General features: G+C 45.6%; 1 protein-coding gene across 1 annotated transcript; it reads right to left on the reverse strand.

The window, feature by feature from the left end:
* Positions 1 to 923: 923 nt before the first annotated feature.
* On the reverse strand, positions 924 to 58,960 carry VTCN1 (V-set domain containing T cell activation inhibitor 1). Its single transcript, XM_062193508.1, has 6 exons — positions 58,900 to 58,960; positions 23,250 to 23,314; positions 10,362 to 10,709; positions 9,066 to 9,344; positions 3,193 to 3,362; positions 924 to 983 (listed from the first exon to the last, which is right to left on the reverse strand). The coding sequence occupies exons 1-5, from the start codon at positions 58,929 to 58,931 to the stop codon at positions 3,238 to 3,240; spliced, it is 849 nt and encodes a 282-aa protein (XP_062049492.1). The 5' UTR covers positions 58,932 to 58,960; the 3' UTR covers positions 924 to 983; positions 3,193 to 3,237.
* Between the last annotated feature and the right edge of the window lie 85,219 nt (positions 58,961 to 144,179).

The following is a 144,179-nucleotide window of genomic DNA, read 5'->3' on the forward strand; positions in this document are numbered from 1 at the left end:
CTGTATATTGTAGGATGCTGAGCAGCATCTATGGGCTACACTGGCCAGGTGCTGGTAGTACCGTGTCCTCACCTCCCAAGTTGTGATTCTCAAACTCGTCTCCAGACATTGCCAAGTGTCTTCTGAGGAATGGGGATGGAGGGGACGCAAAATTGGGCCTGGTGAGTCTCACTGTTCTAGGTGCTGTCAAGAACAGGAGCACCAGCTATCCATAAAGGATAGGGAGTCGAAGCCCCACACCTTGTGATGACGTAATGCCACGTAGGCAAGGTGAGAGGTCCTTCCCTGGACCACTAATGGATGAAAGTCCTCTGACAGATACACTGGCATTGGTTTGTTTTTAAAAAGATGCTCCCATGATTTAGAAAAGCAGTGTCAGCCAAATCCTTTTCTTCCACTAAAATCATTTTTCATTCTTTGGCGTTTATAAGGTGGGAGGGTGAGCCAAGACACTTTTGAAGGCATTGGAATGAAATGCAAATCCTTGGCCCACCTCTGAGGGTGCGGTGGCAGCTGACCAGCAGTGTCTTCACGGCATACACAGCAGTTGAGTTTGTGGAATACAAGACGAGGTTGTATCATGAGTGAAACTTGCCGGAGCTTCCTTGGAGCAGCACCACAGCACGCGAGACTAAGCTTCAGAGCCAAGGCAGGTGCACTTTCCCATCTCTCACTCCTCGGAAGTTGATGGGAGGTCCCTGAGATACGGGAGCACCTGTGTCCACGTGTGCACCAGTCAGCACTCTGCACACTCCTCCAGATCGCATGAATTAGTTCCCCAATTTTTCGTAGATGTCTTTGAAGACAGATTTATCTTGCTCTTACTGGAATCTTCTCTGAGTTGCTTTTGACATCTTTTTTTTTGTTTTGTTTTCTGTTTTTGTTTGTGCACTCCAGACTCCTAGATATGAATTCATTTCCCCATAGAAATATAAAACTAGGTCATATCTTCTGGTAAAATTGTTCTGTAGATTCCTGGGATTCTGAAAATAACAGCAATAAGGCACCATTATAGCCAGTCAGCAAACTTCTGTTTGAAAACCAAGCCCCTCCCTGACACTGCGCCTGTGGGTATCTTGTTTAGAAATGGGCTTAATTTCTGTATTTTGATGTTGTCCTAATGAGGCCACACAGTCCCATGGGTTGCTGGGGCAAGGGGCATGGCTTGAATCCATCCTTAAGGGAGGTCATTCCAGTGACTTCTCAGGAAGAGACAGGTCCTCAGATGAGGGATGGGCAGGCTCCCTGGTAGGGGTGGAAAGGTGCTTCTTGCTTCAGTTCCCAACAAGAGGGTATGTGTGACCTAAAATGTCATGGTCGGTCATAATATGTGTATGTAATAATGACTGAGTCTTTAGTTTAAAAATATCTGAGGAGCCGGTGTTGTGGCATAATGGGGTAAGCCACCACCTGTGATGCTGGCATCCCACATAGGCAATGGTTCGAGTCCCGGATGCTCCATTTCTTGTTCAGCTCCCTGCTAATGCACTTGGGAAAGCAGCAGAAGATGGCCCAAGTACTTGGGCCCCTGTACTCACATGGGAGACCCAGGTGAAGCTCCTGGCTCTTGACTTCGGCCTGGTCCAGCCCTGGCTGTTGATGCCATTTGGGGAGTGAACCAGTAAATGGAAGATCTCCTCCTCCTCCCACCCCATAACTCTGCCTTTCAAATAAATACAAATAAATCTTTAAAAAATATCTGATTGAAGGCTGTTCCTCTGGTTCTAGAGAGAAAGAGGTGAGGCTGCAGCTGACTGGCCCACAATATGTCACCCAGGGACGCCGACTGTGAACATCTCCCAGTGTATCTATGTCATGGCTTTTTTTTTTTTTTAATATAAAAAGGCTGCAAATGATTGCTTTTAGGGGAAAAATGTAGACAATAAGCTAAGCTGTACTTTGTAGGTCCTGTTGTCAAGTTGTAGGTTATTAAAAACTCTTTTGCAGTGCTGTGAGAAATCAAGGGGGAAAAAAAGGGTTCCTTCTGCTGGTAAAATCGCCAAAGGACACGGCCCTCAGGGAAACCTCCCTGCACTGGCGGTGGTGGAGGGTGGGAAATGAGGACAACTGGTGAGTTTCCTTCTGAAGAATTGACTCCAGGCCCTGCATTGTAATAAGCACATGGGGAACAAGAGGAAGAATGAAAAGAAGCCGATCAGATCTTTGCCTGCCCTGGGGACTGAACACTCTAGGTAAAGAATGGAGTATGACTTAGCGAGCATAAGCTCAATGATACATGCATGGCACAGGGATGGCAAATCCAAGGACCGCCGGCAAAGGGGCACAGGAGCTGGGGTGTGCTTTCCTGCAGTGGACAGAGGAAGTAGTACGGGTGGGTTGCTCTAGAGGTAGAGATTTCTGGGAAGGGGCAGGGGCAGAGGGAGGAAGGCCGGGAGCACTAGCAGGTGTTTGAAGGGAGGAGGATGCTCAGAGAGCGCAGTTGTTGGAGGGCTGTGACCGCAGAGCTGACATCCAGCGGTGCCCCAGAGTCAGGGTACGTTCCACCGCCAAGGGTTCCTGTGATGAAAACAGTGCGGGAAGACTTTCCTCCCAACACCTTGCTTCGCATCTGCTGCAGCAGGAAAGGGGAGCAGCGAGTACAAGGCTTGAGAACTAGTTTGGGTGTGAGATAATGGAGACAGGATTAGGATCAGTCTGAGAGATGACAGGGGGAAATGTGCTAGGGGCTGGTAATAAATTGACAGGAAGGAGAGGAGGCACACAATTAGCTCGAAAGCCGTGAGCCTAGGGGCTGGTGGGTAACCAGTGAGTCATGTGGCAGTGCTGGCTCATACACAAATTCCACACACTGGGGAACATTCTGAAGGAAATGTCCTAGCAGTAATTGGAACCCAAGGACTGCAGTGAGAAGGAGAAATCTCCGTAGGAGGCCTCGTTGGCGAGTCATCTGCCCACTCTCCCGTCCCCGGGGGAGCGGTGGAGGCGAGGTCACTTGTGTGAGTAATTACATCGTTATGCTTTATAGGTAATAGTGGAATTTGGGGTAATTAGGGATCAACTCCTCTTTCTCTTCAATAAGATACTTTTGCCTTCACTGATGACTCTGTCAACGAAGAGGTGTTTCAGTGGACACAAACATTGCATTGTGCGGTGTTGTTTTCTCTCTGACTCTTGTTGGGAACACAAGCACAGCCAGACCCAATCTCCCCTGCCGTTCGTGATTCATCTCACCTGTGGCCCCAGTGGCTTTGCATGCCTATGTACGGCCAGGGCACATTATTTCAGCATCACGTAAGAGGAGAGGGGCAGGAGCAGCCAGCCGACGGCAGAGAGAGGGGAGACACTCGGGGCAGCCCTCGAGTTGAGCAGCTGCAGGCTACTCCGCCTTTTGATCTCAGAGTCTGTAAAGGGAGAGAAGAACGTTGAAGGTCCCGTAAGAGAAGCTGGACGTCGTCTTCAGGCGCCTGCCTAGCAAAGAACAGGCCAGAGCAAGGGTTCCCCACACAGGCGCTGTTGTACCCCTCCCTCCACGTTCCTCTGACTGGCTTACACAGAGCTCTCCCTCTCTTCAAAGGAGTTCCATGCCATGGTCCCCCTTCAGTAAGCACTCAGCCAAATGGAAACCTATACCAGCAACGAGGCTGTTAGAGGTTAGCCAAGGAAGAATGAGCTAGGCACGCAGCCATGGCCAGGTCTTAGTTTCAGGCACGTCTTTCCTCCAGGCTGTGGCCTTTACTGGTTCTTTGTCACTGGCTTTCATCGCACCACTATAACGTAATGAGGAAGAATGGTGTTCATTTTGAAGTAGAGGAAGGTAGAAGTGAAGTCATAAAATTACTCTTCTTTTACTCTGTTTTCTCCTTAGACAATCTGATCTCATTTAGTTCATTTTGGTTCTGTCATTGATTAGTTATGTAACTCTAGGCAAGTTAATATGTAATTGGCTCCAGTTTCTTTATATATAAAATAGGGCTAAAATAATAATAACCTACATCATAGGATGTTTAAAATAAGGCTTAATAAGTGCATGAAAAGCACTTGGGTTAGTGGCTGGCACAGAGTGAGCACTGATGTATTAGCTATAAAAACAATAGTAATCTCAGTTCAGCCTAATGACTATCACTTCCATCCTGATCATTTCCAAATCTACTTCCCTGGTTTGAACTCCATCTTGAGTCGCACTTCTGGATTTACAGTTGCCACTAAATATGTTGGTTAAAAACATAATGATTCACCAACTGTTTTGAGTGTCTACTGTTGAGGTTCAAAGGTGTCCAGTAAATAGCACCCTCTTTTCCCAGCTTAGCACTGAACCAATTAAAGACAAGGACAGAAAGAGTAAGGCAGCCAGAGACCAAAATATAACTTTGCTGAAAAAAATCTGATAACAAAAGATGAAACTTTATAAGTGGGCTGCAGCCCAGACTTCCCCAGTGGGAGCCGAAAAGGAACTAGGGAAGCTTTCCTCCTGGCAGATTCTACCCCTGAAAAACTGACAACTTGGAGGAGCAGAGAAAAATGCGTACTTCCTTCGTGGTAGCATTTCCAACCTCCTAAGCATCCTGGGTAGAAACATCAAAGTCATTTTGACTTATTTCTATTGACCTTCACACATATTTATATATAAACACATCATCAATACTTACACAGTTTTTTTGCTCAAGTAATTTGATTCCCTCTGCTTTCCCACTGCTGGTGCCCCAATTAATACACTCATAATTTCTTCCCTGGAACATTGCCATAGGCTCTTGACTTCTTGGCTTCCTAGTCTATCAAAATAGTTTTTCTTCTCCTTTATCACCCAACTTGATCTCTGTCTTACCTACACAACCCACTGATCCTCTACAATCATGATTATGAGCTTTTTCCAGTGGGTACCATGTCTACACTGTGGTGAACTTTTCTTATGATACTTGTGCGAGTCTTATCAGTCTCTCCTGAGGGATAACTGTGAACATACCTGGCATGCAATAGAAACTTTAAAAAAATGACCTGAATTAGTAGTGTACTCAGAGAACATAGGAAGTGATTCCCATGGTCCTATTCAACTTTTTAAAAATATGTGCAGAGGTGTTGGCATTGTGGCATAGTGGATAAAGCTACCACCTGCAACACTATTACACCATATAGGTGCCGGTTTGTGTCCTGGCTGCTCCACTTCCGATTCAGTTCCCCGCTGATGGCCTGGGAAAAGCAGTGGATGGCCCAAGTGCTTGGGTCCCTGCACCAATGTGGGAGACCTGGAAGAAGCTCCTGGCTCCTGGCTCCTGGCTTCAGCCTGGCCCAGCCCTGTCATGGCCATTTTGGGAGTGAATCAGTAGATGGAAGACTTCTCTCTTTCTCTGTGTATGTGTCTCCATCTCTTTCTCTCTGTAACTGCCTTACAAATAAATAAATCTTCAAAAAAAAAAAAAAAAAAAAAAAAGAAGAAGAAGAAGAAGGGGCCGGCACTGCAGTGCTATAGGGTAAGCCTCTGTCTGTGGCACCGGGATCCCATATGGGCACCAGTTCCTGTCCCAGCTGCTCCTCTTCCAATCCAGCTCTCTGCTATGGCCTGGGAAAGCAGTACAAGGTGGCCCAAGCATGTGCAAGACCCAGAAGAAGCTCCTAGCTCTTGGCTCCTGGCTTCAGATTGGCTTAGCACTGGCCATTGTGGTCATTTGGGGAGTGAACCAGTGGATGGAAGACCTTTCTGTACCTCTCTCTGTAACTCAGTCTCTCAAATAAATAAATAAATAATTTTTACAAAAAACAAAAAAAGAAAAAATAAACCACATATGGAGCACCAACTTTTTACATGTCAAGAAGGAATTTTAAGGCCGGCGCCACGGCTCACTAGGCTAATCCTCCACCTGCGGCACATGCACACCGGATTCTAATCCCAGTTGGGGCGCCGGATTCTGTCCCGGTTGCTCCTCTTCCAGTCCAGCTCTCTGCTATGGCCCAGGAGTGCAGTGGAGGATGGCCCAAGTCCTTGAGACCTGCACCAGCATGGGAGACCAGGAGGAAGCACCTGGTTCCTGGCTTCGGATTGGCGCAGCGCGCTGGCCGTAGTGGCCATTTGGGGGATGAACCAACGGAAAGAAGACCTTTCTCTCTGTCTCTCTCACTGTCTAACTCTGCCCATCAAAAAAAAAAAAAAAAAAAAAAAAGGAATTTTATTGTTTTCTTAATTTTGAGCTTCCAAAAGTTGTATTTAATCCTAATACAGACACTTGGAATTAGAATGTAAGGGGAAAAATCTATTTACTGAATAAAAGGTGTTCTCAATTTCTATGTGTGTGTGTGTATGTATGTAAGTATATATACATATATAGATATTTAATTATTGCCTTTCTACTAGGCATTAGGTATACAGTTTGGAGCTTTTCCACAATATCTGGACTGAGATACTGTTGCCAGCAATCATTGTTGTAACAATCAATGGTTCACTCCCCCACCCCACTTTTCTACTGAGCAGAACTTCCACCAAACACTGCCTCATTGGTCTAGGTATGGTCACATGACCCACACTGAGCCAGTCAAAGTCCTTCTTGGGAATGCAGAATGGGACTGATGGATTGAGGTCAGTTTGGTGAATCTCCAGCGAGAAAGTCATTTCTTTAAATTTAGGAGCTTTGGCATCCGCATCTTGCCATATACACTAGCATAAGCAAGTACAGAGAGTGTAGTGTGGAAATCAGAGACAAACTCACAGGGACGGAAATTCCTGATTCCACCTGTTTCTGAAGTCAGTATTTTTGATTTCATGAAATATAGTATCTTTTCCATAAATACCCCTTTCAGTTTATTTGAATTGATTTTCTGTTATAGGCAACTAAGAGCTCCCTAACCAAGACAGTCACCAATTTGTCCCTCAATAGATTTATCTCTTGTGTGTGTGTGTGCTTTAAACCATATATAATGGTTTAAAAAATTGAAGTAAAAACTCATAGCATTAAATTTATAACTTGAGCCATCTTTAAGTGTACAGTTCAGTAGTGTTAAGTATATTCACATTGTTGTATAACCAATATCCAGAATGTTTTCATCTTGCAAATTAAACAGCCATTCTGTCCGCCTCCATCCTCATCATCCCACCTGGTATCCACCATTCTATTTTCTGTTTCTGTGACTCTGACTACTTTAGATGCCTCATTTTCATAGACTTATACAGTGTCTGGCTTTTTGTGATTGGCTTATGTCACTTAGCATAATGTCCTAAATGTTCACCCATGTTGTAGCATGTGACAGGATTTCCTTCCTTTTTAAAGCCTGAATAATTTTGCATATACTATGCATATGTATTTATGTATATATCACATTTTGTTTATTCAGTAATCTGTCAGTGTATATTTTGGGGTTGCTTCTAGCTCTTGACTATTGTGAATAGTGCTGTTACCAACATGGATGTGAAAATATCTGTGAGACTCTCCTTTTAATTCTTTTGGATATGTATGCAGAAGTAGGATTGCTAGATTATAGAGTAGTTCTATTTTTAATTTTTGAGAACCTCCGATTCTATTTTGATAACAGTTGCACTGCTTTAGAATCCCACCAACAGTGCATGTGGGTCCCACTTTCTCTATACTCTTATTATTTTATTCTTGTTATTTTCTTGGTTTTGTTTTAGCTTTGTTTTTGATAGTAACCATCCTAATGAATGTGAAATGATATCCCATTGTGGTGGTCTTGATTTGCATTTTTCTGATGATTTGTGATGTTGAGCGTGTTTTCGTGTGCTTTTTACATTACCTTTGGATAATGCTGGTGCATTATCTTCAGGAAAATGTCTATTCAAGTCCCTTGCTCATTTTAAAATTGGACTGTTTTGCTAAGTGTAGGAGCTCATTATATATTCTGGATATTGAACCCTTATTAGGTATATTGTTTATAAATATATTCTCTCATTCTATAGGTTTTCACATAATTTTAAATTGCAAATATAAGCTGGTAAGGATATGATTTATTCAAATTCAGCAAACATGTATGGGGCACTTAGAGTGTGCAGGATAATTTCTGCCTAGCTCTGACCTTGATATAGAAAGCACCTCTCCTTGTATATTCCTTCCTCTACAATTTGAATTCTGTTTAGCCCCAAGACAGATGATCCGAAAAGTCACAATTCAGGGCCTGGTGCTGTGGCACAGTGGGTTAAAACCCTGGCCTGAAGCGCCAGCATCCCATATGGGCACCGGTTCCAGTCCCGGCTGCTCCACTTCCGATCCAGCTCTCTGCTATGGCCTGGGAAAGCAGTAGAAGATGGGAAAGTAGTAGGAAAGCCCCTGCACCTGCGTGGGAGACCCGAAGGAAGCTCCTGGTTCCTGGCTTCGGATCGGCACAGCTCCGGCCATTGCAGCCATCTGGGGAGTGAACCAGCGGATGGAAGACCTCTTTGTCTCTACCTCTCTCTCTGTAACTCTGTCTTTCAAATAAATAAAATATTTTTTTTTAAAAAAGGTCAGAATTTGGTCTATGCATTTTCTTGACTCTAGCTCAACCTTAGGTTTTGTATGTAGTAGCACACTGTGGGCAAACTAGGGTGGTGGGCCCTCTCAGCCAGTTCTCAGCAGAGTGCTGGGAAAGCAGCTCCATGTAGAGCATTCACATTCGTCTGGGGCCAGTGTTAGTGGGATCACAAGTCAGTTCCAGGACGGTTGAATAAAGTCAGAGTCCAGACCTTTAATCTTCAGATTCAAAACCTTCTCAAAGGCAGGTTAGAGCCAAGCCATAGGATGGTAGCGTAAGGCTTAGGATATGGCGACTGAATATATCAAATATGTCAAGTAATCATCATTTCTCCACTGTTACACAAAAGTGGTACCAGGGAGTTAGAAAGAGACTCGGGATCCTAAACACTGCTTTCCAGGAAACCCGTCGGTGAGAAGGTGCCAGAGATGAAACCTAATCGCCGTGGCTGACCTTTGTGCCATGGATGTTGTTTTGTGATTGGCTTGCTCTTAGGTAATGCAGCCTGAGCTGGAATTGTGACTCAGGTCTCAGGGAAGAGGAGTCCTGAGGTTTTTGTGCCCTGGTGTTGGGACGTAACATGTTTCTCAAAGGCACTGGACCTTGATATTCTCTCCCCTTAATAAAGCCATACAGAAAAACCTGGAGGGACCCACCTGTGACTTTGATATCCCCAGTGGCTTTGGCGATGTCATTTTCAATCATACAGGAGTACGTGTTGTTGACTGTGACATTGTAGAGCACAGACACAACCTTCATTGTCACATTCTCCGAGTTCAGCTCAAAGCTAGTGTTGGAAACTTCTGAGAAGTTGGCACCCTGGTCAACTTGGGACGCCCAGACCACTGTGGGCTGGGGGAACCAGCGAGGAGCCTCACATCGCAAGCTCTCTGAACTGGCATTGTAGTCCACATTTACCTCTGGCATGCTGAAGGCTGCAAGGTCAGAAGTCAAAAGGGCAGATGTCAAGGTCAGACAGCTAAGACAAGATAGCATTTGAAGTGCTAGGTCTTAAAAAACACAATCATTTTCACCATTCGAAGTGACTCAGTACCTCCCTGGGGAGGAATCTGTGTAAAGTCCATTGTGTTGTAGACACGAACAATGATTTGCTTATTGCTATGCATCACAACCCTTTGACCAGAATCACAAACTCCAAGTATTTAAGTTCTAGGTATATTATTGCTACAACAGATCACTTTCTCTAAGTAAGAGAAGGTCCCATGATCATAAAAAAAAGCTTATCCCTCAGGGAAATTGAGCATTTTCTTAGGAACCTGCGAAGTCTTTCAGATTTTATGTACTTTTCTGCCTGGTGGATAAATTTAGGGTGAAGAGGGAGAGGAAGAAGAAAGAAACAAATGGCATTCTCCTGTCACCCACAGAAATTCCATACATAGAATTTACACACAGAGATGTAAATTCAGAAAACATGTGTTAAGCTACGTTGGCAAGGAAGGGTAGATTTCATGGTGGAGAGGTATTCATGAGTTCACAGGACAAGGCTGCTTTGGCTAGTTCCCTGGGAACTTCTGGAATGGATTACACTGGATTGGCTCAGGGTCTGGGGATTCTGGTCACAGACTTGGGCCCGGGCCTCCTTGGCATAGCAACGTTCCAGCCCAGATAGGCTTTCCTTACTAGTAGCACCAGGTGCTACCATAAAAGAGACTACATTTATTTCGGTAAAATATCTGTGAAGAACACACGCATAAGTTTTGAAGTGGCGATAAACTAGAACAACAGATTTTACGTCTTAACATGATGGCAGACTACTTTTGGAGTTGAAGTGGATCTTGGGCATCAACAGCAAGATGGCTGCTTACAGAATTGCAAAGGTCTTTGCCTGATACTGGTCTTTCATGAACTCAACATATTTCATTAGCAACTCCTGCTCTTTTGCCTCAAATATCTTTCGGTACGTTCTTTCCCTTCCCTTGAAAGGAACTCACCTCCAGTTTTATACTCAAGGTTGGCATTCCCTTTGCCTTTAGAAGTGATGATGTAACACTTGTAGGTGCCAGCATCTGTGAGTTGCACATTTTTCAGCCTCAAAGAGGCATTGCCAACTATCACTTGATCTGTAAACACTGCTGTCCGGCCTCGGAACATTTCATCCTGGTCTGACAGGTCATCTTTGCCTTCTTTGAACTCATGGACCAAGCCTACAACACCTTCCTTCAGCCACTGGATCACAATATCAGAAAGCCTGATGTCGGGTTCAAAAGTACAGCTCAGGATTCCATCCTCACCAATGTTCCCGGCCGAGGTGAGAGTCGTGACTGTGATGGAGTGTCTCCCTGAAATTCAAGAAGCAAGAGTCAATGCCAAGGGCAGACTTGGGACTTCTACAACCAAACCATTCATTGGTAAAAGCCAAATGGAGACTTTTAGGATAACTTAGAAACAGAAGCACAGGTGAGGCATTTCAAAAAAGACAACAAGAATTGAAGAGAAGGAAGACAACAATCGTGTTATCTACATTGATCTGCCCTTCACCTTCGCTTTGGTTAGACCAAGAAACCTAAACCTTGAGGTTGAAAGATGAGAATTCAAATCTTGGCTTTGTCACTTTATAGCTATGTCATCCTGCATAAGTCATGTTACCTTTCTGGGCTTCAGAAAAATAGAGGCAAAAATATCTGTCTTACCTACCTGAAGGGGCTCTTGTGAGGAGTAAGTCAAGTGGAAGTGAACTTGACTTGCAAACTGTAATTACACATGTAAGGTATTGTTAGTCTTACTTAACCAGAAGTGGCACAGAAGTGAAACCACATGTTAACTGAATGAAGCTAGTAACTATGCACAATGTTAAACTATAAATGTTGCTACTTTTTTCTCCACTTGAATGATGAAGAAAATAAGGCATGGAGAATACCAGGAATTTGCTCAAGGTTACAATTCTAGCTATGGCATAGTGGAGAATAGCATGAATTTTGTTGATTTTTGCTCACGGTAGAGGCTACACCCTCCTTTCTGAACATATTACCAGGAGAAATATTAATTATGGGACCAGCTGTACACAACTGCATTTTCTTCACTTTCCTGGGTTATAGCCCAGTCAGGGAAAGATCCACCAGCTGTTCTTTGTGCACTGGAGGTGGATCAGGACGCCTTTAATTTACTGAGTATTCCTGAGAGACTTCTTCTGTGATCTGGATGTGAAGCTAAGGAGAGGATGGCCATGGAGCAGTGGAGCAGACAGAGAAGTGTGGGAGAGAGAGATCATGAAAGAGGAAGATGGGGGGAGTTCTCCACGCCAAGAGCTGGCTCGGATCCTGAGTGTGCTCAGGTCTAGTTCTTGTCTCACTCTGCATGTCCTTTAAGCAAACACCTGACATTAAAATGGCCTGCACAAGCCTCTCTGCCTTATAGACGTGAAAGCCCAGCATGATGTGTCCTGAGCACTTCTCAGTTTCCTTATTGGTATTCCTGTCTTTCACCTTTGCCTCCATCTGATCCCTTTTACACGCGTTAATCTGACAGGTAGACCTTATTACAGTGCATTCGTAACATGTCTGTTCTCTAATGGCCAATCTTCCATGGTTCTTCAGGGCTGTGAGATGACTTTCCCATTTGCTAGCATGGTCATCAGAACCAAACACTGCCTACCATATAGTAAATGCTCCACGGAGACTTGTTGCTACCTTGGCAGCCTCATTTCCCACTTGATCCTTTCATAATCCATTCTGTCTGTTTCTATCAAATGATTTGTTGATTTTCTGCCCTTGATAATCTGTCATCTCTCTAAACAAAGCAAACATTGTCTTTCCAGATGTCAGAAATAAATATTATGAATGTAGGGATGTCCTTGGCTCTTCTCTTCTTCCAGTCCATTAGATTTGGAATTGTCTAGTTGCCTGCAAAATCTTCATAAAGTAGATGAGGGTAATGATTGGGTGACTGAATTGTAAAAGCTAAGCTAGATTTATTTTCACTAGAAAGAACAGAGGGTTTTTGACGGGAGAAAAATTAAAGCAGCAGAAGAGGCAGAGGAAGCAAAACTATGTGCGTGGATCAGGGTGGGAGGATGTTTTGGAGGCTTGAGAAAGTGGGACGAGAGACTTCGGGAGCTGCTGCCATGCGTGGCCATTCACGTGGGAAACTGAGAGAGAAATTATGAGAGAGGACAGTTTGAAGTTTGTGCTGCCTAATATGAATGCACTACACCCCCACCTCCTGTCCAGGCATCTTCTTGAACAATGCTTTAAGGATTCAGTTTGCATTTCAATGATTTTCATTTGACAGACCCATATCCAGGGCCTCCCCGGCTGGCATGAGTCATTCAAGTACGCTCCCCGCTCATCTTGCATCAACATTTCATAGTGCCCTCCTCTCCTTTCTCCAAATTCTACTTAGATTTGAGTCTGCTCAGATGGCAGCCCTCCCAAGAAATCTTCTTTTAATCTACCAAAAAAAATTTGTAGATTCTCTCTTTATTCTTCTTCAACACTTTCTTTGGCCTTAATTATAGCAGCTGTCTCCCTCTACCTTGTCTCTAGTCCAGATCTGGCAGTAATTTGCAAGTTTTTCAAGGGCAGAGATCGTCTTAATCATACCTTAAGTCTTACAATGGCAAGTGCTATGTTCCTAAAGGAAAAACACGATTTACTGAGTGCATGAATAAATGAATGGATAAATGGAAATCAGGAAAGTCAAAGCACTGTTTGAGATAACCTATTCACAATGGTTGTAGGAGTAAGGAACATTTGGCAGAATTACCACATCTAAATTTTGGAGAAATGAGAGCCAGTGAAGAAGGCGGCAATAAAAATACACAGAGATTCTCAATAAAATCATGGAGAAAATGTAACTGCATTAGAGCAAGAGTAGACTTGATTATAGTTTATAAAGTGCCATTGAAGTTGAATTGAGAAATTACTTTTCAGAAAAAAATACATGATTAGCATACTATATGGAGAGAATGAAATGGTAATGACAGATTTTAGTTCAGTAATTGTGTCACTGAGTTAATTTGAAAGTGTTGGCCTTGAGCCCATAGGTAGGGAATCCATTGAAATATCTCCTAGAGACTTTAATGGTTAAAAGAAGGCAGCTGTGGAGTGCCCCAGGGACCTGCAGCCGGTTCTAGTCATTTAAGGTTGCATTGATGATGTGGCAGATGGAATGAGTGTAATGTCAATTAAATCCTCCTCCCTCCACATATCAAGTTCGGAGGAGGAATAAAAGCCAGGGAGATCTGAGACCATGAGTACCTTGCTGTTGCTCTGCAACCAGAACGTAGTCAGTCAATACTCATTTGTTAAGTGAATCAGTGAGAATTAAAAGTGACAAAACGTAATTTAATTTACAAGCAACAACATGTAACTATTATTTCTCACAACAGTAACTTTGGAGCTGGTGTTGTGGTGCACGGTGTTGAACCACTGCCTGTGACACCAGCATCCCATATTGCAGCACCGGTTTGAGTCCTGGCTGCTCTGCTTCCGATCCAGCTCCCTGCTAATGTGGGAAAGCAGCAGAAAATGGCCCAAGTGCTTGGGCTGCTGCCACCCACATGGGAGACCTGGATGGACTTCCTGGCTCCTGGCATAGGCCAATGCCATCCTCAACCAGACATTTTGGCCATTTGGTGAGTGAACCAGTGCGTGAAAGATCTCTCTCTCTCTCTGTAACTCTGCCTTTTAAATAAATAAAATAAATAACAACAAAAGAATAAATCTATATTCCAACCTGCAAACAAATGTTGGCTCAAAGAGCATTATAGGCCAGCGCCACAGCACACTAGGCTAATCCTCTACCTGCGGCACTGGCACCCCGGGTTCTAGTCCCGGTCAGGGTGCCAGATTCTGTCCCGGTTGCTCCTCTTCCAGTCCAGCTCTCTGCTGTGGCCCTGGAGTGCAGTGGAGGATGGCCCAAGTGCTTGGGCCCTGCACCCGCATGGGAGACCAGGAGGAAGTACCTGGCTCCTGGCTTCGGATCGGCACAGCGCACCTGCCATAGTGGCCATTTGGGAGGCGAGCCAATGGAAGGAAGACCTTTCTCTCTAACTCTGCCTGTCAGAGGACTCCAGACCAGCTAACCCCCAGAGCCTCTTGTGTGGTCTGATGGGCCTGAGCATGAAAGGAACCCGTGCAGATGGGTTACAGGCAGCTATCAATTGATCCGGGATTCTATGAGACAGCCACAGATTTTAAGTGCTTCATTGGCCTCTAGGGATGATCACAGTTCTGGTGTCTGTGCGTGAAGAAAGCGGGGTGGGGTGTCAAAGGGGAGCAAGCTGAACTCAGAGCAGCTCTGCTTTCACACGCAGTGCGTGCTATTTGATTGGCTCTCACTTTATGAGTATGAAGAATGAGGATAAAGAGGTTGGTTTGCCTAACGCCCTGTACCTAGCAAGTAGTGGAGCCAGGATCACACCAGCCTTGTCGGCACTAAGCCTATGCTCTTTTTATCACATTTTGCTGACACTTGGGGCTAGATTGAGATATACAGTCAGCCCACTTCATTTAAAAATAAAATCAGTTACACTCTAGCACACAAGTGTAAGGTCAATAGCAGTTACTTTTCTCAAATGACTACGTTTGTTTGTTTGTAATATCAATACTTTTCACAGTTTGAGCAATGCTCCTGTTTTGGTGTCTAAGCACAGGCAGGCTTGTCCGGTGTCCAGATGGAGAGGATTAGGGGACAGTGCCCTGTGGCTTCCTGCCCTGAACTCCCTGCCTTCAGTATGAATCCATGAATGATACCAAAGGACACCCAGGAAGCATCAGACCTGAGACTGGAGTGTCTCTGATCCTTCAGCTCTTCCACACTACAGAGCTGTTCAGAGTCTCCCAGGGAGTGGCCCAAGTCAGTTGGGGGCCTTTCTGCTACATCTTCCTTCTCAAGGGATCATCCACAATGGCTGTCCTCTAACCAGGGGCCAGGGGAGCTCCTCAACCTCTCTTCTGAACAATTAATTTCAAATGCATCTCATGTTCTATGGGGTCCATATTTGGAATTGAATGGCTATGAGAGGTAGCAAATATAATATTAAGAGAATCATGAAGAAAATACCTTTTTTTCTGTATTTGGGAATATTTTAAACACGTTATAAGCTGTGGTCTCAGGAATAATGCCTGCAGGGCAAACCAGGGAACACTGTTCTCAGCCGTGACTCCGAGTGAATATTATCTTGGTATAGGGAGTGTAGGTTTTAGGAACAAATTCCTAGGACTCAAGGCACAATCATACTTGCTTGCTGTGTTTGACTTTACACAAGTGTATCATCCAGGCACAATAACACTATCTACCTCCTATTTGTTGTATGGCATATGTGCATATAATAGATGCAGTCACAGAACAGTGAGGTACACGAAGAGGGAATTCAGAAGGTATCATCATTATCACCATCTACTTAAATGATACTTGCTTAATTTCAATGTTTTGTATATTAAACCAGCTAACATTTTATTGAATTTAAGTGTGATAATTGCTCTCTTGTAAAGGTTTTGATCCTTTAATAGAGGCAATTAAAATATCCAACTAAGTGGTATTAAATTAATAAACAGCCCATTTTATCCAAAATAAATAGCTTTCACCCTGTGAAACTGGAAGGAGGCAGAAGAGCTCTTTGTTGGTGATAGAGTTTTAAATCATTGATAGTTCTGTGTTGAGTAGATTGTAACTGCAATCTGTTTATTCACAACTCCATGCATCCCTCCTTTCATTCATTTGAAAAACACTTAACGAGTGCCCTCTGCATTTGAGGAAGTGAGCTCAGGACTTGAGGTCGCTAGCCATGCTTGAGGTTGCTATAGCAACTGGAAAAGATGTAAGTAACATAGGGAAGCTGCTACAATGTGAAAATTCCTGCCAGGGTAGTCAAGGCTACTAACAATCAAAAGAGAAGCAACTTTTTCTAAGGATTCTGATCTCAAGTCTGTTAGCCCTAGGCCCAAAAAGGTTAGCCATCGAGATGAGATTTGGATTAAAGGTCAAATACGAGGACGTAATAATTCAGGGTGATGTATGATAAGGAAGAAATTAAATTATAGTTGAGAAAGAGTTAAACCTTAGAGAGGAAAGTATCAAAATGTGCCTTAGCATTAATATCTTTTTTTAAAGATTTATTTATTTATTTGAGATGCAGAGTTAGAGAGAAAGAGGTCTTTCATCTGTTGGTTCACTCCTCAAATGGCTACAAGGGCCAGAGCTGGGCCAATCCAAAGCCAGGAGACTCTTCTGGATCCCCTATGTGGGTGCAGGGGCCCAAGAACCTGGACCATCTTCCACTGCTTTCCCAGGTGCATTAGCTGGGAGTTGGATCGGAAGTGGAGCAGCCAGGACTCAAACTGGCGCCTATATGGGATGCCAGCTCTGCAGATGGCAGCTTAACTCACTGCACCACAGTGCTGGCCCCAGAATTAATATCTTCAAAAGTTATTCCAAAACACTTGTTTTCTTGGTCAATATTTTATTTTCTTATAAAAATACGTATTTGTACATGCACAAATATGTTTCTGAATATATCTTTATATATGCCCGTACTGAAGTACAACATACATGCATAAAAATCCACTCATGCTAACTGTACAACCTGAAGAGTTCTCATAACTTCACCCCATGAAGCCACAACCTACACCAAGAAATGGAATAGTCCCTCCCTCCGAGTTCCCTCATCCCTTCCTCATTCCTACCCCTCACCCTTCCCCAGGGGTCATAACCATTATTCTACCTTTTAACAACACAGGTTTATTGGCATATTTTTAAAAATTCCTATTTATTTATTTATTTGAAAGGCAGAGAGAGAGAGAGAGAGAGAGAGAGAGATCTTTTATCTGCTGGTTCACTTCCCAAATAACTGCAATAGCCCGGGCTGGGCCAGGCTGAAGCTAGGAGCCAGGAATTCAATCTGGGTTTCCCAAGTGGGTGGCAAGGACCCAAGTACTTGGTCCATCATTGCTGCCTCCCACAATGCGTATTAGCAGGAAGCTGGAATTGGGAGTGGAGCCAGGACTTGAACCCAGGTACTCCAATATGGGATGCAGACATCCCAAGCAGTGTCTTAACCAATAGGTCAAGCACCTGTCCCCATTCACTTTTTTTTTTATTAAACTTTTATTTAATGAATATAAATTTCCAAAGTATAGCTTATGGGTTACAATGGCTTCCCCCCTCCCATAACTTCCCTCCCGCCCGCAACCCTCCCCTTTCCTGCTCCCTTTCCCCTTCCATTCATGTAAAGATTCATTTTCAATTCTCTTTGTATACAGAAGATCAGTTTAGTATATATTAGGTAAAGATTTCAACATTTTGCCCATATAGCAACATAAAGTGAAAAAACTACCATTGGATTACTAATTATAGCATTAAATAGCAATGTACAGCACATTAAAGACATAGATCCTACATAATTTTTTTTCAAATTAATTAATTTTCTATGCCATTTCCATTTTAACACCAGGTTGTTTTTTTTTTTCATTTCCAATTCTCTTTATATACAGAAGATCACTTCAGTATATAATTAGTAAAGACCTCATCAGTTTGTGCCCACACAGAAACGCAAAGTATAAAAATACTGTTTCAGTACTAGTTATAGCATCACTTGGCTTTAGACGACACATTAGGGACAGATCCCACATGGGGTGTAAGTACACAGTGACTCCTGTTGCTGATTTAACAATTTGACACTCCTGTTCATGGCGTCAGTAATCTCCCTAGTCATGAGTTGCCAGGGCTATGGAAGCCTTTAGAGTTCGCTGACTTTGATCTTATTCCGATAGGGTCATAGTCAAAGTGGAAGTTCTCTCCTCCCTTCGGAGAAGGGTACCTCCTTCTTTGATGGCCCTGTTCTTTCCACTGGGATCTCACTCACAGAGATCATTCATTTAGGTCTTTTTTTTTTTTTCCATGATATCTTGGCTTTCCATGCCTGCTATACTCTCATGGGCTCTTCAGCCAGATCCGAATGCCTTGAGGGCTGATTCTGAGGCCAGAGTGTTGTTTAGGACATCTGCCATCCTATGAGTCTGCTGTGTATCCCACTTCCCATGTTGGATCTTTCTCTCCCTTTTTGATTCTATCAGTTAGTATTAGCAGATACTTGTCTTGTTTGTGTGATCTCTTTGACTCTTAGACCTATCAGAGCTATCAATTGTGAGCTGAAATTGATCACTTGGACTAGTGCGATGGCATTGGTACATGCCATCTTGATGGGATTGTGTTGGAATCCCCTGGCACATTTCTAACTCCCATTCACTTGTTTTTAAGTTGTACATACATGGTCTCATGCAGAATTTACTCTTTTGTGCTGGCTTTGTCACTCAACCTTGTGTTTCTAATAGGAAAATGTACTTAGTTGAGGTCAGCGTTGCAGCACAGTAGGTTAAGCCACCACCTGGGACGCTGGCATCTCATATGAGCACCAGTTCAAATCCCAGCTGCTCCACTTCTGATCTAGCTCCCTGCTAATGAGCTTGGGAGGGCAGTGAATAATAGCCCTAGTGCTTGGCCCCTGTCACCCGTATAAGAGACCCAGATAAAGTTCTAGATTCCTGGCTCTGGCCTGGCCCAGCCCTGACAGTTGCAGCCATCTGGGAGTGAACCAGAAGATGGGAGCTCTCTCTCTCTCCCACTCTCTCCCTCTCTCTCTCTCTCTCTCACTATACTCCTGCTCTCTTTCTGTAACTCTGCCTTTCAAATAAATAAATAAATCTTTAAAAAGAATGTACTCAGTTTCCCCAGTCATCAGGAACTAGAAACCACCGGATTCCACACCTTCCCGTGCTTGGGAGGACACGGAGTCTCTCGTGCACTTCTGCTGAGGCGCACACGCTAAGTTACTCTGGGAAACTGAATGGCAGTGTCTCCTGAAAGCTAGCTATTGGCAGCCTGGCCAGACACTCCTTTGTGAAGTACGTGTTTAAGGTAAGATATTAGAAAAGAATTAAAAGACAGCCAAACAAAGCAGAAAGAGGGAACATCAATGAAGATAAAAGAATTAGTAAAAGGAAAGCAAACGAAAGGAAGTAGAAATAAACCGAAAGTACCGTAGGAGGGTACTCCAAAAACTGAGAGGAGGGGGTGAGCATTTGGTGTGGTCGTGAGGATTCCTGCGCCCCGTATTGGAGTGCCTGGTTCAAGTTCTGGCTCTCTTCCTGATCCCAGCTTCCTGCTAATACAGACCTGAGAGGGAGTGGTGTTGGCTTAAGTTCCTGCCACCCACAGGAGAGACCTGGACTGAGTTGCCACCTTGTGGCTTAGGCCTGGCCCAGGCCCAGCCACTGGGGTCATTTGGTCAGTAAGCCAAAGGATGGCAGACTTCTCTGTCTGTCTCTCTTTCTCTGCCTCTCAAATGGAAAAAAACTGGAAAAAAGGAATTGAAAGATAAGTTTGGTGCAGAACTTTGAAATTCATGCAGTTTCTTCATAATACACATTTTCAGTAACTTTTTGAAGACCCCATGTATGCATGGCTTTAAAATGTTTTGCACCAAAATAAAATTATCTTTTAAGCAATGTTTCATTTATGTATTTGAGAAACAAACAGAGAAAGAGAGCCCACTGGTTTACTTCCCAAATGCTCACAAAGGCTGGGGGACAGAAGCCAGTAAACAGGAACTCAATCCAGGTCTCCCTCATGGGTGGCAGAAACCCACCTACTTGGGGCCATCACCACTGTTAGGGTTTGCATTAGCTGGAAGCTAGAATTACAGGACAGAGCCTGGTATTGAACCCAGGTACTCTGATGTAGGACTTGGGCATCCTAACTGGCATTTTAGCCACTAGGCCAAATGTCCTCCCATCTTTCTTTCTTTTTTTTTTTTTAAACGATTTATTTATTTATTTGAAAGTCAGAGTTACACAGAGAGAGAAGGAGAGGCAGAGAGAAAGAGACAGAGAGACAGAGACAGAGACAGAGAGGTCTTCCATCCGCTGGTTCACTTCCCAATTGGCCGTAACGGCCAGAGCTGCACCGATCTGAAGCCAGGAGCTAGGAACTTCTTCTGGGTCTCCCATGCAGGTGCAGGGGCCCAAGGAGTTGGGCTATCTTCTATTGCTTTTCCAGGCCATAGCAGAGAGCTGGATTGAAAGTGGAGCAGCAGGGCCATGAACTGGCGCCCATATGGGATGCTGGCACTGCAGGTGGCGGCTTTACCTGCTACACCACAGTGCCAGCCCTGTCTGCCCCTATCTTTTAATTCCACTTTTTCACAAACAGTTTGAAGTACTCTCATAAAGCTAATACTATCTGCAGCCTTGTTAAAATGACTTTAAGGAGGGGCAAGATTAGAAATTAGAGGAGCTAAAATGGCAAATGAAAATAAAATTAATTATAAAAGGCTATTATAATGAATTTGGAATTCATCATAATTCATTTGGAATTTATAATTCACTGAGAATTATAAGAGGCTATTAGAATTCACTCTAGTGAAGCTGGAAACAAACTCACGTACGAATACTTGATTCATTTACCATTCCCCAAACCCTACGGCCCTACTCTACCTGCGCTTTATAGAGGGGGGACACAAGCTGGGTGACAGCACATCTGTTTACAGCATGGTTCACAGGGTATTTTAAACCCACTGTGGAGACCCAACACTCAAGACAACAAAGACTCCTTTCCAGATGTTACTGCCCATGGACAAGGTACCTGGTCACCTAAGAGCACCGAGGCTGTACAAGGAAGCTAACACAACATCCATTGTGCTGCAGCCCATGGACCAAGAATTTCCACTTTCAAGTCACATTAGTTAAGAAAGGCATTTCAAGGCCATAGTTGCTCTAGACAGTTATTCCTTTGATGGGTCTGAGCAAAGCAAATTTAAAGCCTTCTGAAAAGCATTCACCATTCTAGATGTCTTTAAGAGCATCTGTGATTCCTGGGAGGAGGTCAAATACCAGTGCTAACAGGAGTTTGGGAGCAATTGAACCCAGAGGTCATGAATGACTTTGATGGGCTCCAGGTTTCAGTGGAGGAAGCAGCAACAGACGTCATTGTAACAGATCTGGAATTAGAAGTGGCACCTGGAGATGTGGCTGCATTGCCACAATCTCACAATACATCTCATGATAAATCATTGTAAGATGAGGCATTATTTCCTATGAATGAGCAAGGAAAGTGGTTTCTTGAGATGGAACCTGCTCCTGGTGAGGATGCTGGGAACATTGTTGAAATGACAACAAAGGATTTAGAATATTACATAAACTCAGTTAACAAGGCAGTGGTAGGGTTTGAGAGAATTGACTCCAATTAAACTGCTATCAAACAGCATCAGAAATACACAGAAATCTCCATAAAAGGAGGAGTCAATGGGTACAGCAAGCTTCATTCTTGCCTTGCTTTAAGAAACTGCCACAGGGGAGCGGTGTTGTGGCACAGCCTGTGGTGCCCGCATCCCATCTGAGTGTCAGTTGGGATTCAGACTGCTCCACTTCAGATCTGGCTCCCTGCTAATGCATCTGGGAAGGCAGTGGGAGACGGCCCAAGCACTTGTGCAGCTGCCACTGACACGGGATGGGGTTACTGGCTTCTGGCTTGGGCTTGGCCTAGCCCTGGCCATTGCAACGATTTGGGGAATGAACCAGCTGATGGAAGCTCGCGCTCTCTCTCTCTCTGTCTGTCTGTCTGTCTCTTCTTCTCTCTCTTTAACTCACTTTCAAATAAATAAATAAGTCTTTAAAAAAGAAAGAAGAATGGACAAAAGATAAAATATTTACTTGATACAGAAAGTGAGAAAGGGTGTTAATGCCTTGTCTAGGCCAACACACGTGTAGCAAGTCTCCTTGGCTTAGGCCTTGTGATCACTATGTGGTGGCAGCACATCCGTACTGGGCGAGAGGGACAGAATACAGGAGGCCAGGACTATCAAACTGATGTTAGGGAGGGAAAGCTTTGGGCACAGACTGAGTTAAAGTAGATGCTGCAGATGGTTGATGGGAAATGGAGCAAACAATCCGCCTCAGAGAAGATAGCCGCTGGCCTAATGCGGTGTCACAGCTAAGGTGGCATCCATAATAGATGTGACACTTCAGAGAAATGGCCTGCACAGAAGAGGAAGGGGAAGGCTCTTCCTGCCATGGATGTCGCTTCGCTGCATTCGGAAGCCAGCCATCCACGCCATGATGGCATCTGCTTCCCGCACGGTACAGTGGGCTCTTTGCCTAGGACACCTGTGTGCAAAGACTTGGCGATTCTTCAGCACGCCGCTCAGAGCTTCAAGCAAAGAAGTCACCCACCCAGGTCAACCACTGAGAGAATGGCTCAGATGAGCACTTTCTTGGGAGCCCAATGCCACCTTCACCCCTGCCAGGCAGATTGACTACTGATCAACACCTGAAGTGGGGGAAGCTGGGCTGACACCGTGGCACAGTGGGTTAAGCTGCTGCCTGCAATCCCAGCATTCCATATGGGTGTCAGTTCAAGTGTCTGCTGCTCCACTTCCGATCCAGCTCTCTGCTAATGCACTTCAGAAAGCAGCGGAGGATGGCCCGTGTTTTTAGGCTCCTGCACCCAAGTGGGTGACCTGGCTTACAGTTTCAGGCTCCCAGCCCCAGTCATTGCAGCCATTTGGAGAATGAACCAGCAGACAGAGATCTCTCTCTCTCTCTCTCTCTCTCTCTCTTTGTGTGTCTCCATCTCTCTCTATATATAACTCTGCCTTTCAATTAAGTTGATAAATCTTTTAAAAAATTAAATTATGGAACGAAGGCCCAAGGAGTTAGATGACTAAGGTGAAGAGAGTGCAATAAATAGAAGCACAAGTGCTCAACTCTGCAGTTCTGTGGGTTCGAGTCCTGTGCTCTTTCTATATTCCACATCAATCGATTGACGGGTTCAATGGAGAGGGGAGAATGGATCATGTAATGTAAAAAAAAAAAAAAATCACATACCTGAAATTCCAAAGCCAATGATGAGTGCGATTGCTCCAGCCAGAATAATGATGATGCTAATAATGCTACGGAAGGAGAGAGAAAAACAGCAAATTACTTCTCCGTCCCATTTGGCCCACTGCGACCTGGGTGCACGTCCCCTGTGCAGGAAAATGTGCCACAGAGGGCAGCTCAGCTTTCCCTGCCACGGAAGCTCCTTCTGGAGATGTGTTCCTCAGAAAGGAACCTCCGCAGCGCATCCCCATCTCGCTGGGGCGTTGGGGTAGGTTAAAGGGGTGGCCCTTTTCTTCGATACTTACTTATTTTCTTTCTTATTTTTGATGCTTATTCTTACTTTCTTCTATCAGGGAAGACCATGCACAACCACTGATGAGAACATCTCTGCAGAGCCAGGTGCTACGGGGTGGGGGTGGGAGGTGGGTAATGGTCCATACCTAGGCTATCCTGGCATGAGTGTCCAAATCAAACTCATTCAAGAGGCTAGCAGCATGGGGGAGGGGCACTGGCCATCTTTGTCTCAGGAAAAAATTCTCTTCCCCTTGCCAGTTAGCAAGAACGTGTTGTAAGTTGGAAAGGGGAGTTGGAGTGGGCGAAGGTTAGGAAGACAATGGGCACAGTGTCAGGCAGATTCCCAAGGTTCACTTGGACCTGCGTGGGCAGCGGTCCTTTTGATCTAAGACTTGACTGTTTACAGTAGGCGGTCACAGTTCGTGGGTAGGCGTGGAATGAGTGGTTCAGCGGTTCCTTTGGCGTTAAAGTCAACGACTGCAAATTCCTTCCTTGCAGTCAGTCCCTGGAATCCCTCAGCACGCACTATTTGTTGGCTTAAACATGAGTCGGATTAATCACAAGACCAGCGATTAGCTCATTCTCCAACGCTGGTGTGGAGTCTCTCAGCTGCTGGGGTCCTGAGTTGTGGACCACTGTGTCCCCCTAATTTGCATCGATTTTCCTCTGCCATTTTCTCCCTAACTCTTCCCTGACACTGCACTCTCTACTGTTTGTTTAAACTATCTTCTCCTAGACCAGAGCGGTCAGCTCCCTCCCTCCTCTGCTGTCTTTGAACTTCTCAGCCCATCCACCTCCTTGTATGGTTTGTTTACCTGCCTTGTCTCTTCCATAAATGTTTAACTTTGCACCGGCTCACACCTAATCCACCCTACCCCAGAAGTCCTCAGCGGATTTTTGCTTTCTTTTAATAAAATAGTAAATGTGTCTACTACAGAAAGTTTAGAAAATATAAATAAGCACAACAAAATCCCCTGTAATTCCACCGTCTGGATACAACCACTGTTACTGTTTTGCTATGTATCCTACTCGTCTTAAATCAACAGATTAGCAAGTGAAACTGGGAAATCACACAAATAAACAGATGAGGAAGTATTTCATGTAGTGAGTATGAGAACTGTGTGGCAGATGTTGTTTCCAGCACCATTTATGGATTATGGCATGTATCCACTCAGTACCCTTAGGAGGCAAGCAAACGTCTCATCTCCATCTCATTGATGAGGAAGCAACACGGGAGATTAAGCTTCTCTTCCTGAAATCACGTAGTTAGCAAGTGGCAGAGCTAAGATTAGAATCTGCTCATTTTGTACTCAGTTGCTTCCTCTTCTGCTTCTCGGGCGTGGTGGCTCCCACGTGGGAACGCATCCCTCCGCTCTACCCAGGGGAGCCCACGCTCTACAAGGGCACAGCAGCTTCAGCAGGCAGTGCAGAGGGCACAGCCATCCCGGGAAGCTGGCCCCATGGCTGCTTGCCCCAGGGCACGCATCCCAGGCAGGTGTCCTGGGCCACACTCTCACACTGCTCTGCTGGCTGTTCACACACTCCCCACACCCACACTGAGGTTACTCAATAGGCAGGACAAAAGGAAGGCACAGGGAGGCAAAGAGTGGTGGTACTGAGGGCAAAAGGAAGCGCGGGGCATTTTCCTCTCTGCCCTGAATAGGTCCATTGTGCGTAGCGCCCCGCGGCTCCGGGACGGCCCACTCCGAGAAGCAACAGGAGTGAACAGTGCTCCTGGAGGTCAAGGCCTCCTGAGGCGCAGCCACAGAGGAGGCAGGTGAAGCTTTAATAACAGGGCACCTGCTAACTTGGTGCTTCCTGGTCCGAGTGTGGGCAAGCCGCTGCTTACACGCAGAGCAAGAGGTACCGCTGGCTTTCCTTGACCACAGAACCAGGCAGCAGATCTGCATTTGTGGTCCACGGCTTGCACTTACTTTGGATACATGACCTCATTTCCCTGAGACTCAGTCTTTATCTATAAAATGGGAACAAGAGTAATTTTCCATTTTACCTACGATAAAAATGTAATGGGTTGCAAGTTCCCAATTCTTACGTTGAAGCTCCAGTGCCCCCGACTGTGACTTTATTAGGAAATAGGGTTCTTGCAGATGTGATTAGTTAAGGTGAGGTCATCCTGGAGTGGAGTAGGCTCCTAATCCGATAGGACAGGTGTCCTTTTCCAGAAAGAGGAATTTGGCCACAGTGCACAAAGGGACAACACCGTGTGAAGACGAAAGCAGGGCTCTATCCCCGGAAGCTGGGGCAAGGGGCGGAGCAGCCTCTCAGGTACCGCTCTCAGAAAGAACGAACCCTGCAGAGCGCTGGGCTCAGACTTCCAGCCTCCAGAACCATGAACCACACACCTGTTACTGAGCCACCCTGTCACAGTATTCTGAGCAAAGCAATACAAGAGGGTGTGGAATCCACAAAGGGCTATTTGTGTGTTACTGTTAACTATAATTTTTACCTGTAGCCATGCGCTCTAAGTTCATCCTTAAAACTTTACTGTATTCTATATCAAACTGTTAGGGAAGTGGGGCTGGACAGCAGAGACACTGAATAGTTGTCTGGACACTCACCAAGAGCAGGGGGATCTTTAGAGTGTTTTGGTCAAAGCAGGTGAGCCCCAGGCCCACGTTTCCCTGGCTGTCAACACAGAATCCTGCCATCTGCCAGCAACTTCTCCGTCTAAGCAGGAGTCACCTTGAGGATTGCTCAGAACTGGCATTCCCTTGGGAAATAGCTCAGCTCCACAGCCTTGGAAAAGGAAGCAGGAACCATCAGAGAAGCCAAATTAAATAATTCCAGTCTGTTGCTTATTAATTTTTAAAAAGAGGAATAAAATATTTCACATAAGATGTTCTTGCACTGCTTTCTGGTCTTCACTTTCACAAAATTAATTCCAATAACTATGCTACAGGAAAATTGTCATGCAAAACTATGCATCCTAACCAACACATTAGAATTCACGGTATACTTTTGTCTGTTCCTCACAACAGAATCCTCCTCCCCCCCGCAAAAAAATTCAACATTTCTGGAGGACTCGTTCACTTAGTAAACCCTTAACTATATGCAAGACCTGGTGCTGGGCAATATGGGAGCAGTATGGGGATGAAGTTAACAAAGTCTGTGCCCTTAAGGAGCTTATAGTTAGAATTGTGGCGTGTGCACACACGCACATACATCTTTGTAATTATGTGGGACAGAATATGATTACGGCATCAATAAGGAGAGGACCAGATTCTCCAGGGATTCTAGGGAAGTAGGAAATATTTGAGCCTGGAGAAAACAGGGAGACTCAAAGTGCATTTCCATGAGTACTTTTTAAAAATATTTATTTATTTATTTGAAAGGCAGAGTTACAGAGACACAAAGAGAGGTCTTTCACCCGCTGGTTCACTCCCCAGATGGCCACAACAGCTGGGGCTAGGCCAGGTCGAGGCCAGGAGCCAGGAGCCTCATCCAGGGTCTCCCACATGGGTATGTGGGCCCAGGGACCTGAGCCAGCTCCCACTGCTTTCCTAGATTCATGAGCAGGGAGCTGGATTGGAAATGGAGCAATGGGAACTTGAACTGGAACCCATATGAGATGCCAGCGGTGTTGTGTGCAGCGACTTTCACCTGCTATACCACAACGCTGGCCCTTCCGTGAAAAAAAAATTTTTTTAAAGAGAAAGGGAAGGGAACGATTTTATCCTGAAATACATGTATTTAGCTAGTCCTTGCCCCTACCGCCTCAAGACAGAAAAACAAAGCAAGGGTGGTACTTCTGCTGCCGTGGGTGGCGACAGACCCTAAGCCCCACCCTTGAGTGCTCTGGGACCCAGAGCTGGCTTTGCAGGGTGAGGGCCTGGCTTAGCAGCCCCGAGTTCCGCTGAGTGTGCCCACCCTGCCTGGCCTCATCCAGTTCCTTGCCGTGTCTTTGCTGCAGCTGCTGTCGCCTTCTGCGGCACTTGAAAGACAACGAGAACCTGTTAACATGAGCGTTCCAGAAGAGCCTCCCATTGTGTGAAATGCCACAACAAAGGTAATAGGGCTCGTGGGGGGTACAAGGGAACTAAGGGCAGGCCACTCCAGACCTGTGTGGCTTTGTAACTGGTCTACTAACAGAAGCGATAATTGGTCCGCCAAAGGTAAGGCTGAGCACGGGATCACCCGAAGCTGGTGCAGAGGATATTAAACACACACGAAAATAATGCAGTGCACACTCTGGCTTGTGGCCCTGTGAGCCCCTGGGGCTGCTGGGAGCTGGACACAAGGGGAGTATCACCCCGGGCATGCGAGGCTGGAACGTGCTTCCTGAGGGCGGGAGCCCCACGTGCACGGGTTCACTTAAAATGACAGAAAAACAAAAAGGAAAAAAAAATACAGAACCGAATGCCATGCTCAGCTCTTCCCATGGAAGTGGCCATTGCACTCTGTGATTTCGGCTCCTCTCACCGTGGAAAACACACATGGGAACCAACACAGCTTCCATGTTACCCAGTCAGCATTCCCCTGCTTTCTGACCACGCATGTGCTGTCTGGTGCTGTGAAAATGCATATCACACGCTGGGGTAGAGACAGCAATCCCTACGGACTACCTTTCACTGGGTCAGAGGTTTGTGGGGTTGGTAAGACAGCAGCTGTCTCCTGTGGGCCAGTTCTCTACATACGGGACCTTGTTCTATCTTCAGGGACTCAGTAAGGGAAGTGCTGCTGGCGTTACCTTTCTGAGGCTTAGCTTAGATGCCGTGCGGTGAAGTTACAGATGAGGCTCTCACAGGCTCAGGAGCTTGCTCCCCTGCTTCCATGCCTGATGGCCAAGGCCCTGGGTTTGGAAGGCTCCTCTCACCCCACCCCTGCATGTCGACACCAGCGCCTTTTCTGAAAGCAAGGTGCATTGTGGATCTGCTGTATCGTGTGTGGAGCCCACAGTCAGGGAATCAAAGTGCTCTTTGTGTTACTCAAGTGTTAGTAGTTTCTGTGTTCTCACGTTTCTGCCCCCTCAAATTCTGACAGAACTGAGATACCACATTCCTTAAAGATCATTAGTGAGCTCCGCTTGTGTGGGTGACAAATGTTTAAAACTCTGAAAACTAGATTAGGTTAGCAAACATGGCATTAATCTGAACAGACTCTGCTTTCAACGTCAATGGACCAAGCAGAACATTGAGTGACTCAAGCTGTGCCACCATATTATTTTATTCATAAGCCAACAAAGTGACTAGGTGTATGAAGAATGCTGGAATGGAAGACACTTAGTGCAGCCTCTCTACAAAGTTCTTCTCCTTTCTAAATGCCTCCCCCGCCCCCCATGAAAAGGGAACAGCAATTACAGCCAACCCTCCTTATCCCATGGTTATGCATCTGGGGATTCAACCAACCACGGATCAAGAAATATTCAGAAAAAATTTGCATCTTTACTGAACATACACAGATGTTTCTTGCCCTTATTCCCTAAACAGCATAGTTTAGAAAGTGTTTGCATATAGCATTTACACTGCATTAGGCAACGTCAGTTATCTAGAGATGAGTTAGAGTATCTGGGAGACTGTGTGCAGGTTACATGCAAATACTCTGCTATTTTAGGGACTAAGTCTGTGGGTTTTGGTATCCACAGGGGGTCCTGGATTCGGTGCCTGTGAGGATGCCAAGGGAGGACTGTGTTTTACACACTCTGTGGAACACGGTATTGTGCTTCAAGGTAACATTATCCAGCCACGTCCTAGAAGCTGATGAGTATGGGCGTCAGGGTTCTGAGCAGCTTAGATTGCTGTCTTCTCCGGTTCTACAGTTTTCATTTGTTTCCCTGAAGAATCCATGCTACAGAGTATGTTTCCTGACCCCTACCTCCCTCTCCTGTACCTCTCGTGGAGCCCAGACCAGCTTGGATGGAAAGAGCTGAGAACAAGACTATCAGGAAGGTCTGAGAGCAGGAGCATCAGGATGGTGAGTGGAGGGTGGAGAAGAACTTGGCAGAGAGCAGGCACTGCTTCACAGGTATCATTTCTGGGCAGCCCTGGCTCTGACCGCATTGCTTTCACGGTGATGGGTGGCCAGGCTCTGTGTTTGGGAAAGGATTTAGGGCGTGGTATGAAGGAGTCTTGACTGCCATGGGGTATCTGATGCATCCTCTGTTCCTTCTAGCTGCCTCCAAGAATCAACAGAGTCCCCCAAAGCACAGGAACTGGGGTTACATCATGACCTGGGTCCCAGCACCACAAAACCAGGGAAACTTGGCCAGCAAACAGGTTTCATCTTACCTACCAACAATCATTTGAATGATTGGTGAGTGGCCTAGAACACTCACACTGTGTTGGAGAAGCTTGCAAGGCAGCCTTAAGGCTCACATGGAGGAGTGCCACACTGATTTTCCCTGTCTAAGCAAGCATGTGGGTCTCAGGTATGCCATTCCTGAGCCAGCAGCAACTCATGAAAGGGTTCTTAGCTGACTACTAACCACAAAACTAGCAGAATCTTGGGCTAATGTAACAGAAATGCCATGACAACACAATGACAGTAGTAGCCAGTAGTCTGTGTGATTTGGCCCATGATTTAAGAACATGGATTAACATTCGTCTTTAAGACAGAGTCTCTCAACCTCATACTATGGACTATTGGACTGGACACTTCTTTGTTGTCAGAGGCTGCCTTGTGCATTTAGCAGAAACCTTGGCCTTTACTTTCTGATTGAAAACACCACCCTTTCCACTCTAGGGACAACCAAAAGTGTTTCCAGATGTGTCACCTGGATTTTCAGCCATTGAGCTAGAAGAAGGGAGACCAGAGTAGTGATGTAACTAGAAGGTGTGCTTTTTGAAGACTCATTGAAGGGAATGGGAGTGGCTTAATTTAAAGAAGACTAAAAGGAGCAATGCCATTTCAGTATTGGAAAGGTGCCACCTGGGCCCATGTTCCATCACTCTGGAAGACACAAAGCCAGCAGGTAAATGCACAAGGAGATTGGAAGGAGGTTAAATACACAGATAGGCTTTGCAACAGATCCAGCCATCCACCAGCCTGAGATATCTGAGATCCCAACCATAAGATGTGCGTGCAGAAGGGGGGCCACTTAGGAAGAGAAGCGGGTAGGGAAGAGTTTCTAGCACCAGATAAGGAGTGGAGCGACTTTGAAAGCCCCCTTTCGAACAGCTCTCTATAGAGCTGTGGCATCTGATGACTGGGGGCTTGCCTTCTGCCTTTGCCATCACTGCATATGCTATATGTGCCCCCGAAAGCCTTTGTTAATCATGTAACACTGATTTCCTAGGTGCATGGCCGCATGTGTGTCATGAGACCCCCACAACTACTCTACGAGATAGAGACTATTATTTTTGTTTTACAGATGCGAGAGATGAGGCTCCATGTTATATATCTCCCCAAGGTCTCTTCCCTTGGGAAATTATGGCAAAAGTGGACTTAGTTCTGAGACACCATCACCATTGGTCTTAGTTATTAGGCTGTATTTTATATTAATCCCACATTTCATAAAACTTGGGGCTCAAGTTAGTTGGCAGGCTTGTATTTTATGTAGGTATAACCTGTGGAAGGACACCACACAGGGGTGTGCATAGATTGAAAAAAATGAATCTCCCCTAGGAGGTATCTTCTGTCTGAGACGCTGGAAGGGAGTATCAGGTGGAAAAATCGAGATTGTTAACAGGTACCTTTCCCTAAACGATATTTGAGTCGGTAGCAGCTGAGATGTGATCTTATTCTTAAGCCTGTCCTATTTATAACTGTTGCCCTGATTGCCATGAAGCTCCCCTTAGCATCGCATCAACCGTGTGCACACTCTTTTCTACTGGCACTAGCACAGGGAGACAAGAGTCAACACAAGGTTGATTGCGAGTGGGTTTCCTAATCAGACCTGTGTTTCCCGTTGCTCCTGATTCTCAGTACAGAGAAATAGCAGTTCCAGGAGGTTCCTCGGGCATTATAACTGGTCCCATTGTGTTGGCTAACAAGCACACTTCACACCTTTTACGACCCTCCCACATGAAGTGCCTGCCCTGTTGGAAAAGCCACCGGGAGTCCCACAAGCACTGGGTGTGGTCCACGCCTGATTATACGGCTTCCAAACCCAAGTGTAGGAGAGATTTGCAGGTCACTCACCAACACCCGCAGCGGGCTCTGGCCCCCAATAAACACTGTGATTCGCTACTCTCCCCTTCACTCACAGCCTCCCCCCACGTTGTCCAGGCCTCTACCGGCCTCTCTCACCTTTCCTCCTCCAGCCCAGCCCCAGAGGAGGGCAGGAGCACAGCTCCTGGATAGCCTGATCATTGCTGCAATGGGTGGGGGCTGCGGTGAGGGCCCAAAGAAACCAATCGTATACACATTTGCTGCTGGATTTACATCATGAAGTTCCTCTGAGTTTTACCCCTTCATAGCACCCCCTATGTCAGTGACTCCTGAAGGGTTTGAGACCGTCCTAACTCGGCTCCAGTGATTTTCCAGCCCGTCTGCCCATCGGGAGCCCTGTATTCTATTCACTGTCTCCTTTCCTCTCTGCCTAGAACAGGCTCGCTCTCTTCTCAAGTTAGCAAAAGCGAGTCCAGTCAGGCCCAGCCCCGCTCTTCCCTGCCTCATTCGTCTTCCCCAAAGGCCAGTGCGGAACGGCTCTTTCCTTGATGGATTTAAGGGAGTGGAGTGGAAGCTGGGCCCCAGATGGCTGGGAGGAGGGTAGGGTTTGCACTGGGGGTCAGGAAGGCAGGCGTCAGACCTGGGGAAGGCTGAAGGGGAAGGGTAGGGCAGGCTCCCCTCCGCGAGAACGCATTAATCATCCTTCCCATCAGGTACCTCAGGGACCGGGGCCTCAGGCAGATGGCTGGCCCCAGAGAGCCAGGGACCTAGAACCCCAATGCCTCACAGCTCCCTAAAGCCACACCGACTGACTTCTCATTCCTTTCTTGCCTTTGGGAAACCGGGGGCTGTGGCTGAGGAGATCCAGAGAAGCGCTGGGGCTGGTGATCGTGGTGCAGCCAGCCATGGCCAGCCAGCCTCGCTCTGGCATCAGTCGGTTCATTGTTTATCTGTTAATCAAGCTGAAAACAAGGGTGTCCCCCTCAGCGCTTCTCTCTGCCCAAGCACATGCACCTGCAGTAGGCAGCCCGGCCTCTCCATGTTCTGAGAGGTGGCACAAGGTCATATTCGGATACTCCAAACCCTCTCTGTTAGTAAGACTGGATCTATTCCCAGGGAGAAGCAGATCAGAGAATCCTGGCGATCAATAACGGATCAATGGCTCCATCCTCCCTGGTCCAGCAGGAGTTCTGCTGCAGGTCTCACCCATGTCCGCCTGGTTTAGACCTGGGCACGGTTCTGCAGGTGTGGCTGAGCAAGGCTCGAGAGGACTGAGGTGTGACAGTCAGGATGCCTGGCACATTCCTTGAGGGCTCGGCCTGCCTGGGCCGAATTCTCCAGCTGCAGACCCTGGGGCTGCTCTGTGCCTACGCCAACCTTTGCCTGCCCACGCTAAGGACGGCAGTGAGGAGACGCTGTCTGTCCTCGAATCTGCTGTCATGCTTCAGTTGAACCTTTCTGTGGCCCTGTCCATGGGCGGCAGACATGAGGGAAGTTTCTTGGACTTCTAGCCTGAGGTCTGTGCTCTCCCTCTTCCCAGGAGCTGGGCTGGGCCCCAGCGCCCACCAGGGAGGCCTGCGATTCCCATCCTGCTCCTCAGTCTTCTCCCTCGGGTCCATCCTGACCTTGGGACACTGGGTGGTGCTTTCTCTTACAGCTCCCCACATTCTTCCCAGAGCCCACCAGCCCGATGCCTAGGCAAGCTGGCCCGCCGTGTCCTGCACCCACTCTGACCGCTGAAGCCCGGCGCGGCCTGCACACTAATCCCAGAAGGTTAAAATGCTGCTGCACAAACACAGGCTGGGGAAGAGCCTACCTGCATTTGTGAAGATCCTGTTTCTCTCCCCATTTCCGGTTCTCCACTTCCATGTTACTCTGGCTCCTTGATCATCCCAGGCTTTCTTGCCTCTGTGCCACTGTCATGCTGTTTATTAGGTTCTTGGAACATGGTAGGACCTTAATAAATGCTCCATCCTGCAAATCACTCTCCATAGTGCCAATGCAGCACCTCACATTTAAAACATGTTGAACTAATGAATAAATACCTATACGGTGCTATGAAGGAACCGAACACATTTCTAACTTTTGAGAAGGTGCTTATGGGAGAAATGATCATTAATTTCCCTCTCTAAAGGAAAACAGTCTTTTTTAAAAATTGTGCTCTGTGACATCTTTCTGATGCTGTGAATGGATACGAAATGTCTTGGGGAGTGGGCACAGGACAGAGCTGGCTGGCTGAGGTCAAGACTCAGCTTGTGGAAGGAATTAGTCACTGGCAGCTGTGCCTGATCACGGGTTAGATTGAGTCCTCTTAGTCGTTTCTTTTCATAAATGAGGTACAACGAAGTGATGTCCCGCTAAAAGCCAAAGGAGCGTTGTAGGGAACAGAGAGCTTAATTTCCAGCTGTAGCGTGTATTAAACATCCATAAGAAAACACAAACTTAATTTTTTGAAAAAAAAAAAAAAAAAAAAAAAGAAATGCTAAATTTTAAAAAAAGAGAAACCACACACGTACACACACACACACACACATGCGCGATTTTGAATATTTGATTTTGCAGGGGAGAGAAGTGAGGGAGAGTGACTGAGGCTGGCAATGAAGCTGCAGCATGAACCCCGGGTGGCAGGAGAGTGCTGGACACAGTGGCTGCCTGTGGCTGCCTGTGACTTCTGTCTCGGGAGCCAAGTAAGCTGCAGACTCACGTGAGCTAGGTAGGACTCCCCAGCCCCCGAAGGTAGCAACTTCATTTAGTGTTGGTTCTGGTTTAAGGAAAAAAAATACTCCCTGAAATACTGCTGCCAGTCGTCATGCAGGTTTGAGGCCTCAATTCACAACGCCCCCAGCCCCAGAGAAGGCGGCACCAAGAGTTAATTGTTAAGGGCCCCAGGCTGGTAAAATTCCAAGGCTTAATAGAAGCAAAAGCAAATATTCTCAGAATAAATGCACTTTTAACCCAGATCTTGGCAAATTTTTGGGAAAAATTCTCAAAAGTATGAGCTCAAGTGAAAAATCACAAAGTACACAGGGAAAAAGCTGCTCTGGGTGGAAAGTGTGATAGAAACGAGGCATGGGTTTGGAAATGAAAAGACTTCAGATGCTGGAAAAGATACAGAATATAAAATAAACCTTTTAATATGCTAAAATCTAAGAATAAGGGAATAAGGAAGGTACCAGAGGCTAAAAACACCAAATGGATTTGAAAAAGAGTGGAACAGAACATCTAGACGTGAAAAACAAATAACTGATATTTAAAATGCACTGGACAGGCTAAGTTGCAGTAAAATGGATAACACTGGACACCAGAATTAGTTAAACTGAAGACTTAAAGAAATTTCCCTCAATACAGTAGTACAGAGGAACAAAGAGATTAAAGATATGAAAGGGAGGGTAAGACACGTGAAGACCAAAATGAGAAAATTTAATGTTTACCTAATCAGGGATCCAGGATAGAACAATACAGAATGAGGGCGAAACAATATTTTTCAAGAGAAAAAGGCTGAGTATTTTCCAGTATGTATGAAAGACTCCAGTCTTTATTTATTTATTTTTTTAATTTTTTTTTTAATTTTTGACAGGCAGAGTGGACAGTGAGAGAGAGACAGAGAGAAAGGTCTTCCTTTTGCAGTTGGTTCACCCTCCAATGGCCACCGCGGTTGGCGCGCTGCGGCCGGCGCACTGCGCTGATCCGATGACAGGAGCCAGATGCTTCTCCTGGTCTCCCATGGGGTGCAGGGCCCAAGGACTTGGGCCATCCTCCACTGCACTCCCGGGCCACAGCAGAGAGCTGGCCTGGAAGAGGGGCAACCGGGACAGGATCAGTGCCCCTACCAGGACTAGAACCCAGATTGGGGCAGGGCAGGCGGTGGGGGTGGCCAGTGAATCTCAGGTAGAATAAACAGGAAGAAAACTACGACCCGAAACCTCACAGTGAAACTGAAGAAGAACACAGACCAAAAATATTAAAAGCAGCGAGAGAACAGAAAGACTACCCAAAGGAATGAAAATTGGACAACTTACTCTCCAAAATAACCAAGGAAACCAGAAAAATGATGAGATTGCCTCTTTAAAGTGCCGAGAGAAAAGGGGATGAGAGATATGAAGTGTCTTTAATAGTTAGCAGGTACCCTGGGCACTAATATGATAGAGGGAGAATACGGCACACACCACTAATTCTATCTTCATGCCCATTAGAGACACTGCTAGATGCTGCTCTGAAACTTAAAAGTGAGATTCGTACCTTAGTCAAGGATCGAATGAGCTTCAACAGTCACCCAAAGGCCCTATCTGCTTCAGGCACAGTGAATAAGTTGGAGAAAAAACACGCTTTGCTGTGCAGGAGTCCAAGCTATCAAAACGTCAAGACACGGACCAAGGAACGCATTGCTCGAGCTACTGTAGAGTGAGCTGAAGCTTAGGCAGCCCTGGGCTGGCAGGCAGGGCCACTCACCATGACCTTCCAGCGTTAGCACTGCAGGGATGGCGTCTGTCCCCCTCACCTTGACCGCCTCACTCACAGAAAGGAGCCAGAGAGAAAGTCAAGGGTCAATGGGCCTACCTAGAAGTTGGCAACACGGAAAACTAAGTGGCAATGTTTTGGCTTACGTGTGCATTACTTTTTTCTAGCTTTCTATTCTTCATACTGTGAATTGCAGGTGGACAAGGTCATTGCTGTGCACTGCTACCACTGTTTTGAGGCTTAAGGCATTATTTCTTTCTTTCTTTCTTTTTTTTTTTTGGAGAGGCAGAGTGGATAGTGAGAGAGAGAGAGAGACAGAGAGAAAGGTCTTCCTTTTTGCCATTGGTTCACCCTCCAATGGCCGCTGCAGCCGGCGCATCGCGCTGATCTGAAGCCGGGAGCCAGGTGCTTCTCCTGGGTCTCCCATGCGGGTGCAGGGCCCAAGGACTTGGGCCATCCTCCACTGCTTTCCCGGGCCATAGCAGAGAGCTGGCCTGGAAGAGGGGCAACCGGGATAGAATCCGGCTCCCCCACCGGGACTAGAACCCGGTGTGCCGGCACCACAAGGCGGAGGATTAGCCTGTTAAGCCACGGCGCCGGCCAATGCATTATTTCTGAGAAATATTTAAGGCTCAAGGAGGAAACAACCTTCTTCACTCAGTGCCCGTCTTTATAACGTATGTAGCATCTGCAGGGTAGTGTCTGGTGTGTCGCAAACGCATTAAAAATGTTAGTTACTGTCTCTAATACCACAAAGCTAAGGCCCATGGCAAGATCAGGGGGTGATAGAAAGGGTGGAGAGTAGAGTTAGGAGAGGAAGCTCCCATTGGAAACACTAATGGCAGATTCTCTCAGGGACTGAGAATCCTGTCGGGCCTGGATTTTCCCTTGTTCTAGAAATGGATTAGCTTGGCCCCTCACCAGCCCAGAGCTGAGAAAAGGAATCCCTGCTGGTGCCCTTAAAACTGTCCAGCTAAATTAAGTCTTGACTTAGCTTTAAGAAATCAAACTCATGGTTCTGTATCTGCAGCATTTCTGAGTTTCTTTCTCCTTTTAGGCATAGCTTACTCAAGCCAGGCACAGAAACAGTCTTGCTATTTCAGTCCAACCCCAGGCCCTGGCAACCACTGGAGCTGAGAAACTTGGGGAGCCCCAGTGGGGCTGAGGTAGTGCAGAATACGGCCGTGCAAGGCGGGAAGCGGCAGTGACCGGGGTGCGGGTGGTAGGGTCACTTCTCTACCACCCAGGGAAGTTTCTTACTACCTCAGGGAATTCAATCTCATTCTTCCAGAAGATTCTGTGGCTAATCCAAATCCAGCTAGGTTGGGGTTCCCTGCTTAGGGCCAAGGTGGCCTTTCTTGCATGAACTCTGCCTGGTTGCTCTGAAATGTGGCCTCTGGTGTACAGGAGGTGTCTTTTCCAAACACTGGAAATGTGTGTCAACCGTGCGCGTGAGGGCTCCTTCCAGGTGTGAGGGGTCCCCAGGCACAGTTTGGATTCATAACGATTTGAATTTCTGGGCTATTTCAATGGCTCGCAGGGATGACGAGTAAAGCAATGGGAACAGAACAATCCTATGAGATCTGAGCTACCAGGCCCACAGGGAGGCATCTTCTCCGTGTAAAGTGGGTGCACCCATTTATACAACAGAATAAGACACCTCCAGGGTGCTGGGGCTCCACAGCCTGGACTTCAGCGGAGGCAAGGCCCTGCCTGGTCACAGCTCCCCTCCTCCCAAGAGAGTGCAGGGGCCCAAGGACGTGGGCTATCTTGCACTGCTTTTCCAGGCAGATTAGCAGGGACCTGCATTGGAAGTGGAGCAGCTGGACCCAAACTGGTGCCCATACGGGATGTCGGGATGTCAGTGCCATGAGCGACAGCTTTACCTGCTACGCCACAGCGCCCACGCCGTAGGTAAGTTCTGAGAGAAGCTGGTGGCAGCCTGTCTCAGCAACGGCCTCTGCACCCTCACCACCCCGGTAGAGCGCTCCATCACGGGCCTGGTCACAGCGTGTGGAAATGATGGGCTGGCACAAATGCGTCTCCTGTATCTCCTCGGAATTCCTCAGACCGAGACCGTGCACTTTTACTTTCGTGTAGCAGGATGCTGAACCTAAAGTTGCCAGTGAGGTTACTGGAGGGTGCACACCAGGTGCGGTGCCTCCTCACCCGGCGGAGTTTGAAAAAGGAATCTTGGACAACTATTCCCACAATTCCTAGCCACGTCACACAGCTGAAGGATTTGAAAGGGGCTCTGAGTATGAAGAAAAGATTTGTGAAGATATTTCTTTGAAGAAAACTGTTTTCTTTGGCTATGAGAGCACACCCTCTCCTTCCCCAGCACACAAATACAAAGCGGAACGTGAGGAGCTTGCTGTGTGCTCCTAGCCGGGGTGAGCTTGGGGACACCATGGGTTAGAATCGAAATCATACTTGAGAAGTCCAGTGTGGTCTAGAACAGACTGGAGTGAGGGAGGGATTGGGGGGGAGGGGAGGGGAGGAGAGGAGAGGGAAGAGAGGAAGGGGAGGGGAGAGGAGAAGATGGAGAGGGGAGGGGAGAGGAAGGGGAGAGGAGAGGGAGGGGAGGGGGAGAGGAGGGGATGGGGAGAGGAGAGGATGGGGAGGGAGGAGAGGGAGGGGAGGGGAGAGGAAGGGGAGAGGAGAGGAAGGGAAGGTAGGAGAGGATGGGGAGGGGAGGGAGGAGAGAATGCTGCTGCATTTGGCAAGTCACTGCTGTTCCCGAGCTGAGGGCTGTGTGTTTTCTCTGTGGGCCAGAGCTCCTGGCATCACGCTGAGTCCTCCCCAACGGGGACATCTGGAGAGGGCACTTGGAGAGCGAAAGTCGCGTCTAAAGTGGACTCCGAGAGCCAGGCCTGGGGTGACATGGGCCAACTACAGAAGCCGCGTTTTCCTAAGAGGCCCCAGAAGTCTTGTTATGCATTTTTCTAAAAGGTCAGTAGGAGGCAAAAATAAACTTTTCTTTTGATTATAATTACTGGACATGTCCTATTTATTTCTCAAAGTATCCACACATGGCGCCCAACTCATCCTAGGCCTTTGACCGATGCTGAACTGAGCTGGCCTGAATTGGCAGCACTTCTGTACCAAAATATGTCCGTGGCACAGTTCAACTGAATGGCAGATCATATTTTTTATTTCAGGGTTTGGTCAGGTTTTATGTGAACAGTTAAAATTAGCAAATAAATATAAACACACATTTAAAAATTATCTCTTCGTTATTGCAGATGGGTAGAAAATAGTTTTCTAGCTCCAGGAAGGCCTCCTGCTGTAACCCATATAAAGTCTAGGTGTCTGGTAGTCCAGTTGTTGACAGTGCTATGGTCAAAGAAATATCAATGTAGCAGAGAAGTTGAAAGGCAGTAAGTGAAGAGCTCGGAAAATATCAGAAGGCATTACACAGACAATGTACAGGAAAATTTCCTCTTGGAAAAAAAGTCCTCTTTTTTTGGCTTCTCCCCTTCTTATTAACTCTCAAAACTCTTCCCTTCTTGAAATGTCCCTAAAACTCTCTCTGCAATCCACGCTCCCACCCGTCTCCTCTTCCTTGTGGCCCCCCTTGCTGCCTACTTTTTTCTCTCTTGCCAACCGATTTTCTATTTTCTGTCCCTGCTTTCACACCCTTTGTGTCTTCCCTGCATGGTTTACTCCACAGGACTTAGAACTGTGAGTTGGAGAATGAAGAGACTTAACAGAAAATGCCAAGGTTTTCTGGTGAAGTTGCATAGAGGAAGAAGAGCCTGCCAATTTTTATTTTTCCTTGTTACTCCATAAAAAGGTAGCCTTGGAAAGGGGCAGCGTGAGGGAGAGCAGGGACTGCTGTTTTACCAGCCCTGAAGTCCTGCACCAACTCTCATCATTAGCTTCTAATAAAGCGAAACTCCTTATTAGCAAATCTACTAATGGGGTTTTGTTACTGATTAAAGTATTTAGCATAATATTTTACCTCGTTAGTCACTGGGACCTGGGTAAATACCTGTATTATTTGCCTTACTGAGAATAGAGTTGGTTAAGGGGAAAGACATCTGCAATACGGTGATGTAACAGGTCCCCCCACTCCTGCTCTCCCATAGCAGCAATAATTTGTCAGCCATCAATGGACAGAAGAGCCTTTATGGGAGATTTGGGATCCAAGTAGGCAGTTGCAAAACCCTGGTGAAGCACAAGCCCAGAGGGTGCTATTTTAAGAAGGCTGATTCACTGACATGGTCCTAGCCACCAGAAATGTGGGATCAGCTACAACTTCATTTGGCTTTGATCCTGCGACCAGCACCATCTGCCAACAGGCCTGGAAGGAGTCATGCCCATACGATAGTACCATAGGTGACAGCCTCACCGAGCGTAGTCCCAGCTGTGGATTCTAAAGCAGCCTGTGCCTTGACGCTGGCCCTGCTCAGCCATGGCCCAGGAGCAGCCCTGGGGGAGAATCATTTCTCCATGAGTGCAGAGGCTGACTTGATAAGTTGGCTCTAGCACAGCCCAGTCATGACCCAAGGGCCATCCTGCTCACTCAACCCAGGAGAAGGCACACCCATCCACGTGTCCAGACTGCAGACTTCAGTCTCAATTATGGATCTGAGGCAATCCTGTGACTTGATTCCAGTCCCTCTCGCGTCCTGACTGCCTAATTACCTGGTAAGAGTCAGCAGGGACCTATCAGGGGTCATCCATACGCTTATTAATAGGTCCTGCTTCAGAGTCTGTGGACCCAGCTGAAGCCCTCAGAGTGGATCTTTGACCCAGCATCAGCCCTACCAGCCTAAGAAAACTCTAGTTCACCCAGGGATCACCTTGTCCAAGCCACTGGTAATTCTCAAAATAGCTGCATCTACAGTGCACCCTACTGCAGATCCAGCAGCAGCTACGTAAACTGTTTCCAATTCTACCTGACTGCAGTCCTGCAGGCAATCACATCAGCCCAAGGACCCAAGAGGAAAAGATCGTTCCCTGCTTTGTTTAAAGACTAGAAGGGATATTTTTTTCTTTCAAGTGCATAGACACCAATGCAAGGCTACATAGATGATGAAAAATCAGTCAAACACCACCAAAGAAAACTAACTAAGCTCCATCAACCAACCCCAAAGAAATGGATACCTATGAATTGCCTAAAGAAGAATTTTAAATTGTCACCTCAAAGAAACTCAATAAGAAACAAGAAACAGAAACAACTAAACAAAACAAGAAAAGATGTATGAATAAAATGAATTAAATAAAGAAATAGAAATCATAAAAAAGGAACCTGGGACTAGAATGACAGAACCAAAATATTCAATAGAGTTTCAACCCCAGGCTTAATCATGCAGAATAAAGAATCAGTAAACTTGCAGGCAGGTAATTTAATGTCAGGTGGAGGGACAAAGAGAAAAAAGAATGAAAAAAAGTAAAGAAAACACATGGGACCCATTGTATACCATCAACTGAACAAGCATTATGGTACACTGAGAAGAGTGAGAGGGAAAGTGGAAGAAATGTTATCTAAAGAAATAATGACTGAAAAGTTCCCAGATCTTGGTGAGAATATGGACTTCCAGATTCATAAAGCACAGGAGATCTCAAACAAGATTGACTCAAATAATATAACTCCAGGACATCTTATAATTAAATTTTGAAATGTCAAAGACAAAGTGAAAGTAGTTAAAGTGACATTTAAAAAGATGCTTATCACAGACAAAGGAACCTTAACAGTATCAGCAGATTTCTCAGCAAAAACTTTGCAAGTCAGGAGAGAATGAAATGATATATTCAGTTCTGAAAAAAAAAAAAAAGTCAACATAGACTTGGTGTTTGCTACACAGCTGAGATGCTCCTTGGGATGCCCAAATCCTGTGTTAGAGTGCCTGGGTGTGAGTTCAGCTCCTCTTCTGATTCCAGCTTCCTGCTAATGGGCAGCAGCAGCTGATGGCTCAAGTAGTTGGATCCCTTCTACCTATGTAGGAGGCCCACGTTGAATTTTGAGCTCCTGGCTTTGGCCTGAGTCAGCTCTAGACGTTGCAGGCATCTAGAGGGTAAACCAGCAGAGGGAAGACCTTCACCCACCTACTGTGTGTGTGTGTGTGTGTATGTATGTATGTCTGTTTCTTTTCTGTTCAAAGTTTTCTAAAAGATAAAAAATGCCAACCAAGAATACTATACCCAGAGAAACTATCCTTCCTTCAGAAATAAAGAAGATATGAAGACATTCCAAGTAAAACAAAAACTTAAGGAGTTCATCACACTAAACCTGCCTTACAAGAAATGCTAAAGAGAATTCTTCAAGTTAAAATGAACAGATGCTGTATCTCACCAAGATGATGAGCACAAAGGGAACGAGGAGAAGCACCTTACACATGTTCTCCCGGCCTTTTAGAAAACGGGGAGCTCTTCCTTTGGCCACATACATGGGCATCTACAAAGATGTGTAGACATCAAGGGAATGGGTACTGTTCCAAAAGCAATGCCCCATAAGTGTCACTGTGGCAAAATAGGAAGAATGTACAATGTTACCTGGCATGCTGTTGGCATTGTTGTAAACAAACAAGTCAAAGGCAACGTTCTTGCCAGGAGAATTAATGTGCTTCTTGAGCATATTAAGCACTGCAAGAGCTGAGATCTCCTCCTGAAGCAAGTGAAGGGGAATGATAAGAAGAAGAAAGCCACAGAGAAGCTACCTGGGTTCAACAGAATCACCAGCCTGCTCCACCCAGAGAAGCCACTTAGTCAGAACCAATGAAAAGGAACCTGAGCTGCTGGAACCCATTCCCTGGGAATTTATGGTATAATAAATATAATAAAAAAGATCCCTGACTTTAAAAAATGATGCTAAGAATATGAAAGAAATCACTGATAAAGTAAATATATAGTCAAATTGGGAATATTCCAATACCGTAATGGGACTGCATAAATCACTTTTAAATCTGGACTAAAAGTTAAAAGCCAGGAATACTAAAATGTATTAAACTATAGCTGCACTAATTTGTTAATGGATACATAATATAAAAATATGTGAAGTGTGACATCAATATCACAAAATGTGAGAGAGAACAATGAAATGTAGAATTTTTCTATGCAACTAAGGTTATATTGTTATCAGCTTAGAATAATATAACTATAAAATATTTTCTGTAAGCCTCATAATAACCTTAAAAGAAAAAACTGTAGTAAATTCACAAAAGATAAACAGAAGTGAATCAAAGTATACTTCCACTACTATTGCTTTTAAAAAAAATCAAATCACAAAGAAAGATAAGACAGGACAAAAGGATTAAATTTTACAAACCAGTCAGAAAATAATGTGAAAAAGTAAATAGTAGATACTCATCTATTAATAATTTCTTTAGATGTAAATGGGTTACATTCTCCAATTAAAAGACACAGAGTGGGTCCAGCACTGTGTCACAGCAGGTGAAGCCACCACCTGCAATGCTGCATCCCATCTGGGTGCCAGTTTGTGTACCAGCTGACCCACTTCCAATCCAGTTCCCGGCTAATGGCTTGGGAAAAGCAACGGAAGATGTTCCAAGTATTTGGACCTTTGTATCTTGCTACCCATGTGGGAGACCCAGATGAAACTTCTGGCTCTTGGCTTCAGCCTGACCATTGTAGATTTTTAGGCAGTGAAACAGTAGGAGGAAGATCTCCTCCCCCCCCCCACAGCTCTCTCTTTCAAATATATATATATTTTAAAAGAGTGACTGAATGAATTAAAAGATAAGATCCAATAATATGCTGCCTATAAAGGACTCATTTAACATCTAACAGATAAGCAAAACATTCTTTTCAAGCACACATAAACCACTCTCCAGGATAGACTAAGTAGTAGGCCACAAAGAAATCTTAATAAATAGAAGGGTATTTTCCAAGCATAACAGTATTAAACTATAAGTAAATAGCAGGAAGAAAATTGAAAAGTTACTAAATATGTGGAAATCAAACAACACGCTCCTGAATAACCAATGAGTCAAAGAAGAAATAAAAAGAAAATCAAAAAGTATGTTGGGACAAACAAAAATAGAAACACAACATACTGAAACTTACAGGATGAAGCAAAAACATTCTTAAGAGGGAAGTTTATAGCAATAAATGTCTATATGAGTAAGAAAGAAAGAGCTCAAATAAACAACCAAAGTGTATACCTCAAGGAAATAGAAAAAGAAATAAGCCAAGTCCAAACTTTACAGAAGGAAGGAAATAGTAAATATTAGAACAGAAATAAATGAAATAGAACCTAGAACAAAAATAGAACAGACCAGGTAAACAGTTATGATTTCTAGAAGACAAACATAATTGACAGCTGTTAGCTAGACCCACCATGAAAAATAGAGAATGCAAATTAGTAAACTATAAACAAAAGAGGAGGCATTATAATGATATAATGGAAATACAAAGGATCATAAAGTGACTCTGGACAATTATACATCAGCACATTGTATAACCTGTATGAAATGGATAAATTACTGGAAATATAGGTCCTGCCAAGACTCAATAATGCAGAAACAGAAAATTTGAACAATAATTCTCAAGATTGAAACAGTGATAAAAAATCTGCCAACAGACAAAAGCCCAGGAAAAACATTTAAAGAAGAATTAGTGTTACTTTTCCTCAAATTTTTCCAGAAAATTGAAGATGAGGGAATACTCCAAACTCATTTTTTGAGGCCAGCATTTTCTTCATACCAAAACCAGATAACGACAACAAAATAAAATTATCTACTAATATCCCTGATGAATATAGAGGCAAAAATCCTTAACAAAAACTAGCAAACCAAATTTAAATCAACATAAATAACACCATACTCCATGACCAAGTGGAATTCATCTCTGGATGCAAGAAGTGTTCAACATATCCAAATCAGTAAACTTGACATACCACATTAACAGAACAAAGGATAAAAATCATATGATTATCTCAACAGATACAGAAGCAGCATTGGACAACACACCACATACTTTCTCATGAAAAAAAAAAAAAAACTCTCTACAAATTAGGTATAGAAGGTTGAAGGAGTGTCGACATAACAGCAGCCATATATAACAAGCTCGTAGCTAACACCATAATTAACAAAGGAAAGCTGTTCCTCTAAGATCAGAAATAAGACAAGGATGCCCATTCTCATCATTTATATTCACAAAAAGCACTGGAAGTTCTAGTCAGAGCAATTATATGGTAAAAAGAACAGTAAGGGGCCAGTGCTTTGGCGTAGCAGGTAAAGCCACCACCTGTGGCGCCAGCATTCCATATGGGTGCCAGCTTGAGTCACAGCTGCTCTTCTTCTGATCCAGCTCTCTGCTATGGCCTGGGAAAGCAGTAGAAGATGGTCCAAGCCCTTGGGCCCCTGCACCCACGTGGGAGACCCGGAAGAAGCTTTGGGCTTCCAGCTTCAGATTGACCCAGCTCCAGCCGTTGTGGCCATTTAGGGAGCAATCCAGCTGGTGGAAGACCTCTCTCTCTCTCTCTCTCTCTTTCTCTCTCTCAACTCTGCCTTCCAAATAAATAAATAAATCTTTTTTTTTTTTTTAAAAGAAACAATAAGCTTCTTAACCAGAAAGAAAGAAGTTAAATTGTCTTTCTTTGAAGATGACATGACTAAATATACATAAAATCCTAAAAGAATCCACTAAGAAAAACTGGTAGAACTGGTAAGAAACAAATTCAATAAAGTTGAGTATACCAAATCAACAGACAAAAGTCAATTGTGCATCTATACACTGACAACAAATTCTATGGAAAAGAAATTAAGAAAATAATCTCATTTCCAAGAACACCAAAATGACTAAAATAGTTAGGAATGAGTTTAACCTAGGAGGTCAAAGAGCTGTACATTGAAAATATTTATTTTTGTTTAATCCCAATTTAAGAAATTGGGAAAGACAAACAAATGAGAAGATGTCCCATGTTAATGAATTGGAAGAATTAATATTAAAATTGCCATACTACCCAAAGTGATCTACAGATTCAAAGAAATCTTTTTCAAAATTTTAATGTTATTTTCATAGAAATATAAAAAATAATCGTAAAGTTCATCCAGATTCTCAAAGGAGACTGTAAATATCCAAGGCAATATGAAGCAATAAAAACAAAGCTGGGGGCATCACCGGTCCTGACTTCAAACTGTATTGCAAAGCCATTTAAAGAAAAACAAAACAAAACAACAACACTGTGGCACTGGCTGAAGACCAGATACATGGATCAATGGAACCAGAACAGAGAGCACAGAAAGCAGCTTCTTCATACTCGGTTAACTAATCTTTGACAAGGGCACCAGGAACCCACAATAGAAAAAAAAAAGATACTCTCTTCAACAAATTATGCTGGGAAAACTGGACACTGACATGCAAAAGAATGAAATTGGACCCCTACCGTATATCATACACAAAGATTAATTCCAAATGCATTAAAGACTCAGTGAAAGATCTGAAATAACACTCCCAAAAGAAAATACAGGGGAAAGCTCTTTAACATTAGTCTTGGCAATAATTTTTTGGTATGCTACCAACAGCATAGACAACTAAAGCAGAAATGAAGGAGTGGGACAACCTCAAACTGAAAAGCTTCTTTAAAGGAAACAACAATATTGGTAGGCAACCCAAGGCTGGGAGAACATATTTGAAAACCATATGTTTGATAAGGAGTTAATATACAAAACATATAAGGAACTCATACAACTCAACAGGAAAAAAAGAAAATAATTCAAGTTTTTAAATGGGCAAAGATCTGATTATACATTTTTTTTAAAGATCTACAAATGACCAATATGAATATATAAAGGTTCTTAACTTACTAATCATCTGTGGGAAATATAAATCAAGACCACAATAAGAGATCACCTCAAGACATGAGATGACAAGTGTTGGTAAGGGTATGGAGAAAGAGGGACACTGGGACACTGTTAGTGGGAAGGTAAATTGGCCCAGCCATTGCAGAAAACACTGTGGCATTTCCTCAAATAGTTTCAAAACAGCTACTGTCCCATCCACTCCGATGAGCGCTGGTATCTTAACACAGTAGAGCATGCCGGGCAATGCACATCACACACAACGTGGCTGTCTTCATTTAAGTGGGCGAGTGAGTTCACAATTCAGGCACTGTTCACAGCTGTCCCTGGGGATGACCAGAGAACAGCCGCTCTACCAGGGGGCCCGGGGGAGTGGCACTAGGGGCTCAAAGAATTTTCGTATAAACTGAGCACTTCCTTCAGAGTCTGACACCTTTGGAGAATGCCAAGGAGAGCCACCACCTTGCAACTCACTTCTTTACAACTGTATTTGCCTTAAAGGTAGCAAACTGTAACACTGTCATGATCTAAGGTCTCATCTGCCCTGCCTCAGAAAGATAACATTTACATTGGGGCAACGCATTCACAAAGATAAGTGAGATTTGTTGGGGTCTGTGTCAGTAAAAATATTTATTTGCTAAATATATAAAAGTTGAGGGGCTGGCGCTGTGGTGCAGCGGGTTAAGCTGCCATCTGCAGTGCTGACATCCCACACAGGCACCAGTTCGATTCCTGGCTGTTCCATTTCTGATCCAGCTCCCTACTAATGCGCCTGGGAAAGCAGTAGAAGATGGCCTAAATGAGTGGGCCCCTATACCAGTGGAAGACCCAGAAGAAGCTCCTGGCTCCTGGCTTAGGCCTGGCCCAGCCCTGGCCATTGTGGCCACTTGGGAAGTGAACAGGTGGATGGAAGGTTCTCTCTCTCTCTCTCTCTCTCTCTCTCTTTCTCTCTCTCTCATTCTGATTTTCAAATAAATATTTAAAACTAAAAGCTGAGCATTCCATTGAGCTAGTAATTTATTAGAAAATATCAGCCTAGGCCAGCGCCGTGGCTCAACAGGCTAATCCTCTGCCTTGCGGCGCCGGCACACCGGGTTCTAGTCCCGGTTGGGGCGCTGGATTCTGTCCGGGTTGCCCCTCTTCCAGGCCAGCTCTCTGCTATGGCCCGGGAAGGCAGTGGAGGATGGCCCAGGTCCTTGGGCCCTGCACCCGCATGGGAGACCAGGAGAAGCACCTGGCTCCTGGCTTCGGATCAGCACGATGCGCTGGCCGCAGCGGCCATTGGAGGGTGAACCAATGGCAAAAAGGAAGACCTTTCTCTCTGTCTCTCTCTCACTCTCCACTCTGCCTGTCAAAAAAAATAATAATAATAAAATAAAATATCAGCCTAGATATATGAGAAAAAAGCCAGATTTCTCCTTTGTGAAAGTTTGAGAACTATTAAAAAGCTTTCAAGGTTTTGGTCTTATCCTGTAACTTCAGCACAGAAATCTGGAGGGAGGAGCTCTTTGAGGAAAATAGTCCTTTTAGCTTTTCAAAAGAACTAAGATCCTGACAGCTTTGTAATATCAAAACACAGTTCTCCTCACACTGATATTCCTCTCTGCAAACAATTTAGAGTTTTGCTTCTCAAGCTTTTAAAGCAAGGCAGCGGAACACGGCAGTTGGAGTTTTGAGCTGGAGACTCCTGGGAAGCCAGTTTCCCGAGCTCTAAACAAAGCGTAGCTCCCCAATCCTCAGACCCAAGGTGATACGCCTCCTAAAATTTCCAGTGCCATAGCTCCTGGCACCTCAACTTCCGTAGCTACTTCAGTCTTATTATTGAAAATAAATTTTTTCCTAAGCTAGAAAAGGGCACAGGTTTGGAAGGCAGGTGGATTGCATTTTCAACTCCCGTTACACATCGGTGTGCCGGCGCCGCAAGGCGGAGGATTAGCCTAGTGAGCCACGGCGCCGGCCCAAGCTCCTGACTCTTGACTTTGGATCATCCCAGCTCTGGATGTTGAGGCTATTTAGGGGAGTAAACTAACAGATGGAGGATCTCTCTCTCTCTCTGTACCTGGACCTTTCAAATAAATAAATAAATCTTAAAAAAAAAAAAAAAAAAAAAAACAACTCCCACGTACCACATTGGCGTGTTCGAGTTCAAGTTCCAGCTGCATCCTTTGACTCCATCTTCCTGCTCACGTGCATGTTGGGAGACAGCAGTGATGGCTCAAGTGGTTGGGGCCCTGCCACCGTATGAGAGACCCAGATGGAGTTCTTGGCTCCTGGCTTCAGCCTGACCAGTCCCAGATGTTATGGGCATTTGGGGGCATCAACCAGAAGAACAGAGCCCTCGTCTATGTGCTGCTTTGGCTCTCTAGCTGCCTCTCAAATAAGTAAATAATAATAATAAAAAGGAATTGATTCCAAAGCATTCTAAAAGTGTCCTGTGGTGGCACACTTAACATACTCTATTGCAGTTGAAATCTGTCTCTCCTAGCCTGTACTCTAAATGACTGGAGGTCCTGTCTCATTCAAGATTGTCTCCCTAGCATCTATGATACACAGGGCACGTTCAATGAATATTTGTTAAATAAACAGCAAATATTTGCTAAGTAAATCAACGATGTATGCAGAGCCCCTAGAAGGGTGCTGGCCCCGGGAGGAGTCACCACTGGAGGCTGACTGTAACATGGCCACTTCTGGAAGTGGCGTAAGTCATGGGCCGAGAGCCCCAGAGTCTGGCTGTGTTCCTCGTAGACACAGACAGGACACAGAGGGACACGGACAGTGGGATCTGTGTGATCACTGTTTTCAGCATTTCTGCCCATTTTAAGGTCCAAGTGATATGGCTCTTGGTACATTTGAAAACCTTTCCCGTTCCAGTGGGCCGAGCAGCCTGTCAGTGACCGATGTAGGTGTGCCAGGTGTCACAGAGGCTTGTGTGCCACCACCATCCTTGGCATGATCATATCACTGCACCTTATCACCTGTGATCCTCAGGGCCATTCCGTGTACCATCTTTACTTAATAAATGAGAAAAAGAAATCTGAGGGTCAAAGAAAATTCACTGGCTTTGGGATCACACACAATAAATGTGGAAAAGGATTTCAGGCCAGGTCCCTCGATTACTCTTAATCCCACCCCTTTTTCAGCAGCGGTGTGCACCCCTCCCCTTTCCCATTGCTGCCAAAGTACTCAGTCTATTAAGATTATGTGAGGGGCTGGTGCTGTGGTGCAACGGGTAAAGCCATCGCCTGCAGTGCCGGCATCCCATATGGGAGCCATTTGAGTCCCGGCTACTCCACTTCCGATCCAGCTCTCTGCTATGGTCTGGGAAAGCAGTGGAAGATGGCCCAAGTCCTTGGGCCTCTGCACCTGTGTGGGAGACCCACAGAACCTCTTGGCTCCTGGCTTCAGATAGGCGCAGCTCTGGCCATTGCGGCCAGTTGGAGGGTGAACCAGCAGATGGAAGACCTCTCTCTCTCTGTCTCTCCTTCTCTCTCTGTGTGACTCTGACTTTCAAATAAATAAATAATTTTTAAAAAAAGATTATTCAACTTTACAGAGAGAGGACCAACGAGGTGCGAGGGCCTGAAAGATGCTGTGACCTGTTCAGGGTTTCCTGGTGTTTGCTCTTTCGGTGAGCACGAGGCATTGTGAAAAAACAAAAAGTTCGTTCTGATCTTTCTTAATAATCTCATACTCATAGCAATGGCCCTGAGTGTCCAAGAATTTCTTTTGTAGGCACAGTCACTCTGAGCAGTGCCTCTCACTCACAGGGGCAAGGGAAGTGACCCTATTCAATGTCACTTGAGGGCTAGCACTGTGATACAATGGGTTAAGCTGCTGCCTGTGTCACTGGCATCCCATATGAGCATCTGTTTGAGTCCCAGCTGCTCCACTTCCCATCCAGCTTCCTGCTAATGTGCCTGAGAAAGTAGTGGAAGATGGTCCAAATGCTTGGGTCCCTCCCACCCAGGTGGGAGACCTGGATGGAGTTCACGGCTCTTGGCTTTGCCCTGCACCCCCTACCCCCGGCCATTGTGGCCATCTGAGGAGTGAACCAGTGGATAGAAGGTCTTTTTCTCTCTCTGTAACTCTGCGTTTCAAATAACTAAAATACACTTTAAAAAAAAGCCGCTTAAACCTCACACAGCTACGATTAACCACTATAATTAACTCCGTGCTCTCAGAGGGAAGCAACACACGACCTTCTAATTGCCATCCCCCACGTCCTCAGTGGTGTGTCACAATAATTCCCTCCGGTTCCTAACAGCTGCTGGATAACCGCAGCGACGCCCAAGTTCACCGCAAGTTGGTCGTCCTGATGACCACAAAGCAGTATGTGAGTGACAGGCAGCCTTCTCAAAGCTCTGTCATGTGAGGAATTCCAGACAGTGGGTCAGCGAGGTGAAAATGAAAAGAAAAATAAAGGGAAAGTGCTGAGTTGGTCCAGCCGGGCCCCTGTCTCCTTTACTGGGGATCTACCTCCACCCAGCATCTCCATTCCCTATTTTGGGCATTTGGCTCTGGTGGCTGCAGAAAAACAAATTTTAATTCTGGCCACGTGTGTCTTTGGTGTCCATGATGCTTCTTCATAGACGCACTGGCAACTGGGGCCGAGTCCCCTCCCTACATCCACATCAACTTCACTCACCGAACAGTTGAAAGCAATTTAGACGAACACCTGTAAACGAGGATGATCACAATACCCTGGAAAGATGAACTGACTCATAATTATGATAATGACAGGGCATTCGAAGTAATGCCCATGTTTATTTAGTGTCTGTCATTTGGAGAATATGAAGGGGGCTATTAATGTCACCTGGTGAATCGGCCCTACACCTTTATGAGAGCAGAAAGGGCATACGTTAGTTACAGAAGCCAGTGTGGGGTGAAGTTAATCAAGGAAGAATTGCTGTAGAAGGAGAAGGCGTGAAAAACAGGATGGCTGTGGATAGCGGAGAAGAGTGGACGTTCCTGGGAAGCAAAAACCCCAGCCCACCCTGTGCCTCCGGGCACCTGCTCAGCCCGCATGCGAGTCGTCTGGAGGGCAGAGCAGGCTCTCCATGCTGTTCCCAACTCCCACAGTCACGCACCCTTTCCCACTCATGGCTTCTATTCTTTGGTAATTACCCCGGCTTGTTGTTTCTCAAAGGTGTCTTGATGAAGCTCAGTAAGTCTTACCTTAAGGAGGATTACATTTTCCTAACACGGAAATCATAGATTTCTTTAACTGTGTAGGACCACTCAGAGCCTTTAACATACTAATTTGAAGAGTCAATGTCCCCAGGAATTTATATTAGATCGAAACATTTGAAAATACCATTTTCTAGGTGTTGTTGGCAGTTTCATACGGTCGCACCTGACACTACTCAGCTCTCCCAAACTTGCTTGACTACAGAACTCTTCCGAGGAAAGTGTGGTCACAGCGTCAGTGTCTTCATAACCCACTTGGAGAGCCGTTGTCTTTGTACCCTTACATAGAAAGACTGCTACGTGCTTGAGGTGTGCGTGTTGCTTGGGCCACAGTGGTACCCAGGGCCACCTGGATAATGAATTGAACAGAATGGGACAAGCTCCCAAGACACATGGGGGCATCCGGCAGGGCCTGGGGCTGAGTTTCCGGGAGGGGAAAGCCCAGGGTGGCATTTCCCCATCTAATAAAAATTCAGAAATGCTCACTGCTACATAGAAAAACAACTGTTGCAGGATAAAAAGCAAGGCTTTCTACACTCTAAAATTGCTTTAAAACTTAGCTTTTATTAAAAGAAAACACAGTTTCCATGGAAAACTCAGAATGGAAAAAAACATGCACTGCATTAATAACTAGGAAAAAATTCCTTGTGACTGGGCTTGAAAAGGGACAGAAAAAGAAAATAGTCATTGGCAATGATGGAGCCATGAGGGACTCTTGGTTTCCTCTTTTCAAAATATCCTTAAGTGTTTATATTTTTACTATTTCACAGTAAAAAAATTTTAAAAAAATTATAGTTACTCATTAGGGTTTGGGTCCATACCAAAGTTTCCTCTGGTAATAGCCCAGTGCCCCTCTCCCCACCCTTCCAGGTGGGTGAGGAGCCATGGAGAAGAGACTTCCCCCAGGTCCCTGGACTTCGGTGCTCGATGTCTCTCTGGCCTCCTCATTTTGCTGGAGGCAGCAAAGACCTCAGGAGCAGGTGCACACTGCCCCTTGAGCAGCCATCTCTCTCCTCACATAGATGAAGCCAACTACAAGGATCCCAAAGCTACAGGCCTTCTCAGCACCCAAGTGCCCTTTCTAAACTTGCATTTAAGGTGGTTTATGTGAAGTGTTGAACCAGATCTTACAGCGACAGTATTTATAAATGATGATTAGCTTTCTGCAAAGCCTCGGAAACTGGTTAAATCCCAAGGTTTCAGACATCGTATAGTGGGAAAGGAAAATTGTAGGACATAATCCCAACATAAAAGCACGATTATAGCTACAATATGGAGTGCACAGACTTTTGTAGGCTAACTTGGGCTCTAGCTCCCGTTTCTAAAGGTGTGTGCACGGGGACATGTGCACCCAGCGCTGTTTAGTTTACAGCCTCCAGGGACCCTGCCTGGGTGGAGGGAGTGGTTATCATCAGCCAAGGAATTCCTCTGCCAGGCCCCTGGGCAAGGCCTGATCTGCAAGGAAGGGTCCCTGCACAGCTGCATCACGGAGCACCTGACCAGGAGCCCAGGCAATGTGACAGCCTGCAGCGTGACAGCTCTGGTCAGCCTATGGGACAGCTCTGGCCAGCTAGAGCAGCAGCTATGATTGGCAGATAGGACAGCCCAGCCTGGTCCAACTGACAGCCTGGTCTGCACCACCCAAATCCCCTTCCTGTGCACCACCAAGCCTCCCTTTCCCTGTACCGCCAAGTCCCTGTTTCTGTGTAGTGGAAACTGCAAGTCCCATTATGCTGCAAACTTAGAAGCAGCTGGAGCTGGAAACACCCAATATGGCTGCAGGCCATTCTCCCCCCACACCCCACTAAGGCCTTTACATCATTATAATAAAATTACCATGGCTGACACTTCCACTCCCATCATGCATCTGACACCATGACACTTCTGGGATTTCCAAAAATGTGTATGAAAATGGGCAGTACTCAAGCCACATCCCAGATTCCACCTCCTTTAGATATTCAATTAAGCCCCATCCCAGACACCACCCCTGTGTCTCTCTCAGTAGCATAAAGGGACAGCTCTAAACCTTGTTGAGGGTGGCTTATTCTTCCTGGAGCCTGCCCACGCTCATCCCCAGTGTGTGCTTTTGCTTTAAATAAATCTGTTTTTCTGCTTGCCTTTGTCCACCTTGCAGACAAGAACCTGCACCAAGCCTGGTCAGGAGCCAGGCTGAAACAGTTTGGGAAGTGAGGGATGGAGAAGCCCCCCATTGCTGACTTCTGGTTTCTCAGTGCAGGACAACGCAAGGCACTCACCTGAGAAGGAACGCGGGGTGAGAAGAGAAGCGGGGAGTGCCATAGCCATTCTGGGGGCCGGGTGTGAACAAGGTGCAAAAAGAGGCAGGGTTGGTGGGGAAAGAGGCAAATCTACCCCCCACACACACACACTTTATGGCTGCTCTCCACGGACGTTTCAAGGTTTTATTCTATGCAGTTTTCCCTTCTAAATCTGCAGAGAAAGAAAGAAGGAAAACTTGCCCTCCTGTGGTTACTGCTGTGCTGGGAATGAGGGATCGTTTGGAGTGATGGGGCAGTAAATCTGAGATTCTCGGGCGCACGGTTTGGGACTGTGGACAACTAGAGAATGAGAAATATAACCCGGGCTTCTTACCTGGGAAAACTTTGTTTTTCTCTTCATTTTCATCAAGACCCATCTACTGATCTCCTAAGGAGGAAAGTGGAGGGACAGAGGATCCCAGGAGAGATTTACAGCCCCCTGGCTTCCATCCTCACACTTTCCCTCAGCAATTGAGGCGTCCAGTGAGCGCTTGGCAGTGCATCCAGATCCCCTGCTGGGCTTAGTTTGTGTGGATCCCAGACCACCCCCAGCGTTTCTCCTGGGTCTGGAGGAAAAATCAGCCTTGCTGACAGCTCCCTGGTCCTGCTGGCAAGGAGGGCACTCTGGGGACCTCAGGTGGCAGAGCGTCCTCCCACACCTCACAGAGCAAGGACTGGAATACCCAAATATTCTGGAAGCAGGCTAACCCTAGCTGCTTTTTCTGAATTTGCCAACCCCCCTACCCCCACCCCAGTCACCTTTCCAAGTCAGTTTGTTACCTGGAAACAGTGCTAATGAGTGTAATTAACACATAAAGAGCTAGCTGTGTGCAAGACTCTGCTCTGGACTCTTTACATGCATTAACCCAGTCTTTCCAATCACCCTAGGAGCAAGGTGCTTCTATTAGCATCCAACTGATTGAAATGAAGACACAGAGAGGTTAAGTAACTTGCTTGAGGTCACCAGCTAGGAAGTGGAGAGAAGGAATCTGTACACAGATCAGACCAATGACAGAATCCACAGTATTTCCACTTCCTCATATGTCAAAGGGAAGCATGGATGAAACTTTAAGCTCTCAGATTTTCCAATCTTTGGTGCTGGGGGTAAAAAATGATTTTTTGGAGTGTGGCACAGCTTTTTAACTAAGGTGACCAGGAAAATTAGGATCATTGAAAAAGCCTTTTCTTACTATTTATTTTTAAAGATGGATCTTACTTGAAAAGCAGAGTGACACAAAGAGAGGAGGGAGAGGAAGAGAGAGATCTTCCACCTGCTTGTTCACGCCTCAAATGGCTGCACATGGCCCCATCGGGGTCTCTGCCATGGGTAGCAGAAGCCCAGGCACCTGAGCTAACATCTGCCGCTTTCCTGTGTGTAGCAGCAGGGTGCTGGATTAGAAGCAAGGTAGCCAGGACTCAGGTACTCTAAGACGGGTTGCTGGTGTTTCTGGCGGCGACGTAACCCACGTGCTGCAACACCAGCCCCGCCCTGCCGTTCTTTCGCAGCACGCACGCCGCTTGGACGAATGTCACCCGTGGTCTGGATTATCCCATGGATAAAGTGAGGCGGTGCATAGACTTGCTGCAGTTTCAAGCTCTGTGAGGGTATGCTTCTCACGGAGCTTCTGTCACTTCTTATTCCTGCACACGGCCGTCTAGAGAGCTCCGGAGACAACACAGTTCAACAGCCCCCGGGTGCCAGCCTGCTCTAGGGACAAGCAGTTCCCTCCTGGCCACCTAAGAATCCTGTTGCTGGGCCGTTAGTGGTCAGCGAGGAAGTGAGTTTTTGCCAGTGATGAGCTGCGCTCCAGTTTAAGTTACAGGAGATGGCACAGAGCTGACTAGAAAGAAAATTTCCTAATACAACTAGTATAGAGGGCTGGGGAGTAACTTGCTTATTTCTGCCTCTGGTTGACTGGGAGACATTGAGAAGGACCTCTTGCCTCAACATTTGCATCTATGAAATGGGGATAATTTGGAGTGTGAGGTAGTCTGGCTATGTAACCATTAACAAGTCCTTTCACAGCTCCAACATCCCTTGGAGGTTGTTGCTCCTGGTGTCAGCAGTGGCTCTTCAGGGAGCCCTCCCAGGCTCACCTCCCCAACCCTGACGCTCTTTGCTACCACCTTTTAATGCTCAATGCTTGCAGGGTCTGGCATTTAATGTAGAGTCTACATCCTAGCACAATCTATGGTACAGAGAAGGATTGTGGCTCAACGGCGGGGTAGACTTGATTCTATTTTCCAAAACAAGAATGTGGAGAAACTCGGAGGTGGGTGTTGTGGCACTGTAAGTCCAACCACCTCCTGGGACTCCATACTGGGGTCGAGGTGCCTAGGTCGAGTCCTGGCTACTCGGTGCCTGCGATCCAGCTCCCTGCTAATGTGCCTGGGAGGCAGTGGATGATGGCTCAAGTACTTGCGCCCCTGCCACCCATGTGGGAGAACCCGGATGCAGTTTCAGCCTCCTGGCTTCAGCCTGTGCCAGGGTCGGCTGCTGTGGGCATTTGGGGAGTGAAGCAGCGGATGGAAAGTCTGCTGGAGGGTCTTCAAGGCTGTTCATCGCCGACGATAAATTCTGAGTCCCGAGTGTGTACCTAAGGCCCAGCTTGTGCTGCTGTCACCCCCCAGTCCCACCTCCCAGCATTGGAGCCTCATGCGGTGGTGAGAACACAGAGCACCTTACAGTGCTTCTTGCACACCCTGCTCTGTGCTCAGCTGTATCTCGTTCGGTTCCCTCTCCTCCGTTCAGATCACACCACCTCCTTCGGTCACGCTCAGGAAGCCTTCCTTAAGAAGTGCTCCCTGTGCCTAGTGTCTCCTGACTTACGAATGGCCAATTGGGATTACTTGAGAACCCCCCCCCCCCAAGTTATACCCTGGTCAGCATCTCCGTCGCCTTTGCCCACTCGGTTCCCTGCACGACTGCCATCCGCATCCCTGGGACACGCTTTGTAGATCCCGCCTCCTACGGTCCTTGCTGGTTGCTCCTCTTCCTGGGGGCCCCTGTGCACTAGCGCCCCGCCAGCCTTGTGGCTGGCCACCGCTTGCGCAACCACAGAGCGCGAATAGCTAATGAGGCACGCTGGGGCCAACAAGAGGAGCCTCTGTTGACTCCAGTGGGTCTCTCAAGGGTGGGGGCTCCGCAGTTGGAACACCCACCTTCTGCTAATCCTCCGGCAAAACCAGTCGGGCTGGTTGTAATGTATTATTAGAAAGCCCACACGCCCGCCCAGCCTTGGGACAACACAGCCACTTGCTGCGTGTTTCACATCCGTGGGACCCGAGCTGACGGATCGTGAGGGGGCGGGAGGGCCGTGGTATGGGAGGCAGCGAGGGTAAGCACGGCTCAGTGGGGAGAGCCTGGGGCTTCAGTGGCCGAGAGGTTCCAAGCTGTCCTACCCTTACGCACAGGCAGGTGGCCTTGAGCAAGTGGCTTAAATTCTGAGGTGCTGAGGAACCCGCACCAGGCAGCAGTGAGCTACAGGTCTTCCTGTAGGGCAGGGAGACAGGCGCTCAGGAACGCTAGCTTCTCTGCCCCGGGTGTACTATGGGGACAGGGTCAGGGCAGAAGGCTGCCACCTGCTGCCGCCCCAGGGTCTGAGGGAGCCCAGGCGGTGCGCCCCAGCCCCTGCTGCCGACCCCAGGAGGCCCCACCGCCCACGGGAGATGTTTTACTTCAAGGAAGAGAATGTTCTAGGCTGCCTCTGGGAAGGAGCATTCTCTCAGCCTCCTCGCAGCTTTTCCCTGTTAACCTGAGGTTTTCTTTCCTCCCTCTTCCCGGGCTCTTCTCCCTTCCGCTGGAGAAGACCCGACCATTTGGAGATTGCTCCTTCCATCCACCCTGGGAGCTCACAAGCACCCGCCCCCTGAGCGCCGAATCACCTTCCAGAAACCCCTTCATGTTTCCCTCTCACTGCTTCCAGCAAGGAACATGCTGTGGGAGGGAAACAGAGGCTGCGAGGACGGAGCGGAGGGACGCGGAGGCAGAGAGTGCGCTGGCCTCTTGCCGGTTTCTGGGGGGCTAAGTGGCAGCAGCAGCAGCAAGGGTCTCCTCTCCAGGGCGTGCCCAGAGGACTAGGGCCCCACCCTGCCGCAGGGGGCTAGAAGGAAACGCTCAGTGGTGCTGAGAACTCACACCCAGAGAGCCGGGACTAAGTACCTCGCCTCCTCCACCCCCGGGCTGTACAGAGGGGCCTCCTGTACCCCCAGTCACAAACACCGGTTCCCTTCCATCCCATCAAATGTCCCCAGGCCTCCTGCCCAGTGCCCACACACTGATCAGAGCTCTGACATCTCAGCAGAACCCCCCAGCCTGGCACACACTCCCCTCAGCCCAGAGATGCCCCAGCAGGTGCCAGCCCTCCAGGGCAGGTCACCAACCAAAACCCTTCTCAGCCCTGACCAGGTGCCTGAGTGGTTGGGGTGTGGCGCTCTGTCTTGTCTGCTTAGGCTCTTGCCTGGCCCAGCTCCTGCCAGCCCCATGTTGGATCAGATAAGGGCACAGGTGGGGCTCTATCTATCAGACAGCCCGGCCATGCGCAACACTCCAAGAGACCTCAGCCCCATGCCCTCCACCTGTAAGGAGAGTGGCGAGAACATTACCTCCAGAAGATGATCTGCCCCAGGGAAGCCATGGCGGCTGGGTGCTGGGGTGCGTGGAGCCGCCGCTGCCCTTCTGGGTGCCGTGACTCACAGACCGCTCCTGGGTGCTGGCCTTAAATAGCGCACAAAGGCTGGGAGGGGTGCACACAGCTGGGGACAGCTCAGGTATGAGGAAGCAGTCCTGCTGTGTGGAGCTGCCTGCAGGCACGGTGGCCGCCTGCTCCCCACGGGCTGGGAAGCCCAGGGTCAGAGCTGCCCTGCCAAGCCCTGACCTGGCAGGAGGATGCTTCCCAGGCCCTCGCTGCAGGGCTTGTATTGAGCACAGGGCTTTTCCTCTGGACCGGAGAAGGAGCACTAAGGAGGGAGATTAAATCTCCAAAGAAGACAAGGACTGGAGCTGCTCAAAGTGCCAGAGCTGCTGTGCCTTGGGGGTCTGGGGGTCCCCACCCTTGCTGGCAGCTGACACTCAGAGCTGGGTCGCCCCTGCGTGATCTCCTGTGGAGGCGATTTGGGCTGGCGAACCTCAGAAGGGCCCTCACTATGATGACAAAAGTGCTGAGTGTTTGACTCAACACTGAGTTCTCCTGGGCTCTCTGGGACTGCCTGACTGGTGGGCAAATCTGTTCTAGAGAGAGAACCTGCCCTTCTCATCTCACTGGGTTTTGTTTTGTTTTGTTTTTATTTGTTTGTTTGCTTTTTAAGACTCAAAAAAAAATACACAGAATTTGCATAACATAAAAGCTCTTGGCTAAAGGTGATTGGGTTAGTAAAATAGATCTCTGATGTTTCAGATACAGCATTCAGATTTCCAGCCAGACTGAATGCTTTTTCTCAAAAAAATATTTATTTATTTGAAAGACAGAGTGACACACAGAGAGAGACAGGAAAGGGGAGAGAGAGAGAGAGAGAGAGAGAGAGAGAGAGAGAGAGAGAGAGAGACTCTTTCATCCATCAGTTCACATTCCGAATCCCCGCAGCATCTGGGTCTGTGCTAAGACAAAACCAGGCGGCTGGAACTCCTTCCCGGTTTCCCACATGAATGGCAGGGGCCCAGGAACTTAAGCCCTCAGCTGCTGCCTCCCCGAGTGTGCATTAGCTGGAAGCTGGATTGGAAGTGAGCCGGCACTTCAGCTACAGATGTGGGCATCCCAAGCTGTGGCTTCATCTGCTGTTCCATGACACCTGCCCCATCTGGTACTACCCAAGGCTCAAAGCTTTCCTTCTTCAGAGTGTTTCCTCCTCACGCCTGAGGAGCACCTGGATTTGAGCCATTCCGATCTGGTTGTCAGGCTCGCTGGCTACTGCTGCCTGCGTGTTGAAAGCAAGGGTGCTCCAGGCCTTCAGCGGATTCATTCCAGGGCTGGTGCTGGGGTTGTTGGAGCAAGTGCGGAGCCCAGGTGGATGGTGGAGGTGGGGAGAAGGCAGGGGCAGAGAGGGCAAGTCCATGGTGGGGAGATGTCCAGAGTCCAACAGAGCCAGGTTCAAATCCTGGCCCCCTAGAAAATCTTGTGGCTTTGGGAAAAGCACTCTGGCTTCTTCCAGGCAGCTCTTACTGGGTGGAGTGAGGAGTCCCGGAGAGGTGGTCCTCATGCCTTCCTTTTCTCCAGAGTAGCAGGTGACATCCTGGGACCTCAGAGGCACCGGTGCTGGCTGGACCCTTCCCAGTCGGGGGCAGCTGAGGGCAGCGGGAGTCATGGTTTCCATACTTCCTGCACATTCTGGCTCAGGGCACAGGCATTCTGCCCAACCCAGCAAAGAGCCTTGGAAAGAGCAGCTCTGCCCTGATGGCGGAGCAGAACCTTGTAGGCTCTCTCCCCAGCCAGCCACTGTTGGCAGGAGAAGGTTCAGAGAAGGTCCTGGAGGAAAAAACCAAGCCAATCCGGCTGGAAGGTCCTGAGTGACCAATGAGCAACTTCTGTTTTTTGTTGGTGGTGGTGGTGGTGGTTCATTTTTAGAAATTGGAAGTCAGAGAGATACACACAGAGAGCTCCCATCTGCCAGTTTACTCCCCAGATATGCGCAATGACCAGAATTGGGCTGAGCCAAACCCAGGAGCAAGGGACTCAATCCAGATCTCCCGCCTGTGTGGCAAGAACCTAACCATGTGAGCTGTTACCTCTGCCTGCCAGGGTGCACATTGGCAGGAAGCTGGAATCGGGAGCCAAGACCAGAGCCGGATATGAAGCCCAGGTTGCCATAATAAAGAGCCAAGGTGTCTCACCAGGCATCAAGCTGCTAGGCTGAATGCCCATGGCTGTAACTCCACAACAATGGGCAGCTTTTGTCAGGAAGAGGCTGAAGGGGTGTGCTTACCTGGCAGGGACGAAGAGCTGAAAAGCATTTGCTGTCTCTGGAGAAGCAAACAGGCGTTACCCTGCTTCTGAATCCAAAACCTGAACGGTCATACACGTAGGGGCTGGCATTGTGGCATAGCAGGTAAAGCCACCTGCCGGGCTGGCATCCCATATGGGTACCAGTTCAAGTCCCGGCTGCTCCTCTTTACATCCAGCTCCTTGCTAATGCACCTGGGAAAGCAGCGGAGGATGGCCCAAGTGCTCGGGCCCCAGCACTCACATGGGAGACCTGGAAGAAGCTCCCTCCTGGCTTCAGCCTGGCCCAGACTTTCAAGTTAAATAAGTAAATAAATAAATAAAGAGTTGCACACATGAAATAATGGGGATGTCATTGCAAACAACCGATGAAGCCTGTGTGTGTGTGTGCATGGAGAGAGTCTTAGAAGCGTGAACGCCTCGAGACCCTCTCTTGGCCCTCATGCTACTATTCTTATCTGAGTCCCTCGCACCAGCGCCTCTCACTCTGTCTCGCACCCAGGCCTCCGCCTTTGTCTCTCCCCTAAGGGATGGGCTTCTCTGTGGTTCTGTCCTTTCCCTTCTCTTATAGCACTCGCGTCTCCTGGAGGCCTCATGCACTTCCTGCCTCTACTGCCCCCGTGTCTGGAGATCCCAACTGTGTCCCCAGCGCCTGTCTCTAGAATGAACTTGAGTCCTGCCAGCAGGTGCATAGTGAGCAGCTTGACTCAGCTGTCCTATGGGGACCAGAGGACCAGAGCGCATCACCCGCCATCTCTAACCCTGCTGCTCCTGCTGGGCTGCAGCTCCTAGAACTCCCGCTAGGTCACACAGGCCAGAAACCTCAGTCTCCTTCCTCTTCCTTCCCCTCCCCTCCTGGGCTCTCCTTCTCCTGATCCTTCCTCTGTGTTAGCTGCTGGGATTCCCCAAGGTACCATAGATCGGGTGGCTTAAAGAGCAGAGATTGATTTTCCCACAGTTCTGGAGTCTACCCATCTGAGACCTAGATGTCTGCAGGCTTGGGTTCTCCCGAGGCCCCTTGGCCTGTAGACAGCTGCCCTTTCTGTGTCTTCGCATGGTCTCCCCTCTGTTTATGTGTGTGTCCTAATCTTGTCTTCTTACAGGGACTGTGGTCCCATTGGATTACCTCATTTTAACTCAATTACTCCTTAAAAGCCTCCTGTCCAAACATAGTCACATTCTGAAATACAGAGGGTTAGGAACTTTAAACAGGAATTTTGGAGAGAGACACAGTTGAGCACAAATCCATCCTCTAATTGCCTAATTGCCTGACTTCAATCCCTCAGCATTTCCTGCTCGTGTTGAGTTGTTTAACAGTGTCTAGCTTCATTGTCCTGCCCCTCTGTGTACCAATGCACCTGCTTCTGCTGAGTGGTCTTTCTAACAGGCGAATCTGATGAGGCCACGTCCTGCTTTCAATGCTCAATGGTTCTCCAGGACCTGCATTCTGGCTTCTGTCTACCTCTCCCAGTTTTCCCTGTATGTATGCCTCATGAGCTCTCTGGGAAGCAGCCATGCTGAGTGGCGTTCGATTTCTCCAAAAGCCCCTCGTGCTGTCCCCACGCCACTCTGCCTTTATCAGTGTTGCTCTCTCTGCCTGGGATCCATCCTTGCCTTTTTCTTGCTTTATATAAAATCTATGGGAAACTTTCCCCAACCACTTCCATCTGGCAGGTGCCAGGCTTTAGGCTCCCATGTGTACCTGGTGCCAACTCTGTGTTCCTAACTTGTGACTGTTGGCTTGTCTGTCTCCTTCATTAGACACATCTTAAAAATAGAAAAGGAGGCTTATCACAGCAGCATAAGGCATGCACAGAAGAAACAACCATAAAATGTTTGTTGAATAAATGCACATTTTTCTTTCACAGCACACAATAATAGCACTATTTTCTGCTTATGCATCTATTGCATTGCTAGTCTGTGAGCTCCTAGGGGATAAAAAAACTGTGCCTCATTCATCTTTTTCATCACCAGCTCCTAGCACCAAGCTAGATGTAAAAAGGGCTCGGTAACATTTGATGGATGGGTGAGCAGGGTTCCACTTGGGTGTGATCAATCAAACACTTTCTGGAGGAGACGTCTTGAGAGCTGGATAGCCACTCTTGGAGGCAGGAGAGAACAAGTTGCACTGGAGATGGAGGAGCAGTGTAGGATGGAGAAAAAGGGGAAAGCAGATGCATGAAATAAACACAAAAATCTGTTCTCCCTGTTGATCTTGGGGGAAAGACAGAGACAGACTAACCATGTACCTGGAATCAAAGCATCTTCTCCCGGAACTTCTTTTAAATCAAAGAGCCTGGTCGTTAGGTTCTTTTCTCCTTGTTTATCTGTACTTTTCCTGTGCACCAGGATTAAGATTCCTCAGAGCTGCAGCATCCCCTGGCACTCACATGTATGTGGGGTTTTACACATCTTCAAACGGCCCCAAGGGGAGGTGAGCCTTACCATGACCCTACGAAGTGAGTTTCACCAGTGGCAAACAGCCTCAGAGACTAAGGAATTTACTCAAGGTCAACTACTTTGAAGTTTCCTGAGCCTTATTTGTCTACAGCTATAAATGGGCTCATACTAATAAAAATAATCAGGATTTCACCAGCTCTGGACTCTACCTCCTAGAGTGTGAGACTAAGATTATCTAGCCTTCTGCAAGTTTTAGCTTTGGGACTCTTAGAACATGATAGAAAGGTTCTCAAAAGAGCAAACTGAGTCAGAATCTTCACCGAGGGACCCCAAGGAACCGTGCCTTTGTGCCATCCTTGGCCACTGTGGCATTAGCAAACTTGATGCAAGCAGAGCCTTGAAGAGCTTTGTACATTTGGCCACGCCCTCTCTGGCTGCAGAGAACTCGCACTTTGCGTGGCAAAGCCCGTGGGACAGAGATGAACCATCGCAGCGGGGATCCATTGCAGCCACATGAATGACCCCCCCCCCAAAAGGAAACGCGTTAGCTGGCTGGGCCCAGCCCAAGTGGCCGATCCGCATAATCACAAACAAATACAGTGGCAGTTGTTTTAAGGCACTGCGTTTCAGAGCGGGTTGTCACAAAAGCAGCAGAAAACCTATACAAGGTCCTTTCACGCGATCCTGCTCCATATTTCTCTCTGTTGGCCAGTGCCTCTGAAACCACTCCAAATGACGTCTTCCAGTCTACCGTTGAAGCCTGCGAAGGCAACCTTACTCTATAGAGCAAAGGTGCTATCTTGCTTCTAAATTGGAATGGTGTTCCATGGAGTGCCCAGTATACTAAGACATATTGCACACACACACACACATACGTGTGCACACACTCTTGCCTTGGAGTTCCAAAAGGAAAAAGCAAAGCAAAACAAACAAAACTCACTCAACTTCATGGTTGGATCTTCCCAACAAGAAGGAAAAAAATAAGAGGGACCATTACCTGCCAGGAGCAAATCCCACACTCGCATCTCTATATATTTTCATCAGCATTTGAGGCTCCTTCTATAGACAAGTCCACTCTAAGATCTGCTCCAAGAAACACCATGGAGTTAGCTGGGGTTGGGATCTTGTGATACTCTGCTAGAGGGGAAGAGATCTTCCAAATCTCTACATAGCTGGGAAGAGCAAACTTGAAACAGGCAGTAGGAAGGGATGCTGGCATCTGGCAGATGTGAAGTAGCCATCATTTTGTCTGAGTCTTTGACCTTCTGCCCCCTACTAGTGCTCCCGTATTAGGAGTGGGCTGACTGCTTCATCCCTGCCAAGCTGGGGACTGAAACCTGAGGCAGATGCCATGCCTCCTGTCTACCCCCGCTCCCTTCTTCAGCCACAAGCTCCCAGGCATAGAATCCTGGCAGCTCTCCCCAGTGGCTCACAAACTGGTGGGAACTCTCCCGTCATCACTAAGTCAGGATGCGCTGGAGCCTGGGTGCAAACCCTGGTCCGTCGACTCCAAGTTCAGTTCTGCTCCCTGCCCCATATTCATGCGAGACATTGCTGATTCATCCTGGGTTCCTTTCCTGCTAGTCTAGATGTGGTTCCAGAAATCCTTTCATCCAGGCAGCTCCAACCAAGCAGTTGGAGTTGGTCCCTATACTAATAGGTGCTGAGGAGGTCAGGACAAAGTGACACCAATGGTGGCCCTGACAGCACATGTTTTTGTCTCTCTGGAGACTGGAGGTCGAAACTCAAGGTGCTGGCAGAGTTTAATTCTTCCAATGGCTGTACAGGAAGGAAGTGTTCTAGGCTTCTCTCCCCAGCTAACAGATGCCGTCTTCTCCCGTCTCTTCACATCAGCTTCCTTCTATGTGTGTTTGTCTCTGTGTCCAACTCCCCCTCATTACAAGGTCACGGCCATGTTGGGTTAGGACCCAACCAAATGAGCTCACTGTGACTTCCTCCGTAAACCCCCTACCTCCAAATAAGGCCACAGCCTGTGGAACTGTGAATATACTGGGCGTCTAGCATATCTTTTTGAGGGTGCAGTGGACTGAGTGTGTGTGTCTCACCAAATGCATATGTTGAAATCTTGACCCTCAGTGGATGGTACGAGGAGGTGGGGCCTTTGGGGTCTGATCAGGTTATGAAGGTGGAGCCTCTGTGGATGAGATTAGTGTCTTGATAAAAGGGACCACAGAGAACTCTTTCACCTTCTCTCTGCTTTGGGAAGAAACAGTAAAAATTCAGTAGTCCGGGGCTGGTGTTGTGGCACAGCAGGTCAAGCCACTGCCTGCAATGCCAGCATCCCATAGAGTGCCAGTTGAAGTTCCAGTTGCTCCATTCTAATCCACCTCCCTGTTAATTCACCTGGGAAAGCAGCAGAAGATGGCCCGAATGCTCAAGATGGCTCCCACGCAATAGACCCAGATGGGCTTCTGGCTCCTGGCTTCTGCCTTCTGAGCCTTGCCATTGTGATCATTTGAGGAGTTAATCAGCAGATGGAAGATCCTTCTCCCTCTCCCTCTCCCTCTCTCTCTCCCTCTCTCTCTCCCTGTCTCTCTCTCTGTAACTCTGCCTTTCAAATAAACCCAAAGGTCAGCAGTCTGAATCCCAGAAATGGGTCCTCACCAGAACTCACCTTTGCTGTACTCTGATCTTGGACCTTCAGCCTCCAGAACCAGGATATAAATGTTGCTTAAGCCACCTAGTCTGTGGAATATTATCATGGCAACCTGGAATGAGTAAAATAATGGGACAAAATTCAACCTCTCACAGTCCTGTAGATGAGATCCACTCTTCCCTTTCTGCACACTTCTGCTCCAGACCATGCACCTGCCCAAGGCCCTGAGCAGGATGTAAGATCTGGGAGAGATTGATTGAGTTTCCCTCATAACCCAGCACCTAATGCCTTACTTAGTTCAGCACAGAGGCTGTGTTAATTAGATGGAATCAAAAGTATTGGTCCAATGTAATCCCAGGGCTCACAGCCCTGCCAGAGGGGTCACCCCACTCTGCTGCAGCCTCTCATAACAAACAATGTACCCACCTCCCAGTGGTTAGTCTTAGACACACATGACTGGGGCCACATCCACCCAACCCAAATAACTGATGGTGGGTGTGACCCAGTGACTGTGGAAAGACCCCGTGAACTCAGACTCACCCACTTGGTGAAGCAGCCGTGTTGTGTGTCAGAGTCTCACACACTGTCTAATGGAATCTTCCCGACATGCCTTCTGTTCAGAAGGACCAACCACATCTTACAGACAGAAGACATTGGGATCAGTTTGGCAGTGATTGATCACTACATTTCATCTACTGAGCACTTCAGGGAGCAAAACTTGAGATCCAGTTGCTGCTCTCAGGGAAGTAACTTAATGTGCAAATAATAATAATAATAATAATAACTATCTGAAATTAATTACACTATAGGTCAAAAGCTGCCTGGCCAGGAAGAGAAGGGGGGGGAGCGAAGAGGGGGAATGAAGGTGGTTAGAGAAGGGAGAAAAGGGGTTGAGTTGATAGCTTGGAAGCTCTCCCTGGTGAAACAGATTCTACCATCCTAATAGTTTATGAAGGAATTCAAAAGAAGGATGAAGCTCAAAACCCTCTTCTGTTGTGTCCCCAGTTCCTGGATTGGTGGCATCAGAAGAATCCTTGGTAAAGCTGGGCACTCTATGACTCCTTCTCTTCTCTTTCTTCTCTTTCACTGATCATTGCAGCTAACTTTTACCCTGCTTTGTCTCCCACCATGCCTCTCTCCCCACACCTCCTTTGCTCCAAAACTCCCCCTGGTCGTTACCCAAACCAAAGCAGCATATTTATTATCCCAGCCATCTGGGATGTTCTGGGCTCAGGGAAGTCCTGAGGAGGGAGGGACCACCGGTGTCACGAGGATCTGGAGAGAAGGAGATTGACAGCAGTTAGTGCTGTTCAGACTGTTTCCAGCCCTGAGGAGGAGGCTGCTCAAGCAGCAGAGGGTAGAGAGAATGTGGGAGAAGAATTGGCATCTTGCTGTGCCGGGCAGCACCCAAGCATCCTCCACACGCTCTCAGGCTGAAGGAGGAGTGAGGATTACAGATTAGCACCAGGCAACAGCACAGAAAGAACTCTCTCCTGAAGCACTTCTCATCCTGCCTCACGCCAGTCTTACCCGTGAGCCTGCTGTTCACACAGCAGCAGCCACAATGATTGAAAGCATAACACACATCCCATCATTGCCCAGCTAAAAGCCCTCCAGCACTTTTGCCCAGACTCTCATGGCCTGTGAGGTCCGAATCCATCCGGTCCCTGCCTACCAAGCTACTCACTGCATCCTCTCATGTCCACATCTGTAAAGTGGGGATGAATATGGATGCTTTTAGAATGAAGCCAGAGGATATACAAGGATACTGCCAAAGTCCGTGGAAAGTTCCATTTAAAAATTGAAAAATTTCATTAAAATGGAATTAAGAGGTAAGTTTATTTTGGTGCAACTAACTTTTAAACTTCATGCATAGTTGTTTTTTCTGAATACATATTTTCATGAACTTTTTGAAGACCCCTTGCGTGTCACACACAGACCCACACATCATGGCCTTCACTGCCATCAGGACACATCTTGGTTATATTTGAATTTTAAGAAGTTATTAAAGTGAGCATGCATGTAGCCATGTGGAGAATTCTAGGATTAGGTACTTGGTTCATGAGCAAGGGTCAAGTTAGTGGCTTGGTTAATACATCTTTGAATAGAAAGATTTGATAAAAGTTGGGCATAAAGGAGTGAATAACAGGGAGGATAGAAACTTAAGGGACGAATGAGGAACACGTTAAGCTCTAGCCTCTCAAGTGTGACCCTTATGGAATTGAGTGGTCACAGATTTTTAGAAAAACAAAAGTATTCCTACTAATTATCTCACACTTAAGTTAGTAGTCACTCATGTCTAATATACTCCATCACACAACTACAACAATTGTGTAACTGTTTCTGCCTGGTCTAACACTAACTGGCTTTCACCATTTAATAATGATATTTACAACTAACACAATTCTGTAAGTTTCATCTTGAACCAAGGCATTGTAGAGGATTCCAACAGTTAGAATAATAGGTATCGGCAAAGTCTCATCATTGCACTTGGTCCCTGCAGGAATTTGTAGGCCAACGTTGGATCTTTTGAATTCTCATAACTATTAGTAAAAGATTGATGGGGCCCACAGCTAGGGATGTGTGGTCATGGTGCCTCCTATTGAGAAAAACTAAGTCCCTCTTCACTAGTTAAAAGTCATTACATTTAGAATAAATAACAAACATCAACCTACTTCTAAGCAGCTTGACAGCTGAAACCAAACACTGTGTAAGTTCACACATGGGCTTCTATCTTTCAGGCCTGACTCCCAACAGCACCACCTCTGGGCATGGTTCTGATTCCAGGCTGGCCAGACACTGTCGTGACCTTGGTTGGCATCCAACCTCATGTTGGTCCCTTCTGGTAACAAGATATTCCACACATTCCTGACTAGCATCTGAAGTTAAATTGAATAATTAAAGGATCAAATCCTTAAGAAATACCAGCTCCATTTCTAGCCGAGGGGGAAGGGAAGATTCTGTTTTAGAAGCATTATCAGGAAACCACTATTCAGCTGGATTACATTAGGCAAACAGAAATTTTAACTGGCGGTAAAACATGAAGCCAACTTGGAAGCTCAAGCTGAAATCATGGTTTCAGGTGACAATTTGTCCCTCTCGGAAACTGTGACCTTAGAGTTCCAAGGCGGTTGACCTCGCCAAGGCATCATAAATCATTCTCTTACCCCAACAATGAAGCCCAGGCTTCATTTCCCAGTTTGCTATTCATGAGCTGCAAGAAAACACTCCCAGGGAACTCGACCACTGTTCTTTACAGTGGCTGTGATTAGATGAGAGCTGCTACTTGACCCGGCCATGGGCTTTTCCACTGGTTCCTGTTCTATTAATTAAAGGAGGAGGAAAGCAGGCATGCTATGAAGAGCTCTGGCCCAAGATTTTGGAGGTCACTTGTAGGGACGTGTGTTCCTTGTTGGGTTTCTCCTCTGACACTGACCTGTGTGACCTTGAAGAAGTCGCTCCACCTCTCTGTGCCTCAGTTCCTTCCTCTGCAAGGTTATACTAGTGACAGGCTTCACACCTACATATCTGATACTAGACATTTTAAACCAGAACTCAGGTATTGCCCCATTGATTTCTCTTTAGAAAGGTGTGGTCTTTTCTGTACATATCACACCCCATTTCCCAAATACAATGGACGGTTTTATTTTGGATGATTGGATTTACTGGCTCATTACAATTTTAAACATAGAACAAGTCACACAGAATTCCTACAAATTACTCCCTGAGGCTGATAGAGTTGGCAGGCAAAGAGGCAGCATTTCCCTCGCTCGGGATTTGATGTGAACACGCAGGTTGTGTGGCAGTTGAAGGATTCACGTAAAAGCAGCACTCCAATCATTTTTTTTTATTTTTTAAGATTTATGTATTTATTTTGAAAGTCAGAGTTACAGAGAAAAAGGGAGAAATGGAGAGAGAGATCTTTCATGTGCTGGTTCACTCTTCAGATGGCCACAATGGCCAGGGCTAAGGCAGGCCAAAGTTAGGAGCCAAGATTGAGGTAGGCTGAAGTCAGGAGCCAGCAGCTTCATCAGGGTCTCCCACATGAGTGGCAGGGGCCCAAACATGTGGGCCATCTTCCTTTGCTTTTCCCGGGCCATTACCAGGGAGCTGGATTGGAAGTGGAGCAGCCAGGACTTGAACCGGTGCCCATATGGGATGCTGGTATTGGAGTCAACAGTTTAACCAGTTATGCCACACTGCTGGCCCCTGCACTCCAACCTTTAAGTATCAGAGCACAGAGAGGAGAGAGGATTGTTGACCCCATAGCCTGTGGTTTTCTGTATTTGAGCCTTGATTTACTACCTATTTACCTGCTGGCTGCTTTGTCTTCTCTGCCTAGCAAAATCGCAGCCCTCTTTCAAGATTTCCAAAGTCTCTTGCATTTGTCTCCCTCAGTCCTTCCCCTGTTTCCCCCTACCTGGAAGCGTTCTCCCTCTAGAAGCACTCGTTTGTGCAACACCGATCAGTTATAACAGAGTGCTCTGAACCGTGGATGTCTGCACCTTGCTCCATGTCCTTTCCTGAGCCCTGGGCTCACTGTCTGTAAAGTTTCCCCAGCACAGGGCAAAGGGATGACTAGAAGACTGTGAGCACGAGTGTTCAGTGGCCTCACTGGGCCTTCTTTCCCTTCCTGGATGCCATCCATGCTCCCTTCCTAGGGCAACTTGCATGAGTGACTAATCTGTGTGAGTTTATAGAGGTCCTGTCCCTAATTGCAATTTTGTCCAATTCGAGGGCCAGCCCAGCTTCAGAGCTTCCTGTGGGATTGGCTGAGGCCTTCAGGACTATGTCCCAGGGGCCAGTGCTTTGGTGTAGTGGACTAAGCTTCTGCCTATGGCCCTGGCGTCCCATATGGGCACCGGCTCATATCCCAGCTGCCCCTCTTCTGCTCCAGCTCCCTGCTAATGTGCCTGGGAAAGCAGTGGAAGATGGTCCAAGTTCTTGGACCTTTGCATTGCCTGGGAGGCAGACATTTGGGGAATGAACCAGCTGATGGAAGACCTTTCTCTCTGTCTCTCCCTCTCTCTGTCTGTAACTCTACCTCTCAAATAAATACATAAAAGTCTTAAGAAAAAAAAGACCAAGTCCCAGCCCAGTTTCTTCCTCTGCTCAATCCTGTTTCCTTCTTTTTCCTTTTACAGCCGTGGCTCTCAGAGCACTCCCTCATAGCAGTCATGCATAAATCCCGACTCAGCCTGCTTTCCAGGAATCCCAGCCTGCAACATGTGCCCACTGGGTACCAGGCGCTCTTCTCGGTTGTGGAGTTGGAGTGGTGGACAAGGCCAGGTACCTTCTCTATTGGGACAGTCAATCTATTGAGAGAATACAGACAATGAACAAACACACATATAGTAAGTTGAACAGGGGTACGGAGGGAAGGAGAGAATTGGACAGTGACTCAGGAACATGGGGGGAGTGCTGTTTGGAATGAGGAGGCTTAGGAGACTTCACTGAAGAGTAGTGATAGAATGATCGAGAAAGACAGAGAGATGTCTTGGGAAAGAATATCCTAAGGCCCTGGAATAACAGCTTCAAAGGCTTTAAGACAAGGGAACAGCAGGAAGGATGATACCAGGTATGATACCAGTGTAGGGCCTAGAGTCACGGCTCTATATCCTGTACTGGGAAGTGAGTTAACAGGGACTTGTTACATTATTTAAAAAAAGAAAAAAAAATATTAAAAAGAGGCCCAAGCAGTGACAAAAATAATTAGTGTATCAGCCAAAGGTTATGATTTGATGCACCTGAAATTTAGTGCTGTTTATAAAAATGCATTCTCAATTGAGAAATACACCATCTATTTACAAATTAGCTCTTGAAAAATACAAGGAATACAGAAACTGTAAAACAAATCAAACTCTGGTCCCAAGCCCCTACATACATTGTGTAAAAGCGATAGTCTGATCTCCAGGTTTTGAAAACCAGAACTAAAAATTCACCACGTAGAAAAGACTCAAGTTTCCAGCTTGACAAAACTTGGGTGTAGTTACACAAAATGTTTAATAAACTGAATTTTCCCCAAATGTGTAAAGAAAATGACAAGACTACTTCCATACCTGGTGAGGCAGACGGGTAGCCCAGTGGTTAACTTGCTCCTTTGGACACCATAGCACACATCATAGTGCCTGCTTTGAGCCTGGACTACTCCACTGCGCTTCCAGCTCTCTGCTGATGAGCATCCTGGGAGGCGTCAGGTGATGGCTCACGTAACTGTGCCCCTATCACTCACATAAATGAGCTAAATTGAGTTTCGAGCTCCTGGCTTTGGTCTGACTCAACCATGGTTGTTGAGGGTATTTGGGGAGTAAACCAGAGGATGGAAAATATCTCTTTCTCTCTCTCTCTCTCTCTCTTTCAAAGAAAATGAAAATAAATAAATAAAAATTAAATATGTGTCTGGCAATTTCAACTGCACTCTGAGGCTGCACTAAAGGCGTGACACCTTGGACAGGTCCCCAGTTAGCCTGACCATGTTTCTTTCTTTCTTTTTTTTTTTTTTGTTTTTGTTGTTTTAATGGCAGGTCAAATATTCTGAAACATACATATAATCTGATAGTCTTCTAATCCCAGTTGAGTTCAAATATTAAAGTAACACACACAAGCTAAGAGACTTCAATATTGTTCCAAGGCACTTACTGAATCTCCATGACTAGTTGAAAACAAGGACAATTAAGATGAACAATTAGACAGTATATAATATAAAAATAACTTTTTGCTTACAATTTACAAAATGTATTATTACGATCTTTGATCTCTGATAACCTGCAATGCTGGCTGCATGAATCCAGCAATTTTAAAATTCAGAAACTATTTTCTAAAACTTCAGGGCGAATAATTTACAAATAAAGTACACAAAGATTTAGACCATGCAGAAATTTCTTACATCTTCTGTTAATAATATTTTATGACTGCAACTTTATCAAGTTATATACCTACTTGCCCTGTACATATACAAAATAATGCATACATGATAAAACAGCAAAAGAGTAGTCCTTAAAGTCAATTTATCATAAAAGTATTACTATATTAACATGTCTACAAGCAGCGTTGTAACAGGGTTAAAAGACATTAAGGCAATAATACTTGAAGTTACAAAATAAAACCATATGTAATACTTTTTCCTAAGTGTAGTATAAGGCAGGTAGATGGTCCCAGCAAAAAATATTAAGGTAACAACCTACACTGCTGTTAGTCCCACATTTGAAAGATGGAATACTATAAATCTGGCTTTTGGTGGCACTTGGATTTTCCAGTATAATTTAAAGTGTCTTTTAGCTCCCTGAATCATGGCCTGACCATGTTTCTCCCTCTGGCTGTGGAAGAAGGAACAAAGTGACTGCGCAGCAAACAGAAGAGCACCTGAAACATAAAAACAGGTCGGGTTTTATTAAAAAATCCAGGAGGAACCGTTCAGTCCATGAGTCTTGACTTCAGGGCTCAGAGACAAATTTGAGAGTCGTTGGCATACAGACGGGACATGAAGTGTGGGAGTGAGTGTGATAAAAAGGGATGGTCTGTACGTGGGAGCTGCAAGATTCCAACAATAGGAAGTCGGAGAGCTGAGTAGGACCCAGAAAATGTGGCTAAAATGGAAAGGCCCACAAGGAGAGGTGCTCACTAGTCCAACTGCCAAATATGGCGCAATCTAAGAATGGATTTGGCGAAATGGAGCTCATTGGTGATCCCAAAGGAGCAGTTTTAGCAGAGTGGTGGAGATCCAAAGAGAACAAGAAGATGCAAAGAGAAGACAGTGAGAACACGAACAATGCACTTGTGTATTTTGCTGAAAAAGGGTGCAGAGAAATAGGCTGGTAGCTGGACAGGTTGTGGAGTTAAAATGGAAGATATCCTTTCTTCAGTGACTATTTATTGAACACATACTGATTTTCAGGCCTAAAACTATGCACCGAGAAGCAGTGGGAGATTCCTTTGGTGGATGCCTGGAGTGCCTGCGGCCCTCCATAGGGCAGCTCTGTGGACGGTTCTGTGCAGGTTTCCAGCACCCGCCCTAGACACACGCCAGAGCACCTCTTTGCTGTAGTGCCTCGGGGCTGCTCCAGCACTCACCTGTGTGCTGCTGGGAATTATCCAGCTGAGAGGGGACAAGCGAGGATGCTGGAGAGATGAGTCAAGGCAGGCGGGGGGGGGGGGGGGGGTAGGGTGGTGAACAATTGGGAGGGTTAAACCCTCCTGTGTGGTAAGAGGGAAGGAGCCAGTATGGGTAAGGCTGCACGTGGGCCGGCAGACCTGGTGGTGGGCGTGTGTGAATGTTCTCTTCAGATGAATTCTGTTGACTCAGTGGAATAAGCACCAAGGTCAACGATGGAGTTTGGATTGTGGTGCAAAGGATTGGGGTTTGAAAAAAGAGGAGAAAGTATACACACTTGTCCAGAACATTCACTGCCTGTGTTGTGTGCAAGGTGCTATCCTAGGCACCCGGGATAGACCAGTGGCTAGAATGGAGCTTCCTGTCCCGCCGGAGTTAGAGAAACACTCGCAGGTCCCAGGCTGCACTCCGGACCCACCTGAGATTTGGAATCAACACCCACATGAGAGCGATCACACGAATTTCATATTGTTCTGGGATTCTGATAGCCAACAGAGCAGTGTCTGGAGAATATGAAGTAGAAACAAACTGAAAATAAAAAGCAACATTGGAAATATATGTCTAAAGCTAGAGAGCTTTGTTTCCCACTCACACCCTGCTTTGCGGTGCAGCAGGCCAAGCTTTCTGTTCTCAGCGGAACCATTTCAATAGCCTCTTAATTTATTTCTCTTTTCCATTATTTTCTCCATTTCCTCCAGTCTAAAAAACCTTGTGAGATCGATTTTCTGTAAATGTAACTGTCAGCGTGTCACTCTGCTGCTCAGAAGCCCAAACAGGCCAGCGCCGCGGCTCACTAGACTAATCCTCCACCTGCGGCATCGGCACACTGGGTTCTAGTCCCGGTCGGGGCGCCGGATTCTGTCCCGGTTGCTCCTCTTCCAGGCCAGCTCTCTGCTGTGGCCCAGGAGCATAGTGGAGGATGGCCTAAGTGCTTGGGCCCTGCACCCGCATGGGAGACCGGGAGAAGCACCTGGCTCCTGCCTTCGGATCAACACCGTGCGCCGGTAACAATATATAAAATTACCTCAATAACAAATACGTAATTACCATGTGACCCAGTATTTCCACTTCTTTTTTTTAAAGACAGATTTATTTATTTATTTGAAAGTCAGAGTTACAGAGACAGGGAAGGAGAGAGAGAGAGAGAGAGAGAGAGAGAAATCTTCTATCCATGGGTTCATTCACCAGATGACCATAATGGCTGGGGCAGGGACAAGCCAAAGCCAGAAGCCAGGAGCTTCTTTCAGGTTTTCCACATAGGCACCTTCTTCTGCTTTTCCCAGGCCATCAGCAGGGAGCTGGATTGGAAGCAGAGCGCCCATATGGGATGCCAGTATTGCAGGCGGTAACTTTATCCGCTGCACCTCAACAATGGTCCCTCCACTCCTTTTTATGTACTTCAAAAAGCTCATGAGAAATGTGTACTAAGAAAAAAACTGCATGGCCTTTGAAATTTTTTGCATAAAATTAAACTTTTTTTAATTCTATTTTTTTCCCAAACTTCTTGAAGAATCCTCAAATCCCTCCAAAATTGAAAACAGGTACAAACAAAGACTTTTACACATAAGGTCTTTCAAAATAGGTGAGGCCCTAGGCTGGTATGGTATTAGCTGCATATTGTAAGTTGGCATAGAGGAGTCAAACTTTGACCCATGAAAATTGTTACTCTATTAGGCATGACCATTTGTGAAATTCAGGAAATTGAGTTAAAATCATAATTTTCTGTGCCAAGATAAAAAGTCTTTATGATATTATATTTAAAGATAATATGCCCTTACTTTATGAGGTACTCTGTTAGAGGGTCGCTCTGTAAGAAATGAAATGTGATGCAACGAACTCCTTCCTCAGCATCAGATATAGTAAATGGGATGGCTGCAGCTGATTAAAATTGGACAAGCATCTTGTGACCATATTTCTGGCCAACATAGTTCCTAGGCGACGTGGATGGCAGAGAACCTAAGGTTCACCCTGCTCAGTAGGGCAGACTGCTGACTTAGTGGTTAGAAGGTAGCTCAGGCTCATTGGAAACACTCCTTACATCACCACTTGAGCTCAGACACGCTGCATCCATTGCCATTTGTCCTGCAGCCTTGTTAAGTTCTGACATTGGCCAGAATTCCTTCATTCCTTTGTTGATTAACAGGGTATTTAAAAGAGAACCTCTTTCCAAGACAAGGCTCTTTGATTGAAGGTCTTTAAGAACAAGTGGGAACATGGCTTCTGAGTGTGAGGCTACAGAGAAACATCGTGAGTACTTTAGAGTAACCACATTAAATATAAGGGGCCTTTTAAAAGCTCATGGAAAATGCATATTTATGAAAAAACTACATGGATTTCAAAAAAAAATTTGCACCAAAATACACTGTTCTTTTAATTCCATTTTACATGAATTTTTTGAAGTATACTGCTCAGTAAAAAAGAAACAGGTTAAACTAATTCTACTGTTCAACCCAATAAACCCAAAGTAATATTACTATAACATGTAACAATATAAAAATTATTGGGGCCTGCATTGTGATGCAGCAGGTTAAGCCACTGTTCACAATGCCAGTATCCCCTATTAAAGTGCTGGTTCAAGGCCCAGCTGATTGGCTTTGATCCAGTTCCTTGACAATGCACCTGGGAAAGTAGCCAAAGATGGCCCAAATACTTGGGTCCCCGCTGCCAACTTAGGAGACCTGGTTGGAGTTCTGAACTTCTGGCTTCAGCCTGGGTCAGCCCCGGTTGGTGTAGCCGTTTAAGGAGCGATCAGCAGATGGAGGATCTCTTTCTCCTTCTGTCTTTCCCCCTCTCTTTGACATTCTGCCTTTCAAATAAACAGATCTTAAAAAGGAAAAAAAAATCTAAAATTATTAATAAGAAATTCTCAAAGAACGGAAGTATGGAGATAAACAGGGAAAAAGAGAGAAGGCAGAAAGGATAGGAGAAAGTTGTGCAAGAAACTGCCATTGGCTGGCACAAATACATGTCCATGGATTCAAGCACTCTTTGCTCTTAACAAACACTACCTTTTTTTCCCCCCTAAACACTGCCTTCTTTGATCCAAACCCCCACAAATTCATAAGCACAAATAATCGTCTGCATGTATACACGTGTTCCCATAAGCCATGGAGAAGAATTATTGGGCGTATGAGTAGGGCATTTCTTCCAGGTGTCCCACATTACTCAATTGGTCGTGGGTACCACCCTAGGCACAAACTCTTTGCTTCTCGCATCTGTGTGAGCTTGGCCCAGCCCAGGTCCATCCTCCACGGCTAACTTTCCTCTTTACCCTCTGTGCTACCGTCTTCTGGCTCCACCTCTGCCACTTCCTCTATTTCCCTCATCTAGTTAATGACACCCCTCCACTCACCTCCCAACAGCCTCTTACTTATTCTATCGAATGGCTTTTTCTGGTCCGCCCCTCCTTAACTTCTCTGCAGTGTTAAGTTCCTTAATAATTCCTCCAGATAGATTTGTTAAGACCTCAGTATGTGCCATCATGGCAAGGCATCGGGAAGACTAAGACAAACGATGAGCCCCCCAAGTCTCCTTCTCTTTGTCTTCCTCTCCTTCCAACATCTTTATCATTTAATTTCTTTTAGGGCTGGCTGGTTGGTGGAGCTATCAAGATGCCTCTTGGGTTGCCCGATTCTGTACCGAAGTGCCTGAGTTCAAGTCGCAGCTCTGCTTCTGATTCCAGCCTCCTGCTAATGTGCACCTGGGAGGTAGCAAGTGATGGCTTGAGTGCTTGGGCCCCTGCGCCCACAGGAATCAGCTCCAAGCAAGGCGTGCAGCTGGGGCTGCAGCTCACAGCACTATGGAGTTAAAGCTTTATTTAGCATTGCTCTGTGCCCTCGGTGTCCGTAAGCTCTTGCCACATTTGATTAGTGAGGTTGAGAGATGTAATATTTGTTCGCTGTTCTTGTCCCCTCCCCAATATCAAAGTGCGACATCTGTGATTTGTTAAAACTCTGGGTGACTCATAGCTAACTTTGCACGTCCAGCTATACGTTTTGTTTGATTTCCTCTTTCTCTCAGGACTTTTACAAATACATCTATACATGGATCTTCGGAAAAGTTTTGTGAGGTGCGAGTTTTTTCTCTTTAGCGGACACTGAGTGGTCCATGAACCGCCTGCCTGTGAAAACAAAACAAACAAAACCCCAAGGGCTGTTTCCCAGCAGCTGGGGTAGGGTCGGGGCTGGGGGCAGCCATGGGGCAGTTTCAGAAAGATTCATTATCCAGCCGGCTCTTTCCTCTCCTCTCGTCCTGCAAGAAGGAAGTTGATCCTATTGATTTCAGCCCATACACTAAGCAGGAGACAATAATAAATGTTCAATTTTTCTGAATCCATATTTTTCTAAAGGGAACTTAAAATCTTCTGCTGTATGTTATGTTATGTACAAGACGTTTATGCCATGTGAACAGGGGCACGTTTGGTTTGCGTACTTTTTTTCCTCTTTGTATTCAGTTGTATAGAACTTCCAGATTCAGAATGAAAAGAAGGATGTTCTGTACCAAACTTCTAAGCAATAGATGTTATATGTTAAAAATGGCAACAACAACAACAAAATACCTGAGTTCCCAGGTCATGGGCATGTGGGGAATGAACCAATCTATAAGATCTCCCTCTTTTCCTCTCCCTCCCTCCCTCCTTCCCTCTCAAATAAAATAATAGAAATAATTACTTACATTAATTTCCAACTCTAGTTTTCCACTGTTATTTCCAAAGGGTCCACAAGGTCTATTGAATCTTTTTCCTTAGCATCTATGAAATCTGGGTTCTCTACCATGTGAGCAGTGTCTTATCTGGCGCAGGCATCCCAATTGCATTGAAATCACTACCGTAGCCACTGTCTGCCTTCTACACCGCACAGCTAACCCTTGTTACGTCTGCCTTCTAAACCCATCTATAGCTTCCCACGCTCTCCCTTCTGGGGTTTTCTCTTACCACTTTTTAGGCCCTGCCTCTCTAACAAGGATCAGTGGATGTGCCAATTCCTCCATAAACTTCTCTTGCCCCAGCTAAATCTGGTCTCTTCCTCCTTTGAGTTCCAAAGAATTCTATCATCTCTTAAAGAATTTATTCATTGAGGCCGGCGCTGTGGCATAGTAGGCTAAGCCTCCACCTGCAGTGCCAGCATCCCATATGGGCAACAGCTCTTGTCCCAGCTGCCCTTCTTCTGAACCAGCTCTCTGGCCTAGGGAAAGCAGTAGAAGATGGCCTAAGTGCTTGGGCCCCTGCACCTGCATAGGAGACCTAGAAGACGTTCCTAGCTCCTGGCTTCAGGTCGGCACAGCTCCAGCCATTGCAGCTATTTGAGGGGTGACCCAGAGGATGGAAGACCTCTTTCTCTCCCCCTCTCTCTCCCATCTGTAGTTTTGCCTTTCAAATAAATAAATAAAATCTTTTTTTTATTATTCTTTATTTTTATTTTTTTTTGACAGGCAGAGTGGACAGTGAGAGAGAGACAGAGAGAAAGGTCTTCCTTTTTGCCGTTGGTTCACCCTCCAATGGCCACCGCGGCCAGTGCATTGTGCTGATCCGAAGCCAGGAGCCAGGTGCTTCTCCTGATCTCCCATGCAGGTGCAGGGCCCAAGGACTTGGGCCATCCTCCACTGCCTTCCCGGGCCATAGCAGAGAGCTGGCCTGGAAGAGGGGCAACCGGGATAGAATCCAGCGCCCCAACCGGGACTAGAACCCAGTGTGCTGGCGCCGCAAGGAGGAGGATTAGTCTGTTGAGCCACGGCGCCGGCTAAAATCTTTTTTAAAAGAGAATTTATTCATTTTACCTTTAGTAGGGTTATTTATTTATCTGTCTTCTTTCCTTGAATTCAGACATTGTAAGAGTGCAGGAAGTGTGAATTATGTGCTGAAAATGTGCTGAAAAGCAGTAAAGCACTTGGCCCAGTGGTTGGTACTCAATAAATGTTTGTCGAGTGAATGATGGAGTTCATGTTTGATTCAAAATACCCTTTATCATCCTGAATTTTTTTTCTTCCAGTAGTTAAAAAAAGAAACCCACGAAGATATTGAATCAAAAAATTAGTTCATTGATTTTTGCAAAAACAAAAAACCACCGATGGCCAAGCACTGACATCTGTTGGTGATGATGATCAATTTAGATCATCTAATGGGTTTTAAAAACAAATTTATTATAATCAAGGAACACAAAGCCACCTACCAACTGTAACAAAGAACCCAAAAACCTTTGGGTGCTCTGTCATGGTCATAAAGCAGGATTCGAAGTGAATGCAGATAAGTGGCCCTTTGTGAGTGGTTTACAGCACAATGCAGATACAGGAATGAGGAGGGTTGTCACTCAGAATCTCAACCTTTAAGGTTACTTGGCCCTGTTGTCTAGCGTGGGGCAATTTGCTTTCTCTTAAGCAGATGTGAAACTGGGAGGAACTATGGGCGGGGGAGCCCCCTGCCTTGATCCCTGCCCCTACACCTGTCCCAGCCTCTGTGGAGCAGTTTCTACCTCTTGGCCTGGGGGAAATCCATTCTTGGTCTGGCACAGGAATGTGGCATGGAAGTGATGCTATGGATGAGGCTGAGTGGCTCAAGGTCCACATTTTAGTGATCCTCTTAGGAAGCGAGCTTGGCAGCCTCTGCATACCACCTTGATGGTTTGTACAAATGCAATCTGAATGCCTCCCAAACCTTTAAACACCCTTTTTCTAGACGCGCTTTCCACACTTCGTCTACTGACCTCGCAGAATGGCTCATGGGCCTGCTGCCTCTGTCCCAGGGGTCTGAGAGACGTCACAAGCAGACGCACCATTTGGCTCAATGACACTTGAACATCCGTGCAGGTGACATTTCTGAGACGGTGATCAAAAAACAACACAAAAAAGAAACTGTACATGTAATAAAGCATGGAAGATAATTTTTGAAATTTTCTTTCTAAGATGTGTTACCATGATGATCTATTCACTTGTGCAAAAAACTATTTTACTTCTTCCACAATTCACCTGGAATTGTCCTCAGCTGCTCAGAAATCACAGACTCACAGGATTGGAAGAGCCCTTGGAGATCATCTGGTCCAATGCCCTCATTTTTCCTACAAACAAAATGAAATTGCCTCAGTTTTATCTTCATTATACATGTTATGAATGCTTCCTATGGGGTCAAATACAGCCCATTGGGTTCTATATTAAACCAGCTTTGTTTATAAAACTTCAGGAGGAATTAATACATGGTGTCTCTTTGGATAATACATGATAGAAAACAATGTCAGAATCAATTCTGTAAAGTGGAATTATGGAAATAAAAGGCCACAGACTAAAAGTTTTAGATTAAGGCTCTGTAAACAAGAAGAATGATTGGAAGATGCACCTGAGAGCAGTGGCTTAACTTCTAGGCTTCTTGGTACTTTGGGGACACATTTATTTAATTTTTTTGGAAACCAGCTAAGTAACTTGAGCAAATAGCTAGAACTTTCCTTGTGAGAACTGTTGCTGCGGTTAGAGATTTCTTTGTTCAAAAACTTTTTTTTCTCTCTTCCTTTGCATGAATGGAATTTCTGATGGCACAGAAAAGCTTTGAATAGGGATACCTAGTAACCCAGAGGAAGGGATAGGTGCTTGTCGCGGTGGTTAAGATGCCAACTAGGCCACCTGCATCCTGTGTCAGGGTGTCTGGGCTCAAATCCTGGCTCTACCCGTGATCTAGCTTCCTGTTAATGTACACCCTGGGGTCAGCCATGATGGTTCAAATACTGGGTCACTGCAATCCACATGGGAGACCTGGCTGAATTCCAGGCTTCTGGCTCCAGCCTGGCCCGGCCCTAGCTTTTGCAGGCATTTGGGGAGATCTCTCTTAGTCTGTGTGTGTGTCTATCAGTCTCCTCTCTCTGTCTCTATGCCTTGCAAGCAATAAATAACAAAAGGGGGCTGTTTGGGGGTTATCTTGTAACACAGGGGGACTAGTGATACTTCTAACTCTAAAGGGATAGGTGGAGTGCTCATCAGGTGGTGGAGAACATGAGGACATAGAGGTAGCTGGTGGTAAAGCAAATCTCTTACATAAATGGGTGCAGATAGAAATACAACTATTGAAAACCAGAATGATAAAATCGCCTCTGGATCAAATATGTTACGTTACTTGTCAACTAGCTCAGTTCCACCTTTATCTGCATTAGGTACTGAGACCCCTGCTAACATTTTGTTTAAAAATGACTGCACTGGAGGGTATTCACGACTTAAAAATCATCGATCTAATTCAATTCCCTTGATTTAAATCAATTAAACTGACATTAATTAAGCACCTGCTGCTTTGTTTGAACTCTGATGGTTTCTAGGGATATAAAGATGAATAAGACACACTTTCTGCTCCTCAGAAATTTATCATTTTGTGAGAAAGACAGGCCCATCAATCACAACAAAGATGATAAGAGCTATGGGGATACAGATGAAGGAACAATTAATTTAGCCAGAGGGAGCCAAATAAAGCAATGATAGTGCAACATTTGAGTCCGACCTTTAAAATGTGTTAAAGTTTGTCAGGTGGAAAAGCAGCCTGAGAGCTCTCAAGGTCACAAACGCCTGGAGTGGGTGGAGTGAGACAAGGGTGTTGGTGTCTGCTGGAGCTGCTCTGGAGAGAGACGCTGGGGCCAAGCTCACAGGCTGCATCAACCAGCACCATGCCAGGGGGTCTCCAGCTGTGGATGTTGTTGCTATAAGAAAGGGGATGAAAGTGTCAGATCTACGCTTTGAATATGTAGCTTTGGAAACAGAGGGAGGAGAGCTCAGTTGGGAGGCCTTGAAAGCGCTTAAGAGGAGGTGGGTGAGAACCTGGATCCTCACCAGGTCGGCGTGGGAGAACACGAATACAAGCAATGTTTAGAAGTGAAATTAATTGTTCTTGGTGAGAAACTAAGAGACAAGAAGGAAGAGGAGCCAGATGGGTTCTTTCTTGGGAAGGGTATGGGTGTAGTCCTACTCTTTTGTCTGTGAATGATAGACACCCAGCTGGGCAAAATGGCAAATACATTATCCCTAGAACTCAAGGTCTTAGAAAGCCAAGTGGAGATGCAGCCAGGCCCTTAGAACTAGAGAACAAACATGATCTGAAGTCAGTCTTTCTCTTTTCCACCCGCCCTCCTACACTCTCATCCCTGCTTTCCACTTCTTTCTGTCAGTTCCTACCCCTCCCCATCTCTGCCTTTTAGAAAACAGCTTTGTTGATACATCACTGACGTAAAATACACTGGGCATACTTAAGGTGCATAATTTAATAAGTTTTGAGATAAGCATATACCTAGGAAACAATTACCATAATCAAGATTGTGAATATATGTATCCGTCACTACCAAATTTTCCCTGTCTTTTTAAGATTTATTTATTTGTTTGAAGGTCGCAGTTACAGAGAGGCAGAGGCAGAAGCAGAGAGAGAGAGAGAGAGAGGAGGAGAGAGAGAGAGAGAGAGAGAGAGAGAGAGAGAGAGAATCTTCCATCTGCTGGTTCACTCCCCAAATGGCTGCAATGGCCTGAGCTGGGCTAATCTGAAGCCAGGAACCAGGAAATTCTTCCAGGTCTCCCATGTGGGTGCAGGGGCCTAAGGACTTGGGCCATCTTCTACTGCTTTCCCTGGCCATAGCAGAGAGCTGGATTAGAAGAGGAACAGCCAGGACTAGAACCAGCGCCCATATGAGACGCCAGCACTGCAGGCAGTGGCTTTACCCACAGTCCTTTTGTAATTCCTCCTTTCCATCACACTCTGCCTCTTCTTACTTCTCCTCCTTTCCCAGCAGCCACTTAAATAAAACATTAATTTGTACGTTCAAGAGTGTTATGTAAAGGGATTCATCTACTTTTGTTCGGCTTCTTCCCGTGACATGGATTCATGTTCTGTGTGTGTGTCTCTAGTCTGTTCCCTTCTATCGCTGGATAATGTTTCATCGTCTCTGCTCTTCTCTCCACGTTGCGGCGTGGTCAGCTCATGCAGAAGGAAGCCTGGCCCAAGGAGTCCCAAGGTTCATGTTTTATGGTTGCCTCTGCCAAGAACTGCTTGATTCTCTTCCTGGTCTCAAGTTCAGAAAGTCCCAAGAAGGATTCTGATTGGCCCTTGCTTGGATCAGATACTCACCCTTGGGCCAAAGATCTATACGTGGATGGAAAGGGCCCCATGAAGAACACTGCAAATCCACCAGAATCTGGTTTATTTGATTCCAGCTTCCAGACCACATGAGAAAACACTCTGACCTCTTTCCCCACCAGACTGCTCAGGCGCTCACTGACTTCGTGAGCGTTCCTGCGGAAGGATCTGGTTCCACACCATTGTCATTTCTCTAATTTCTCTGCTCTTTGGGATTTATCTGTATTTTAGATGATAGCCCAATGATTTGCAAAGTTTAAAATGTTCTATTATTTATAAATCAATAGAACAGAATAAAAAAATCAAGAAGTAGATTCAAACATACACAGGGATTTAGCATATGATAGCATTATACTTTTCTTTTTTCTTTTTAAGATTTATTTTATCCATTTGAAAGGCAGAGTTACAGAGAGAGGTAGAGATACAGAGAGAGAGAGGTGTTCCATCTGCTAGCTCACTCCCCAAATGGCCACAAAGACCAGGGCTGGGCAAGGCTGAAGCCAAGAGTCAGGAGCTTCCTACAGGTCTCCCACGTGGACACAGGGCCCTAGGACTTGGTCCATCCACCACTGCTCTCCCAGGTGCACCAGCAGGGAGTTGGTTCGGAAGTGGAGCAGCCAGGACTTGAACCAGCACCCATATGGGATGCTGGTGTGGCAGGCAAGGGCTTTAACCCACTGTGCCACGGTGCCGGCCCTTATTGTCACCCTCTTAAATTGATGGGAAAAATGATACACTGTTCAATAAACAACTGTGGGTCCATTTGGAAAAAAGTTAGATCCATGCTGGTGCCTTATACTAAGATCCATTCCAAATGAGTCAGATATTAAATGTAAAATAGTAAGTCCTAAAAGGAAACATGCGTAAATTCAGAGTGGGGAAGACCTTTCTAACAATGATACAAACTCTAGAAAGCATAAAGAAAAAGATTTAAAAATTAAATCTCACCAAAAGCAAAATCTTTGCTTGGCAAAAACTGCTTGAGCAAAGTCAAAAGACAAATGGCAAATTGGGAGTAAATTGTTTGCAGCTCATTCCACAGACCAGGCTTACTGCCCTAATCTTTTAAGAACTCCTACAGATCAGTAAGAAGTAGAAGTCAATTGTCCAGAAGACAATTGGGCAAATAGTAAACGGAAACAGATCACAGAAAAACGAAGCACACGTAGCTCTGAAAAATGTACTAGTCAGTAGTATTCATTTTAAGAGAGACACAAATGCAGACTACAACAAAGCACTGTCAAGTTTGTAGAAATCTAAGTGAACTGTACACTGTACGGCAAGGAAGAGGGAAATGGGTACTCCCCCACACTGCTGCTGCTTCAGTTGGTGCTACCTACAGGTGGGTAATTTAGTAGTAACTATCCAAATTGGTTGCTTATTGCAATACTGTTTGCTGTAGCAAGAAACTGGCATCAACCCAAGTATACAGCAATAGGGAACTGGTTAAATACATTACAGTGCATCCGCATAATTGAATATTGCAAAAAGGGATTGCAGGCATTTCTTATGAATTAATATTGAAAGATTTCCAAGATGGATTTTGAAGTGAAAATAAAAAGGATAATGCAGTATAATATATATAGTATGCTCTAATTTGTATATAGAGAAAGATATTGAATTGTGAATTTGTATTTGCTTGTATATCAATTTGGAACCTCTTGAAGAACTCACAGGAACTTTTTTTATGGTGAAAAGTATATTTAGAATTAGGCAGCTGGGCTCAGTCTAGATGATCCCAATACTGTTAGTGACGCCCAGAGCACCATACTCAGGCCTTCTTCTCTCCATCAGGTCTGACCAGGGTGTTGACCTTGGCCACACCAAGGTCACAGAGTTTCTCACAGCTTGTTGGATCGGTGCTTGTTGGCCTTGACATCCACAATGAACACAAGTGTACTGTGGTCTTCTGTCTTCTTCGCGGTCAAGCTGTGGTCCAGGGACTTGATGATGGCATAGCGATCAAGCTTGTTGCTCCTGGGGGAGCTCTCCTGAGGATATTTGGGCCACCAGAGGCATTGTGTCTCAGGCCACAGGAATGTGGGTGACATGCGGATCCTTTTTTGTGTGGCTGTGGACACCTTTCAGCCCAGCCTTCTTGGCCTTCAAACCCTTTCTCTGGCTGTGGCTTTGGGAGGGGCAGGAGAGTGCTTCTTTGCTTTTGGCGCCATCTTGGTGAGACACTTAGGAACTGTTAAGGTGATTAGCAATTGGGAGAGATAAAGCAGAACAGAACACATGGATTATACAGGTGGAAAAGACAGCCATCCCCATACTCATTTAACTCTGAATCATACAAATATGCTACCTACTTTAAAATTAAACAATTCTTAATTCTATTATTTGTAAAATAAAAGTTCATATGCCATCCTGAGTTGTACCTCCCCAAGAAAAAAGAGAAAGAACAAGTTACTGCTTTTCCTTAAAAAGTTCTCATTGGCCGGCGCCGTGGCTCAACAGGTTAATCCTCCGCCTTGCGGCACCGGCACACCGGGTTCTAGTCCCGGTCGGGGCACTGATCCTGTCCCGGTTGCCCCTCTTCCAGGCCAGCTCTCTGCTGTGGCCAGGGAGTGCAGTGGAGGATGGCCCAAGTGCTTGGGCCCTGCACCCCATGGGAGACCAGGAGAAGCACCTGGCTCCTGCCATCGGAACAGCGCGATGCGCCGGCCGCAGCGTGCTACCGCAGCGTCCATTGGAGGGTGAACCAACGGCAAAAGGAAGACCTTTCTCTCTGTCTCTCTCTCTCTCACTGTCCACTCTGCCTGTCAAAAAAAAAAAAAAAAAAGTTCTCATTATCCTAAGGTCACAGTAGTGTCCCATGTGTGCACCTCCGTCAGACTGTAGAGGGAGCTTCTTGAAGACTTGGACTATTTTGTATTCACCTGTATCCCCCACAGTGCTTTGTGCCTAATACGTGCTTAATCTCCGTTTACTGAATGAATGTTATTTTTGGATTCAAAAACATTATTTTAATCCAGGAGTACTTTTTAGTATCAGTATCTCAGAACCTTCTGTGCACCTCCAATTTCTCAGCTGCTCTGCCCGTTAGGATCACCGGCTGTAGGTAGGGCTCTGCCAGGTGCTGGGACACAGACGGGAGGACCTGTGGGGACATGATCTGTTTGTTAGCCTTTCTTCCTAGGGGAGGAGTCCCATCAGTCTCTTGAGGCGTAGAGATGCTTCTGGAACACGGAGTTCCTTCCTAGTCCCCAAGTCCCCATAGGCAAGCACAGAGCGGATCATTCCACAAGCTGCAAAACCAGGCAGCATGGGGAGGGAGAGCCGGCCGTCAGCCCCGGGCTCATGCCGCCCTTGTTATTGCGCAGGGTGGAAGGCAGAAGACTGGGGAGAAAGAGAAATGGCAGATGAAGTATTTTAATTTGCCAGCAATTAATTATTTCACTTACTTTAAATTAAAATGTTCAGCTTCTCCCAGTCACTCATCAACAACTGTTACCATCAGTGTCTCTTCAGCCCAGGGAAGACTCAGCAGAGACCTGGCAACAGAAGATAAATGGCAAAACCTTGGTTAAGCGACTGCTCTGGGAATGAGTTGTACTGGCTTATTGATTCTTCTACTTATTGGAGACTTACCCAAAAACCTTTTTTTTTTTCTTTTAGCATGCATTCATCCTTTTGGTCATTTCATAGTATCAATTAATCAACTTAATCTAGTAGAGTGGTTAAGAGCTGTTGCTGGGGCCGGGCTGCCTGGATTCAACCCCAGCTTAATCTCTGTGTTTTTGTGGGGAAGCCACTTACCTTCTGCCTTCTCATCTGCAAATGGAGATGGTAACAGTGCTTCTCTCATAGCACTTCATATGCGAATCACATAGGTCAACATGTGAGGTCCATGGGATAGTGCCCGGTACATGGTGGATACTGCACAAAGGCTGCTCCTACTATTGATCACTTCTTCTACTCTACAGCAGAGGGTAAGTATGACCCCTGTCCCATCATGAGTTTATAGTTTTACCATTATATTCTTTATATTCCTTAAATATTTATATTTATATTCTTTAAAACTATATTCTTTATAGTTTTACCACTATAAAGAATTCAAACAATATAGAATCATGCAGAATAAACTTATGAAATAAATAACATAAAACCATACAGAATAAGTAAAAATGTACCTCACTTTTTTTAAAGGATTTATTTATTTATTTGAAAGGTAGAGTTACAGAAAGACGGAGAGACAGAGAGAAAGGTCTTCCATCTGCTGGGTCTCCCCTCCCCCAAATGACTGTAGCGGCCAGAGAACTAGGCTGATCCAAAGCCAGGAACCAGCAGCTTCTTCCAGGTTTCCCACAGGGGTACAGGGACACAGGCACTTGAGCCTTCATCCACTGCTTTCCCAGGCCATAGCAGAGAGCTGGATTGAAAGTGGAGCAGCTGGGACTAGAACCAGCTCCCATATAGGATGCTGGCACTGCAAGCAGTGGTTTTACCACTATGCCACAGCACCAGCCCCAGCCTGCCCTACTTTTCTTTTTTTTTTCCTTTTGACAGGCAGAGTGGACAGTGAGAGAGAGAGACAGAGAGAAAGGTCCTCCTTGCATTGGCTCACCCCCCAGTGGCCGCTGTGGCCGGCGCACCGCGCTGATCTGATGGCAAGAGCCAGGTGCTTCCTCCTGGTCTCCCATGCGGGTGCAGGGCCCAAGCACTTGGACCATCCTCCACTGCACTCCCTGGCCACAGCAGAGAGCTGGCCTGGAAGAGGAGCAACCGGGACAGAATCCGGTACCCCGACCGGGACTAGAACCTGGTGTGCTGGCGCCACAGGTGGAGGATTAGCTTATTGAGCCTCAGCGCCGGCCCCTACTTTTCTTAATTCTACTTCCTAGAGGTAACCATTATTAATAATTTCATGTATCCTCTTCCAGAATATTTTTCTAGCATATGAATATATAAACATATTAGTTGTTTATATTTAACAAAAATGGAATCATCCTAACAATTGTAGATAGTTTTGCAGTTTGGTTTCTCTTTTGAAGTGGTTGCTTTCCCTTTTGTAATAAGAGAAGCCATACTTTGTCCAATATTCCTCATAGTAGTGGGCATTGGGTTGTTTCCAATTTTTAAAAACATGTTATTTCTTTATTTTGGGGAGTCAGAGAGACACAGAAACAGCTCCATCTGCTGCTTCACTCCCCCAAAGCCTCCAACAACCAGGGCTGAGCCCATCTGAAGCCAGGAGCTGGGAACTCAATCTGGTTTTCTCACTTGGGCATCAGGGACTCAAATATTTGAGCCATCACCTGTTACCTCCTAGGGTGCTCATTAGCAGGAAGCTGGAATCAGGAGTGGAGTTGGCACTTACCTTAATTACCTTATTCCAGGGCTCAGTTACTAGGCCATATGTCTGCCTCTGTGTCCATTTTTAACCAATGCAAACAATACCTTAATGAGCAGTCATATATGAAGGTGCTTCAAAAATTCATGAAAAGTGCAGTTAAAAGATTCGTTTATTTTGACATAAAAATCTAAAATCCATGCATGGTTTTCTTCCATAATACATATTTTCTATGACCTTTTTGAATACTCCTCATACATGAAACCGCACATTTGTAGAGTACTTCATTAGAATAAGTTACTTAACATGGACATGGCAGTTCATTTCTCTGCCCCACGCCTGCCTGAAATGTAAGTATCTTCTCTAACAAAGCAGGGCTGTGTGATGGTGAGGGATGGCCTCAGAGCCGTTGTGACAAGTCTCATCTCATCACACCTGCACGTGGGCTGGCACTCTGGCCCAGGCCCAGATGATTGGTCGTTTTTTTTTTTCTTTTTATGAATCTCTAATAACAACTTATTTGGTCATGATTTTCTTCTTTCTCAAGGTGTTGAAAACATTCACATTAATAGAGGCCTTGCTTATCTGTGTTCCAGGTAATTAACATCTTCATGTCAAAGTTTCATTCCCATCCTTTTCCCCTCCGAGTCCACTCTCCCTAAGGCATCGTAACCCAGCCAAGAAATCCCTATAACCCTGTGACTTTGATCCTTCTCAAAATAATGAAAACTCCTGAATAATGAAAGAGGGAGCGAGTGAACGGGACACAGCAGTAGGAAGTGCTAAAAGAAATGACGGGAAGGATGGTATCCTGACAGTGTTTAGACTGAGAAATCACTCCAGAGAAACACATGCCACGGCTATGCACAGATTGTGACCGACTGGGTAAACAACTTTAGAGTCCTGAGCTAAGCTAAAAACATGCCAACAGGCAGACCCTGAATATGGGAGCTAGGGAACAGGCTTACCTGCTCTGACAGAGAGACCCAAAACTACAGCCGCTCAAACAAAGCAGAAGCTTAATCGCTCTCGGGAGGGGCCACTGCTAGGCTGAAAGCCCGGAGCGGGCAGGCAACAGTGTTCCCTAAGGTGGCCCCAAGACCCAGGCCTTGGAGCGGCTCTCCCATTCTCAGTGGCGGCCTCATGTTTGTTCTAAGTTGGCTGCTAAAATTGCTGCCATTTCCCACACAGTAGGGAATGGTGAGTGGAGCACCAGCCCTTTTCCCTGTGAAGCCTGGGACCCTGGTGCTGCCTACATTGCTTCTGCTCTTACTCCGGTGGCAAGAATCTAGTTTATTCCCCTCCTAGCTGCAAGGGAGGCCGAGAAATGCGGTTGCTACATGGGTGACCATTTGAAAACCTAAATTTTGGTGTTTTATTGCAAACAAACAAGTAAAAATCATGGAAGGAGATGTTATGATTCTGCTCTCTGTTGTACTGTATTTATGTGAAGGGGCATTTCGTAGGATTTGGAACAGGAGGGTAGACATAGGAGCATTGTGAAACAAGGTGTAAAACCAATCAGGCGAGAGTTGGAGACGGTGTCCTGAAGATTAAATATTCATTGGGAACACCTCCCTGGAGTTGCTAGACTAGGTCACCGCCTCTACTCTGTAATACCAAGGTAAGCTTCTCTCTTCAACGCTCTGATCAACTTACAGTTGAGTATTTGTACAATGACTGACTTTCTCGCTAGAATGGAAACTCCATGAGGGCAAGAATGATATCTGTCTTATTCAGTGCTGTTTCTTTGGTGCCTATGATGTGGTACTAGACGTGCCCAATAAATGCTTGTTAAATGAAGGGGGAATACAATCAAGAGGTATCTAGTCTCTGCTCTCAAGACACGCATAGTCTAGTTGGAGAGGAGGGAAGACAGGCACATAACACCTATAACACCAGGCAAGTCCTGTAAGCGGAGAACCCAGAAAGTGATGGGAGACTACAAAGAAAACAACATCCAACTGAGAAGGTGGCTGCTGCCATTCAAAGCCTGTTGGGTTGAGGTCTGAGTTCTGCTCATCCAAGGAATGTGCAGCCAGGGTACTGTGCATGAGAGCACCAATCTTGCCATGTGACTAACGACTAAGCATAGATTCAGGTATAAAGTACAGGGAAACAGGGGAGCCATGGCAGCCCTGCACTGTCTCAGGCCCCACCCACCAGCCGAGTACCAATTGTTTCAGGATTTATCTTTGAGCATCACTTCTCCATAAAAATGTATCTGATCACTCCACCCCACCTCATCCTGTTCAGCTGGAGCTGAACTCTTTTGTCTTATGTTCCCAGTGTATCCAATATTTCATATCAAAGCACCTTCAGAACACGTTCGGTTTTTTTCTCCGAAACCCCAGCAAGGAAATCTTGAGGGACTGCGCTTTATTTATCTTTGCTTCTGTTAAATTGAAAGGGCCTGGAGCTTAGAAGGCCTTCAATAAATATTGAATATGGGAGCTAACCCACGGCTGGGCATCATACACAAGTTGAGTATCCCTTACCTGAAATGTGTTGGATTGGAAGTGGAATATTTGTGTAGAATATACCAGTTTCACATGGCTTATCTGAAAATCTGGGATCCAAAATGTTCCCCATAATCTAAAACTTTCTGAGTGTCAACATTACACTCAAAAAAATGGGATTCTCAACCTGTATTTCCAGACCAGTAAAGCTATACTCTTTAAACTGTGTGCTGGGGCCGGCGCTGTGGCATAGCAGGAAAAGCCACTGCCTGCAGTGCTGACATCCCATATGGGCGCCAGTTCAAGTCCCAGCTGCTCCACTTCTGGTCCAGCTCCCTGGCCTGGGAAAGCAGTAGAAGATGGCCCAAGTCCTTGGGCCCCTGCACCCATGTGGGAAGACCCGGAAGAAGCTCCTGGCTCCTGGCTTTGGATTGGCGCGGCTCTGGCCGTTGCAGCCAACTGAGGAGTGATGGAAGATCTCTCTGCTTCTCTCTCTGCCTCTCCTCTCTCTGTGTAAGTCTGACTTTCAAATAAATAAATAAATCTTTAAAAACAATCATCCAAAGCTTAGGAATAAACAGCCCTCACTAGTTTACCTCCCAAGTCCAAATACGGAATGGGACGGAATGGGACCATGAGCTGCTTCTTTGCTCTCCAGATGTGTGCTCCCCTTCCAGGCCTCACCTGATGCTTGCTCTACCCTCACTCTCCTGTCTGCAAGCCCACTGCTCAGGGCTGTTTGTCGTACCTGAATGCCATTCTAAGCACCCAACCTGCTCTCTGGAGAGCCTGTACCACTGGGAGCAGCCCGTTTGTCCTGTGCTCACCGCTGCCTCAACAGCGCTGTGGCTGCCTTCTCCTAGTTACTGCCCAGTTCCCAGGCCTGCACCTGCCCTGCAGTTTGGGCTTCCCAATTAGAAAATGACAGTCAGCACCAAAAGGAACACGAATATTCTGGTTCCAGTGAAGCAACCTGAGCAAGTTCTTTCTCTACATGAGTGGTTTCAGACTTATAAGAGAATACATTAAATGCAATCCAGCAACTGTACTCAGAAGGGAGGAAGAGTGGAGTACTTCTGGCCAAAGAAGAAAATGTAGATTACTATAGTTACTTAGCCAATCACATATGCACTTTAAACACAGACTATCTTATCCTATTCCATTAGATACCTAAACTACTTTATTACAAACAAATTGTATCAGTCAGGTTTACGCCCATAGACTTTAATTACTTTGGAGGATATCTGAGTATAATTAATAGTTAATCAAATTAAATAAATTCTTTTTCAAAACATATTTCTCAGGACTAGCACTGTGACGTGGTGGGCTAAGCCTTTGCCTGCAGCACCAGCATCCCATATGGGCACTGGTTCAAGTCCCAGCTGCTCCACTTCCAATCCAGCTCTCTGCTATGGCTTGGGAAAGCAGTAGAAGATGGCCCAAGTGCTTGGGCCCCTGCACCCACATGGGAGACCTGGAAGAAGCTCCTCGCCCCTGGCTTCGGATTGGCTCAGCTCCATCCATTGTGACCATTTGGGGAGTGAACCAGCAGATGGAAGACCTTTCTCTTTGTCTCTCCCTCTTTCTGTCTGTAAATCTATCTCTCAAATAAAATAAAATCTTTTTTTAAAAAAGATTCTCTCTCTCCCTCTCTGTAACTCTGACTTTCAAATAAATAAATAAATGTTTAAGAAAAAAGTGGGGGCTGGCGTTGTGGCATAGCTGGTAAAGCTGCTGCCCACAATGTTGGCATAATTTATGGGCACCAATTCACGTCACAGCTGATCCAGTTCCCTGCTAATAGCCTAAGAAAAGCAGCAGATAATGGCCCAAGTGTTTGGACCCTTGCTACCCATGTGGAAGGCCTGAAAGAAGCTCCTGGCTCCTGGCTCCTGACTTCAGCCTGACCCAGCCCTGTCCATAGCAGCCATTTTTAAAATAAAAATAGAAATAAAAATAATTGTTTTTATCATACATGTTTCATAAACTAAACAGTAACTTAAAATTTTGAATGATTTTTAAAGACTTATTTGAAAGAGTTACAGAGAAAGAGGAAGAGAGAGAGAGAGAGAACTTCCATCTGCTGGTTTATTCCCCAGATTGCCACAATGGCCAGGACTAGGCCAAGCTGAAGCCAGAAGCCAGGAGCCAGGAGCCAGGAGCCAGGAGCATCTTCCAGGTCTCCTACGTGGGTGCAGGGACCCAAGGACTTGGACCATCTTCCACTGTTTTTCCCATGCCAGTAGCAGGGAGCTGGATTGGAAGAAGAGCAGCGGGGACACAAACCAGTGCCCTTGTGGGATGCTGGCATTGGAGGTAGCCACTTTACCTACTATACCACAATGCCCACCCCTTTGAATGACTTCTTAAAATCTTCATTTTTTATTTGAAGAGCAGAGGGATGGAGAGAGAGATTTTCCATCTGCTGGTTCACTGCTCAAATGCCCAGGACTGGACCAGGCTGACCCCAAGAACCCAGAGCTCAATCCAGGTCTTTTATGTGAGTGACAGTGACCCAAATATTGAGGCATCACCTGTTCCCTTCCAGGATACACATTAGTAGGAAGATGGAGCAGAAGTTGAGTAGACAGGATTTAAACCAGGCACTCCAACATGGGATGCGGGCATTGCAGGTGGGACTTAAGCCACTCAGCCAAATGCTCAACCCTAGGTTAACTTCTTTCCTACAGAACCCTTGGCAGAGTGCAAACCTCACAGATGTCTCAGCAGCTTTCAGTTGAAAATGTGCTATTTCCTTCCCTGAATACTCTTCCTATCAGGTCCCCAAAGCCCTCCTAGCTTCCTTTATCTAACTCACTATCACTCACCGAAAGGGGGTGTAGTGTTTCAGTCTAGACACTAATTGTGTTGGGAAGTTTTTCTTGACCCTGGAGAATGAATCCAATGTTTAGCTGCCCCAATGGAACAACCAAGTTCAGTTAAGCAATTGAGCACCACACAACCCTAGGGGAGAACATTTGCATCAGAGACTGTGTGGTGCAGTGCACAGCTTTCACAACTGTGTGTGGCCATGTTTCCCCCCTCACCCTTCATCCTGTTCACCAAGGTGCCATCTACCCTTGCATGGTGAGTGCCTGTTTGCCTGTTTCTCTTTTCTACTGACTGGAAGTCTCTTGAAGCAAAGGGCCTTGACTGGATCATTGTTACTTCTCTAGGGCACTTGGTAAGCACTCAATAAATGCTTGTCAATTTAACTTACAGATTATTGATTCACTTGTGTAGTGTATTTGAGAGGCGCGCAGTGGAGGGGGAGATCAGGGTCTGATCCACTGATTCACTTCCTAAATGCCATAACAGCCAGGGCTGGGCCAGGTCAAAGCCAGAAGTGGGGGACTCAGTGCAGGCCTCCCAGTGGGTGGCGAGAGTCTGTAACTACCTGAGGCATCACCTGCTTCCTTCTGGGGTGTACAGCCACAGGGAACTGGAATCACTAGTGCAGCTGGGACTCACACCGAGGCATTCTGATAGGGGATGCGGCACCCAAGCAGCACTTTAACCACTAAGCTAAATGTCCACTCCAGCTTCCAAACGAACCCTACACACTTCAGACCAAATACTATCACTACTCCATGATTTCCATTTTACTTTCTTGCACTTCTCCTGCTACCCGCCTGTCAAATGCGTGCACCTGGCCCCTCTGAATAATTTCTGTTCCCATCACAGATCAGGGAAAGCGTTGCATAACCCTGTTAGTTTCCTAGGCCATCACAAAGTACAATAAACTGCGTGGCTCCAGAAGTTTTTGGAGGCTTGTCAGTCCACTTGTTGTTGCTAGTAACATAATCCCACAGTCTGGATAAGTCACAAAGAAAAGAATGTAGAGGCTGGTGTTGTGGTGTAGTGGGTAAAGCTGCCGCCTGCAATGCTGGCATCTGATAGGTGCATGGGTTCATGTCTCAGCTGCTCTACTTCTGATCCAGTTCCCTGTTAATGGCCTGGGAAAATCAGCAGAAGATGGCTCAGGGGTTTGGGCCCATGTGGGAGGCCTGCATGAAGCTCTTGGCTTTGGCCTGGTTCAGCCCCAGTGGTTGTAGCCATCTGGAGAGTGAAGCAGCATCAGGAAGATCTACTCTCTGTCTCTTCTTCTCTCTGTAGCTCCGACTTTCAAATAAATAAATCCTTTAAAAAAAAAATAGAGAGATGGCCGGCGCTGTGGCTTAACAGGCTAATCCTCTGCCTTGCGGCACAGGCACACCAGGTTCTAGTCCTGGTTGGGGTGCCGGATTCTGTCCCGGTTGCCCCTCTTCCAGGTCAGCTCTCTGCTGTGGCCCGGGAAGGCAGTGGAGGATGGCCCAAGTCCTTGGGCCCTGCACCTGCATGGGAGACCAGGAGAAGCACCTGGCTCCTGGCTTCGGATCAGCACAATGCGCCGGCCTTGGTGGCCATTGGAGGGTGAACCAATGGCAAAAAGGAAGACCTTTTTCTCTGTCTCTCTCACTATCCATCTGCCTGTCAAAAAAAAAAAATCATAAAAAAATAGAGAGAGAAAAGAACTTTATTTTGGCTCCTGGTTCTGGAGACACAAGGTCAAGGGTCTGCATTTGGCGATGGCCTCCTTGCTGGCAGAACCTCAAGGCAGAGCAAGGCATCACATGGGAGATATGGTGGGCATGCATGTGTGAATGGCCTTTGCTTTCTCTCTCTTTTCTTATAAAGCCAGTAGTGTTCAGTCCTGGGGGCTCCACTCTGATGAGTTATCTGATCCTAATGACTTCCCAGGTGCTCCACCTCCACAGGTGATTAAGTTTCTACTCTCTTAATACCTCACAACAAAGATCAAACCCCAGCATTTGGGACAAACTAAATTCAAACCATGGCAAAGCTCAAAGTCTGAAATCAAGGTGTTGACACAGTCATGCTCCCAAGAAATAGGTAAGGAAGACTCTCTTTGCCTCTTCTAGAGTTTTCCTGGCCATCTTTGGCATTGCTTTGCTTGTAGATGCATCATTTCATCTTATAAGGACACTGTCACACTGGGTTAAGCTCATTCTAACAACTGCCTGTTAACTAAATTAAATCTTCAAAAACTGTATTGCCAAATAAGGTCACATTCATCAGTACTGGAGGTTAGGATTTCAATGTATCTTTTGAAGAGAGACCTAATTCAACAATAAACAATACTAATGATAGAAACAGTGATCCTTAAGCTCTAGCATGCTTCAGAATCACCTAAGAGTTTTTTTGTTTTGTTTGTTTGTTTTCTTTTTTTTTAAAGACAGAGTTACAGAGAGAGGTAGAGACAGAGAGAGAGGTCTTCCATCCGATGGTTCACTCCCCAACTGGCCACAACAGCTGGAGCTGCTCCAATCCAAAGCCAGCAGCCAGGAGATTTTTCCGAGTCTCCCACGAGGGTACAGGGGCCCAAGGACTTGAGCCATCTTCCACTGCTTTCCCAGGCCACAGCAGAGAGCTGGATTGGAAGTGGAGCAGCCGGGACTTGAACTGGCACCCATATGGGATGCCAGTGCTTCAGACCAGGGCTTTAACCTGCTGTAGCACATCGCCGGCCCCCACCTAAGAGATTTGTAATGATACATGTTGTTGGGCCACCCATTCAGAGTTTCTGATTCAGGTCTGAGAACTTGCATTCCTGTGAGTTCCAGGTGATGCTGTTGCCGTTGGTCCTGGTTGCACACTTTGAGAACCACGAGTGCAGGAGCTTGCAGTCTATGGACTGGCAGCATCACCAGCACCAGGCTGAGAAAAATTGGGATGTTCTCCTGGCTCATGCCCCAAACTCACTAAGCCAGAATCTGCATTCTAACAGGTGGTGTGGGTCTTGCTCCTTGCCCTGACACAGAAACAAGGTTCTAAAGAGTTGTACCAGTTGGCTCAGTCCGGTCAAGTTGGCCCCCATCATCGAAGCCTCCCAGGGCCTCAGTTGGTGTCTGACCTTCAGCAGAGTTCAAATCTCTCCTCTAGACCCTACTCACCCCAGCAAACTGCCCCAGCTTGGGAAATACCAGGAAGTCATGCCTGAGGTCAAGTCTTCCTAACCCTCAAGCAACTGAAACCCAGGCTGCACACCCCACTGTGCTAAAGAGAAAACACAGCTTGTTCTTGGAAGCAGCTGACAGATACACTTGGGGATGCTGACCCGCTAGAGGGAATTACACGACTCGCAGATGTAGCAAAGAGCGTTTGAGGAAGATGTGTCACGAGGGGGGTGTGAGAGAGGTTTCTCTTGGACCTGCGCCTGATCTATTGATCTTTTTTTGGTTACTTTTAGCGCAGTCTTGTGGGAAGCAATTTATTTTCATGACTGCTCTAATTGGAAAAACAGGTTCACTCCGTTGTGATAAGACTTGCGCTTTACAAGACAGAGCGTAAGAAACAACACAATTTCTGCGGCTGCCCCTGGCTGTGCTGAAAGGTGTGGATGGCTGTCTAATGTGGCTCCCAGTGGTACTGTCTGAGATGAGGGTGTTTGTCCTGGCAATGTTTCAGTAGTGCCTTTTATGATTTCTAAATGAAGAGCCAAACCCAGACCTGACCCCTGGACTAGTGAGAAAGGACAAGCTTTGCTAGCCAAGGCTCGGGCCAGCCTCTCTTCCCTGGGCTGCTGACGTGGCTCCCGCTGCTCTGGACTTGAGCCAAGCAGAGTTATTTGCTGCTTAGCTGCTCGTCTGCTCACTTCATCCACTTCTGGAAGCTATACTCCAAAGTCAGCTCCTCCTATGAGAATTTGACTTACAGGCCTTATCGTAAAAGAGTATCAGAGCCGACACCTGCTTCGTAACATCCACTCTAATACATCCCCTTTATAGGTGTCGACAAGGAAAGTGGCTCTGTGTGGCTCACACAAGTGGCCTGTGTCAGACCCAGCCCTGCTGTGCCACCCCTTTATCCTGTATCTCCCTTGGAGATGAACTGACTTTGCAATTAACCACAAACTAATTACCTGCCACAAACCATCAGCTCACACGGATGTTCTCTGCTCCTAACCAGCCTGAGAGATCAGTGTTACCTGTTCCTGGGCCAAATAAGGTTGAGGGTACACATAGCACCCCAAAATCATAGTCCGGGGGCCTGTGGGGCAAGCCTGGGCAATTCAGGAGCCTGGAGAAGTCATGTCGATATTTGAGCAGCCTAACCTGCCAAGGGAGGCTGAGTGCACACACCTGCTACGACAGGGAAGCTAATGCCTATCTCCAGGACTCTGGGACTGAGGGCTCAAGTGTTGCCAGACATAGCCATTTTAGAGATGCTAGACTTTTGTGCGTGTTTATATACGGAGTGGCTTGTATTTTAAATATTGGCTCACATTCCAAAATATCTTTAAAAACACTGGCAGGCTAAACAAAATCCAGCCCACGGGCTGCCACTTCAGCATCTACAGCACAGCAACAGTGCAAGAAGGGTGCTAAAGGCAGGGGGAGACCCCTGTGCACCCTGGATCCGCCTTTCTGGGTGGCTTTGTCAGGGTAACCTCCCACCCTCAGGTCAATGGTCCCATCGCACAGCATTCACGGGAAGAGTCAGGGAGATAAGGTTGGTGCAGCCCTGAGCAGGCTGCCAGCAGCAGCGACACTCAGTAAAAGTCGGCGTTTCTGTTGTTGTCACACTGAGCCATTAACCTGATGGTTGCTGGTCAGAGCGCCCAGCAGAAAGCCCTCTAAGGCCCGGCTGGCATGCACCTGCCAGGAGCTCAGCAGCCCGCTCAGCCAGTTTCTGCACCAGAGTCCTCTTTGGCTCCGTGATCCCTGCTGGGAGGTCAATGTTGGGACAGCACAGCATCCTGGCACACAGCTCCCTGTGGTCGACCTCTGTGGGGCTGGACAGATGGAAATCCCAGGCACAGCAGCCTGGAGAGCCCTGGAGGATGCCAGTGCACTGCCCGCCAGGTGAGCACGCACGGAGGAGAGCAATTCCAGTCAGGAGGCTCCAGGCGCTTTGGCTTATGAGACGAATGCCCTTCTGAGAACACCTTGAGTCACCTGATACAAGAATGCAGCCCCTACCAGAGACAGCTTTGCTCTGGTTTTTCTCAGCTAGTCAGGTGTAGGTGAAATATGCAGCTGAGATAGGGATCTGGCCTGGAGGGCCTGGGCAGGGAATCTGGGCGTTTCAGTGTGGTGGGGAACTTTGGAATGTTGCCTGGCTGGTGCTCTAGGGATTCCTTCGATTCTCAGCAAGGATGGCAAGGAACTGAAAAGCAGGCATGCAAATGACCGCTGTGCTTCGGGACACGGTGTCTTAGAGCTTTGGAGAAATACAGGCAGGTTTTCTCCTCTTACCAGAAGGTAAGAAATGGATTCCTTTAGGGGCCAGCGCTGTGGCGCAGCGGGTTAACACCCTGGCCTGAAGCACCGGTGTCCCATAGGGGCGCCCGTTCTAGTCCTGGCTGCTCCACTTCCAATCCAGCTCTCTGGTATGGCCTGGGAAAGCAGTAGAAGATGGCCCAAGTCCCTGAGCCCCTGCACCTGCGTGGGAGACTGGGAGGAAGCTCCTGGCTCCTGACTTCGGATCAGCACAGCTTCAGCTGTTGTGGCCATTTGGGGAGGGAACCGCTGGATGGAAAACCTCTCTCTCTCTCTACCTTTCTCTCTCTGTAACTCTGACTTTCAAATAAATAAATCTTTAAAAAAAAAAAAAAAGAAATCGAAATGGATTCCTTTCGGGGCTACCACAGCTGCTGAAGCAAGCAGGATGGTGGATTGACAGCTAACACTTGTTACTTTCATCTATGGTGTACGGGTTTAAAGCAGAGGGAGCTTCATTACTGAGCTGATTGAAACGAGCCTGCTCCGGAGGTTTGGTTGTTTCCTTTTTCTCTCTTCATGGCTTGAAAGATCAGATTACAACTTAGTTTTGGCGGACTTTTAGTGTGAGTGATTGAATTCTTATATTTAGTCCAGTCTGTTGGGGCCTAGGATGGAGCTTAGTATAAAAAATGGCCCCCATGATTTTTGTTTAGCTGCCTCTTGCCAGTCTTGTAAACCAGTAATTTTTTATTTTATTTTTTTTAATTTGACAGTTATAGATGATGAGTGAGAGAGACAGAGAGAAAGGTCCTCCTTGCATTGGCTCACCCCCCCAAATGGCCGCTACGGCTGGAGCTATGCTGATCCGAAGCCAGGAGCCAGGTGCTTCCTCCTGGTCTCCCATGCGGGTGCAGGGCCCAGGCACTTGGGCCATCCTCCACTGCCCTCCCGGGCCACAACAGAGAGCTGGACTGGAAGAGAAGCAGCCGGGACTGGAACCCGGTGCCCATATGGGAAGCCAGCTCAGGATTAACCAAGTGAGCCCACGGCGCCGGCCCCACCAGTAATATTTCTTCCAGAACCTGGGAGCCTTTGTCAAGGGAGCTGGCTCCCCTAGCTGCCAGTTCCTGTGGGAGAGGAGTTGACTGATGGGGCTCAGGACACACCACTCTAAAATACAACAGTTGGCACTATTGCATAGTGGGCTAAGCCTCCACCTGCTGTGCCAGCATCCCATATGGGCACTGGATTGAGTCCCGGCTGCTCCACTTCTAATCTAGCTCTCTGCTATGAGTTGACAGGGCAGTGGGAGATGGCCCAATTGCTTGGTCCCCTGTACCTACATGGGAGACCCGGAAGAAGCTCCTGGCTCCTGGCTTTGGATCGGTGCAGCTCCGGCCGTTGTAGCCAACTGGGGAGTGAACCAGCGGATGGAAGACCTCTCTCTTTCTGTCTCTCCGTCTCTCTATCTGTAACTCTATCTGTAACTCTCTCTCTCAAATAAATAAATTAAAAAAATTACTGTTGACAAATGGGACATCCCACCTTGGAATAGACCTGTTTTCTGTATTGATTATTTTGAACTGATTATTTTTAGAAACTGCAGACACAGGAGTAGCTCTAACAAATTGTCCTTTTGGAAGAGAACTGTACATCTATAAAGGAAATTACTGCAGCAGGGGCCGCTCTGGCCACTCGCCGTCTGCCCCTCAAAGCGAGGGAGAACTGAATCACTAGAGACTGACTACGGCGAAGACATTTAGCCAACCTGTGTAGCGCACCTGACTTGATATAAGGAGCTTCTCCCGGCTCTCACACCTCAGCTGGCCCTTCCCCACATCCTTCTTCCAGAGAAAGAGGATCTTTAAGCCTGAATGTAGGAAAAAAACCTAATGCATTTATTTTCATTTTTTTTTTCCCAAAAAGCAGAGAAAGAGTGAGCGATCTGCCGTCCACTGATGCACTCTGGATGCTCACAATAGCTGGGCCTGAGCCAGGCCAAAGTCAGGAACCTGGAGCTCACGTATCTCCCACAGGGGTGGCAGAGGCCCCGGTACTTAGGCTCTCAGGGACTGTTTCCCAGGGTCTGCAGCAGCAGGGAGCCAGAAGTGAAAGCAGAGCCCAGGCTGGAACCCAGGCACGGTGACACAGGCTGTGGGCATCACAGGCAGCGACCCAGCAGCTTCACCAAACGCTAATCCCAAGCCTGAACTTGAAGCACTTTTCTTCGGGATCTACCCAGTAGACTTACCTCTTTGGATTTTGTTCTCACGTATACATGAGGTGCACAATAATCTCCTCTTAGCCGCAGTTTTGCTTCCTGTATTTTCAGTAACCCACAGGCAGCAACAATATGAAAGTGTCAAATGGAAAATTCCACAAATAGAACATTTACAGGTGTTGAATTGCACACCATTCTAGCTGCATAATGAACTCTCAGGGCTTGCTGCTCCGCCCAGCTCAGAACCATGTTTCCTTTCGGTATACACTGCCTGCCCACTTATCACTTTGTCTACACTACCAGGTTGGCTGTGGTGGTTTGCAGTGCTTATCTTACCCTTATTTTACATAATAAAGGCCCCAAAGCACAAGAGCATTGATGCTGGCAATTCAGGAGGCAGGGAGAAGCTGCAAAATCCCTCCAGAACTTTTCTTATGATAGAGCGTTGTAATTATTCTGCTTTATTACTAGTTAACCCAGGAAAAGCGTGGTATTCACAGGGCTCAGTACTACCTCAGTTTCAGGCACTCCCTAGGAATCATGGAACAAATTCCCAGTGAATGCGATGGAAAACTGCCATACATCTTAATATACTTCCGCTTGTTTTTCTTTTATCTGTCTTCCTTTACTCCGTCTTCTGTTACACGAAGTCCCAGTCAAGAACCATGAACAAAAAAGATTTTTTTTCCCTTCCCTAGTAGCCTAATTTTACTGGGCAACTTACTCCAATTTGTAAAGCCACCTCCTCTGGTAAAGCTAGAAGTCTGTTTCTCCTCTGGATAAAGCCAGCACAGGAAGTCTCCCCAAATGCATGCTGAAACCAGGATGAACTATCCGTATGGCAGCAAAAGGTGCCCAGGTCATCTTACTTGAGGCCTAGCCCTTGTTTATCTCAACAACATGCACACAATGAGGTGCACCTGCTGGGCCACGTCCGACCTAGGATGCTTTCCGTCTCTGCGGTCTGCTAGTGCGTTGCCTGTGCTGTTCATCACATATGAACGCTTTTTCAATGCCCAGGTCTCCCCTGTGGGTCAGCCACTGCGTGTGAGCTGCCCTCTGAAAGGCGGCCCTGGGACAGAAGCAGCTGAGGGCCAGGGGCCCACAGCACTCGCAGCCCTTCCCTGAAGGGGCGGCTGGGTAGGGGTCAGCCACAGTGCTTTGTGCTGCTTGACCACATTGTTCTTCCAGACAGATCCCAGGTCTTCACAATCTGGCACATTTTCCTCTTGAGAGGTGAGGCGTTCCCTGCCCCACTCATGCCCACTTTTCACACGGTGAGACGGACCAGAGGGCTAAGTCAGTGACAGTGACAAGAGATCACACAGCTCCCTGGCCACTCAGCGGCCGCAGTATTGCTTGCTCCTTGCTTTGCCACCGTCACGAGATGCTGTGAAGCCAAACCTGGATACTGGCTTTGGTTCTGTTTCAGAGAACCTGTTCTCAGGCCTCTACCCCACCGCGAGCACATTATGAAAGCTCTCAGGTGCTTCCAGTCCCACACACCCTAGAACACGGTGGCTCAGTCCATTCTCCAGAGAAATGGAACCAGTGGGATATACAGAGATACACACACACGCACACACACACGCACATATGCATACACACACACGTGCTCACACACACAGAGATCTGGTATGAGCCAGTGGTTCACCTGACTGTGGACACTAAGCCCCACAATCTGCTGTCAGCAAGCTGCAGGCCAAGAAAGCTGGTGGGTCAGAGCCAGTCCAAGCCCAAGGCCCGAGGCACAAGGGAGCAAATCCCAGTCAGTCCCAGTCCGAGACAGAAGACTCAAGAATGAGGATCTCTGATGTCCAAGGATAGAAGAGGGATGCCCAGCCTCGAGCAGAGGGAGCAAATCCACCTTTCCTCGGCCTTGTTGCAATGTGGTCCCTCACCTGATTGAGTGACAGCCCATCCTCATCAGAAAGAGGGTGTTTAGCCACCACCCACTGTTAGCAGGGAAATAGGAGTTCCTGCCAGGACACCCAGATCTTCCTATACCTTGCCCCTTCTCTTTGTCCCTTGGGGACTTCCAAATCACGGTGAGCACTAGGACATCTGCACCCCAGAATCAATTGCATAGTGCAGAGCGAAACCCAAATCCAGCCGCTTTGGAGATGGTCTTAGCGCCTGCATGCCGTGGGACAGTGCTAAACAGGCTGACAGGCGTGTAATCTCTGGCACCAGTTAAGTTGTCCTGGGGGATTCAGCAGTGAAGTTCCCCTTTTCGTAGAAGAGAAGCCTTGGCTCACACAGAGCATTAAATCCTCCCTAGAATCCAGCTGCCCTTGAAGGTATCATTTAATCCTTTTGTGCACAGCAGGAAAGAGGCCCTTGCAGCCCACAGAGCCCCAGGCCAGAGGTTTCTGGATTTTCTCTCCAGACAAACACAAACAAAAAGAGAGCAGGGGTGGCTTATTTTACACAAATAGGATTCAACGACAAAAAGCATTAAATGGGTCAAAGGAAAACATTTTATAGTGAACAGAGGTGCAATCTACCATAAAGTTCTAACAGCTAGAAACATCATGTGACAATAATGAAGTATGTCGGAAACATTAAAATGTTTGAAAATGCTTGAAACACAGTATTTGGGAGACTTCTAAACACTTGTATCTCACATGTTGACAGCTCAGATAAACAAAAAGTATCAAAAACATAGGAAATCGAATCATAGACAGGATTTTTGTTTATAAAGAAAAAAGTGTCATCGTTTTAAACTTCTATGGAACATTTCAAAAGGAGATCATAAAAAGGACAAAAAGATAAACTCTATACGTTTCCAAGCATAAAATTTACATCAGCCATTTTTATCATAACATAGAATAATAAAGCTGGAAATTAGGCGAAAACAAACCACTACTTTAAGGTAGAGGGAGAACTCAGTTATTATGATAATTTTTAAAAATTACAATTTTGGTTTATTTTTAAAAGAATGTAAAGCTATTTTTCTTGCATTCCTGTAACAAACACTTACCGATCACCTTTAAGGAAAATCAGACAAGGACGGACAGAGACAGGAGGCAGCAGCGCAGGAGGCAGCGCCGCTGTTGGCTGGGAAGGCCTGAGAGGGCAGTTAAGCTGAGATCTGAACTTCAGCAAGAACTCTCCGCGAAGATCTGAGAAAGGAGCTCCAGCAGGGAGATGACCTGCTCTCTAGCAAACTGGAGAATCGGATGCAGCAAACGCAAAAACTAATAACGTTAAGTTTTCTCACTGGTGAGGAAAGAATGAAAATAATTAAATTATTCCATCAAGAAGTTAGAAAAAGGATAAAAAAACTCATTGAAAAGAAGAAAGGAAGCAATGGAGCTAGCAACCAAAATAATACAAAATAAACACAAAAAATAGGATTGATAAAGAAATCCAAGATTTAACTGTTTTGAAGGAAAAGTATAAAAGGTAAGCATTGAAACAAGAATTTTTTAAGAATACATGTAAATATAAAAATAAGTGTAGAAAGTTCACTCAGTTTGTCAACAAAACCAAGATGGCTCCAGCACCAAATCTGACAGAGAAAGAAGGAAAGAAGGGAAGAAGGAAGGGGAGGAGGAAGGAAGGAAGGCAAGTGTATCAATTTTTAGGCCATTCTTGTTTATGTATCTGGAGTCATAATCCTCCTAAACTGAGCTCACAGTGTGTTAAATAACTCATGCTTCACAACCCAGAAACATCATAAACAACAAAGGAACCTAAGGCCAAAATTACAAGCTGACATATGAAAGGGTTTCAAAAAATTTATGGGAAATTGGAACTAAAACACAGTGCTCATCTTCCATGAACTTTTGAAGACCCCTTGCATTAAGGACTCCATGGATGGGGTGGAATATCAAATCCAGATCCTGGGCCTAATGACCACACACTGGCATTTTGTTCTGGCCTATTAGTGGGTAGATTATACGGTGTGGCGTCTGCAGAGGTGGGAAGCTATAAATAAAATCAGGAACTTGGAGGAGTTCCCCAGTGAACGAGGAACAAGAAGCACTCATTCCCTGTGCCAGCAAAGTGATAAGAACATTTGAATCTGCCTAGGACTCTGAATAGAGGGAGATTTCTTTCTTTAGAAAACAAAACCTTAGACCTATACAATGTAGAAGTGTGGAGCCCAAATGTACACTACCCAGGTGGTGCAGGCATCCCCAAGGAATTAATGTAAACTTGGTCTGAGTGAGGCCAGCACATCCACTCGGCAGGTGGGAGCACACATGTCTAACATCTAAAGAAGCAGGCAGTGAACTAAGGCCTATGCACCAAATACTGCCTGTTTCTATGTGACTCATAGGTTCAGAATGTAGTAATTTTATTTATTTAAAGGTAGAAAGAGCCAGAGAGGCAGAGATCTTATAACATTATACTCATATAATATGCATATTATAGAATACTACATCTGTTCATCAATAAGACCTAGGAAACGGATCAACTCAGTAGCAGCAAGACCTGTAGAGTCTCTGAACACCATTTCCTATTCAATGAACCAGAGCTCCTTAGAAAGCTCTCTGGTTCTAGGCCCGAGAAATGCAGCTGAGCATAGAATATCTTGCCATTTTAGATGGTAAGAAAGTTATTGAAGATGACATTTCAATAGATGCAGGAGCCAATCTGAACAGTCTTTCTCTAGCCAAACAATGGGATAATTTAATTTGGGTGATTATTTTGACTACAGAGTATCTGACACTGATTGCCCATTCCAACCAGTAGTTCTATTAATTAGCTGGCATTCTTTTAATAAATTCCTCTTCTACTTTAAGTAGATGCCATTACATGCCATTAAGTATCTTGAAGATACTCTGAAGAAACTTGCCTAGTACAATATGGGGCATAGATGTTCAGTAAATGCTTATCTCCTTCCTAGGAATCAAACATCTATAATGACTTCTTTTCAAATATTAAAAGGTATATGGAAAATTTGCTTTCTATACAAGAAGAAGGTTCTTCCTCTGTTCATATTTTCTGTAGCTCTCCCTTCTCTCCCCGTTCAAGGGAAGAAAATCTGTAAACCAGCTGGCCACAGTCCAAGGTTTTGCTGAATCCCAATTATTACTGGCAGGGCCACTGTTGAAATGTCAACACCCAAGCTCTCTGGTCCCTATCTCTTCATGGTAAGAAGACACAAGACAAGCCCTCTTAACTCATCTGCTACCCAGTGCTAGAGGGTAAATGAATTTAGTTCTCATCTGAGGGCCTGGATCTCTCTATCCACCAATTCAGCTAACATTTCAATTTGAAGAATGGCAAAAGATCCTAGTTAGACATTGAGACTGAAGCTCTTTCCCGACCTCAATCTTTACCAGAAAATCCTGTGTTGAGAATTATCAGTTGCTGGCTCAGCTATTAAGAATATCATATACTGATTCTCATTTGCTGCTAGTCCTTGTCTTGCACAGAATTCCTTTGGGGAACTGATGGATAATGGGATGCTTGAAAGGGCAGGACTCAGATATTCCTGGGTTCCCTGAATAAGAGAAAAGGGCTAACATCATCAAGTAACCCCAAAATCCCTCATATTCTTTTTTTTTTATTTGACAGATAGAGTTATAGACAGTGAGAGAGACAGAGAGAAAGGTCTTCCTTCCGTTGGTTCATTCCCCAAATGGCCTCCATGGCCAGTGCTGTGCCAATCTGAAGCCAGGAGCCAGGTGTCTCCCCCCAGTCTCCCAAGCAGGTGCAGGGGCCCAAGCCCTTGGGCCATCCTCCACTGCCCTCCCGGGCCACAGCAGAGAACTGGACTGGAAGAGGAGCAACCGGGACTAGAACTGGCGCCCATATGGGATGTTGGTGCTGCAAGCGGAAGATTAACCAAGTGAGCCACGGTGCTGGCCCCCCTCATATTTTTTTTTTTAAGATTTATTTATTTATTTGAAAGACAGAGTTACACAGAGAGAGGAGAGACAGACATACACACACACACACACACAGAGAGAGAGAGAGAGAGAGAGAGAGAGAGAGAGAGAAAGAGAGAGATCTTATATCCAATGGTTCACTCCCCAGATGGCCGCAACAGCTGGAGCTGCGCCGATCCGAAGCCAGGAGCCAGGAGCTTCTTCCAGACTTCCCACGCAGGTGCAGGGGCCCAAGGACTTGGGCCATCTTCTACTGCTATCCCAGGCCATAGCAGAGAGTGGGACTAGAAGTGGAGCATCCAGGTCTCGAACTGGTGCCCATATGGGATGCTGGCACAGCAGACGCAGTTTTTACCTGCTATGCCACAGCACCGGCCCCAGTCCCTCACACTCTTACAGAACCATCAAGAGATAGGAAGTGGAAAGAGCAAGAGTGCAGCCTGATAGAGAAGTTGATATTTAACACCTTTGGCAGGTGGGAAAGAGGAGAAGAGGAAGCAGGTGAGAGATGAAAGGAGGAATAAGAGAATGGTCTCTTCTCTCCATTCTCTTCACCCTATGTCTCTCCTCATTATTCATTCCCACCCACACATCCAAGGAAGGGAGTGATTAAAAACATAGTGAGCATGAGTCAAGTCCATGGGTATTTTATTGGCCACATCATTCTCCTCGGTGTTCAGTCTAGGGAATTCTCCTGTGCTGCTGGTGAGCTAGGGAGGTGCTTTCACTATCCCTGCTCTGCACTTTAAAGAGAAACTCATCTCTCATTCCTTTGTTGGCAAGCTTTTCCTCGGACTCATCTTTTCTTGCCATGAGGAAGTTAAAATATAGACATCTGAGAAAGAGGTTTGAACTTGGAAAGACGTCAAGAAGGCCACTTGAGCTATTTTTTGTGCTTAACTTGCCTTTATATCAGGCAAAAAGAATCCTCCAATTGTCATCTCTGCCTTCTCAATGACTCTGGAGGCCACAACAGCACAATAAAATGCACACATAGCCTGGCTCTGTCCCCTGAACATGATGTCTCCCCTTGTGGGCCCTATGAGCACGGGCACAGCTCTGGTTAGGCAGGATTTGGGAATTCAGAACCTTGAGCCTAAAACTAACACCACCCCAAAAGAATACTATGTCTCCCAAAGCAAGGGACGTGGATGGTAACAGACCTGCCATTATGGGGCCACTGTGGCTTAAGCCTTGGCAGGTGACTACTCTGTCTGAGTGCCCCTGAGCAGTGGTGGCTCATCAGGATCAGAGGAAGCAAGCACAACTTGGAGGAGGCGCCAGCTCCTTTGCCTGTCTTCCCTTCTTCTTCCTGATGCTTCCATCAGCAATCGCCCTCTCCATCCTGCTCCCCTCCGCCCCAGTGCTCTTCAGCTTTAAGGAAAACTGTTTCTTGTTGCAACTCTGAGCAATGAGCGATGGTGCAAGATGACAGCAGCCAACAATGAGTCTCGTGTTCTGAAGATGATGTGGTTGAGTGTGAGCGCAGCACTCTGGCAGGTGAACTTTCCAAGGCAAGCTCCTAGACGGTGGCTGGCTTATCTTAGTTTGTACCCAAGTCACTCACAGGGGCTTCAGATGCCATCTCAGGTCCTCTGCTTCCCTCTTCTGGTCAACTGAAGGGAATCTTTATAGCCGGTTAGAGTTCAGGGAATGGATTCATATGATGACACCTAGCAATAGGACCAAATCACAATCTCCTCACAACCCCTTTCCAGTTCACAAAAAGCTGCACCAGGAAGCATGGTAATTAAAGATGACATTATTAGATTTCAAATCCCTCACACTAATGCAATCCTGACATCTATTCTGCTGTGCACACCTAGAGGGAAATGGTAAAACCTGTGGTTCCCACACATGCTATCGATGTGTGCTTTTTGTAGAAAAGATTCTATGATCAAATACATTTGGAAAAATCAAAGAGTAAAGAAAGCTACACAAATTTCTTTTGTATTTGCTCAGGTTTCTCTCTCTCCCTCTTTCCCTTTCAAGTAGAGAAAAAAAATTTTAAAAATAAACATTTTAATATTTCTTGGGGTCTTAAAATTGTTAATGTGTGCTGTGAAATCCCTGGGGGATAGAGTATACAGTTTTGATCCATGAATCCTTTATGGATTCCAGCATCCCGAGGAGTGGCATTCCATCCTGTAGAACACTCTGGGAGAAATGCAATACTAGACACTGAAGAAGTGAACATAAAAAGAAAGATCTCTACATGATGACATGACAGGTGTCATCTCATGAAGCCAATATGGAGCCCAATGAAGCAAATGATCACCTATAGTTTTTGAGTTAATGTTGGATTCAGTATAAATCACAATGTTCAGAATGAAGAGGATCCTACAGGCCCTAAAGATCCCTTGTGAGCCAATGCCTTCATTTTGCAGACAAAGCTATTGAAACACAGCTACAAGAAAGTCAAACCTCAAAATCCAGTGAAGAACTATAACTTTAACATGTGCTTATGGGAGTCCAGGTCTCGTGACCATTCTCAGGAGAATGATTCATTGCCGAGATCTGCATTTTGGTGTATTGGATGAGCATGTTTAGCAGGGTATATGTCAAGCCATCCACTCCACTGGAAAGATGTGCACAAGATGTTTTAGCATTTGACAAAACAAGAGCTGACTCATTATTAATTCATAAATCTACAGGGGGCACTTTAAAAAATCATCATCCTCATCTACACATCAAATGGAAAATCAGGAAATATAGCTTGTGTGTTGAAGTCCCAAGTGCTTTGATACTTTTCATATAGTTAGTGCATTTGAGAGAGAACCCCCAGCCTTCTGTACTGGCTAAGACTGTGACAAGAACTCAGCCGATGCAGCTTAGGCAGAATAAAAAGGAGGGTGGGGAGTTATTTGCTGGGAGGCTCACGTAATGGGGTGGGGAAGAGCAGGGGGCTACTTCCCTCCGCCTGTCAGCTTCCCTGTCTGCCGCCATGGTGGGGGGAGGCGGGGCCTGCCACACCAGGGAGGTTGTGGCTCTCACCGACTCACAGCCACACATCTTTCCCACCAGAAACGGATAGAGGAATCCTTCCTTATCTGCTGGGCATTTAGTCCAAGCCTCCCAGTGGATGCCTGAGATGGCAGATAGAACCGAATCCTATATTTAATCATAGCACGATTGTTTCTACACATACATATCTATAAAAAAAAGCTCAATTTGTAAATTAGGCACAGGAAGAGATTCACAACTAGTAATAAAAATAGAACAATTTTTAATAATATATCAAAATAAAAGTGACGTGAATGTGGTCTCACTCTCTCTCAACTGCCACAGGGCAGGTAGTGTACAGAGAAAGCATTGATATGCCAGGCAAAGTGATGATTCACATCCTGGGCAGGACTCAGCAAGACAGAGTGAGGTTTCATCATGCTCCTCAGAAAGCTAATTTAAAATTTACGAGATGTTTATTTCTAGAATTTTCCATCAATAGTTTCAGACCATGGTTGACTATGGGTAATTGAAAACATGGAAAGTAAAACCAGAAATCGAGGGAGACTACTCCAATCTCAGCGACAGAGTCCCCGAGAAGGGCTCAGCCTGGCTTTCCTTGTTGGAGATCTTCCCTTCTAAAGCAAGGGCTGTTGGACCTTAGGAGAGGCAGGTGGCATGGAGGGCGAACAGCATTCTGAAGACACGCTGCTTGACTTTAAATGCTGACTCCCCTGCCTACTAGCTGGGCAAGCTTGGGCAAGTTCCTTAAGCTCTTTCACCTCAGTTTCTTTATCTGCCAAATGGGAGAAATAATGGTACTTACTTTATAAGTTTTTATCATCAGTAAATGAGATAAAATGTGTAAAGAATTTCATCTAGTACCTGCCATGAGGTAAGAAGCCAATAGTTGGGGCCAGCAGTGTGGCACAGTGGGTTAATTCTCCGCCTGCAGTGCTGACATCCCATGTGGGTGCTGGTTGGAGCCCCAGCTGCTCCTCTTCTGATCCAGCTCTCTGCTATGGCCTGGGAAAGCAGTAGAAGATGGCCCAAGTCCTTGGGTCCCTGCACCTGCATGGGAGAGCTGGAAGAAGCTCCTGGCTCCTGGCTCCTGGCTTCAGATCAGCGCAGCTCCAGCTACGCGGCATTTGGAGAGCGAACCAGCTGACAGAAGACCTCTCTCTCTTTGTCTCTGCTTCTCACTTTCTATAACTCTGTAACTCTACCCCTCAAACAAATAAATAACATCTTTAAAAAAAAAAGTCAATAGTCATTCGTTGTTTCTGTTGTTGGTTCAGCTTAGGGGCTAAGGAGGCCATGCTTAGATCAATCACTACAGCAATTTAATGGCGAGACTAAGAACGTAAGTTCTACATTCTGATAATTTGGTATTAAGTACCAACTCTTGCACTTACTACCTGTGCCTTAGGCAGGCTACTGAGCTCTTCTGTGCCTTGGGTTTCTTCATCTATTAAATGGGGATCATAATGGTCTCTACTTTGTGAGGCGGTTGCAAAGAATGAATGAGATGATTAATGAAAGTCATTTAGCATCTCGCCTAGCACATAGTAAACATGTAACAAAAGTCATCAATGTTGTCATTAAGGCTTTTCAGGTGGACTATGAAAATATGATAGCCCATTTGAATGATGTTATTGGAAGGAAGGTTTCATTTATTTGTTCATTCCTTCAACCTGCAGTTATTGAAAGCCTGGGCTGAATGTGGAGAACGCAGAGCGGTGAACAAGACAGACAAGGCCATGAGCTTATGAAGCATACATTCTAGTAAGTCCCTTACAAAAGGGACATTGTTCTGAGCAGCAAAACAATAGCTATCTGCTACAACCACCGTCTGCTAGGCTCCCAACCTCTCCGAGGCCTTCAGCGTCCTTATATTCTGCCTCCTCTCATAGTCTCCTTCACCATCTTAACTACCTCTCTATTTGTAAACAGATATCTTTCCCTATTTTTGGTATGTATGTATGTACTATGTATATCAATTATAGTCTATAGGTAACTTCTGTGTTATGTGGATCATTTCTATGACAGGGATTTGGGAGACTTGCCACCTTGATTAGCCTCAGATTTGGGTACAGACACTCAGCTTCACCAAAAGACAGAAGAACACTTCAAAAGTCACTTAGTAAAGTCTCACTGTACATAAAAATCATTTTTTGAATGATAGATTGAATCAGAAAAGCAAAACAATAAAGCTTCTAGCAGATAAAAAAATAAATAAAAGGAGTTTGGGGGTGGGCATTGTGGTTCAACAGGATAAGCCACCACTTGGCCCACCAGCATCCCATGTCAGAGTGCCTGATTGGAGTCCCTGCTACTCTGCACTTCATATCTAGCTTCCTGCTAATGCACCTGGGAGGGAGTGCATGATGGCCCAAGTGCTTGGGTCCCTCCCATTCATGAGGGAGACCACATCAGAAATCCTGGCTCCTAGATGGTTGCCTGCATTTGTGGAGTGAATCAGGAGGTGGAAGATCTCTTATTCTATGTGTCTCTCCATTTCTTTCTGTCATTTTGCCTTTCAAATAAATAAATCAAGCTTTTAAAAATGGGAATTTGAAAAGTTATTACATTAAAACTGAGAACTTCTGTTCATTAACATATACCATTAAAAGGGAGAAATGGAGGTAGGCATTTAACATAGAGGTTAAGATGCCTGTATCCCATATTTGAGCGCCTGGGTTTGATTCCTGGCTCTGGCTCCTGACTTTAGCTTCCCACCAATGCAAACCCTGGGATTCAGTGGCGATACTCACATAATTTGGTCCCTGGCACCCACATGGGAGACTTGGTTTGAGTTCCTGACACGTGGTTCCAGCTCTAGCCCAGTTTCCATTGTGGGTATTTGGGGAATGAACTAACAAATGGAATGTGCATTTGTGCGTTCTCTCTCTATCTCTGTCTCTCTCTCTCCCCTTCTCAAATAAATAAAATCTTTTTAAAAAAGGAGGAAAGGCAAGTCAAAATGAACATTCTTCCATGTGTGAAAATCACAAATTGTTCATATCTAGAATACAAAATAATTCTTACAAATGTACAACTCAAAAAGAAGACAAAAATAGACAAAACAATAAAAAATGGGCAAAATATTTGAACAGACACTCTATGGAAGTAAAATTCATATAGACAACAAGCACTGAAAACTGACCAACCTCTTTAGTTATCAGGAGACTATGCCGTGCAACCTCACTGAGATACCATTGTGTACTCACTAGAGTAATAAAGTAAGTTTTGCAACCACCAAACATCAAGCATTCTGATACATTGCTGGCAGAAGTGTACATTGGCATAATTACTATGGGAAGAAGATTGACATCATCTAGTGAAATATTAGATATGCATGATTTATGACCCAGAAATTCCCCTCTAAGGTATATGACCCCCATAAAACCTAAGCTTGTGCTCCAGCAAACATATTTAAGAATGTTCACAGCAGTGTTGAATAATGGCTTCGAACTGGAAGCGACTTAAACATCTAGCAAATATGGAGTAAATAACAAATTGTGGGATAGTTACACTATGAAACAGAGGGGGAAAATATAGCAGCATGACACATAGAGGCTGATTCTAAGGATGTATGATTGAGTGAGAAGAGCCAAGCAGTACAGGACACAAAGTGCATGAGGTAATTCATATAAAAATAAGCAATTTTTATGACTACAAAGAAAAGTAAATACTATAAAAATCAATGGGATATTTACTCAGTTGAGGAGGGTGGGGTTGCAATCAGGAAGGGGTTTTTTAAGTATGGTAATGTTCCATGTCTTGACACAGGTAGTTTACACATGGGTTTGCTTTATAATACTGTTAGATCATTTTTTATTAAAAAAAATATTTTCTATGTTTGTTATGTTAGTCCCCCAACACACACACACACAAATACACACACACAGGGTCAGGGTAGGTAAATATGCTACAAACACAATGAACAGAGACAGAAAAAAATATATAGCCAGAAAAAGTTCACAGCCACAGAGCTCTCTGAGGGCTGAAGGTCGTGGGTTTGAGAATGACAACCACTCTGAAGCAAGCCCTGATTTGACTCTTTGCTAAATGAGGCAAGTGGTGTCTTGCCCAACCACTTTACACATTCTATTAGTATAACTTGAAGGAAGAGATTTAGTTACAGAGAGACTAGATAGCAAACATAAACTCCACAGGGTACAAGTCATCAAGGCTAAGAATCTCCCAGAATTTTCATCTTGGAGCACATCACTGGAGGTGATGGATGGAGCAGGCCAGCTGTGAGAACCTCTGATGACAGGACACCCTCTGTCCTAACGTGCCCCTTCTTTATTGCTCCTGGACAAACAACTCACTCCCCAGCTGCAAGGACTGCCCCAGAGGAAACCACCGTCCTGTACCATCACCTCCACTCCCTTGTACGCTGCCATTGGGCATCCTCCACTTTTCCCCCACAATTTTCTATCCAGCTCTCTGCTAATGTGCCTGGGAAGGCAGCAGAGATTGGCTCAAGGACTTGGGTCCATGTCATCCATATGGGAGACCTGGATGGAGTTCTTGGTTCTTGGTTCTTGGTTTTGGCCTGACCCAACCCTGGCTGCTGTGTGGCCTTTTGGAGAAGGAACCAGAGGATGTAAAATCTCTCTCTCTTTCTCTCTCTCTCCCTTTCAAATAAATGGATAAATACATGTTTACAAAATATTTTCATGCTTTCGAGGTGTTTTGTTGGTTGGTTTGTTTGGCTGTGGCCAGCAACAGGAACGTGTTTCCCATCTGTTCTCCATGCTGTGTAGTTCATGGGCACTTCCAGTATCGCCCTCACACTGCATTTCCTATCCGCCAGGAACTTGCCAACATTCACTGGACTCTGACATCTTTCAACCTTTATAGTAATCTGAGAGGTTGGTGCAGTACAGCCACGGTGGACTTAGAGAAGTGAAGTACCTCATTTTCACACCTCTGCTTCCCTGCCCCTACCCATCTACGTCCTGCACATGTGCAAGAATTTAACATTTTCCCATTTTTGGTTTTCACTGAAATACTATCATAAAATATTAAGAGTATTTTTGAAAGAAAATTTTAATTTCTAATCTCACTATTGTAGCAATTTCCCCCACTTTCTCCAAAGTTTTGTCATGTATATGTATGATGAATTTATAATCATATACATACATTTGTGATTTTATAATGTAAGGGATCACAAATATTTTTGTTCTGCTTAAACAACCTTCAAAACGCTCATGGTGGGGGGGTACTGTGTAGTATTCCATTAAGAAGACAAATAATAATTTATTTAACTATTCCCATATTAGTGAGTATTTAGGAATTTTCAGTTTATTTTAATTATTTGTTTATTTGAAAGAGTTACAGAGAGAGAGGGAGAGATGGGGCGGTGTGGGGGAGGAGGAAGAGATCTTCCATCTACTTGTTCCCTCCACAGATGGCTGTAATGGTCGGGCCTGGGCCAGGCTGAAGAGTCATCTGGATCTCCCACATGGGTGGCAGGGGCCCAAACACTTGGGCCATCCTCTGCTGCTTTCCCAAGCACATTAGCAAGGAGCTAGATTGTAAGTGGAGCAGCTGGGACTTCAACCAGAGTCCATATGGGATGCTAGCATCATGGATGGCAACTTTAGCCATTACACCACAATGCTGGTCTCAATATTTTCAGTAGTAACTAATAAACTTATTTGGGAATCATCAGTGTATTGATCATAATTAATACCATGGGAATAAATGAGATTATCCACAGACAAGCGAAAAAGTCTTCTAAGAACCTTGGCAGGGGGATGAATAAGACTTACAGAAAGAACGCTCGTGAAGAAGGTGAAGAAGGAGCATCCAGAGAGAGAGAAGACGCAGTGGAGAGCAGTGGGAACCAGGGGAAGAGACCTGCAGAGTTGGGGGTGACCTGGGAGCCAAATGCCAGAAACGCAGGAATCAAGTGAGGAACTGACGGGTATGCACTGGGTTTAGTAACCAGGTCACAAGTGCATTTAGTAAGAAGAAAAGAGTCAACAGCATCGTGAGTTCCACAATGGGATTTTCATAAAGATATCATCTGGGAAGATGGCTGAGTCTTGGAAGGGAGGAAGCATTTAACATTTGGTAGTGTTGGTGGAGAGGAAGTTCAGCCAACAAAGTGATCAGATGACGTGAGGGTGGTGTAGGACTGGCCTGGAGGCACATGGGGCACTTGGGACAATGCTGGCTGCCCATCTCCCAGCTCTCTGGCATAAAGGACTAGTACATTCTCAGCCTCTACTCGAGCCAAGGAGTCGCAGTTCATGTTCCGGGGAAAGCTGGCTGTCACACCAGATTGGAAGGTGAGGGGGAACATTCTACGAAGTGGCTGAGAGTCTTTCATCATGAAAGGAATTACTCCTGACGCTGAAGAATCTACAACAGTCTTTAAATGCTTAAGCTTTAACCCCTGCAATCTGAGTGATTTACCTCTGTAGCCCATCAGCCAGTGTCCCCAGGAGATATATTACTCTCTTCAGTTATCTGTTATTCTTTCTCTTATTCCTCTGTCTGTTACCTACCCCCACCCCAGTAACTCCACATTCTTATTAGTTTCAATCTTTTTCAGAATCTAAATATTTGCTTCCTTCGGTTCCAGACTTTAGATTCCTCCTGGGTTTTTCTGCTATCTACCAAATTTAAAACAAATTTATCTCTCCTGGGGAGGCGAAGATGTCTTCTGTTAACTCATGAATATATTAGTTAAGCATCAAAAGTCAGAAGATGCAGACACTGTCAGAGTCTTGGAGGGAAAACTGGAACTCGTGGTTATTCGTTGAGAAGCGGTCAAGTTCAGAAGAGCATTGCATGCACATAAATATCAAGCCCGAAGGTTCCTGTGTCCATGGAACTTACTTGTTCATGTGAAAAAGGATTGATGGGCAGGTGCATACACACAAAAATTAGGGTCAAGTTCGAGTTCATTTCTCTAAGGCTTCAGTTTTATCTTCCACTCTCAGAGCAAGAGAAAAACGACCCCAAACTACTTTCCCACATCCTCTTTTACTTAGTTACCTCATTGTCTTTCTACTCCTTTTGGGGTTTATTCCAGTAAATGGTGTGAGATAAAGCAAGAATTCAGCAAGTTGAATAGGAGAACCCAGTACAGTGTCTAACATACAATACAAAATGGTTTTCTTTTTCCTAAAGTGGGAAATCTGGGGTGAGGTGTACCTGTCCAGTGAGTTCCCACTTACAGGGCTTTCAGACTTGTGGGGCTCATTCCAATAAAGGCTTGCTTCAATAACATCCTCACCATATATTATATCCTACTCCCTAGAATCCATAATGTTTCCTTATTTGGAAAAAGGGTCTTTGCAAATGTGACTACACTAAGGGTCTTGAAATGAGATTATTGTTCATTATCTGGGAGGGCCAAAAGTACAATAGCACATGTCCTTTCGACAGGGAGGCAGAGAGGAATCAGGCACACCCTCACAGCAGAAGGGGACATGAGACAGCATGTCTCATGAGACAGATGATGGGCCTGAACACCACAGCCATGTGACCACAAGCCGAGGAACGTTGGCAGTCCCCAGAAGCCAGAAAAGGCAAAGAATGACATCTTCTCCAGAGCTCTGGAAGGAGCATAACCTTGCTGCCCCCTTGGTTTTGACACCAGGAGTACTCACTTTAGACCTCTGAACTCCCAAACTGAAATAGAATTCATTGCTGTTGCTTCACATCACCAGGTTTGTGGTCATGTGTTACAGTGGCCACAGAAAGCAAACAGAGCATGTTACAGCTTTGAAAAGGAAATGGGAATGGTGCTGAATCAATCAATCAATCTGTCTCTCTCCCTGTGTGTCTAAACCCCCCTCCCCCCCACACACACACACACCAAGATAAAGCAACCAACACAGGTGGCATTGAAGTGCTCACCATCCAGTGACAGCACCTTATGGTGTAGATGTCCTAGTTCATGTGGGATCACCATGGTCACCCATTGTCTCTCAGCCAGCACTTCCATACAGGCCACCTCATGCAAGGCATCACCTACCACAAGGCTCTGCACGGGACCTGGCAGAACCTTAAGCTCAACACAGACAAGCATTGTGCTGGGGCTCCGAACTCTCCTCAGGAGTGAGTGGAAAAGGAATGAAACTGACCTCTGTTTGGAAGAGCCCTCTGGACAATTTGCAGACTCAGTGGCCAGGGCTTCATCTCTTTGGCCTTCGGCAGAACTGGAAGTGACTCATCCATGGAGAGACAAAAAGAGGTCCCCAGGAGCAACCTGGACACAAGGACACCTGCTGAGTACTAGCAGGTCATGGGCTCCACAGTGTAGTTCTGCAGTTACCATTAGAGCCCTGGGGCCACAACGATGATTTATTTCATCTTTAATGGCAAAAACTATTTAATTATGGAAAGTAAAGACTTCATGTAATGTCATTGCAGCAACCAGTAAGAACATGAGGAATGACACTCTGGGTCATCAGAACGAAATCTCCCAGCATCACATTCTGGCCAACAGGCACCAGCAGAGGTCTGTAGGTGGACACTCTCAAACGTTGGGGGTATCTTCTCCCCCAAACACCTCTGACTCTCAGAGAGTAGCATCCATTATCTTATAATCCTTTTTTTTTTTAAAAAAAAGATTTATTTACTTGTAAGTCAGAGTTACGCATAGAAGGAGAGGCAGAGAGCGAGAGAGAGGTCTTCCATCTGCTGGTTCATTCCCCAATTGGCCGCAATGGCCAGAGCTGTGCCGATCGTAAGCCAAGAGCCAGGAGCTTCTTCTGGGTCTCCCCGGCGGGTGCGGGGGCCCAAGGACTTGGGCCATCTTCTACTACTTTCCCAGGCCATAGCAGAGAACTGGATCGGAAGTGGAGCAGCTGGGTCTTGAACCAGCACTCATATGGAATGCCGGTGCTGCAAGCAGCGGCTTTACCTGCTAAGCCACAGCGCCAGCCCTTTTCTTATAATGCTTTGATTTGAAGAGTGAGGGCAAAGAGTGGTCATATTTTCTGCTCAGGGAGGTTTGCATTCATCCCTCAGAATGGCCCTTGGCAACTTCATAAAGTACTTACCCAGCAGTCCCAGATTAAGGTCCCTGGCATGCCAGCCTTGTCCAGGTGACAGCTTATTTCCTGTTGCCCTCCACTGTTGAGAGGAACAATATGAGTTGTCCCAGTGATCGGTATATTATTCCACTTCTGCTAGTGACTGCACGGCCTGAATTAACCTGCCTGTGATTTAGAAGTGGATGGGCTTGAATTTCATTATAGATATGACTTCCAGGTTCTTCTCCTGTGCCAGGGCACAGGGTTTCACTTGGAGGATGCTGTAATTACTATGCAGATTGCTTTCCTATCATTTGATTGAAGCTGCAGGAAGAAGGAAGGTCATTAACGTAACTTCTTCCTCAATTTCTCATTTCAGGAAATCTGGAAGCAGAACCATGCTTATTTCAGAGTAACTCAGCCCACGGAGCCACTCTCCACAGAAGTCTGGGTCCAGCACAGAAGCCCTGCATGGATGTAACCTCGGAGCAGAGATTCCCAGAAACCCAATCCCTCGGAAATAAGTTTGCCAGGTGGAGGCACAGCTTCTCCTCAGGGTCCGTGCCCCTCGGAGTGCAGTTCTGGACACACCAGCTGCTGTGTTACTCACCCACTGGTGCAGAGCTCATGGCCGGGGTGTGATGGTGGCACTGCTGGGGCACATTCACTGCCATGCCCAGCCCAGGCTGAACTCAAGCAAGCCTCTGGACTTCCTGAAGGCAGCCGGAGAACACAGTTGTGCTGTCCTAACTTCTGCCTGTGTGCACACTATTTATCCTGGACAGTCAACTCTTGATTTCTCACAAAAATGACGGTGAGTGCTGGTACATTCAAAACAGCATGTGATCACAAAACAGGAACTCCATCTGGGTCTCCTGCATGGGTGGGAGGGGTCTAAGCACTTCTACTACTTTCCCAGGTACATTAGCAGGGATCTGGATGGGAAGTGGAGCAGCTGGGACTCGAACTGGAGTGCACGAGGTATGCTAGTGTTACAGGCATCCTTTTTTTATGTTAATGTATTTATTTATTTGAAAGGTAGAATTACAGAGAGAGAGACATATCTTCCCTCCCCAAATGGCCCCAATGGCTGGTCTGGGCCAGGCTGGAGCCAAGAGGCAGGCCTGCTTTTTGATAGCATTTTTCCCCATCAGAGTTGTATGAGTACTTGAATTAAGATGAACTCGTATCCTTTGCTTTGGATGTAACAAAACTGAAGGAAGGAGGGGAGAATCGACTGAAGACTGCATCAAGCAGAGACTGGAGATTTGTTTGAAGTTATTTGCATGGAGGAAACTGAGCGTACCACTTTTAAAACCATACTTTGATTTCCTTATTTGGTTTAATATAGCAGATTTTCTGCAGAACTAAGTATTCAATCTAACGCTAAAGCAGCCTCTCTTTAAACTGTTTTCTTATCTTTAATAAAATTCTTTTTGTTATGAGCATGCAGTATTAGTGAAATTGATTTTACAAAGCATCTAAAATCTCTTAATTTAGGGGTGGCCATGTACATGTACTTGAGTCTGTAAGCTTCAGCTCACTTCTTCCAGTCTAATCTTCAGAGGGAAACACCACCAGTTATTGATTTTTAGGATGCTGGCACTCCATCTCATTAATTACGATTGCTGCACTGTTACAACTACAAGCACAGAGGCAGCTTCATTTTTTAAGAAGATTTATCTACTTATTTATTTGAAAGAAAAATTTATATAGAGGCCGAAGCAGAGAGACAGAAAGAAAAGTCTTCCATCTGCTGGTTTACTTCCCAAATGGCTGCAATGGCCGGAGCCAGGAGCCAGGAGCTTCTTCCGGGTTGCCCATGCGGGTGCAGGGGCCCAAGGACTTGGGCCATCGTCCACTGATTTCCTAGGCCATGGTAGAGAGCTGGATTGGAAGTGGAGCATCCGGGATTCGAACCCACGCCCATATGGGATGTGGGCACTGCAAGCAGCGGCTTTATTAGCTGTGCCACAGTGCCAGCCCCACAGCTTCAGGTTTTGACCACTGGCTGAAGGGCTTAGGGGACCAGCTGAGGATAATTTTCTGCCATATTGCATTCACTAACTGTGTGGTCTGTGCATATGCGCGTGTGTACATGCACACACACCCATCTTGTGTGATGGTTACACCTGATCCAGGATATTGGCACATTTCATCCAACTTCCGTATACCCACAGAGCAACACCGCTCCTCCATGATAGAAAGGGCCTGTGACGCTGCCTCCAAAAAGACTAAAACACATCACTGTGTTTACACGAGGTAGCACCGCTAAGCACTGAGTTTTCTTTCTTTTCTTGTGTTCATGGCGCCTCTACCGGCCCACACCTGGCAATCTGGATGCTGCATGTGATTCCAGAGTTTATTTCTGAGGGAGGGACCGCAGGCCACAGATTAGCACACAGCGAGGGAACAGGGCCCTGACAAGTGCAGCTCATCAGCTGAGTCAGTTGGGATGGAAGTGGCAATTTGAGCAGCCGTGTTTTCTGTTCTCCTTAGACAGTTTGGGTTGTTGCAGTGTAGGAGTTTTAGCAAGAGTTGTGAATTCACTAGGGAAGGAATCAGGAGGTACTTACACAGGCAAGGAATGAGAAAGGCATTTCGTAATTCAGCCAGAGACAGAGGCTCCCCTGATTTTACTGTGAAGGTTTTTAAAAAGCAGTGTTAAGAGCTCCAGTTGCTAACAGTCATGCTGAGCAGAGGTGGCCCGAAGTTGTCTTGTGATCAGAGAAGTCTGGCTCGCTGCTAGCTTATTGCTCCACGCTTGAGAACAAGAGTGGCTAAGTCAGATTTGGCTGGGTTCAGAGCCAGGACCTGCCACTTACTAGCTGTGTGACATTGGCCATCAGGCCTGCTTCCTTATCTGGAAAATGGATTTCACAACAGTGCCTATCTAATACGATGAATAAGCATATTATAAGTGCTAACATGTTCAATGGACTTAGTACAAGGCCTGGCACACAGTGAGTTCTCCATAAAACCACACCGATCATTTTGCTTAAGTGTCTGAAAGCTGATCCTTCGTAAGCAGCCTCATTCCCTTGGAATGGTTTTCAACAAATGATCTTTTCATGGAAGACACACAAGAAAACTCCAATCAAGACCAGGTGAAATTATCCTGAGTTCGATATCGGTAGCGGCCTAAATGAACAAGGTATCAGTGTGTGCTAGTCTCTGTGCTGATATTCCCACTCCCTTTATGCAGATCATTGGAGCTGAATGCAGTCTAAATAAAATGTTAAAGTTGTAATGCCCAAGTGGAACTTATTTAAGGAGCGATCATGGCTAGAAACAGGCCTGCAAAAATAGCTCTCGTCCTTACATCACTTGTCCCCAGCGGCGCCTTCAAGTCTTCCTGACAAACAGGCCTTTCCTCCTGCAGACCCAGATTCCATTCTGCCTCACGCATCCCCAGCACAACAGCCAGCTGAGTTCTAATTGCAGAATCTTCATTACCAGGGATGATTGAAACTATAAAAAGAACCCAGCTGAATTTTTCACATCCTGCTGGGTGAGCACAAGGACTGCTCTCCTGTTCCTGCCCTCCTCCTCCCCCAGCAGTTATCCTTGGTACACGTGTGGTCCAGCTTGTGCAAGATGCACTGAGAAATTGAAGGATGCTATCTCCCTTTCCCTCCAAACCTCCCTCCCCAGGAGTGGGTTGATGCCCGTGACAAATGCACCTGGCCTTTCTCCACAGCTGCAAGACAAGAGGTTTATTTCCTAACTGCCTCACCTAGGTGTCTTGCTCTAAGTCACCTAAAGAGACCGGAGGAAGATAAAAGACATTTTTCCTAACCCCTTGGGCCTTTGTGACAACCTATGGAACCCTGTCTGCAAAGTCACCTTTTCCAGTTACATCCTTTCTCAGTTCAGTCCATCCTTGAGCCCTCAAAATCACCTGCTGAGTGCCCAGTACCAAGTTAATTACAGTGAAGGGGACATCTAGAAGCCAGAGGCCACCAAGGAATTTAAAATGCAGTTGAAAGGCAAATCTAGACAGGATTACTCCTGGCCCTGCAGCTAATAACTAGGAACAAAAGAGTGATTTGTGCAAATTTTTATATAAAATGTGTAACACCTTTTCTCTATCTGCATGTGTGGGAGGGAGTGGAAAAGAGTATGTATCTCTATGAGGGTACTTTAAAATTTTCATGAGAAAATAGAAGGAAAAGATAAGTTTATGTTGGTGGAAAATATACTTACTTACATTTTTAAAGAGATTATTCTATTATCTATTTGAAGGGTAGAGAGAGTCAGAGAGAGATCTTCCACTCACTGATTTACTCCCCAAATGTATACAATAGCCAGTGCTGGGCCAAGTCAAAGCTAGGAGCTCGGAACTCAATATAGGTCTCTCACATGGGGCAGGGACTGAAGCACTTTGGGCCATCCTCTGCACATTAGCAGGAAGCTGGAATCAGAAGCAGAGCCAGGACTTGAACCCAGACACTCTGATACGGAATGTGGGAGTCCCAATCAGCATTCACTCTTGGTGTTGTATGTTCTGTGGGTTTGGACGGGTATTTGATATGTACCTAGATAAAGTGTTTTCCTCTAAGTTTCTCTGCCTTACCCCAATGAAAAGAGTCACAGCTATTATGACAGTGAAACCAACCAACCAACCACCGGCCAATAACATCTGCAACAAAACCAGATACTAAGGTGTCCTGGAAACTTCAAAATATCAAGGGGTGAGGCCACACCACCAGGCAAGATTACCCTACTGGTTTTAACATCTAGGAGGAAGCGTCAGGGAGACAGTTCCAAGAGCCAGGGAGCTCAGAGATTCCTAGTGAATTCTCAGCCTCAAAAGGAGGGCACTCCACAAAGGTGACCAGTGGAGCAGACCCAGCTGAGACTGCCCAGGGCATGGTGGTTTGCCATGGCTGTGTGCAACTTCCCTTCAGAGAGCGGGGAAAACAGAGGAACACGTCGTACACAACATTACCCATAGAGCAGTGCCCTGGGTGGGTCTTCGCCTCACCCAACATTATTGAGAAAAAGAAAAATCAAATTCCCAGGCTGCACAGGGGCGGCACATTAACTCTCTGGGGCTCTGGACGCCTGCTGTGAGGAGCGAGTGGACAGCACAGCAACACAGCAGCAGGGGGACACGTGTCCCTTCCTCCTGCCTCCCTGTCAAGGGAGTACAACTCCATGAAGGAAAAAAAAAGACCAAAACAGCAAACCCAGGGCTAGGACAGAGGTCAGGGCCCCCTAGGAAGAGGCAGCAGTCGGGGGTAGGCGGGGGGGGGGGGGGGGGGGGCGGGGGATAAGCCCTGCCTGATGCACTGACTATCTTCCCCAAGGTTTCCTCCTCTAAAATCAGCAGGAATGATACAAATGAGAGCTTGGGTTAGGCTTCTCCTCACTAAGCCAAAAATGCTGCCAAGTACCTGACTCCTTTGAGATAAAACAAATTAAGTAAAAAAATACCAAGTGATGCAAGCACTAATTAAAGAAAGGTAATAAACTTAATCGCCATATAGAGGGAATAGATAGGTAAGAAAATTGAAATAAGCATAATACATTCTTAATAAATAATAAATAATTATTGTACCTAATATATAGATATATAGAGAGATGATAGAATATTGTTAACACAAAGTGAATATGAACATTTTTGAAAAGATCAAGCAGGACCAGCGCTGTGACGTAGTAGGTCAAGCCTCCATCTGCAGTGCTTGCATCCCATATGGGCTCCAGTTAAACTCTGGCTGCTCTACTTCCAATTCAGCTCCCTGCTAATGGCCTGGGAAAGCACCAGAAGATAGTGTAAATGCTTGAGCTTCTTCACCCACCTGGCAGACCTGGAAGCAAGTAAAAATACCAGATAGAAGACATATAACAGTTTTTTTTTTTTTTTTTTTGACACGCAGAGTGGACAGTGAGAGAGAGAGAAAGGTCTTCCTTTTCTGTTGGTTCACCCCCCAATGGCCGCTGCAGCCGGCGCACCGCGCTGATCCGAAGCCAGGAGCCAGGTGCTTCTCCTGGTCTCCCATGCGGGTGCAGGGCCCAAGCACTTGGGCCATCCTCCACTGCCTTCCCGGGCCACAGCTGAGAGCTGGACTGGAAGAGGAGCAACCGGGACAGAATCTGGCGCCCCGACCAGGACTAGAACCCAGTGTGCCCCAGCCGCAGGCAGAGGATTAGCCTATTGAGCCATGGCGCCAGCTGACATATAACAGTTTTTAATGAAGTAGCCTAATTGAAGATGGAAATAACAGAATGAATAGAAATGTGAATTTGCAAACAAATGATGAGGTAGAACTACCTCCCCAAGTGACTGAGAAAACATTATAGTTGAATTTTTTAACATCCTGTGACAAAAGTCCTAAAGGAAAGGAAAAAGAAAAAAAGAGGGATGGGCATTGTGGTGCAGCGGGTTAAGCTGCTTCCTGGGAGCCCGCACCCCATGTCAGAGGGCCAGTTTGAGTCCTGGCTACTCCACTTCCCATCCTGCTCCCTGATAATGTTCCTGGAAAGCAGCAAATCCTGGATGGTTCAAGTACTTGAGTTCCTGCCACCCTCGTGGGAGACCTGAATGGAGTTCCTGGCTCCTGGTGTCAGCCTGGCCCAGCCCTGGCTATTGTGACCACTTTGAGGAGAGAACCAGCGATAGGAACATCTCTCTCTCTCTCTCTCTCTCTCTCTCTCTCTCTCTCCTTTACAAATAAATAAGTAAATGAATAAATCCTTAAAAAAAAAAATGAAACAGAGGACAATGTGCTAGCTTGTAACACCATGACCCCAGTAAATCACAACTCTCATGGTGTAGGGCCAGTGCCTCTTGCATTGATGCTGAACTTCATCATTTGCCTTACTTTGACTAATGGGATATCAGTAAATGCGATGCTAGCAAAGATGTGCCTTGGACTTGGGTGGGATGCATGTCATCAGAAGTCTTACAATGACCAATGGGACACCTGTAAATCCAAAGCAAATAGAAACTTCGTAGGCACTGTTGCTGAATGCTGCCCTAACCATGAAGGGAAGTGTAGTCTAGCCCCCTTGAAGATAAAGACAACATGGAGAGAGAGATTGTCATCCCAGTCCCCTGGGCTCTCCTCAGTTGTGAGCAGACACATGATGTGCCCAGTTGCAATCAATAAAAACACTTACCCCACCCACAAGTCCTAAGAAATAATTGTCCTTTAAAACCACTAACTTTAGGGGTAATTTATTAAGTATATAGTGAGAGATAATTGATATAGGAGATAATATACAGAAAATAACCAAACTAAATTGACAGAAAAATGATGTAAATCAACAGAATAAAAGATTTTAGACAAAATTTTTTTAAAAATTAGATGTAAAGGCTAGTTTAGTACCAAAAGGATACAAAAGGAAGGAAGGAAGGAAGGAAGGAAGGAAGGAAGGAAGGAAGGAAGGAAGGAAGGAAGAAAGAAAGAAAGAGAGAAAGAAAGGGCATTCTTATCCAGGATGGTGTAATTTCAAATTCTAAAAGCAGAGAGAGAATAAACTTAAAAATAACATGAGTAGTTTTGCTTCAGACTTCTCAATCATGACACGGAATCAAGAAGTCAATGGAGTACTAGGCTCAAGGAGTAAAAGCAGAAAGACTTCTGGCCTTGAGCTGAACTCTCCCATTTAAATGTGGGGTTCAGTAAAGATATTATATAAGCAAAGCTACAAGAACTTTAACACTCCAAAAAATACTTCTTAATCAAAAAGTAATGAGGTGAATTATCAGTTCAAAAAGTTATTAAATACAATAAAGAGGAACAACAAAATTTTTTATTTAAAAAATTGATAAAATTGATTACCTCTGACAAGAGTAATGAAGGAGAATATAAATAAATAAAATGTAGAATAAAGGGAAAATTAAAGATGAAGAACTATATGATAATAAATTTGATAACATCAATGAAATGGAGGAGAAAGTTCCTCAGGGAAATTTATTGAGGAGAGAAGAAGTAAAAGTTTGAATCAACTATTATGAATTAAAATAGTCATCAACAACTCTATTTAGACACACACACACACAAATGCATGTGCATGCATATATGCCTCAAGTAAATTTTACTAAATTTTTAAGAGTCAGTAATCTCTAGTTTATGATGTTCTGGAAAAGTTTAAAGGATTGACCACTACTTAACCCATTTTATAAAGCCAGATTACAAAATTGAAAGATTACAAGAAAGCATCCTCTATACCAGCAAACCTGGCTGAAAAATACAAAATAAAACCATATATTATTTATAATAGAAAATAGTACTAAAAGATCTAAGAATTAACCTAAGAGAAAAGAACCTCATAAAGAAAATTGTAAAATCTTGTGAGGGCACTTCAAAAAGTTCATGAAAATTTTGCATTAAAAGATGTTTGTTTTTGTTCAAAAAATTTGTAATCTATGCAAATTTTTTTATAATATTCATCCTCTATTATCTTTTTTAGACCCCTCACACTAGAGGATGTAAGTAATTATATGCAAATGAAAAATATATACCATGTTCATTGATGGGAAAGTTCAAAATTATAAAGAGGTTATTTCTCTTCTAAATTAATCTATCTAATATAATTTCTTTTTTTTTTTTTTGACAGGCAGAGTAGACAGTGAGAGAGAGAGGGACAGAGAGAAAGGTCTTCCTTTTCCATTGGTTCACCCCCCAATGGCCGCAACAGCCGGCGCACTGCGGCCAGCGCACCACGCTGATCCGAAGCCAGGAGCCAGATTCTTCTCCTGGTCTCCCATGGGGTGCAGGACCCAAGGACTTGGACCATCCTTCACTGCACTCCCAGGCCACAGCAGAGAGCTGGACTGGAAGAGGAGCAACTGGGACAGAATCTGGCGCCCTGACCGGGACTAGAACCCGGTGTGCCCCCGCTGCAGGCAGAGGATTAGCCTATTGAGCCATGGTGCTGGCCATTAATATAATTTCAATAATAGCTTATGACTTAAAAGATATAGAGAGTAAAAATCCATAAATAGTAGTGTGATTTTTAAAATAATTAGTAAATAGCAAGAGGGAGGGATAAGAGAAGTTGGGCAAGACTCATTATGCCCCATATTAAGTTTAGACAGCAAAATAATAAAAAACAATATGTTGACATCCTGAAAACAATGTGTGAATGTGGACTAGAGACAATGAGATCAGCTGAAATCTCAGATGATTGTAATATGCAGGCAAGGAATAACGTGGCTCAGCACTAGAAAAACTCAGGAAGAATACACAGGTTAAGGCAAAGAGAAGACTGAGTTGTGTGACAGGAAGTTGAGGCTAGCCAGGTGAATTACAGGTAGACTATGCAGGGCCTTTATGTGAAGTTAATCTTAGAAAGAGTCAGTGTAGGAGGGAGCATGGAGAGTGAATCATAAGAGAAAGAGGCCAATTAGACCAAGTAGAGAATCAGCCATTAAACTATTAGAATCACCAGGCAGGGAATGATGAGGGACCAAACTAAGAATGAAGAACTGGGATGGGAAGGGAGAGATAGAGACAAGAGATATTACAAATGTTGAAACTGAATGATTTGGTGGATTAGTTAAAGTGGATAGGGAAGGAGGAGAAGGAATTCAAGAAAACACTGATTTGCTGGTTTTGTTAGGGGCTAAGTAATTGCAGCATTAACCAAAATAGAAAATTCAGTGGGCACTGTTTATCCAGAACTCAATTTAATTTTGAATATGTCAGTTTTGATGCTCCCAGATACACAGGTCCAGTGGGTAATCAGAAATGAAGCTCTGTAATTTAAGAGAGAGGTTAGGGCTGAGGATACAGAATTGAGAATCTGACCAGCATATGGAGAAGTAATTAAAGCTGTGGATATGCCCAAGATTTCACAGAAAATGAATTTGCAAAGTAAATGTCAGGTAGTCAGGTTCTCCAGGGATCTGTGGTCCAAAGGCGGAATCCAGTCCTATCTTTGAGAGGCACACAGAATGCTAGGAAAAGTAAGAGCCACATTTGGCAACTGTCAGCTCACATCTGCTTTCTGTGGCATGGCTTCTTCACTGGCTGACAATCAGAATACATAAATATATGTAACACATCAAACAGATAAATCCGCTCAGCACAGATCTGCCTAAATATTTAGACACAGCCAAGCAGTGACAGAAATTATTAAGAAATTGAAATTCCAATCACCAAAGGTGATCAGTGAAAGACAGAACAGCTCTCATTCCAGCCCGACCATCACCATCAGACCCATGGCTGACTTGTCACTTCCACAAGGAGGAAAGCACAGTTCAGCACATCTAGAAGGTTCTCTGACTCACTGTGTGGATGCTAGCTTGTGATTCTCCTCTGGTGAATTTTCTTCTCAAGGCATCCCACCATCAGAGTGTAGATGGGGGAGCACGCAAAGGGCAGAATACAAGAGCAGTTAAAAGAATACTGTTTGGGCCGGCGCCGTGGCTCAACAGGCTAATCCTCTGCCTTGCGGTGCTGGCACACTGGGTTCTAGTCCCGGTCAGAGCGTCGGATTCTGTCCCAGTTGCCCCTCTTCCAGGCCAGCTCTCTGCTGTGGCCCGGGAAGGCAGTGGAGGATGGCCCAAGTGCTTGGGCCCTGTACCCGCATGGGAGACCAGGAGAAGCACCTGGCTCCTGGCTTTGGATCAGCGTGGTGCGCCGGCCGCGGCGACCATTGGAGGGTGAATCAATAGCAAAGGAAGACCTTTCTCTCTGTCTCTCTCTCTCACTGTCCACTCTGCCTGTCAAAAAAAAAAAAAAAAAAAAAAAAGAATACTAAGTGTTCAAGCCTCAGCTGCATGGATTATTACCGTGTGGCACAGCCTCCCCAAACCTGCTGTTGGATATAGAATAACAAGATTAATGCCCAACCCACCTACCTCATGAGGCATGGGAGTCAGGAGCTAATGAACATCTGTGCTTTTTGAATCGTGTTCTTCATGCTTTTAGGCTTCCTGAAGGATCCCTGAGGAGCCACAGTTAACAGGTGGGAGTGAGGGTAAGAGGTGTCTGTGGGTACAGGGCTCTGGCTCCCCCATGCCTGCTATACCAGAGCAGCTCCACTTTTCTCCATTTATTATTATTATCAATTTTCAGATTCAAATTCAGTCTGCTGCATCACACCCCAAATGTCCACAACAGCCAGGGCTGGGCTGGGGTCATGGCCAAAGCTGGGAGTTGGGAATTCAACCCAGGTCTCCCATAAGGGTGGCAAGAACCCAGTTCCTTGGGCCATTACCTGTTGCCTCCCAGAGCCCACATTAGCAGGAAGCTGGAGTCAGGAGCCAGAGACAGGAATTGAACCCATGCGTTCTGATGTGGGCTGCAAATGTCTTCACCACTAAGCTAAATGCTCACGGCAAGCAGATCCATTTTTATCTGCTGTGTGTATTGAGGTTCCCAAGAGATTTGACTTGAAATTATGTGTCCACTGCTAAAAAGTCCTTGAAAACGCTGATCTCTATGCATATATACGTATGACAGGGCTACGTATAGCCATGAATTATTATCATTGGTGAGGGAATTCACTGCCCTGCATGAATGCAGGATGAAAACGAACATGTATCTGCAATGAGCTCTGGATTATCTGCGCATTGCCTCCCTGACCTTCATTATCAGATAATTAAGAATTCATTGTATGTGAATTTGTATTGTAATAATTGTAACTCGGCTCCTAGTACTACCCTAAATTACTTCTTCTCTTCTAAGACCACAGACTCCCTAATCTTGATTACATCTATGAATGGGTGCTGAGGGCCGCTACCAACTTCCACCGCTCCTAGTTTAATTATGAGTTCCCATCTTGCAGCCCAGTAGAATTGCTGGGAAGAGGTGATGTCCCAGCTGTTCCCCACTGCAGAGTCACCATTCAGGAGCCTGAAATCTCCCGCAGCCCAGAGTGCCTGCAGAACTCAATTTCTCTAGATGTTTCAGCACATTACCTCGCACTATTAGACTGCGCTCTATCAGAAAAGAGGGTGCCAGAGAAGGGAAGCAGAGCTCAGGTTATCTGCTGGCAGATTGCTAGTGACTTGGCTCTGGAGCATCTTAATGGGGTTCCCAGGAGCTCGGGATCTGAACGGTCCATGCACTATCTGCTGAGGAACAGGAAATGGATGGAAAAAGGAAAAACTCTCCGTGTGCTCTAGTTTTAAAGAGAGAAACCTAAATCCTGCCCAGGTCTGGTGACCAGAGGAACTTGAGCTAGTTGATGATTATTCACATATTAGAATCTCCTGTTAGACCCAAGTCCCTCCTTTTTAGCAATAACACCCAGAAATGCCAGTCAGAAATAAAGGGAACATTTAATTTAAGAAAGCTCTTAAATTCTTAATTACTTTAGCCTCTGAAGACTCAGGGCTTTCAATCAACATCTCTCCAGGCAGTGGCTTTTGTAGTCAACTCGCTCCTTCCAAGGTCTGTCTCCACCTCCTCAGGGATGCGTCGCACAGCAGTCGGTCCCTCCTCCAGTGTTGCTTTCTCTAACGCCACCTGGTCATCCAGCCAAGACATTGGGAGGAGGCACTGCAGATTTTGTCATCTCTATTCAACTAGGGAAAAAGGAGCAGTGGAATAGCATTTCCTGACGTCCTCATTCAAGGCCTCTGGTCATTATAGAAAGCATGTGAAAAACAACTGCATCTGACATAGGAGTGAATGGAAAATTCCAGAATCCTAATTTGCTCCGAGCTGGAGTAGGAAGGAGAGACACAGCTCTGCTGGTGCCTGAGAGAGCCACTGGGTCCAGGCCTCCAATAGCTTGTATCGGAGAGGTTTAGAGTGAGACTAGGTGAACTGGCGGACAGGACCCAAAGGACAGGGCCCACACTGTCAGACCTCAATGTAGGAACTCCCAGAAGCTTTCCAGGAGCTCCTGTTGCTTGCTCAGACAGCTTGAGACTACAAGAATTGACACATGAGCCCAAACATGATCCATACAACCTGAGAGCCTCCTTATCTTGGAAAACTCCAGAGTTAGGTTATGGTCCCCTCAGGCTCAAACTCTGAATGCTCTTACTGCATTTCTAGCAGCAAAATCTCGGAATTTGGAAGAGCTTTTATGCACTATGGGCTTGGTAGGGAGCCAGAGTCTCCGTGACAAGTATTTTTACAATGAGTGTAGTTTTCTAGAAATTTTTTTTGTTTTACTTCTTTCAGGTTCACTTTTTAAAAAAATATTCAGTGGGCACTTTCAGGGCTCTCAACAACCCCATGAAATAAGTGTTATAACTCCACGTTTTCTAAATGAGGAAACTATGAATTAGAAAGATCAGGCACTGTGCCCAAGGCAAACCCACTAATAAAGGGTAGAACTGAGATTTTCTCTCAGCCATTACACTCAATTAGCTAATTGCTAAATTTTATTGGTTCTGCTTCTTCACTCATTTGACTATCTTTTACCATGAGCCTGGTTCAAGCCTTCATTGTTTTGTCTTGACCATTGCATATGTAATTCCTTAGTCTCTCCTTATATTTATCATTGATTCCTATCATTTCCCTTCGTTCATTGTCCCCATCCAGCCCAGCACTCCATCCTCCAGACCTTACCAATCTGTCTGCACAGGGCTGGTCCAGTGATGTAATGGGTTAAGCCACCACCTATATCACTGCATCCTATATGTGTGCCAGTTTGCATCCCATCTACTCCACTTCCGATCCAACTCCCTGCTAATGCACCTGGGAAAGCAGTGGAAGACAGCCCAAGTACTTGGGCCCCTGCACCCATGGGAGAGACCCAGATGAAGATCTGGGCTCCTGGCTTTGGCTTGGCCCAGTCCTAACCATTGCAGCCATTTGGGGAGTGAACCACCAGATAGATCTCTCTCTATCTCTCTCTCCCTTTTTCTGTAACTCTGCCTTTCAAGTAAATAAAATAAATCTTAGAGAAAAAAAATGTATGTGTCTGCAATGTTAGCAGGCTATGAACTTTTTGTGTTCGGGAGCCAAGTCTCCTTCCATTCAAGTATCCTTTGCATTTACAGTGATTTGCCCATAACAGGTACTCAGAAAGAATTTGTTGAACAAAATCAATGAATAAATGAAAGATGTAAAAATTCATTGAAGGCAGGCGCCGTGGCTTAACAGGCTAATCCTCTGCCTTGCGGCGTCGGCACACCGAGTTCTAGTCCCGGTTGGGGCGCCGGATTCTATCCCGGTTGCCCCTCTTCCAGGCCAGCTCTCTGCTATGGCCCAGGAAGGCAGTGGAGGATGGCCCAAGTCCTTGGGCCCTGCACCCGCATGGGAGACCAGGAGAAGTACCTGGCTCCTGGCTTCGGATCAACGAGATGCGCCGGCCGCAGTGGCCATTGGAGGGTGAATCAACGGCAAAAAGGAAGACCTTTCTCTCTGTCTCTCTCTCTCATTATCCACTCTGCCTGTCAAAAAAATAAAATAAAATAAAATAAAATTCATTGAATAAAAGAAATGAAAATTTAAACAATAGTTTTCTCTGGATTCCAAGATGACTGAATAGGGAAAAGACACGCTGATTCTGACCCAGGGAAGACAGCGGGGAGAAATCAGAGGAAGTGTATTCCCAGGGGAGAGTTGGAGCGATGTTTGCGGTAGAACTCCTACAGAAAGAAAAAGATTGCCGTGGAGCAGTGTGGAAAGTGCAGATGTGCAGCAGTGAGCTGGGTGCCATACATGAACCACACAGCCGGGGGCTGGAGGAGATGCTAGGTTCTGAGAGCAAGGGAGAGCAGACTACGGCAGCCCATGCCACTGGTGATGTTGTGTGAGGGAGAACCTTGCAGACCACACTGACTTTGAATCCGGCCTAGAGCCCTAGCAGGGGGAATGGTATCCACCTAATCCAGAGAAGAAGAAGCCAAGGGTACCCAACAACCAGAGGGGAGAAGGCGCCATCTTGACACCAGTGGAGTCCGTGGTGGTTCCTGTGCATGTATGACCATGGGATTTTACCAGAAGGGAAAAAAAATCTTCATTTCCCACTGACTTTGAGTCTGGATGGGAAGGTTGAACAGGAGGCTGGACACCCACTTAGGAATATAGGGTACCCCAATCATCTCAACCTATCACAGGCTCCGGGGCTCAAACAACCCAGGTGGAGCACTCACAGGCAGCTGACTCTGGAAATGACTCTTCTGTCTCCATGGATGGGGCAGGCTCACAGGGCGGCTCACGGGATCCTCTGTACCCTAGGACTGTGGGAGCCTTGTGTGCTGTGACTGCGGGCACCCTGTGACTGCATGATAGGGTGTGGGATGTAGCTGGGTATCTGGGCAATCACCTTTGTCTGACATTAGAGGCTCAGAGCTCCCTCGCCGCCTGGGGTGGGTCATTGCTGAGGGCTCCATGCTCACACTGAAGACTACACAGAACCTTTACGCAGTTTATGTGCCAGCATGGGTGAGGATTGTAACACCGTGGACTAACCCTAGGCATTGATCACCTTGGAAGAGAGGAAGTGAGGTTATGATTATGCCAACAGGTGTGATCATACCCTTCCCCTCTGCTGACAATAGAGGAGATCCAACATGCCCAATTTGGGTATCACCCTGGATTCTCACCCCACCCTTGAACACTGACCACGGTTGCCTAGCCCTACCCACCACATGCCTCTGAATATTCAGCGAAGGAGCAGACACTCCACTGAGTCACTGAGGCATAGTTCAAAGATAAAACCCATCAGTGGAGAAAGTGTTTCCACAAATTCCTAAAAATAATTGAAGAAATACAAAACACAAGAGCAAGGAAGACAACATGACTCCCCCAAGGGAACACAACAACACTTTAGTATTAGAATGTGAAGATAACAAGATTGATGAAATGCCTGAAAAGGAATGAAAAGAACGATCATAGGATGACTCAGAAGCAATAGGAAGCAAATTGAAAAGTTAAAGAAATCCATACACAACATGGATGAAAAATTATCCTGTGAGATAGAGATTTTGAAGAGAAATCAAACTGAAGTATTAGAAATGAAGAATTCAATATATCAAAAAAAAAATACAGAAAGCCTTAATAGACTTGGTAAGGCAGAAGAAAGAATATCTGAACTAGAAGCCAAATCTTTGGAAATACCTCAGTCAGACCCTTTTACCCCACAAAAAGAAGAAGAAATTAGAATAATTAAAAATAGAGTTCAAGGTTTATGTCTTATTATCAAATGACCCAACATACGGGTCTTAGGAGTTCCTGGAGGTGTGGGAAGAGAAAAAGACTTATAAAGCCTATTCAGAGAAACACTAACAACATCTTTCCTAATTTGGAGAAAGAAAGGGACATCCAAGTCCAGGAAGCACATTCAGGAACATGTTATTCAGTCTCCAGTGTTTGCACATGATCTAGAGATTCTTGAGTTGTTGATTTTCAGCTTCTTTCCGTTGTTTTCAGAGAAGATCTATGTCAAAAGAGAAATTAAAAAGTTTCTGGAAATGAACAAAGATGACAATACATCATATCAAAACTTATGGGATGCAGTGAAAGCAGTGTTAGGAAGGGCGATTACAGCAATTAATGCCTACACAAAGAAATTGGAAAGGTACCAAATAAATGAGCTTTCAATGCATCTCAAGGACCTAGAAAAACAACAATAAACCAAACCCAAATTTAGTAGTAGGAAAGAAATAATTAAAATTAGAAAATAAAATAAAATTGAAAATAAAAAAATACAAAATATCAATATAATGAAGAGCTGGTTTTTCAAATAAATAAATAAAATTTATATACCAATGGCCCAATTCACCAAGAGAGAGAGAAGATCAAAAGCAATACATTCAGATATGAAAAGGAGATTTAAAATGGATACCACAGAAATAAAAACAATAATCAAGAATTACTACAAAGAGCAGTATGCCAACAAATTGGAAAATCTAGAAGAAATGGATAGATTCCTGGACACATACAATCTACAAAAATTGAAGCACAAGACACTAAAAACCTAAACAGACCAATAACCAAGATGGAGGATGAATCAGTAATAAAGACTCTCTCAACAAAGAAAGCCCAGGACCGAATAGCTTCACTGCTAAATTCTCAAACTTCCTCAGAAATCTGAAAATAGGTATACCATATGATTCAGTCATCCCACTACTGGTAATTTACTGAAATGAAATGAAACCAGCATATGAAAGAGTTATCTGTACCCCCATGTCTATTACAGCTCAATTCACAATAGCTAATATAAAAAAGTGGAATCAACCCATATATCCATCAACTGATGATCTGATAAAGAAAATGTGTTATTTATACATTGCGGAATATTACTCAGCCTTAAAAAAGAATTAAATCCTGTCTTTTGCAACAAAATGGATGCAACTGGAAACCATTATACTTAGTGGAATAAGCCAATTCTCAAAAGACAAAGACCACATGTTTCCTCTGATCTGTGGTAACAGAGTAAAAAAAATTGAATGTATAATTATTTGCATTGCAATCTGGATAAAATTATTCCTGCACATAAACTGTTTAGAGGAAATGGCTTAAAGTCTAAATGAGCTTAAGTGTTATCTTTTAACCACACAAGGTACATTGTCATTGGTTCTATTTCATTGGAAGAAATTATGAATGACTAATTGACTAAAAAACTGTATATGGATGAAATGGTCATTTTCCATTCAATTATTATTTATAGCTGTTGTCTATATTCCCACGTTTTGCTTCTTACCTGTTAAACTTCTTATTTGGTGAAGTATTAATCCTTTTTTTTTTTTTTTTTTGACAGGCAGAGTGGATAGTGAGAGAGAGACAGAGAGAAAGGTCTTCCTTTTGCCGTTGGTTCACCCTCCAATGGCTGCCGTGGTAGCGCGCTGCGGCCGGCGCACCACGCTGATCCGATGGCAGGAGCCAGGTGCTTCTCCTGATCTCCCATGGGGTGCAGGGCCCAAGGACTTGGGCCATCCTCCACTGCACTCCCTGGCCACAGCAGAGAGCTGGCCTGGAAAAGGGGCAACCGGGACAGGATCGGTGCCCCGACCGGGACTAGAATCCGGTGTGCCGGCGCCACAAGGCAGAGGATTAGCCTAATGAGCCGCGGCGCCGGCCAAATATTAATCCTTTTTACTACAATGTAAATTTAAAATATGTTATCTCAAGTACTAAATATAACAAAAGACAGAAAGAAAGAAGGAAGGAGGGTTGGAGGGAGGGAGGAAGGGGGAAATATCATTATGTTCTTAAACTTGTATCTACAAATCATATTGAATTTGTTAAAGATTAATTAAAATTAAAATAAAAATGATAGAAAAAATAGTATTTCTCTGACTCAAAAGCTATATTAACAAAATAATCTTGAATCATCACTAGAATGCTAGATGCCTCTTACAAATACTAAGGGAACAATAAAAACAATTGCACAATCAATTCGATGAGTAAAATTTGAACTTAAAGTAATATTATTCCTCAGTTCAGTTTGCAAAAAGTACATACAGAAATGGTAAATTATATTTATGTAACAATGTAAAGTTTCAAAGAATGCTTATATTCTCTATTTCATTTAGACGTAATAGGAACCAGTGAGTAAAGCAATGAGGTGTTTATTATCCCCATTTTTCACGTGAGGAAACTGAAGAATACAGAGGTTAACATGACACATCCAAGTCACACACAGCAGAGACAGACTAGAAAACAACAGTTGCAAGTGCAAGTTCAAAATTCTTTCCTCTGTACCAGGTGACCTCTGCTAGCAGGCTTTGATTACACAACTGACAATAAAAATGTACTCTAATTTTCTAGCTTCCCACTCTCACAAACTGCTCATTTTTCTCCCCAACAATAGGGAATAGGGTCCTGGGCACCTTAAGAGGCCAAAAGACTCAAAGCAGGCAAGTTCCTTCAACATCAAGCCTTTAACCTCTGACTTTTCTCAACTCTCCTAGCAGAGTTGACCCCCTGACTGAATCACTGCTCCCCAAGAGCAGATTCACCTTTTTGAAGGTGTTGGCCAGAGACCGGAGGTAGGGCAGAGACAGGCAAGTGTGAGGACAGAGTAGCAAGGTGAAGCAGAAACCGGCTGGCAGGCCTAGGTTCAGATGCCAGCTACTTCTCCTTGTGGATTTCCAGTTGTCCCAGCACCTTATTGCAAACACGTCTTTCCCCACCAGACTGCTGTAGTGTTGCCGTTCAACATCATTTCCCCATATGTAAATGGTCCATTTGGGGCATTCTCTCCCATCCATTCACCCATATTTATTTATGTGTTTCTCCTGAGGACATACTGTCTCAATAGTGAAGGTTTACTGTAAACCTTCAAACCAGGAAGCTTAAATCTCCTACTTTGTTTTCTTCAGTATTTCTTTGGGCATTCTAGAGTTTTGTTTTGTTTTGTTTTCACATGAATGGGAGTCAGTTTAAGAATTTCTACAAAATACTTAGGTGAAATTATAACCAAATTTACTTTGGATGGCTAGATCAATGTGGGAGAACTTAATATTGAGTCTTCCAATCCATTTATCTTGGTCTCATAAATTTTCTCTTGGCAATGTTCTACAGTGTTCGGTGTAGAGATTTTCCACATTTTTGGTTGATCTATTCCTAAAGATTGGCTGTATTTGTTCTTATTGAAAATGGAGTTGTAGGTTTTAATTTTTTTTTCCATTTTACAATTGTACCTCCTAACGGCAAATGTGAATTTACCTTGTAGTTAATATGATTTAAGCTTCAGAGACTCCCCTTGCAAAGACCTTGTATATAAACCATTAGAGGTAGACTAGTAGTTTTGTAATCACAATCTGTGTTATTTTTCTCAAATAAGGCCCCCCAAATTGCAAGTACCCCAGACCACACAATCCTTAGGTCCATCCCTGCATTTTAGTAATGTTCTTGATGTCTCTTAGGGCCCATTCTTCTCACTGTAAAGTTAGGATAATGATTTCCACTTCCTAGGGGTCATTTTAAAAAAAAGATTTATTTTATTGATTTGAAAGGCAGAGAGAGAGAGAGAGAGAGAGAGAGAGAGAGAGAGAGAGAGAATCTTCCAGTTGCAATGGCTGCAGCAGCTGGCCACTTTTTTTTAATGTGATAGACTACGCATAACAAAATCTGCTCTATCACTCCGTGACATTAAGCACAGCCTGCAACATTGTTCAGCCATCACCACTGCCTAATTTCAAGACTTTTTCATCATTGCCAAAGGAAGTCCTGCCCAGGAAGGAGATGCTCCCCATTCTCCCCTGATCCCCAGCCTGTGGAAACCACTCCTTTACTTTCTGTCTGAATGGACTGGCCTATTCTGGACATTTCACACAGATGGAATTGCATAATATGTGGCTTTTCATGTCAATCTCTTTCATTAATGTAACGTTTTCAGGGTTTATCCATGTTGTAGCATGTACATGAACTTTGCTTCTTTTTATGGCTGAGTAATATTCTATGGTAACATATCACATTTTGCTTATCCATCATCTGTTGCTGTACATTTGGGTTGTCTCTGTCTTTTGGCTGTTGTGAATAGTGTTGCTATAGATACTGTGCACAAGTTTTTGTTTAGACACCTGTTTCAAATTCTTTTGAATGTGTACCCAGAAATGGAATCCTGGGTGCTATGCTAATTTTATATTTAACTTATTGAGGAAACACCAAACTGTTTTCCCTCTCGGGATTTGTTTGAGGATCAAATGAGCCAACACATTTGTAAAGCTTTTAGTATACTTCCTGGCACATGGCAACAATTCAGCAAATCGTGGCTAAAAGCTATCATTCTAATTACCCAAAGTTATCAGCAATAGAATACATCTGTGGCAGCGTGTGTCATATATTGGATGAATAATTAACTATGCTCCTCGTCTTGCTGTGTGGAGGGACCTCCATTAGAATAACACTCCGAGCCTTACTGCATCCCCATCCTCACGCCTTCCAGGAAAAGAGGAACGACATCATTTGGAAGATCAAACTGAGCCAGTTCATTGCAGCCTTCCCCTGGGATCCACTTGCCTGGGGGGGCCCACACCAGCATTCTCATCTCCTCTACCCTTCCATGCCGTAAACATTAAGGGACAACATCATTATAACAGAGGTCTGGGCCAGGCTGGGATGGCAGAGTGCGAGATAAACCTCACCTGGGCCATGGTACTAGCAAGTGTACTCCTAAGAGCTCTAAGCCATCCTCTTTAAACCTGTCCTTCATGAATAATTAAGATTATATTTTCTATCTACACTTGTCAGACCCCTGTGTGTTTTACGCAATTGGTTTTGGCAATGATAAGGAAAGTATATTATACATTATCACCCCCCCCAAAAAAATACCTGAACATATGCAGAAAAACTAACAAGGTTGATTCCAATTTCCAAATTTTTCTACCTCAAATCTAAATAGATTAAGAGGAGGCCGCTGCCTGTGGTGCCAGTATCCCATATGTGCACCAGTTTGAGTCCTGGCTGCACCACTTCCAATCCAGCTCTCTGCTAATGCACTCGGGAAAACAGCAGAAGACGGCCCAAGTGCTTGAGCCCCTGCACTTATGTGGAAGATCTGGATGAAGCTCCTGGCTCCCTCACTCAGCTCAGTTCCAGCCATTGTGGCCATTTGGCGAGTGAACCAGCAGATGGAAGATCTCACTCTCTGTCTCTCTATCTCTTTCTGTCTCCGTAGCTCTGTCTTTCAAAAAAATAAATAAATCTTTTTAAAAAGGCTAAAAGACAACTTTTAATAATACATGTGTTTTATATACATTATATATTATAAAATATATAGTAAAATATAATGAATGAACTCTTTGTCTTTTTCAGAAGTTTTATTCTTTGATCTTGGGAAGGTTGGAATGACAGTAGAAAAGGTTTGGACTACTCTGTGGAGTTGTTATAGTAAACCTTGACCTAGAAAGTGCTTTACAAGCAGGACTGTAGTGAAGAGGCTTCATTTCAGAATCCTCATCTTCTTAAATTACCAACCTTGAGGTGGCATTTGTTTTCGTTTTTCACTTAATAGAGCATAACGTCACATGCACTCTTTTCTCTGCTGGAGTGAGTTCAGAATTGGTAAGCAGTGAATGTCTTCTCTTCCATTCAAGTCAATAAACACTTACTGAGCACCTGCTATGGGCCAGGCACTGTGCCAGGCATTTGGGAGGAGACCAAGAGGAGTAACCTTCAGTTTCATAAGCAAAGAGTTTTTAGTCTAGTGGCAAAAGAAGAAAACGCTTATGTAAGTAAATACAAAATAAATTTTAGCTGATATGGCTTTAAATGGGTTTCAGCCATTTGGTTTAGATGATTAAAATCTAATACATCTCACCAAAGGAAATTGGATTCAGAATTTTTATTTCATTACCATTCCCATGCTAGCTATCCTCCCTTCTGTCAGGCTAAATGCCTCGTTCCCTTTGGAAAATAACATGTTTTCTATAGTTGCAAATGTATCCCAGCCTATTCAACTAGTTTATTAGCTTCTTTCATCTTTATGAGCCAATCCTTCAAGTGGCTTAATTGTCTAGTTTTTTGCTGATCTTTCTCAGACAGGTAGCAGGCAACAAACATCAGGCTAATGAATGAACAAATGCATGAATAAATAGGAGCTCGGGCTGAGATTCAGAAAACCTGAGTTTTAATTTCATCTCAGATATATGCCTTAGAAATTCATTTCCCTGCCCAAAGTCACTTCTCAGGGTTCTGAATGACTCTGCTTGAATTTACGTACTGGGTAGATTGAAAGAAGTAGAAAACATCAACACCCAGAGACCATGTCCATGCAAACCAGGGTATGACTAGATCCCAAGGACAAGCAAGGCTGCATTAAAGGCCCCGGTGGGAGGCAGCTGTAGGAAAATGATTTGGAATGGGACGCTGAAGCCAGGCTGCTCATCCCTCCATCCAGCTCTTTCCTTTAGCAGCTGCGTGACCTTTGCCAGGTAAGGTGCTTTTTTCTCCTCACCTGTAAAATGCGGAACAATCATAGTACCTGCCTCATCAGGTTGTTTGGGAAACAAAAGTGAGCTACTATTTGCAACGTGCACGGACCAGCGTCTGACACCTGGTAAGGACTCCGGAGCCTCCACGGGAGCACATTCTCCAGAGCGGAACGCCGAAGGAGGGAGCGGAAACACAGCCCAAAGGATGCAGAGAAGGAAGACTGAGGAGGCACGGAGCGAAATGAAGACACAGGCAGAAGGAAGACGATACAGGATAGAAAAATCACGAGGCAAGTGGCTGGCTTCTGATGAGACAGTGACCTCACTGCAGAGTGCAGAAGGAAAGGACCAAAGGCCTCTGCTTCCTGTTCCGTGCGACCGTGTGCAATGTACCTGACCACCCTGTACCACTGATTCCTTGCCAGGCCAGCGGCAGTGGAGACTCATGGGTACACACCAGCATCACCAACATGGCCCTCGGCAAGTTACTTAACCTCTTTGGGACTTAGTTTCAACCATTCCATGAGGATGGTTCCTACCTTCCAGGTAGGATGGGGTCACAAAGTGGGTGTTTAACTCAAAAAGGTCTCAGGCTATCAGTTGGTAATTAAGGCATGTTATAAACTTCAAAGCCACCCCCCACCCCCCAGTAAACATTAGAGGCTATTATGAACTTCAACGTTATTTACTATTCTTCATTTAGATAGTGGCATGGCCTGAACATTTTCTTTGAGTCTTCATCCAATTGATTTTCGAAACTAATTGCGAATCTTGGTCGGTGGAGAGATTTGATAGCTCCTCTCTCTGCTCTCTGTGGGCTGACTTCCTAGCTAACTCTCTCCCTCTGGATAGCTGTAGAAGCAAGAAAGACTGCCAGGACAGCTCTTATCAAAATATTTTAGCACTTCTACATCTGGTCCTGGCCGTAAAATAGAAGTGAAGAAACACTTATGTAAAGCTTTCAGAGCTGCGAAGGAAGAGTGCTCTTATTTTATTG

This window comes from Lepus europaeus, chromosome 5, assembly GCF_033115175.1.
Source record: "Lepus europaeus isolate LE1 chromosome 5, mLepTim1.pri, whole genome shotgun sequence".
NCBI classification, from domain to species: domain Eukaryota; kingdom Metazoa; phylum Chordata; class Mammalia; order Lagomorpha; family Leporidae; genus Lepus; species Lepus europaeus.

Bases quoted from the DNA above. Each gene is read 5' to 3' on its own strand.
- VTCN1 (XM_062193508.1), bottom strand. From the start codon at position 58,931: ATGGCTTCCCTGGGGCAGATCATCTTCTGGAG. The intron at 9,345-10,361 runs GTGAGTTCCTTT...CTGACCTTGCAG, and splicing joins CCTTGAGTATAAAACTGGAG to CCTTCAGCATGCCAGAGGTA. The intron at 3,363-9,065 runs GTGGGTCCCTCC...CTCCCTTTACAG, and splicing joins TGGGGATATCAAAGTCACAG to ACTCTGAGATCAAAAGGCGG.